The 140,717-nt window shown below is 52.5% G+C and overlaps 2 protein-coding genes across 4 annotated transcripts; both read left to right on the top strand.

The window, feature by feature from the left end:
- The first annotated feature begins 3,813 nt into the window (after nt 1-3,813).
- Nucleotides 3,814-19,933, top strand: PROM2 (prominin 2). 2 transcript variants are annotated; one of them, XM_055400414.2, is made up of 24 exons: nt 3,814-4,171; nt 4,835-4,884; nt 5,773-5,975; nt 6,072-6,192; nt 6,474-6,537; nt 6,773-6,862; nt 7,130-7,329; nt 7,981-8,055; nt 8,845-8,908; nt 9,151-9,310; nt 9,598-9,750; nt 10,920-11,043; nt 11,604-11,695; nt 11,808-11,892; nt 14,606-14,752; nt 15,255-15,326; nt 16,263-16,355; nt 16,491-16,544; nt 16,832-16,912; nt 17,131-17,199; nt 17,867-17,956; nt 18,166-18,272; nt 18,611-18,681; nt 18,869-19,933. In XM_055400414.2, exons 1-23 carry the CDS (start codon nt 3,928-3,930, stop codon nt 18,672-18,674), a joined length of 2,502 nt encoding a protein of 833 aa, XP_055256389.2. In that variant the 5' UTR covers nt 3,814-3,927; the 3' UTR covers nt 18,675-18,681; nt 18,869-19,933. The 2 variants fall into 2 exon arrangements, with proteins under 2 accessions (XP_055256389.2, XP_055256390.2); XM_055400415.2 differs by having other exon boundaries at nt 18,611-18,685.
- Nucleotides 19,934-28,375: 8,442 nt separating this feature from the next.
- Nucleotides 28,376-126,257, top strand: KCNIP3 (potassium voltage-gated channel interacting protein 3). 2 transcript variants are annotated; one of them, XM_055400506.2, is made up of 9 exons: nt 28,376-28,511; nt 43,900-44,065; nt 115,381-115,505; nt 115,964-116,033; nt 116,258-116,328; nt 123,901-124,008; nt 124,734-124,838; nt 125,500-125,562; nt 126,123-126,257. In XM_055400506.2, the coding sequence occupies exons 1-9, from the start codon at nt 28,410-28,412 to the stop codon at nt 126,168-126,170; spliced, it is 858 nt and encodes a 285-aa protein (XP_055256481.1). In that variant the 5' UTR covers nt 28,376-28,409; the 3' UTR covers nt 126,171-126,257. The 2 variants fall into 2 exon arrangements, with proteins under 2 accessions (XP_055256481.1, XP_055256482.1); XM_055400507.2 differs by lacking the exons at nt 28,376-28,511; nt 43,900-44,065 and adding an exon at nt 99,265-99,762.
- The last annotated feature ends 14,460 nt before the right edge of the window (nt 126,258-140,717 follow it).

Below are 140,717 nucleotides of genomic sequence, written 5' to 3'. Positions count from 1 at the left end.
GGCCCAGCTCCACTTCCCATGCATGGGCTCCTCAAATGCCCTGTATCCCTATAATAAATGCTCACTTTTAAAATCTCTAAGTGGCTCTCTGATTCTTGCCATCAAAAGAGGGTTGACTAAGGCAATGCTGTGCTCTGACCTTGCTGATCTGTCCCCTGGGATGATTTACAACCATCAACTCAGCGGTAAAGAACCCGCCTGCCGTGCGGAAGATGCGGGTTTGATCCCTGGGTCAGGAAGATCCCCTGGAGGAGGAAATGGCAACCCACTCAGTGTTTGTGCCTGGGCAATCCCATGGACAGAGGAGCCTGGCGGGCTACAGTCCATGGGGTCACAAAGAGTCGAACACTACTAAGCACAAGACAGCAGCAGCTCAGGGCAGAAGACAGATTCCAGAGGCCAGAAAGAGGAGGAACCAGCTCTCTGTCCGTGGCTTCCTCGCTGGCATTTCTCTCCCTCTCTGTTTTCAGGGCAGGCAGCACAAGGCAGCCAGAGGGCCCCGTGGTGTCCTTGGGCCCAGCTGCTCTGTGAATCAAGGCAAAGGTCCCCATACCGCCCCCGCAGGTCTCCCCTCCACACTCCCCTCCCAACCTCAAGGCCTGTGAGATTTGCGAACTATCAACTTCTGACGATGTGTGAGGTCAAGTGTAGGAAAGTGACCCCGAAAATAGAAGGCGATGGCACCCCACTCCAGTACTCTCACCTGGAAAATCCCACGGGCGGAGGAGCCTGGTAGGCTGCAGTCCATGGGGTCGCCGAGAGTCGGACACGACTGAGCGACTTCACTTTCACTTTTCACTTTCATGCATTGGAGAAGGAAATGGCAACCCACTCCAGTGTTCTTGCCTGGAGAATCCCAGGGACGGGGAGCCTGGTGGGCTGCCGTCTATGGGGTTGCACAGAGTCGGACACGACTGAAGTGACTTAGCAGCAGCAGCAACAAGTCAGTCGAGCCCACATCAACCAAGGAATTGCCATGGATGGTAGTGGGTCCCAGGGATAGCAGGAGAAAGGGACATGCAGGTTGCAGGTGTGCCCAGAAAGGTCTGACCACAAGGACGGAGCAGGGTCCTTTGGACCCCCTTCCTGATTCTAGAAGCCCTCCGGCCCCGTCTGCCAGCTGCACACCCTGAGAGGCTGCTGCAGGGGTAACCCGGCAGCACAGAGGCCCAGCCCCCACACAGCCTGCTTGGTCTGCTCCTCCTAGGAATTCAATTATAGCAGCAATTTCCTCTCCTCCTCTGCCCAGCACCCAGGGCTGCCCCCCTGAGCTTCACCTGCTCTCCCAGGTGGGACTGGGGGAGGGAGGAGACTCGGGCCTCCAGCCGGTCTGACGATAGATTGTTTAGACTGCTTCATCAGGATCTGGCTCAGGAGGGAGACTTGTGGCTTGACCACTGCCTTGGCACAGTCCCAGCTTCCGAGCCTCACTTGGCCCACCTATCAAATAGGCAGATTCAGTATCTTTATCAACCCTCCTCGTCCTAAAGGAGGCTTGGTGTGTTTTGCTTTTTCTTGGAGAAACTCTTTTTTTTTTTTTTTTAATTTTTATTTATTTGGCCGAAGTGGGTCTTAGGTGAGGGCTGCGGGATCTAGTTCCCCAATCAGCAATCAAACCCTGAGCCCGCTGCATTGGGAACACAGAGTTTTAAGCCACTAGTCCAAGAAGGAAGTCCCGACTGGGGAGACTCTTATCTTGAAAGTGCAGTGTTTTTGTTAGAGACACAAGAAAATTAGCTTAATAATAATTGCTAAGAGAGGGGTGGGTGGGGAGACAGGCCCTGGGGGTCTGGGCTACTTATTCCCCCAAAGCCCCAGGGTTTCTAATCCTCCCCATAGTTAGGGCCTCAACTTCCCTGCTGCTTGTGCACAAGGCCAGGCGCACAGAAAAGCCCAGATGGCGGCTACTGAAATGGCACAGGTGGGTTATACCAAGCCGGGAAGGGGCCATTTCCATCCTACTGGTGGCAGGACTCAAGTTAGAAGGTGATGGCCAGGGAAGTCATTCCTTCCAGCAGCTCACATTGGAGGAGGAGAGTGAGGGGGAGCAGGCAGGCTCTGGGGAGACCAGCCCTTCCTGATGGCAGCCTTGGTCCAGCTCAGGTGCAGAGCTCAGGGGAGTCAGATGGGAAGGGTGAGGGCTGGGCACAGCCTGCATTTAGCTTTTTGACACAGTTACAGGGCGGGGCAGTCAGGGGCCTCCCTCCACAGCTGCACCTGGGCTCCAGGGGTCAGGGCTGGCCCTGGACACCCTTCCTTCTAGGGCACCCCAGTCCATTCCCCGAGTAGCCCTGAAACTCATCTCTGAGTCACCCTTTGATGAGGTTCCATTTCCTGTCTGCACCCTGTTATTAATTAGACTATTCTTTCCACAACTGCATCCTCTTAACCCCCAGCTCTGCGGGGATAGCAGTCGGGACTGGTCGGGGCTCCGCCGCAGGCCCAGCCATGGCTTAAGCTTAAGGCACTTCAGGGGACTTGCCTGGTGGTCCAGTGGCTAAGACTCTGAGCCCGATCAGGGAACTGGATCCCACATGCTGCAGCAAAGATGGAAGATCCTGCATGCTGCAACTAAGACCTGGTGTGGCTAAGTAAATAAATATGTTTTAAAAGAAAAAATAAAATAAAATTAGAGTCACTTCTCTACCGCAGACCCCCATGAGCAGCCCAAACCCCTATTCCCCTCACACACGCCACAAATCAAGCCTGAGCTGGGGGATCCCATGGACAGGTGCATCCTCTCCTTCCAGGGCTCCATGGTGGCTGCTATGGCCACTCACAAACTTCTTATACTTCTTTGAACATGAGTAACGCATGTTTGTTGCACACACATTAGTAAGTGCAGATGAGCAGAAGAGAATTAGAAACTGCCCGAGGTTCCACTTGGAGACAATCATGGTTTTATGCCTTCACTCCAGGTACCCCGCTATTTGTCATCAGCTACTCACACTTGTTAAGACACTGAGTACCTTTCAAAAGAGCCATTTCCACATCATTTTCTTTATTGACAGCCCAGTGTGTGAGATGCTCCTTTTGCCAGTTTCTCCACCACCCAATGATGGTGCCATCAGGGCTGTTTCCGGGACTGTGAATAATGCTGCCAGGAACATCCATCCATTTAGCAAATGTTTCCTCCAACCTGCTCAGCTGTGGGCGCCCTCTGCGTACTGGGCTCCCAGCCACTGACAAAACAGAAGCCTGTGCAGACACATCTCCGGGCATATTCCTGACAGCTCTTTCAGCCGATGACTGGATGGGGCATTGCTGGGCTAAAGGGCACACCTTTGCCAGGATTCACCCTCCCAAAGGATTGTACCCATCCGAGTGACTCGTCAGAAAGCCTCCCTGGACAAAGCCTGGTGGCCTCTCTGCTCCAGACTGACCTGGCATGGGTGCAGGCATGGCTGGAGCCAACAGAACAGGCCCGAGGGGCAGCCGAGAGAGGAACCTGGTTCCTGGGCCCGGGTGGCTGGTCTTGCCACCCCTTGCAGTCCTTCACCTGGTGGCTATTTTCCCAGGCTCCAAATTTGGCTTCTGAGCCTGGGCACTGAATATAATCATTGAAATTGGGCCATCCTCCATAATCCAGAGGTACTGACGTGCGCGCCCCAACTCAGCTCGGAGGCTAAGCCCTCCCAAGAGTGTCTGGAGAGGGCAGAGGGCACCCAGGCTACCACCCGAGGCCGCTGGGGGGAGGGTCCGGAGCAGGCCCTGCCCCCACCCTCACCCCACCCCCAGCCCAGGCCTCCACCCCTGGCCCGGCCGCGCTCGGGCGGGTGCCCAGGTAGCCCAAACCTGTCGGGCAGGTTTGGAGAGCGGAGCGCGGCGGGACGGAGAAGGGTGAAGGATGCGCGGCCTGCCCCGTGCTCCGCTCGCACTCTCGGCTCCCTGAACCCGTCTGCCCACCGCAGCCTACCGGCCGACCCCATGGTGCGCGCGCCCGGCCTCCTGGCGGCCCTCCTGCGCCTGGGCCTGGGGGCGGTCCTGGCCCTCCCGGGGGCGGGCGCGACGGGCTGCACGGCCCTCGGCCCGGCGGAGCGCCTGGCTTTCGCCCCGGCGACCAAGGCCCGCTGGCTGGCCCCCCGCGTCCGCACCCCGGGACCTCTGGACTCCCTGTATGGGACCGTGCGCGGCTTCCTCTCCGTGGTGCAGCTCAACCCCTTCCCCGCGGGTGAGTGCACCCCTCCCTCGGACGAGCCTGGACGAGTTTGGGTCCCCAGCCTCACCGTAATCGCCTGGCGGGGCGCGCCCACCCTCGGCGGCCACTTGGAGAGCAGGGTCCCCAGCTCTCTCTCCCCACCCCGTCTTCCTCCCCAGAAGCTCCCAGAGCATCACCTTCCTGAGTGACCTTGGGCAATCCCCTGTTCCTCTCTGAGCCTCCGTTTCTCGGCCCTAGTGTAGAGGAAGATATATTCAAAGTTCTCAAAGAGCCAGCTGAGGTCTTCTCTGGGACTGGTGTTGCAGGGGGCTTGCAAAGACCAGGAGGGACGGCCGACGCCCACCGCCCCCCCCCCAGCCTGTCCCTTAACTCTTAGCGGGGAGGGCTGCTAGACCAGGCCCAGTTCTCTGCTTTTAACCAGCTTTCCTGCTGCTTTCCTGCTGCTTTCCTACCCGGGGGACCCAGAGGGAGGGTTGGGCCAGGCCTGCCCTCAGACATACCCTCCTGTATCCCTGCGGAGGCCAGTGTAGGTGGACACTGGTCTGTGGTGACACTGCCTTCTCTGAGGGGGCCAGGTGGCAGGAGGACCCCCTCTGGAGAGGGATTCGCCTGGCAGTAGGGGTGGACACAGAGGCAGGGCCGCTGCCCCCAGACTCAGCTTGACTCTTTCCTTAGAGCTGATAAAGACCCTGCTGAATGAGCCGGCCTCTGTGAAGGTGGATGAGGTGAGCGTGGAGGCGGTTTGGGGGAGGGCGTTCAGGTGTGAGCATCTGGGGCAGGATGCTGAGCCCACCTGGCTGGGTGACCCCCAGGGTGGGGTTCAGGCGTCGCTTCCTCTTCTCTATGAGCAGTCCACGGACCTGATTTCAAACCACAACTCTGCCCGTAAGTCACTGTGGGGTTGGCGTGCGTGCGTGCTGAGTTGCTTCAGTTGTGTCCAACCCTGTGACCCTATGGACTGTAGTGTACCAGGCTCTCCCATCCATGGCATTCTCCAGTGGGTTGCCATGCCCTCCTCCAAGGGATCTTCCCGACCCAGGGATCGAACCTGCATCTCTTATGACTCCTGCATTGGAAGGTGAGTTCTTTACCATTAGCGCCACCTGGGACAGGGAGCCTCAATTCCCTGGACTTCCGTTCCCTTATTTGTAAGATGTGGAGTTGGTGATGGACAGGGAGGCCTGGCGTGCTGTGATTCATGGGGCCGCAAAGAGTCGGACACAACTGAGCGACTGAACTGAACTGAACTGAAATAACAATATGGGGCTTCCCCGGTGGCTCAGTGGTAAAGAACCTGCCTGCCGATGCAGGAGACACAGGTTTGATTCTTGGATTGGGAAGATCCCCTGGAGAAGGAAATGGCAAATCCAGACCAGTATTCTTCTCTGCTAAATCCCACGGACAGAGAAGCCTGGTGGGCTACCATCCATGGGGGTCGCAGAAGAGTCAGACATGACTTAGCGACAAATGACAATAAGGACACGGTGCCCCTCGCAAGGAGATAAGAGATGTGGGCAAGGTGCCCCCTGCCCCCCACCCGCTTCTGATGTCAGGCGGCAGAGGGCTGGGGAGGGAGGGGCGGCACAGCCCCTCATGCCTCGCCGCTGGCACAGGTGCTGCGGTACCAAGCTGGCTACGTGGTGTGCGCTGTGATCACCGGCCTCTACCTGCTGGCGATGCCAACAGCCGGGCTCTGCTTCTGCTGTTTGCGCTGCCGTCGCCGCTGCGGGGGCCAAGTAAAGATGGAGCACAGGACGATGGCCTGCGAGCGTGCTGTCCTTGTGACCTTCCTGCTGCTGACCACCCTCGTGCTGCTGTGAGCGGCGCCCAGGTCAGGCGGGAGGCGTGGGTCAAGGCCCCAGGGGCCATGGGCATCCAGCCAGCAGCCCCCTACTTCTCCCCATCCCCGCAGGATCGGTGTGGTCACTGCCTTTGTCACCAACCAGCACATGCATGAGCAGATGGGCCCCAGTGCCGATGCTGTGCCGGAGACTCTGCTCAGCCTCCGGGGCCTGGTTTCCGAGGTCCCCCAGGTGAGCACCGAGTAGCCCCTCACCCCCACATGCCCCCAGGTGGGCGGGACAGAGTAGGGTGGGGCCTGCAAATTCCTGCTTAGCCTGCACATTAGAAAGGGTGCCTCTTCCAGCGTGCACTTGACTGCCCCCTGCTGGGGAGTCATGCTCATAACCACACTCTTGCTAGTCTCAGGATGGACGCCCAGGTGCAGGGACGGTGGGAGGAAGGGCCGGGGAAGGCATGCGAGTCGGGCTGTTCTGTATGGGGAAGAGCAGCCTCTGGCCCTGTGTTTGCCTAGGAGCTGCAGGCCGTGGCAGAGCAGTTTTCCCTTCCTCAGGAGCAAGTCTTGAAGGAACTTAATGGTGAGGGTTTGGGCTGGGTTCTGCCTTGGGGGCCCTCTCATCCCCTCATCCACGCCTTTGAGGAGGTGGGGATCGGGCCCAGCCTGGCGGCATGGCACTCACCCCACTGCAGAGCACCCCGACCGCCGACCGCCGAGCACCCAGAGAGGCCAAGGGGAGGCGGAGGGAGGGTGGGGATGCGGAGGGAGGGTGGGGAGGCCCCAGGGCCGCCCTGCAGCTGCCCTGTGCTCTCCAGGTGTCGGCAGCGTCATCGGGAAGGCGATCCACTCCCAGCTCAAGAGCACAGTGTATGAGGCGCTGGCCTCAGTGCTCAGCCTGGGCCAGGGTGAGTGTCTCCAGGGGGCCTGGCCCCACCCTCGCCCAGCCCTACATTTCTTCTGCCACCTCAGTGGGCCCCACCCCTGCCATTCTGGACTCTCTGTCCACTCCTGGCTTCATGTGCCCTGGGGCCGCTTCCATTAAAACTACAGAGATCAAGGACCAGCAGGGCCCTTGGGTTGGGGGAGGGAAAGATGCTCTGACTTCCCCCAAGGCCTCTGAAGATGCTGGTAGCAGCAGAGACCCCCCCTCAGTCTGGATGTGGGTCTCTCAGCCCTGCAGGTCTCTGTGGACCACCTCCGAGGCCTGAACGCCACCTCTGTGGAGCTGCAGGAGGGGCAGGAGGCCCTGGCACCAGCTCTCCATGGGCACCGGCAGCGCCTCCTGGCACTACTGCAGGAGCCCCACTGCCAGGGCTGTGCAGGGGTCCTGGACAAAAGCCACACCCTGGAGCTGGGAGCAGACTTCAGCCAGGTGCTGGCCCAAGGCTGAGTCCTCTTGGGGCGAAGGGGGCTGCTCTGCCCGCGGCTCCAGACGTCCCGGGCAGCCTGTGTTCCGGGTGTCTTCAGAGGCGAACACCCAGTCCCTTTCCCCAGCGGCCCCTCCTCTCTCCACACACCTGGGGTTAATGACCGTCATCCTGTGCCATGCTGTGTGCCGTGAGCCCCATGTGACTTAACTTCTTTTCTGTGTTTAGTTTTTTGTTTCTCTTTTGCTTCTGGCTGTGCTGGGTCTTCGCTGCTGCTCTGGCTTTTCTCTAGCTGTGGTGAGTGGGGGCTGCTCTCCCGCTGTGCACGGGTTTCTCGCTGCAGTGGCTTCTCTCATTGCGGAGCACACACGGGCTTAGTTGCCCCACAGCACGTGGGATCTTCCCAGATCAGGGGTTGAACCCGGGTCCCCTGCATTGGCAGGTGCATTCCTAACCACTGGACCACCAGGGAAGTCCCGGCTTAGCTTCTTGAGTTCTCACTATCATCCAGGGCTGTCGGGGCTGTGGTGGTCCCTATCATATACATGAGGACACTGAGTATTCAGAGGTCTCTGCCCCCATCCTTCCCCAGGGACCCCTCCTAGGCTTCTTCGTGGACTTTGTCATAACAACCCCCTCTCAAAAAACCGTTTCAGGTGCCCTCCGTGGACCATGTCCTACATCGGCTGAAAGGCGTCCCAGAGGCCAACTTCCGCAGCATGGTCTGGGAGGTGAGTGCCTGCCCTGGTCTACCTGACTTCTCTCCCACCTGATTGGGAACTCAAAAGTGAGGGACCTCAGTTCTTCTCTTTTGGGGTGGGAGCCCAGTTGTACCTCAGGCTTGGATCCAATCAGGGCCTCACCTACCACATGGCACTCTGGACTGGAGGCTCACGATGCTGGTCCTTGCATGCACGGTCTGGTGGGGGAGGTAGGCCTGGAGTTCAGAAGAAAGGGCTAGGATCCTCATGAGGTGTGGGCTGGGGATGGCTAGGGAACGAGCTCACACCCCTGAGCCCCAGAAAACAGGCAGGTTCTCCTGGGTGGAGACAGGCTGTGGGGGGAGGGTGCAGGGTGAGTCAGCACCTGTGACCCAGGGCCTGGAAAATGCCAGGGTTGGGGAACTGGTGAGTCAGTTGTGCTGGGTGACTAGAACAAACTATTCCAGGAGGAAGGAAGTAGAACCAGAGGCTGGAAGAATAGCCCGGAGCTGGATTTTAGGGAAACAGAGGGTCCTGTGCAGAATGGCTGGGAGAGATGAGACACTGGCTGGGAGTCTACTGCAATAGTCCAGGCAGGAGGGTGGAGACAGAAAGGAGCCGTGTTTGGGGGAGTTGAGTCAGCCTGGGCCGAGGGAGGGGAGAAGGACCAAGAGAGCGAAAGGAAGCGCGTTTCCCCGATTTCCTGGGCTGGGAGCACTATGAGGGATGCCCTCCCTCCGGACCTGATGAAACAAGGGTCCCCCAAGCTGGGCCCCCTGGGTGGAAAGCAAGAGACACAGCCTCATTTGGTTCCGGCAGGAGAACACCACCTTCAACGCCCTCCCCATCCTGGCTGCCTTGCAGATGGCCGACATGGTCAGAGGTGAGGGCCTGCCCAGGGGCCAGGCGGGCTGTCCAGAATGCCCCTCACCCCACCCCTTCCAAAGAAGCTTGTTGAGAAAGGAGCAGGACAGTGGGGTGGGGGAGGCTGAAGGCTGCCCTCTGGGGGGGGCAGGCCCACTAGACCATCCCTATGCATCCCAGAGCTTCCTCCTGTCTATCTGTCTCCTTCCTGGGCCCCTGGGGGGTCTTCCCCATCCCTTAAGCCCCTGCTGCTTTGGGCAGAGCTGAAGAAGGTGGTGGCTGAGCAGCCCAGAGGGCTAAACACAATGGGAGACGCGTTCCCAGTCTGGGAGGCAGCTTCTCGCTGGAGCCAGGCGCTGGAGGAGGTCGAAGAGCGCAGCCGCCCCTTCCTGGAGGAAGTGCAGAGATATGAGAGATACAGGTGTCTGGAAACCTGCGGAGGGTGTGGGGTGGGTGGGTCAGCCTCCCAGCCAGCCTGGGCCCAGTTTCCAGCCCTAGTCAGCCCTCCTTGTACTAAGTCCCTGCCTCCACTTAAGTCATTGGGCCTCCACGCCCCCGACCCAGCTGTGCACGCTGGGGATCTGAGCCTGAGGACCCTATAGGAAGTCACTTCTACAGCCCCAGCCTCGGTGCTCGGCACCTCCCCCAGCCAGTAGGTCCTCAGTCAGACCCTGCTGGTTTCCCTGACGCCCACCTCCTCCTTGGCAGGTGGATCGCAGGTTGCGTGCTGTGCTCTGTCGTCCTGCTTGTGGTGGTCTGTAACCTGCTGGGCCTCAACCTGGGCATCTGGGGGCTATCTGCCGGAGAGGACCCCAGCCACTCGGAAGCCAAGGGTGAAGCCGGAGCCCGCTTCCTCATGGCGTAAGAAGGGCTGGGGGGAGGGGAAGCGTCTCTGCCCACTGGGCTGGCACATTATCCTCATGCTCCTAGTGTGACGACAGGAGCCGGTCCTGGGGATCAAGACACTGAGCTCTGCTCTGGCTCTGGGCCAAGTTGCTGCATGGCCCTGGGTGAATTATAACCCAGCTGGGCCTCAGTGTCCTTTTTTGTATAAAAGGGTTGGCCTAGAGCAGGAATGGCAAAAAAGAAGCACTTCCCCTTCCCCACTGGCGGCCACTATAGTAATTGATGGATGCCTTTCTCTGTGAGCCCAGATGAATAATGATGGCTCAGCAGCAAAGAGTCCGCCTACCAATGCAGGAGATGAGAGTTTGATCCCCGGGTCAGGAAGATCCCCTGGAGAAGGAAATGGCAACTTTACTAACTATAATAATCAGTGGACACTCTTGTCTCTGAGCCTCAGAATCCTTCTTAACCCAGTGTCCAGCCATTAGCAGGTGGCACCAGAGGCAGACTCTGAACTAGATCATCTCCAAGGCCAGGGCTGCCACGTTCAGCTGTGCAGGCTGGGCACTGCATAAAGGGGCCTGGCCCAGGGGTGAGTGAGATCCAGCCCGCGTTTCACTCCCCAAGCCTCATAAAGAAGCTCTGGTTGGTCGTACGGGCCCTACTTAGACGCTATAGGTGGCTGCCCCTGCTGGTGAGCCATGGGTGAGTCATGGCGGCTACACCAGGTAGTCGTGTTGAGGCTGAGCCCTGGGGCTGGCCACCTGCAAGTGCCCTCGGCCCAGAGACCGGCAGCCCTGACTCTTTTTCTAAAAAATTAATTTATTTATTTTAATTGGAGGATAATTACAGTATTATGATGTTTTTTGCCATACATCAACATGAATCAGCCATAGGTATACATGTGTCCCCCTCATCCGGAAGCCCTGGCTGCCCTCTCCTCTAGGCTGCCGGCCAGGGCATGGAGTGGGGATGGGGTGGGATGAGGTGGAGCAGTTGCCAGTTCTGAGTCCTTCCTCCTGCCCTGGAGGCCGCGTCCTGTGAGGTCCCCTCCCCAGAGGGCTCTGCCCTGGGGCCGGCTCACTGAGCAAGGTGGCCCCAGGATGCAGAATGGGGGTGGAGAGCGTGGTCCAGGGCACCCTCCCCGCTCGGCCTGCCTCAGCCGCGTCCCCCACCTTCCTCAGGGGTGTGGGCTTCAGCTTCCTCTTCGCTGTGCCCCTCATCCTCCTCGTCTTCCCCACCTTCCTGGTGGGCGGCAATGTGCAGACGCTGGTGTGCCAGAGCTGGGAGAGCGGAGAGCTGTACGAGGTGGGCTGACCTAGCGCTGGGGCCCAGAGGTGCATGGAGACAGACGTGGGTAGAGCTGGAGGTTCAGAAGGAAGTTTGGAGCCAGAGGGGGCCAGAGGGCGAAAGGGACAGGAAGAATGATGGAGACGGCTAAAAAGAGAGACGGAAATTCACCAGCAAATAAGGAGTAAGAGAAGAGAGCCAGTGAGTCCCTGGGAGGCTGCCCAGGCACCAGGCAGGGACCGCAAGGGATGGCACCCAGACATGAGCCCCTCTGTTTCCTAACACCAAGTCTGGGAACTGGGGATCGTGGTTCCCTATTGCACTGAGCAAGTAAGCTGAGATGCTGGCCCAGATCCTCTGCCGAAGAGCAGGCTGACCACCCACCTAGAGATTCCTGGAGAGAGTCCCTACCAGGATTTAGGGCCTGAGAGTGACTAGAGATAGAGGCAGGTGGGGGCTGAAGTCGTAGGGGTGTGGACCTTTTGTGCCAGGGCGGCAGGGGACCAGGCCCTGGGAAGCTGGGGTGGCCCGTCCCCTACTCCCTGCTCCAAGCCCATTCCCTCCTGCCCCATCCCCAGTTTGTAGACACTCCAGGGAACTTGCCACCATCCATGAACTTGTCCCAACTTCTTGGCCTGAAGAAGAACCTCAGCATCCTCCTGGCCTATGAGTGAGTGGGCAGCCTGGGCTGGGGGATGGGGTGTGAGGAGGCACTAAGGTGGATGTCCTGTTGGGATGACACACCTGCCCTCCCTGCTCTCACCTTGCATGTCCATCCCCAGGCAGTGCAAGCAAGGGGCCGTGCTCTGGACTGTCCTGCAGCTCAATGACTCCTATGACCTGGAGAAGCACCTGAATATCAGCGAGGTGAGAGAACCTTCTGGAACACAGTGGGGACCCCCCTCCTGCAAGTCCCCCCTCTTTTGGTCTTGCCTTTATGAAGGAAACTTCTCCTTCAACCTGAGAAGTTCGCAAGAGCGATGGAGGTGCCTCCAGGGCAGGATAGCCAGGTGCAAGCTCAGGGCATGGCCCAGGGCTAGAGCCCAGGGAAGGAGTGGGCTCCAGAGTACATGGGTGGGTGCATGAGTGCCTGGAGGCTGTGATCAGCTCAGAGTGCTGTGCCCCCAGGAAAACTGCACACACCTGAGGTTGAGACCAGACAGGGTGGTGACAGTGAGGGAGAGGACTCGGGTTTGTGTCCTGACCCAGGACAGGTGTTGGTTGGGATGCTCCAGCTGGGAGTGGGGAGGTTGGGGAGGGGTGTGACAGTGAAAATGATGGTGATGAAGTTGGGTACCACTAGAGTAGGGCTCCCTACAGCCCCTCTCCTGAGCTCACACATCTCACAGGTGATGTCAGGATTTGACCCCCCACCAGCCTGTTCCCTAACCATTGGACTTTGCCAGAACTTGGTGTGTAGAACTGGAGGAACTTATTCACCCTGGCAAAAGATAGTTCTAGAACAAAGAGAAGGAAACTCTGCTTCACGAAAGGAGACGTGCTTTGTGAGTGTGGCTCTCCTAGGGGTGCACAGAGGCTGTAAAAATACCCATCCTGTCCTGCCTCCACTCCTCCTGAGACACTAACTCCTGACTCTGCATCCTCTTCAGGATCCTTCCAACTCCTTTTTGAAAAATATTTAAGTATCTACTTGGATTTTCTGCCCCTTTTATTTTATTTTTTTTTCCGTGGCATTTTCGTTGTTGTTGCTTTATTTTTATGCATTTATTTTTAGGCCATGCTATGGGGCATGCGGGATCTTAGTTCCTCAACCAGGGATCAAACCTGTGCCCCCTGCATGGGGAGTGCAGAGTCTTAACCACTGGACTGCAGGGAAGTCCCCTTCCAACTCCTTTTGAATTCGCCATCTATTCCTAGCCCACAGCATAGCATAGCCAAGTGGTCCAGATTTTCTGTCTCAACTCCATGTCTTAAACTGTATAACCTAGGACAGTTTCCCTAACACCCCCTTCAGCATCTCTAATCAGATGGGAGGTCGACTGTGCAGACTCTGTCCTGATGGGAGGCTGCAGGGTGAAAGCTGGCCAGGGAGGGCTTCTCTGAGGGGCCTGGGCACTGAGACGAGGTCCCGTGCTCCGCTGACTGGAAGGAAGGCTCTCAGCCCCGGTCCAGGGAAAGGATCCAAGTCACAGAAGAGCTTCAGGTCCAGAGGGATTGAGCAGCCCTCGGGGGCCATCTGGCAACATTCCAAATATGGCCTTAGGAGGACTTGTCCTCAAAGGAGGTAATAGTGAGCTGATGATGCAGAGATAAGTAAGACAAGGTGCCTTCCCAGCCCCAGGAGGGCTCTGCCCATCTGGAGACACGTGTACCTGTCCGTTACTGATGCCAAAGGTTCTGGCCTCTGAGAGGATGGGCCTTTGCTTCCCTGAGGAAGGCAGTGTGGGGGATGGAGAGAGGTAGGCTGAGCTGCATCCTCTGATGCCCCTCCTGGCTTCAGCTTCTCATCTGTGAAACTTGGGGCTGAATTTCATGCCCTTTAACTCTCTCCCAGCAATGGTTGGAAAATGTCGAATCCCTTTTTAAACTGCACTGTCTTAGAAATAATTTGACCGCCTGATGCGAAGAGCCGACTCATTGCAAAAGGCCCTGATGCTGGGAAAGATTGAGGGCAAGAAGAGAAGGGGGCGACAGAGGATGAGATGGTTGGATGGTATCATCGACTCAAAGGACATGAGTTTGAGCAAATTCCAGGAGATGGTGAAGGACAGGGACCGCTGGTGTGCTGCAGCCCACGAGCACTGAGTTGCAAAGAGTCAGACACCACTGAGCAACTGAACAACAACAAATCTTAGAAATGCTGACTGTGTCTATTCCTTCATTCGTTTATTTTTACCCATCAACAAACTTGTACTGAACCCATCACGTGTGAACTTCTGCTCTAGACACTGCTGGTTTGGTACAGAGTTGAGCAGGCAACATGCCCTTCTCATGGGGCTGATGGCAATAAACAAGTACCCACAGAAGTAAATAGCATACTTGGTGATATAGTAAAGCACATAGCATGTGTGTGTTAGTTGCCCAGCCATGCCCAACTCTTTGCAATCCTATAGCCTGCCAGGCTCCTCTGTCCATGGAATTCTCCAGGCAAGAATACTGAAGTGGGCAGCCATTCCCTTCTCCCGGATCTTCCCTATTCAGGGATTAAACCTGGGTCTCCTGCATTGCAGGCAGATTCCTTACCATCTGAGCCACCAGGGAAGCCCAAAGCACATAGCATACTATGTGTTAAGTAATTAAATAGCATGCTATGAAGCCCTTAATACAGGTGATATAATAAAGATGGGCCAAGGAAGCTGTTTCTACTGGGTGACCTTGGAAGGTCTGTGTTGCTGTCCAGTAGCCAGACAGGTGCTGGAGGAGAGCTGAGTCTTGGTGAGGGTGAGTTAGAGTTGGGATGGGGAGAGTGGGGAGCAGAGACCTGCTAGGAGACTGTCTGGGGCTGATAGTGTCCTGATATGCAGAAGGAGGGCCTTGAGGGGTTCCTCACCTAGGATGGAAGCTTTGGGGTCCTGGCTTAGCCACTGAGCATGGCCCCAGCCTGCCCCCTCCCTCCCAGTACACCGTCAAGCTGCAGCAGGAACTGCAGAAGCTCAAAGTGGATGTGAAGAATCTGGACCTGCTGAGCCCAACCGCCCACCGGGACCTGGAGGCTCTGCAGAGCAGTGGGCTCGAGAGCATTCACTACCCTGGCTTCCTTGCCGAGGTCAGCAGTGGGCACCTCAGGCCAGACCTTGGTAGATCAGAGGGGCCTACAGAGGAGGTGGGGGTGGGGTACTGTCTCACCTCATCTGGGCCCTCCACTCTCCCTTGACTTCCCTACATGTCTCTGGGGCCTCCTCTGTTGGGGATGTCCCCAGACCCTGTGCCCCAGAGTGCCACCCCACCCCCCAACCCCGGGCTGGCGGGGAGTGAATGCGCCCCACCCAACCACAGGTGTCTCTGTCCGTGGTCCTGAACCCACTGCTGTTACAAAAGCTGGTGGGAAGTTGCCTCTCCATTGGGTTACACCAGAGGGTGCCTCATTTTTTTTTCTCCTTTCCTAATGGAAAATGTCTCATATATGTCACAATTTCAGGTCAAACCCACTGTGATTGATGTGTTGTTACAGTAGACTTAGCTGGTGTGGGTACTTTCGAAATACTGGGAATTCTAGGGTTGGGGGACCCGGGGTTCATCCCCTCTTGGCCTCTCCTGTCTCTCTCTAGATCCAGAAGCCAGTGGTGAATAGTGATGTGCAGAAGCTGGCCCAGGAGCTGGAGGGACTGTCCCAGATGCAAGTGAGAAGGGAGCGCGACCCTGCTGGGCGGGCTGGAGACAGAAGCCAGGGAGAGAGGGGATGGGCAAGAGTGCCTGACTTGGGGAGGTGTGTGTGTGTGTGAAGTCGCTCAGTCGTGTCCAGCTCTTTGTGATCCCATGGACTGTAGCCCGCCAGGCTCCTCCGTCCATGGAATTTTCCAGGCAAGAATACTGGAGTGGGTTGCCATGTCATCCTCCAGGGGATCTTCCCGACCCAGGGATCGAACCTGTGTCTCTTATGAATTGGGGATAGGATGAGGGCAAAGGCAGGGGATTGAGGGCCCCCATCACAAAGGGCTGAGACCCTGGGCCCCTCACTGGGATGAAGGGTCAGTTTTGTAGGGTCAGTTCTGACTCAAACTCTACTACCAGTTGGCTGTGGGGCCTTGAGCAAATCTTTCTACATCTCTGGGCCTTCATCTCTAAAGCAGATTATCCCCCACATCAGATCAGATGCTGTCAGATGTGGTCTGACATCGCAGCTGAGCAGGCATTACTCGGTGCACACGGCTTGTAGCATCCACAGGATCAGACACTGTGAGGACAGTGGGAGCAGATGTCATGACAGTTGCCTCTAGAAGCTTAAAATCTACTGGAAAAAGAATACTTTGTCTTTATAAATATTAAGAGTTTAAAAAGTTCTCTTTGAAACATCTCACAGACAGCCCTCCCCAGTTCCCCCATGATGGGCAGAGCAAGTGAGGGCTGAACTTGGAACTTGGGCTCAGGTAGGCCCCCAAACCCAGATGTGGTCCACGAGCTTCAGGAGGCCTCAGTTTCCTGTCTCTGAGCCCAACCTCTGATTCCAGCACTTTCCATGCCCTGCAGTGTGTCTTGTTGAGCAGTTTGGTGAAGGGTGTGTTGGCAGAGGCTGTCTTGGCCTGGTCAGAGTGCCATTCTGATCTATCTCCCCTCAGGGCAATGCTACCCTGGGGCAGAAGCTGCAGGAGGAGGCCCAAGGGCTCCTACACTTCTATCAGGAGAAGGTCCTCCCCCAGCAGATCCTTGTGGTACGTCTGGATGCTCAGGGAGTTGGGGAACTGGAGAAGAGATGCAGGGAGGGGGTGTGGAAGAGGAGCAGGGATGCTGTGAACCTCCCTCCTACCTAGCCCTTCCCCTAACCAGCCCTGACCTCTCCTTCACAGGCTAAACTCAACCTCAGTGTCCAGGCACTGGCATCCTCTGCCCCACATCTCCAGGTGGCCGCTAGGGAGGGCTGGGGAGGGTGGGGAGGGGCAAGTGGGCAGTAGAGGGAGGAAGGACGTGACTTTCAGCTGACTCGAAAGCTTGCCTGCTCTGATCTGTCCCAGTGGAGGTGAAGGGCTGGGTGGGCAGACCCTGGGGACCGCCGTATATGGCCTCTGTGTCCTTGGAGCCTAACATCCCCCACCCCAAGTTGAATATGTTGTGTGTCATATGTTGAGTTAATGGATGGACAAGTGAATGAGGGGCCGTTCCCTGATGGATGCTCTCTCCTCCCCCACAGTCGGAGGTCTCAGGTGTCCTGGACAGAGTCACTCACCTGAAAGGAGAGCTGCCGACCCGGGCCACCCATATCCTGAGGAACGTGAGTGGGGGCGTGGGGCAGGGACCCGGGTAGCCTCAGAGTTGGAGGTGAGTTGAGCGGCTAAGGCACAGGGCCCTCACACCCTAGGATTCTCCAGCCCTGCTCCCTCACCAGGGGCTCCCAGGAAAGCTCAGCCTGTCCTGATGGTGCCAGGCATGGGGGACAGGGCTGCTGGCCCTGGGAATCTTACCAGCCCAGGACTCCTCTCTTCCTTGCAGGAAAGTGAGTGTTTCCTGAAGCGGGAGATGGGCTACTTCTCCCAGTACATGGCCTGGGTGAGAGAGGAGGTGAGTGGGGGCTCAGACCCTCCTGGCCTCAGGCAAGCTCCCAGCTATTTCCCTTCCTCTGCCCCCTAGAGCCCCTGGGGGTGCCCTGGGCCCAGACTCCCAAACCTCGCATCTGGATGCTGAGTTCTGCCCACCCCCAACCTCTGCCACAGGCCTTCTCTGAGGCCCGAGCATGGCTGGGCTGGGACTGGCCAGCGTCGCTCTCTAGGACACACTGTCCATCGGCCCCCTGCCCTTGCTCATGCTGGTCCCCGCGCCAGCCTGTCTGAGGCCAGCGCAGCCCTCAGAGCCCACCTCCTTCTGTGGGCCCTTGCTGATCACAGCTGCTGCAGGCAGTCTGCCAGTCGCCGGGCTGAGGGGGTCTGACTTAGCCCTGAGTGTGTGTGTATGCGTGTGTGGGTATGAATGTGTGCAGTGCAGTGTGTGTGTGCACATGTGTTGTCTCCCAGTGTGAGTGGCTTGGAGGACATCTCTGAACACACAGCAGGGGCTTAACACCGGCTGGCGATGGGGTGGGAAGCACGGGAGGTGAGCGACAGGCCGATGTCAGTGGGTCCTCATTGCTGTGTCCCCCTACCTGGGCCCGTCCCGCGTCCCTGCCACCTCTCTCTGAACACGCGTGGGTCTGGGAGTGCTGGCATGTAGCTGCCTCATGTTGACACCGCAGGTGACTCAGCACATTGCCACCTGCCAGCCCCTCTCCGGAGCCCTGGACAGTGGCCGTGTGATCCTGTGTGACATGGTGGCTGACCCCTGGGTGAGCGCCCTGCCCCAGCTCACCAGGGCTTGTGGACCGGGAGACCACCGGGGGCGGGGGGCAGCGTGCGCCCACCCCCTGGTCCTTCCCCTCAGGCCTGAGGTTGCGTCCCCGCGCCCCTCGTTGAGCCTGTGGGGGCGGGGGTGTCGAGCCGTGTGGGTGGGCGCCACTCCCAGCGCAGCGTGCTGACCCCGCATCTTCTGGCCCAGAACGCCTTCTGGTTCTGCCTGGGCTGGTGCACCTTCTTCCTGATCCCCAGCATTGTCTTTGCTATCAAGACCTCCAAGTACTTCCGTCCCATCTGGAAACGCCTCAGGTGAGGAGGCTGCTAGGACCAGGGGTAGGGGCAGAGGCTGAGGAAGGAGCCCTTCCAGCTGCTGGGCCGGCCCCCTGATGCCCACCCCTAATTCTTGAGACACACGCCCCTCCAGGCCAGGGAAGCCTGGGCCTAACCCCGAAGAGTCACACACTCTGGGGCGCTCCAGGGCCAGAAAGTTCTTCCATGTGTCTGCCCTGAAGCCTTCTTGCTGCAACATACCCACAATTCATAGCTTTGGGGAACCCTGCTCTTCTGGGCTCTGGGCTTGTTCCTGTGTCGGGGCTGAGGGTCTGGGCCTGGGGCTCACACACTCATCCCCTGCAACAATGCTGCAGCTCCACCAGCTCCGAGGAGACGCAGCTCTTCCACATCCCCCGGGTCACCTCCCTGAAGCTCTAGGACCCCAGTGAGTGAGTTTTCCCAAGCCCGTAATTCCTTGGTGCCACAGGTGGGGGCGGGAAGGGAAGGGTTGGGATCTGGGGTCCCCAGGGCTCAGGAGGAAGGTTCTGGGATGTGGCCGGGACGGACAGGCCTGAGCTCGGCTCTTCCCCTCCCACCTCCTCACCCTCTCCCATTTGGTTCTTAATCCACAGCACGGATATGGCCGCAGGGTGATACACGGGGCTGCCTGCCTCCCACTGACTTGGCTGGGACCAGAGGACTTCTGTCACTTTTGCCGCCAGAGCCCAGGCTGGCATCCAGGCCTGGGTTGTCCCCTGTCTCCAGTTACCAGACACCCTCTTGCTACTCCCTTTGCACCCCACTTTCTGCTCATGACCGCTTCATTCATTCATTCTCAAAACACACTTAGCTTCTTTTGAACTTCAGAGCCAACAGGATCCCCCAGGTGCCCCCCTTCTCCTCCTCCCTGCAGTATATCAGCACCAGGGAGAGCCTGTTGTCCACGAGAGGAGCCCCCCAGCCCCTGGTGGGGACAGAGACCCTGCCCAACCCCGCGCTGTCCCATCCCCCCTCCCTGCGCCTCTCCAAGCTCCTTGCTCACTTCCCTCCTCTCCTCTGGCCCCCTACTTGCCCTCTTTGCTCTGTTCCCTCCCTGGCCCTCACTTCCTCCCCCTGGGAAACCCTTTCCCCCTGGGTCCCCTCTTTACCTTATCCCACTATCTGCTGACCCTGAGACCCCTCCTGTCCTGCCACGCTGATCAGGTAAAGCCACCAAGCACGCCAGGGCCAACTGCAGGCTCTGCCTCGTGGCCCCTGAGCCCTCCACTCCTAGGGCACTGGGACCATCCCTCCACAGACCCCGGCCTGGATTTCTGGCTCCCAGGAGTGCAGGAGGCCCGTGTGAAAGCTAAGCCCCCGCCTACACCCTGGGCTGGGACTTAGGCTGCTGCCCCTCTGCCCTTCTCTGCACACTGGCTTCCTAGGAAGGGACCTAGGGTGTGGGCTGCAGTGGGGGCTCACCCTCGGCACCCCAGAAGGAGCCTCTTTGACAGCTGCCCAGCTTTCCCAGGACACATCTGGTGGCCACGAGATGGTTTGCACAGTGGCCCTTGCCCCTTCAGCCCCACGCATGTGGCCGGGCGTCTTCGCATCTGCATCTTTGTGTCGGGCCCTGAGCTCTGGGAGTGGGGAAGAGGAAGAGAGAGAACAGGAAGTGGACAGGACCTCGGTCCATTAAAGTGTTTTCACTCGGCTAAGCCTTGGCCTTGGGTCTTTCAGCTCTCCCAGCCTGGGGCCCTGGATGTGGCTGGTGTTCAGTGAGTGTGGAGAGGGAACTTCAAGGCCTCCTCTGACTACAGGCGTCCAGGGGTCACCCCGACAATGAGCAGGTGGGGGTGGGGCCCACTCTGGGAGCAGTCAGACCTGGCTTCACTCTGGGCTCTGGTGTACGGTGACCGGGGTACCTTGAACGTGATCCATGGGTCCTCCAGACCTCAGTTTTTCCACCTGTAAAATGGGAAAAGAGTCATAGCCATCTCAAATGGGTTGTAAATAATGTAACAATGTGTGGAAACCCCTTGGCAGGGGACTGGCACAAAACAAATACTCAAATGCTGCTATTTCTCTCTTTTTTTTTGCCATGACTACTCTGGGCCAGGGGCAGAGCTGGGTCTGGGCAGATACAAGCGAAGAGGGAGACTGGTTCCTGTTCAAAGGAGCAAAGCCCTTTAAGATAAGAATCTGCTGAGTTTTCAGGGGGTGTCTATTTTTAATTGCATCTTACAAACCAGCAACAAATTTGCTACTAGAAATTGGGATGGTGTCCCAATTTTCACTACTGCCAAAACACTCTCAGACCAGCATCCTTAAATGTGGCACAGTCACCTCTTTTTGGCTTTTTCCAGAACATTCTTGGCTTGCTTTTCATCTGTTGTCCTGCATAGGGAACTGTAGCACCTTGCATTTTAAGAATTAAATTGATGGGATAAAAATAGAAAATGATTAAAAAATAATTTCTAGTTCTCTATCAATATTGCCTGTCTTTTATGTATTTGACCAAACTAGGTATAGTTTCGGAGAAGGCAATGGCAAGCCACTCCAGTACTCTTGCCTAGAAAATCCCATGGATGGAGGAGCCTGGTAGGCTGCAGTCCGTGGGGTCGCTAAGGGTCGGACACGACTGAGCGACTTCACTTTCACTTTTCACTTTCACACATTGGAGAAGGAAATGGCAACCCACTCCAGTGTTCTTGCCTGGAGAATCCCAGGGATGGGGGAGCCTGGTGGGCTTCCATCTATGGGGTCACACAGAGTCGGACACGACTGAAGTGACTTAGTAGCAGCAGTAGCAGGTATAGTTTAAGTTCAGTAACTCCCTAATGAGGAGCCTCTGTGAGCCTATTTCTATTGTCTGTTGTTTCTCTCAGTTTTTGTTAGTATTGTCTCCTTGCCTACTTGGAAAAAATTAAGTGCCACTTATTTTATCTGTAAATCTATAGAACTAATTTGAGGCAGAATGAGGTTAACTTGCTCCATGAGGATTATGTGTACCTTGGGCAGATGGCTTGTGATCCTGCAAACCGAGTTGTTTTAATTGACTTTCAGGGACTGAGACGATTTGCAGTGCCTTGGAGCACTTGTCTGTTTCCAGTTCATTCATACTTTGGGGGTGAAGCCATCTGGGGCCCCAGCCTAAAGCATGAGGCATTTTTCAGGCAACCCCCCTGCTCTTGGTGGCCCTTGTTTTGACCTCCTTAGATCCAGCGGCTGTCAACAGCTCTGCTCAGCATCTTTGCTGTATCACCAGCTCCTTTAGGGAGAAAGTAGCCCCAGAAAGAAACCTCTGGGTTTCTTTCTTTTTCCAGATCTTGGCCCTGTGACTTTTTACTGCCTTGTTTGCTTCCTGATACCCCAGAATCAAAGGCTTCCCAGGTGGTGCTGGTGATAACCCATCTGCCAATGCAGCAGACAAGAGACTCGGTTTCGATCCCTGGCTCAGGAAGATCCCCTGGAGGAGGGCATGGCAACTCCAGTATTCATGCCTGGAGACTCCCATGGACAGAGAGCCTGGTGGGCTACAGTCCATGGGGTCACAAAGGGTCGAATACACCTGAAGCAACTGAGCACGCACCCCTGAATCAAACTTTCAAAAAGTATTTTCTGAGCAGCTTTTAGTTGTCCTCAGCTGGGAATTTAGTCCAAGTTACCTAGTCCAACACGATCAGAAGTAACAGTCCTAAAACACTAGCTGATTTTTCCCCCGTGAGTTGGGAAAGGCTGCCATTCATTAAATTTAGGATCTAGAAACCTTGGCCTAGTGCAGTGAACATGGACTCTTCAAAGGAGCTCAGTTCAGGGAGCATCACTTGTAGGCTCTGATAAGCCGCGGGTGAGGGTGGCGCTCAGCAGGTGAAAAAAACAGCCACAAGGAGAAATAAACTACATATTTTCCCAGTTTTTAAAATGCTGGGATCCTAAAATGCTCATCCTTTATGTGTGAAACAAAGCCCCTTCGAGGTTTGCAGTCTCATCTGTTCTCAGGACATTCCCCAAAGTGGGCAGAGTGTCATCCTTGTTTCACGGTTGAGCAGGTGAAGCTCTGAGAAACCTTGTGGTTGAGTCAAGGTCCCATAAGCTGAAGTCCCACGAGGACTTGGATTCAGATGCCCTGACCCTGGTGGCCCCGGAGGTTTCCTCCTGGGCATGCTGCCAGCCCACGTTCCCTGTGGGTGGATGGGAGGGAGGCCCGTCTCCAAGGAGATATGATCCACGTGTCCTTGCTGTCCCTGTGACAGGAGAGATGACAGATGGGAGGCCCTGGGAGTTCTGCCAGCCTGGCCACCCCAGAGCATAGACCATGAGCCACAGGTGGCGGATTCTGCCAGAGAAAAGCCACATGGGCCAGGTCCCAGGTGGCTGGCCTGGGTAGTTCCGGTTGGCTCCAGGTGTGCAAAGAAGTCAGATGGCCAGGGGCCCGCTCAGGCTACCTGAGGGGACAAACAGTTTCATTTATTGGGCTCTGAGTATAAATGAGGAAGTGTGCTAAGCATTTCTCATGGACTTACTAAGAGACTGTTGTCGTTAAGTCACTAAATTGTGTCCGAGTCTTTGCAGCCCCATGGACCGTAGCACACCAGGCTCCTGTGTCCTCCAGTATCCCCGGGAGTTTGCTCAAATTCATGTCCATTGAGTCGGTGATGCTGTCTAACTGTCTCATCTCAGATACAAATGAGCTTGCTTACAAAACAGAAACACTCACGGACTTAGAGAGCTGGGGGTGAAGAATGGGGAACGTATGGTTTGGGATGGGCCTGTACACACGGCTATATTTAAAATGGGTCACCAACAAAGACCTGCTGTACAGCACAGGGAACTCTGCTCAGTTTACGTGGCAGCCTGGATGGGAGGGGAGCTTGGGAGAGAATGGAGACGTGTAGGTATGGCTGAGTTCCTTCGCTCTCCACCTGAAACTATCACAACATTGTTTGTTAATAGACTAATGCTCTTGGGTTCATGGGATTTCCCAGGCAAGAATACTGGAGTGGGTTGCCATTTCTTTCTTCAGGGGATCTTTCCAACCCAGGGATCGACCCCAAATCTCCTGCATTGGCAGGCAAGTTCTTTACTGCTGAGCCACCAGGGAAGCCCTTTACTAAGCGCTCTAGACACATACTGCCCCCTGTTTATGGTTGAGAGAACTAAGGCACAGACTGGATGTGGGCTGAGTAGAAAGGACTCAACTTACCCCAAAGAAGCACTGATAATGCTGGCTGTTTATATATAATTGAGGTGATCCCGTGCTCCTGGCATGACGCCCCTTCTCTGTGGCCCCTAATCCTTCCTGCACTTCCGGGATGTGCCACTCCTGGAGCAGTTAATAGCCACCCCTCTTACAAACACAGCACCGCAGCACCCAGCAAGGGGAAGGTGGGGGGTAGGCGGATGTAACCCCACCCGGCCCCAACCTTCGCCCAGCAGTGATGCGGATTCTCAATAGCCTGAGCCCTCCCTACACTAGGGGTACCCAGGAGTCAGGCTTTGAGGCTGAGGGGAAGCTTTGGGGAGTGGTGAGCTGAACACAATGGAGAGGAACCCTCCCTTCACATCAAGCCAGAAGAAAGGGGCTTTAAAAGAAATCTTCAGGGCTTCCTTGGTGGCTTAGTGGGTAAGAATCCTCCTGCCAGTGCAAGAGACTGGTTCGATCCTGGGTCTTGGAAGATTTCACAAGCCGAGGAGTAACTCCTGTGCATCACCACCAAGCCTTCGCAGCTACTGAAGCCTGAATGCCTAAAGCCCATGCTCTGAAACAAGAGAAGCCACCGCAATGAGAAGCCTGTCACTGCAACTACAGTGGCCCCTGCTCGCCAAATTAGAGAACGCCTGTGCAGCAATGAAGACCCAGCACAGCCAAAGATAACTTTTTTTTAAGACCGTCTTCAGGGCTTTCCAGTATCCCTTGCAGTTTGAGGAACCCAGCCGATGTTCCAGCCCCACCTCCAGGTCTAGAGAGCAAGAGACAAGCTGACTGCTTTGCTCACAGAGCCAAGGAGAAGCTGGTGAGCCAGACAGGGCCCCATGTGAAGGAGGGTCAGCGTGGAGTCTGCCTGGAGTGTGCACAGGCCCCAGCGGAGGAGAGATGGATCTGCCTGGGGGTGTGGAGTCTCCTTGGCCCCCCTGAGGTTCACATGATGTATGGGGGGAAGGTGGGAGGACCACATGACATCAGGGGGAAGGTGCGGGGGTGCCTAGTGATGGCCAGGAAGGAGGTGTATAGCTTCTGTCCTTTGACCTTTGCCAAACCCAGAGCACCGCCCAGGAAGGATCCACTGGGGAGCCGCGCCCTGCCCCGGAGCTGGGCCAAGACCCCGGCTGTGCACCAGGAGGGCTGGCCTTGGCCAAGGCCTGGGCCGGAGCTGGGACAGTCTGGTGAGATGAAGTGAACCACTGTATCTCCCTACCAAGCGGCATCTCAGGTCTGCCAGGGCTTCCATCCAGCCCCGGAAAGGCGGGCAGTGGAAGAGGTTTCCAGGCAGTGAGAGACAAAGCCAAGTAAGACAGTGCCACAGATGTGCCGACTCACGGGACGCCTGGGTGCCGCGGCCTCCAGGGAAGCACTGTTGAGGGCAACAGACTTTTGTTGAACTCCTGTGGGGTGGGGCCTCCACCCGCCTGGGAGACCCACGACCACCCAGAAAGGGAGGGGTCTTGGTGGAGCAAGGACCTAAACCCTGAAACGGTACTGTCTGTCTCCTGTGCCCCTCAGCCAGGGGTAAGCAGAACCAGGCCTCAAAGGAATCTGGAAAAAAGATTCAGAGTGGGGACTCCATGAAGCCAGGTTTGGGGTACCAAGGAGGAAGGGTTTGAAGTTGGATCTGGAAAGAAAGTATTGCCGCTCAGTCATGTCCAATTCTTTGCAGCCCCATGGACTGTAGCCGCCAGGCTCCTCTGTCCATGGAATTCTCCAGGCAGGAATACTGCATTGGGTTGCCATTTCCTTCTCCAGGGGATCTTCTCAACCCAGGGATCAAACTGAGGTCTCCGGCATTGCAGGCAGAATCTGCCTTGGGTCTGGAAGTGGAGGGATTGTTTGCAACAAGTGAGGAAGGTCCAGAAGACCCCCAAGGCTGTGGGTAGGTCAGTGTGAGCCCTCACCAAGATGGGATTAGAGTGAGGCCCCCAGCTGGCTCAGATGGCTTGCCACTGCCTCCTCTCAAATGCAAGCTACTCAATCTTCTTCCAGGCTTGAAATGGTCCATTCCTTCCCACTTCCAAACTCCCCCCTCCTGGGGCTCATCACCCCTTAGCACGAGGGAAAGCACAGCTGAGACCCATGAGGCTGAGGATCATGGCTGACAAAATGAGGCCCTTCTACAGTCTTCCTTAACCTTTTTTGGGTCTGATGCACTGGCAAACGGAGAAGGCAATGGCACCCCACTCCAGTACTCTTGCCTGGAAAATCCCATGGATGGAGGAGCCTGGTGGGCTGCAGTCCATGTGGTTGTGAAGAGTCGGACACGACTGAGCGACTTCACTTTCACTTTTCACTTTCATGCATTGGAGAAGGAAATGCAACCCACTCCAGTGTTCTTGCCTGGAGAATCCCAGGGACGGGGGAGCCTGGTGGACTGACGACTATGGGGTTGCACAGAGTCGGACACGACTGAAGTGACTTAGCAGCAGCAGCAGCACTGCCAAAGAGTCTCCAGAAACTCAGACATTCACAAGGAGAGTTAGCCACCGCCTATGAGTCCATACCACTGTTAGGCTTGCTGAGGCCCATGTGGGGAGCTCTGCTCCAGGGTGTCCTTGACCTCCACACTCTCCTAACCTTTCTCTTTCCTGCATCTCCCACAGGCCTGGGCAGGACCAGTTCAGAGTGCTCTGGAAAAACCCCCGTGGGCACGGGGGGAAAAGAGAGATGGGGGGCACACATGCAGGCCAACCCCATGTGTGATTTATGAGGGGTACACCCTCGGTGGCAGCTACGGCTGGAGCTTCTCCAGGCCCACGTTGGTAGAGGACTGGTGGGGGCTGGGGCATGTGGGCAGCTGCCCTGTTTTGTTGTATTGCTGCTGCTGCTAAGTCACTTCAGTCGTGTCCGACTCTGTGTGACCCCATAGACGGAAGCCCACGAGGCTCCCCCGTCCCTCGGATTCTCCAGGCAAGAACACTGGAGTGGGTTGCCATTTCCTTCTCCATTGTTGTATTGGGTTGGCTAAAAAAGCTCATTTGGGTTTTTTCGTAAGATGAGCTCCTTGACACTCATTAACGTGTAAATTCAGAAGAAGGCGTATCTGGTAAAGGAAGTTCAGGCTTCACCCCAAACCAGGAGCAGGGATGGGGCCTCCTCCAGTCCTGCCTCGTTTGACTAGGCCGTAATTATGGCCAGGTCTGTCTTGGACAGAACGACTGGCAAGTTCCTAAGCTGATGTATGCAGCATGGGAGGTTCGGCAGGGTCTTAGCCATGTACATCACTTAGGGATGAAAGTAATGGGCTTTGTGTACCAGCTTTGTCACTTTCTAGGTCCCAGTGGAGCCAGTGGTAAATAACCCACCTGCCAGTGCAAGAGACATAAGAGACACGGGTTTGATCCCTGGGTCAGGGAGAGCCCCTGGAGGAGGATATGGCAACCCACTGCAGTATTCTTGCCTGGAGAATCCCATAGACAGGGGAGCCACGGGGTCGGAAAGAGTTGGACACGACTGAGTGACTTGGGGCAAATCCTTCACCTTTTCTGGGTCTCCCTTTCATCATCCACAGAGATAATGACACCTCCCTGCCGAGGCCACTGTGAGGACTCAACCTGCTGGGGCAGGGGTGGGGTAGGGTGCCGATTGCTCAGAGCCGAGATCACCAGGTCTCCAGGCTCTCAAGGAGCTCAGCCTCTGCCCTGACCCAACAGCTGCAGGGGTCTTGCACTCTCCTCGGGCCGGGTTGCCCCCGTGGTCAGCTCCAGGGTCCACTGAGTCCCTGCCCGGTGTGAGGCCCAGGCAGTCCAAACTCCTCCTCCCTCGGTGGGTCAACTGCTCCAGACTTTTCTTCCTCCCGGGACCTGAACGTTGGAGCTGACTGGCTGGTGCAAACACACACAAATGGAGAAGGGAGTGCAAGTGCACTCAGAGGAGGGGGTGGCTCAGGGCTCTGTTTCCATGGGAACCAGTGGCACAGGCGGGCTCCTTCCTGGGGAGCAGAAAAGGGAAACTTGGCTGAGGTTTTGGGCACCTGGCTCCTGCGTGCTTTTTCTGGGGGCTGAGCAAATGCCCCAGAGTCTGCCCTCCCGCGGGGCGGGAAGGAGACTCCCTCCCCAGGATGTCCAGGGACCCTCACCTTTCCTCCACATCTGCCCCGGGAAAGTCTGGCCAGGTCCCTCAGCTGCCCTGATGTGGCCCCAACCTCAGACACAGACAGCAGGGAGAGATGCTGGGCTCCCTGGAGAGTATAAGCAGTTCAGGGTTGGGGAGAGCTCCCTCCATGGCAGGTCCCCATGTGGGGCGAAGCGGGGCACAGGTGAAACAGGTTGAAGGCCCCCTGGCCTGTGACCCGCAAGATGTGGCCTTGGTACCCGTCACCATCCCTGGGTGGTGCGTCCCCATCGCTGGGGCCATTGCAGGCCCAGCACCCAGAGCTATGTCCCCACTAGGAGCAAGCTCCGGATGCTGGGGGTGCCCAGAAGTCACCTTCAGGGCTGCTGGAGGGAGACCAGAGAGACCCCTCTCCAAATCCCAGCTTGACCGTAAAGGCCCAAGGTCATAGGCAGGGCTTGGGGTCACTCCACCCATTGTCCATAAGGGGCTGGTAGCATGAGGGAGGGCGCAGCCAGGAGGGAAGGAGCTGGCCTGTTCTGGAAAATGCTCTGGGAGGCTCTCCGTTGGGCAGGAACGCCAGGGCTCTCTCCACATCCCCCAAACTTCCCCCTCCAAGGTTAGGGAGCAGAGAGTGTGTGAGAGAGACAGACGGGATGGAAGGTGGGCACAGACAGAGACCCCGGGTGACAGGGGCAGAGGGGCGACCCCGAGGGAGAGCCGGACTGGGAATGGCTTACAGAGCGTGGGGCGGGGAGACCGGGAGAGGGCCGGGAAGGCTGAGTGAGAGAGCGAAGGAGAGGCGCGCGCGGAGGGAGGCTGAGCCCCGACCGACACCCAGCGGAGGGGCGGAGCCCGGAGGCGCGCGGCGGGCAGGGTGGGCGCGGGGCGCGGAGCCGCAGCCGCGCAGACGGCCGGCCCCGGCAAGCATGCGGCAGCTGCCCGCGCGCCCGGCAGGCCCGTTCCCCTCGGCTGCGCGCAGGGGAAGCCGGCAACAGTTTTCTCGTTTGTCCAGGATGCAGCGGGCCAAGGTAGGCTCCGGCGGGGCTGCGCGCTCGCCCAGGGCTGGGGAGTGGGGGCTTCGGGGGTTTACCTGGACCAGGGAGCCTTGCTGTGCCTCTTTGCTTGACCCCATTCCCTGCTGTCCCCTGTAGGGTCGCTATGAAAAAAGTAAGTGTTGCGGTGTCCTGTCTGGGAGGCTAGACTTCTGGGGTCCCCTTCAGACGGCAAAGGCTTTAGGTGTTTGTGGAACAGAAGCTGGACAGAGGAGTAGCTTGGGGTCAGCCGTGTGGTTCAGTTAAGTCCCTGGGGCAAGCGCCAGAGTGCTGACCCCAAGCCTCCGACTCATTAGTGCTGGGGAAAGGCTGAATGCTGGGAGCGGGTGTCTTACCTTTGAAGGCTGGTCAATGAGTGCATCATTTAATTATCCAAGTAATTAATGAATATCCACTTCCTGAAGGGCTAGAAGACCCCTGACAAGGACACATGCGGTTAATTCCCGCTCTGGGGCTGTTGGGAGGTTGGAGAGAGAGAGAAAGCAAGGGAAATGCCTGGAGTAGAGTTCAAGAGATGGTGTCAAGGAGTTGGGAAGGATGAAGAATAATTAATGCAGAATAACGAGAAAAGGAAAATAAGCTCCCCCCTCTCAGAAGACAGTGAACACTCAGAAAATCTGCTGATGCTTTGCCACCTCCCCACATGTTTGGGACAGTCTTGCTTTGGAGGGAAGAAGAAACACCAGGATTAGATTTGTCTGCTTGTAACAGAACAACCCAAATAACAGTGGTTTGAACACACTTGCTTGCATTTCTCACACAGAAGTCCAAAGGGAGGCAAGAGAGGGCTGGCACGGAGGCCCTATGATCCACAGGGACTAGTGCCATCTGTCTCAGCAGGGACTCAGGCTCCATCTGTCTCACTGGCTTCCATTCTAGAGGTTACCTTAAGGTCCAAAATGGCTGCTGGAGTTCCAGCCAACACACACAGGCTGCAGGAAGTAGAAAGAAGGAAGGGCCAAAAAAAACACAGCAACCCTCTAATAAAGTCAGGGCTTTGTGAGTAGAAGAATAGATACTGGGTTGGTGTCTGCCAGTCTCCCCACCAGCTCCATGCCCTTCCCCCGAGATGGATTCCTACCTCTCTGTCACTCATGAGGACAGGCAGTCCAGAGTGGGCTTGTGGCTGCTGGCCCCAGGCCACCCACCCCTGCACTGTCTGCTCCATCACTCAGTGGTGTCAGGAGGATAGGTAGAGGTGCTGACATGAGATCCTTCGAGCATGCCGGCAGGGCATGTTAAAAAGGTGTTTTTCTCCCCGTCGCCTTAAGTCTCCCCCGCCACTACCAGGCAGACAGGGCAAGAGTAGAGAAACTTAGAGCTCACACACTGTGTGCTCACTGTGCACACATGCCGCAGCCCTCACAGGTCACGTGCATCCTTGGGCATCAGTCTGAGCCTGCGACACACAGCCACACCCTGCGGCTGTACCCATGCTTGGCCGGGTTGCCGAACCTGCAGAGGTGGGGCTTTCGACTGAGTCAAGCTGCGTGCAGGTGTGCATTCAGCCTGCTGTGTCTTCCAGCCACTTGACAATCCCCCTTCTCTTGCCTTTCCCCCACTGGCCCCTACCTGCCAGGAGGTCACACCCTGTCCCTGCCAGATGAGTGTGGTGAGTGGTTCCCGTCCTCCACGTGTATCTGGCCCTTCCGTTGGTTAGGGACCCCACACTGGCCCCTGCCCTCTCTCACAGCCAGCCCCCAGTGGGTCCACCGTGCCTGCCAGTGCCCTTCCTACCGCTGGCCTGGCTGGAGACTGGAGCGGGCCCCACACCGTCAGTTGTGGGCCAGGCAGGGACAGTGATCATCACTGTCGCCAAGGTCAGCAGGGAGATGATGAAAAATCAGCTCCTTCTCAGTGAAGAGTCTGCTTGTGACGCAGGAGACGCGTGTGTGGTCCCTGGGTCAGGAAGGTTCCCTGGAGAAGGAAAATGACCACCTGCTCCAGTATTCTTGCCTGGAGAATCCCATGGACAGAGGAGTCTGAGGGGCTACATACCGTTTGTGGGGTCACAAGAATCAGACAGGACTTAGCAACTAAACTGCCACCACCCCCACTAGAGGCAGTAGGGGCTACAGTTCAGAGCACAGGCTGGGAGGCGGCCTGACTCACCCATCCTCATCGTCTGTCACTGTCATTTGTGGGTCCTCACAAAGTCCTGAGAGGGTGGGCCCTGCCACTTCCCTTCTATAGACACAAGGCTTGGGGTCGGGGGTGACGGGGGTGGGCGTGCTGCTCGCCCAGCACGGGGCCAGGACTTGAACTCCCTGAGATCTTAGGAAAAAGGAGCAAACAGAACCCTTGCTCTGCTCCTGGATCTTCAGGGAGAGATGTCTTCATGGCCTGGCATGTCCACTGGGACTCTCTACCTGCCCAGGTTCCTGCCTTCTTACTGGGAGTTTGTGGGAGGCAGTCCCTAATTTTTTCCCTTATTTCCAAGTATAGTAATCACAACCCTGAATTGAAATGGCGAGTGAAGTGGTTCTGACTGTTCGCTGGGACAAGGCCAGGGCTGAAAGGCAGAAGCGGCCACTCCTCCCTCCAGGGTCTTTCCAACAGGCTCTGCACCTAGATTATCTCTCTGGACCCCCATGTGGCCCCCCCAGGTAGTGCTTGGTATTGTGCCCACTTTACAGATGAGGAAACTAAGGCCCACCCTACATTGCAAGCTACAAAGTGTTACAGCGGGAATTTGAACCCTGCTTTGTACTCCAAAGCTCAGTTCCCTATGGCTTGGGGGGGATGGACGGGGATGTCATGGGAGAAGGGTACAGGGAGAGAGGAGTGTGCCTATAACCAGGCAACTGAGGAGATGCCCCAGCCCAGTTGGGGGCTGGCCCCATGGAGTTGTTGCCTATTGCACCCTCCGAATACTTTAGTGAGTACACACGGGTCAGACCCCACCCCAACCGTGTCTCCTGGATTATTCATGTGACCTTGAGCCAGCCACATCCCCTCTTCTGGGGGCTCCAAAGGATAGGATCCCAATGTTTTGACACCAGGAGCCCTTTTCTTATCCAAATCTGCTGCAAGCATGGGAGCTGCTTTGCCAGCTGAGGCTGGGGGGCCATCTGCTCTCCCACCCCATCCCCCACCCAGGAGCATCTGCACAGCCCTGAATGTGGCCTCTGTGAGGAAGAGGGGAGACCCTGGTTTCCAAGGCGAAGAAAAAAGAAGGGAAAGAACTTGGCGCGCCTCCCTTTGCTGGTCCTGCAGCCCCGGCTGGAAGGAGACAGTGCAAAGGAGGGTGCAGTGTGGAATGAGTCACTGTGCGGCCCCTCCCCCATCTCCAGCTGACTGATGTTTCTCTGGAACAGGCAGGTGCATCTGTCAGCTGTGATCAGCCCACATCGCGGAGCGTCACAGAACATCCACGTGATGGGGTCAGAGCCAAGGGGACCCACAGGCGCCGGAGCGAGGGGTGGGTGTGGAGTTAGCTGAGCTGACCTGAGAAGGACGGCTGAAAGGGCCTGGCGCAACTCTGATCTGTTGTCTGAGGTCTCTGCCCAGCGCTCCCCTCCAGCAGGCGGCCCACACCCACGCCATGCTCAGCCAGTCAGAGCGTCTGCTGGTCTTTCCCGGCCTCACCTCTACCTTTTCAGCCACCCCCTGCCCTTCCTGGTCCCCCAGCACTTGCCTTTCGAGTCAGGCAAGGGAGAAATCCGAGACCTGCTGCTGCTGCTCTGCCCTGTGCCCAGCCCACCCTGGCCCTGTGTTAAGATCCTCTCTCGGCACTTCGCTGGTGGTCCAGTGGTTAAGACTCTGAACTTCCATAGCAGAGGGCTCAGGTTCAATCCCTGGTCAGGAGATGCAAGAGACGTGGGTTCAATCCCTGGGTCTGAAAAATCCCCTGGAGGAGGGCATGATGACCCACTCTAGTATTCTTGCCTGGAGAATCCCATGATCAGAGGAGCCTGGTGGGCTACAATCCACAGCGTTGCAAAGAGTCAGACACGACTGAAGCCACTTAGCAGACATGGGTTCTATCCTTGGTAAGGGAACTAAGAGTCTGCATGCCACGGTGTGCAGCTAGAAAAAAAAGATCTTGTCTCAAGATGGGCCCTCTGGGCAGTGACTCCAGAGCGCCAAGTACTCGCCCCAGCTCTGCCCAGGTGACTCTGTGAACGTGGGCAGTGTCCATCCCCTCCCCCGGCCTCAGATGTGCTCCCCACCTCTGCTGGGCCCTCACCTGAGGTTGGGCCTTGTGCTGAGCAGAGGGGGCTGGGGGGCCACAGTGCAGATCACCCTGCCCCTACATACATGTATGCCCCCTGGCCTGTCACAGAGCCCACCCCCAGCATCTGGAATTGATGGGCCAGCCAAGCACGAACGTAGCTGTGGAAGTAACACGGCTGTGCCTCTGGGCTCAGTTCAGGCCCCTCACGCCTTAGCCATGTGTCCTCAGACAGGTTATTTAGCTTCTCTGTTCCATGGTCTCCTCGTTTTCCTCCTTGGTAAATAAAATACTCCATCAATCCGGCCCCCCCACACCCCGTGCAGAGAGAGCTCTGTAAATGAAGCTAGTATCAGTGTGGTCATTCTTGGGTCACTGAGTCGAGCCTGTGAAGGGCACCCCAACGGGATAGTGCGATTCGTGAGCGGCTCGAGTCCACCCCTGGGTTGGTGAGAAGCCCTCACTGCCTGGGCAGCGAAGGGCAGGTGTGGAGATGGTGTGCTGGCAGAGGTGGCAGCACTAGAGGCAGGGCAGCGCCAGCGCAGTGGTCCCCTCCTCGGCTGCAGCATTCTGAGGGGAGCAGCACCCAGGCATGTGTGTGTGTGAGCGTGTATGCGTGCCTGTGTGCACGTGTGAGTTCTGCAGGGGCTCACGACAGTCTCACCTCCCCTCCCATCCAGGAGGCAGGCTGCCTGGCTGGCATCTATTGATGCCCAGGGGTGGGCGGAGAACCGAGCGCTCCCCCCTCCTCCTGCGAAGCCTTCCCCTCCCAAATCCTCAGGGCCTGCCTGACTCGACGCCCACTGCCACTTCCTGCCATCTGTCCTGAGTGATGGAAATAGAGCGAGCGAAGACGAGTGGGCGCTCACGAGCCTGCCTGCAGCAGTCCCCGTGGACGGAGTCAGGGCGCCAGGCAGCCCCACCTGGAGCCTGCACATCCCTGCCGGCCCAGACAGCCCCCCTCCCCACCCCTCTCCCTCCCTGGGGGAAAGGGAGAGTGTGAACGCGAGACCCCTTCCTCCCACAGATAAGGCCCAGAATTTCCTATCTGGTGGGATAAGCACTCTAAACCTTGGCTGCACTTCCATAGAGTGGTGCAGGCCCCACTGAATCAACAATGCAGCCCCCGGGGAAGACAGAGGTGGGGAGACTTCCCAAGTGATTCTGATGTGCAACCAGCTGAGCAGAGCTAGTTGGGTGGCCCTGCTGACGTCACTGGGTCGTGGGCTGGGCCCTCCCTTTGCATGGGGCAGCCAGACCCTCAGGCAGCACCAGGAGGGTGAAGAATAGTGCTGATCACTCCTGCTGGGGGCGGGGTGTGTCACCACATTTAACCTCCCCCATAGTCCTGTGAATTATCCCCATTTTATAGATAAGCAAACTGAGGCTTGGGTCTTCCCCCATGGCTCAGTGGAAAGAATCCGCCTGCAGTGCAGGAGACACAGACAACATGGGTTCGATCCCTGGATTGGGAAGATCTCCTGGAGGAGGGAATGGCAACCCACACAAGTATCATTGCATGGGAAAATCCCATGGACAGAGGAGCCCGGTGGGTTACAGTCCATAGAGTCACAAAGAGTGGGACACAACTGAAGCGACTGAGCACACACACACACAGTGAGCCTCAGAGCGCTCAGGGACTTCCTCCAAGGCCTCCCAGCCAGGAGAGACGCGCCCCGGTTTCACGTCCCTGTCCCTGTTGATCACAGACCTCTTCCCGCCGTACTTGGCTGAAATATCATTCTGCTCGAAATCTGCTCTCCCCCGCCCCCCAGAAGTCTTCCCTGCCTCCCCAGCTAGGTGTGTCTTCTGAATTAGAGTGGGTCCTGGCGGCCCTTAGGAAGCTGTTCATGCTGTTTCTCATGCACAAAGGCCTGCAAACATTTGGGAGAAGCTAGCCATGCCTTTTGCATATGCGTGAACTCAATCACTTTTACCTCTGGGAAAAGGAGCCTGGATGTTTTCACCCCAAAGGCTGCCACCTATGTGCCCATAGGTCACCTCTGCCAAGCCTTCTCTGAGATGCTCTTTGAGGGTTTTCTGGAGCCCAGCTGACAAGAACCCCAAAGACTGAGCCAGTTGCTCAAAGGTGTGTCCCTAATGGCCTGATCAGATGGGCCTCCACAGGATGGAGCTGTGCCCACTGGGCATGGGGCAGTGCACAGGGGCAGCTGCCCCGTGGGCTGCTGGCCTTTCTGGGAGCCTGTGGTGGGGGTGGGGGAAGCCACAGGGTAGAATGTCCCAGCTGCGGTCCCAGTGGTTTGTTTAAAATGACCTGGTCTCTTTCTGAGGTGTGGTGAAAACTCTTAGATGATGACTGAGAGTGGAGTGTTCTCATGGAGAGTCTGGACCGCTTTTGGGGGGAGCTGGAAGGCATGGGGGGTATTCTTCCTGTACCATCTCCATGGTGACGATGTCAAAGTTACTGAGGAGTCACCTTGACCCTTCCATTGCTGCTCACACCTATGGCAGAACCTAAGTACCCACCACGCTAATATGCCGCTGCCTGTCCCACTACCTGCACCTGGCTCCGTGCTCCACCATTTTCCCCTCAACCTGGGCAGACCCCAAGCTGGCCTTCAGCCTCATTGTGCCCCAGTTCCCCTCCACACTCCACCAGACCACCTTTCTGAAACAACTCTGATGGACCCTAGTCTGGACTTGGGTGGGAGAGAGGAGTTGGGGGTAGGGTGTGCCCTGGTAGCAGCAAGCTGCCCACAGCCCCACAGCTGGAAGGTCTAGAATGGCGCCGGCCAGTAGAAATGAATTTCATGGTGCTTCCCTCGTGGTCCAGTGGTTAAGGATGCCCTGCCAGTGCAGGGGATTCAGGTTCAACCCCTAGTCGGGGAGCTAAGATGTCATAAGCCGTGGGCAGCTAGGCCTGTGCACCCCAACTAGACAGAAGCCCACGTGCTACAATGGAGATTTCACATGACCCAATAAGACCCAACACGGCCAAAAAAAATTTTTTTTTAAAGAAGTATATTGTAAGGCACAAGTGTCACTTTAAATGGTCAGGCAGACACATTAAAGAAAGCAAATTTAAAAAGAAAATTTTAAATAATATATTCTGTTTAATCCAATGTAAATATTATTTCAGTGTGTGCTCATATAAAAATTATTAATAAGCTATTACCCTACTAAGAAGAATTTGAACTCCAGTGTGTGTTTGCACACTAGTCCATTTGGACTAGTCTCATTTCAAACATTCAGTAGCCACGTTCAGCGCGTGGCGGATGCGTGGGACACCCAGTCCCAGAGGACTCAGTTCTCTGAGCTGAGCTGAGCAAGGGAGCCCTCCGGCTGCAAGTTTTCTAGCTGTTTGTATTCCTTCACCGATTTTGTCTTGTCTGCCTTCACAGATTTTGTCTTGCCTGCTGCAACCTGTGCTATAGTTTCTTATTTTTCTTAAAATTAACTCATGTTTTAAATTTCCATAAATTCAGTTAAAAGGGAATCAGTAGATCATTCTTGTAAAAGGAGAGCTGGTAGCAGGTGCTGAGGTAACCATAACAACGTCCCCCAAACAAAACAAGAGCATTGAATTCTAGCGGCCCCCAACCCTCTCCCTTCCACTCTTGCCTGCTGAGGCTCTGGGCTGAAGCTAAAGGGATGCTTCGGGCACCCAGAGTCTAAGTCAGGGTCCCCAGCTTCTGGGGTCTAATACCTGATGATCTGAGGTGGAGCTGACATAATAATGATAGAAAGAAAGTGCACAGTAAATGTAATGCTCTTGAGTCATCCCCAAAGCACACCCCCTCCATTCCATGGAAGAACTGTCTTCCACGAAACCCGTCCCTGGTGCAAAAAATGTTGAGGACCGCTGATCTAAGTCATCCCCTCTCCCAGACAGGAGATTCTCCCAGGCGTTCCCTTCCTGGAGCCAATGCACGTGTGCGTGCTAAGTCCCTTCAGTCATGTCCGACTCTGCGACCCCATGCACTGTAGCCCGCCAGTCTCCTCTGTCCATGGGATTCTCCAGGCAGGAATTCTAGAGTGGGCTCCCATGCCCTCCCCCAGGGGATCTTCCCAACCCAGGAAGTGAACTCCTGGGTCTCCTGCACTGGAGGCAGATTCTTTGCCACTGAGCCACCTGGGAAACGCCCTGGAGCCAATGACCTCCAGCCGAAGCCCAGCAGTGAACACACCTGAGTGTGAATGAGCGGGCCTTGGGCCACAGAGAACACACCAGAAGGGAACATGCTGATCTTGGTGAGAGGGCATGGGAAAGACCTATTCCAGGATTTGTGCTCCAGCTGGGTGATTTGCAGGGGGCCTAAGGAACCCTGAAAGATGGATGTGGGCGTTAAACACGGCACCTCTCCAAGCACCCAAAATAGTGCCTGCTGGAAAGTAGATGCCTCCCCAGAACGGTGCCCTTTCTGTACAGCCCCTGCTCCGCCAACTTCTCATAGACCTGGGACTTGAAGAAGGGAAGCTGATGCCTGCCTTTGGACCCCTCCTGGAGGGCTGGAGCTGTGAGTGTGGGCTGAGTGGCCGGAAATGCCTCAGCACAGCAGCAGCGCATGCCCTGAAGGCACCTTGTCAGCCTTGGAGGAGGCTACAGGTCTCGGGCCAGCCTAGGGCCACTTCTGGGACCTGGCTCGGAATGGGATGCTCACTGTTTGGGGTCGCTGTGTGACCTCACAACCCAGATCTTCCGGCTTCACTGGTCTCTGCCACCCAGCTCCGGCCGTCCCCTCCCCTGAGGGCCATGGAGGATGAAAGGATGGCTCCATCCTTGTTCAAATGCATCAGACAAGAGCAGGAGGGAAGAAAGCCTCAGCAAATTATGGCGAGAGCTTCAGGGGGCTTTCACTCAGGCATTTTAGGATATTTATTGAGTGTTTTGTGTGTGTTTGTGTTTTTTAAATATTCTTTTTTTGTATGTATGAAAGTATTTTTTTAAATGGAAACTTCATTGAGACCACTGCAGACTCACTTGCAGCTGTAAGAAATAAAACAGAGGGACTTTCCTGGTGGTCCAGTGGCTAAGACTCTGAGCTCCCAATGTAGGGGGCCTGGGACTCATCTCTGCTCAGGCAACTAGAGCCCCCATGCTGCAACAAATAAAAAAGATCCTGTGTCCTGAAACCAAGACCTGCCATAGCCAAATAAATAAATAAATATTTAAAAAAGAAATGAAACAGATCCCGAGTGCCCCTCACCCAGTTCTCCATGCACTCGTGTGTGTTGAGTCCTGCGCACTTAAACCCACAGACACACAGTATCATATGTGTCCGTTCGTGTTTCCTTCACTGCAGTCAACACACTCGACAGTCCATCACTGCAAGGACTCTGTTGACCTTACAGCCACACCGCCTCCCCTCTCCCACCTTTCCCCATCCTTAACCCCTGTCCCGCTAACCTGTTCCATTTCTAAACTGCTGCCACTTTGAAATGTTACATAAATAGGATTATATCGTATGTGACCTTCTGAAATTTTGGCCGTTCCGATAGTATGATATCTCCTTATGGTTTTGTTTGCTTCTCCCTGGCGCCTCATGATGTGGAACATCTTTTCACGGGCTTCTTTGCCACCTGTCTGTCTTCCTTGGTGACATGTCTGTGCTAGTCGTCTGCCCATCTGCTAGCTAGAAGCTTTGTTCTTTTACTGCTGGGTTTTGGAAGTGAGGGTCTTTTGAGTGTCAGGCTCTCTGATGGGGAAGAGCAGTTCACACCGCAGGTCAGGGTCTGCTCTAGGAGCCAGCATTCCAGGAGAAAGAGACAGAAATGCACCCAGGTAAACAAATAAACAGGCTAAGTTTAACAGCCAGCTATGCTGGGGATCACAGCAGGTACTGATGTGGGTGAGGAGGTGGAGGTCTCCCAGCACCTGATCTGAGTGAGGCCTGACCGGGAGAAGCAGTCCATCTTGAATGTCCAGGAGGAGTATGCAGGTGAGAGGGGGAGGGATTGCAGCTAAAGGTGCAGAGAAGTGTGCAGGGGGAGGGGAGTGTGCAGGTGAGGGGGGGGGAACTTCAGGTAGCGGTGTGGAGAAGTGTACAGGAGGAGGGGGAGTGTGCAGGGGAGAAGGGGGTGTGCAGGTGAGGGAGCAGAGTGTGCAGGGGGAGGGGGTGTGGAGGGGGAGGAGGGTGTGCAGGGGGAAGGAGGGGGTGTGCTCGGGGGAGGGGTTGTGCAGGGGGACAAAGAGTGTGCAGGTGGGGGCAGGGAGTGTGCAGGGGGGAGGGGGTGTGCAGGGGGAGGAGGGTGTGCAGGGGTAGGGAGGGGTGTGCAGGGGGAAGAGGGTGTGCAGGGGGAAGAGGGGGTGCAGGGGGGAGGGGGTGTGCAGGGGAGGAGGGTGTGCAGGGGTAGGGAGGGGGTGTGCAGGGGGAAGAGGGTGTGCAGGGGGGAGGGGGTGTGCAGGGGAGGAGGGTGTGCAGGGGGAGGGGGTGTGCAGGGGGAGGAGGGTGTGCAGGGGGAGGGAGAGTGTGTGCTGGCGGGAGGGAGTGTGCAGGGGGAGGAGGGTGTTCAGGGAGAGGGGGTGTGCAGGGGGACAGGGAGTGTGCAGGTGGGGGCAGAGAGTGTGCAGGGGGGAGGGGGTGTGCAGGGGGAGGAGGGTGTGCAGGGGTAGGGAGGGGGTGTGCAGGGGGAAGAGGGTGTGCAGGGGGAAGAGGGTGTGCAGGGGGGAGGGGGTGTGCAGGGGAGGAGGGTGTGCAGGGGTAGGGAGGGGGTGTGCAGGGGGAAGAGGGTGTGCAGGGGGGAGGGGGTGTGCAGGGAAGGAGGGTGTGCAGGGGGAGGGGGTGTGCAGGGGGAGGGAGAGTGTGTGCTGGCGGGAGGGAGTGTGCAGGGGGAGGAGGGTGTTCAGGGAGAGGGGGTGTGCAGGGGGACAGGGAGTGTGCAGGTGGGGGCAGAGAGTGTGCAGGGGGAGGGGGCTTAGGCGTCCCTCCCCCACTTCCAAGGCCTCAGAAAGCCGCGCAGCACTGCGGGTGGCGGAGACCCCCTGAAAGTTGGAACCAGGAGGCCACAAGTACACTGTGGCCCTGGCGTGCCCCCAGGCATCTGAGACTTAGTTTGTGCTTCTGTGCTTAGTCGCTCAGTCCTGTCTTTACAACCCTATGGTCTGTAACCCGCCAGGCTCCTCTGTCCATGGGATTCTCCAGGCAAGAATACTGGAGTGGGTTGTCATTTCCTCCTCGAGGGGATCTTCCTGGCCCAGAGATCCAACCTGTGTCTCTGGAAAGCCACCTGGGAGACTTAGTTTGCTCACCTTTAAGATGGGCAGATGCTGCCAACCTCCTATAGTTGTCATAACAATGAAGTGCCCTTAAGGCCCAGAAATGCAGGAGTGGGGTTCTCCACCCTGCCCTGTGGGCCCTTCGAGCACCACTCTCCTCCCGGTAGGACAGAACCCCGGGTCACCTGCTGGGTCTCCGCACATCAGCCCAGTCCTGACTGCAAGACAGAGTCCCCAGGAACTAGCCCCGGGCTCTGTGAGGGCCGCCCCTGCCAGCTGCCCAGTGCTGTCCTGAGGCAGGGGCCCCGATAGACAGCTCCTACCCAGGCTCTGAGCCCCTCCTGGGCTTCCGCTCTGACCTTCTCCACTTGGCCCACGTACACAGCGTTCAGCAAAGAGTTCATGAAATCATGAAGGGCCAGCTGCCCACTGTCCCCCACCTGCCTCCTGGGCTGAAATAAAGACCTGATTCATCGAGGCCTTTTCTCTCCTGAATAAGATCATTAATAATGGAGAAGGTCTCTGTCTGTCAGCCTGGGCAGGGCCTATGTACGTGTGTGTGTGTAAGTGTGGAGGGCGCCTCCCTCAGCATCCCTGGCACCTGGGGCCCCTGGCCACCCCCACCAACCCCCCTTTCTGCCCTGTTGGGATGGTGAGCCCAGTCCAGCTATAGCTCTGAGCACCACTGACCGCCCCTGACAGCAGGCCAGGCTAAGTCTGGGAGAAGGGAAAAGCGTGGAGAGGCTGCTGAGCATGTGTGTTGGAGGGGCGGCCTGAGGGGGCGACAACCACATTGGGGACGGCAGCCGGGACCTGGCTGGAAAGATCGCCAAAGTCAGGATAAGCAGTTGGGTATTGCCGGGTCTAGACAGCTGCTTCATCGAAAGCTGACCAGGAGGTCCACTGCCCAGCCCCAAATATGGACTGCCCTCGTGGGCCATGAGCCAGCTCAGCTCCTGGAGGGCTCCCCAACCCAATGAGAGCCCACAGGAAGCAACACACCAGCCTCTCCTCACCTGAGCATTTGGTCAGACTCCACAGTTTAGGGGACGTTTATAGGGTTTTTCTTATTCCTCAAGTTTAGGAAAGCCACCACAGAGGACAGGCAAGAATTTAAAAGGCCAGAAGCTTGCTTTTGCAGCTCTCCTTGCAGCCAGAGACGAGACATATGACGTGAGCTGGGACAGGCTGACCCCTCTGCTCTTGACCTTGAACCTGGAGCCAGTGACTCAACCGAGACTCCCACGGAGTGGTGACACCAGTGGGGGTCCCAGGCCCAGTGCCCCTGGACGGCAGCACCAGCAGCAGCAGAGGTCCTGATCCTGGCCCATGGGTGGCCGTGACTGAGGTCTGGCTGGCCATCAGCCTGCTCTCTGCCCTGGTCTGTCTTCCAAGGCTGTCTCTGTCTGTCCCGGGGAGGCTGTGAATGGCCTGGGTCCCCCACCATTGATTCCTCTCCAGTTACCATCCACCTGGGTGCATTTTTCTGGTCCTTGTACCCGAGAACCCGACCATCACAGGGACTGTGCTGGAGTCTCTGCATCTGCAGAACTTGCCCAAATGTACATCTGTTTGTGATGTATTTCGGACACTCATGTACTTTTCAGGACTGTATAAATGTCTGCCTGTGATGCAGGAGTCACAGGAGACATGGGTTGGATCATTGGGTCTGGAAGATCCCCTGGAGGAGAAAATGGCAACCCACTACAGTATTCTTGCCTGGAGAGTCCCATGGACAGAGTAACCTGGTGGGCTACAGTCTTTGGGGTCGCAAAGAGATGGACACGACTGAAGTGACTGAGCATGCATGAATGCAGTGAAACCCCACTACCCTGGAAGGACATCACCACCACCAGTCCACTGGCCATCATCCTGGCCAGTCAACCCACCCACTCAGAACCGGGGCCCACGTGGGGTCGCTGCTTCCTCCCGTGCCTGGAACTCAGGCCGCGCATACTGGGTACAGTGAACATGGGGGCGACCTGGGGCCGTGACCCAACGGGCACAACTAGGGCACAGTCATCCTGAGCAGGAAACTTGACGCACAGGCAACAAATCAGACTCAGCAGATGCCCAGAGGGGCTGCCCTGCTGCCTGCCTGGGCACTGAGGATGGTGGGCTAATGACGGGCCACGAGAAGGCGGGCCAGGTGAGAGAGCTCCAGTTATCAATGCAGGAAAACAAGTCTCGCGGCTCCCGGGTCCCCTGTGACCGCTGGCTGGCCTCTCCCGACCCGCACTTGGTGGAGCTCACAGCCCAGCCTCTTAACCACTCACCCGCAGCTCCCTGCTCCAAGACTCCACCCGCCAGTTGTTTGAATTGTTTCTGCAGACGGTTGCAGTATAGAGTGGTGGGCTCCATCTGCGTACCCCCTCCTGGGGAGTCGTCAGGCCCTTCTGCAGCCTCTATTTGCCTCAAGGTAAAAAAAAATCAGGGGCTTCCCAGGTGGCTCAGTGGTAAAGAGTCTGCCTGCCAATGCAGGGGACCCAGGTTCCATCCCTGGGTCAGAAAGATCCCCTGGAGCAGGAAACGGCAACCCACTCCAGTATTCTTGCCTGGAGAGTCCCATGGACAGAGGAGCCTGGCGGGCTACAGTCCATGGGGTCGCAAAGAGACGGACACGACAGAGCAACTGAGCATGAACGCAAAAAATATTGGGGGTTCTGGGGTGAAGCAAGGAGGCCCGACTTTGCTGTGTGGCCCTGTGTGGATCTAGCCCCCTCTCTGGGCTTAGTCAGCGACGGATTTGGACTGGGATCTCTGACTGACATCCAGACTTGTGTCGGGGTCGGGGGGGAAGGTTGATGAGCCAGTCTGGACCCTCACCTCCCTCCTTCCAGGAGCCCCATCATGTGCCAGAGCAGGTGCCCAGTGGAGAAACCTACGGACCCTGCCCTCAGCTGGGAGTTCCTCCAGCAAACCACCGCTGCACAGTCCATGCCGTGGTGGAGCTGTGGATGCAAGGGTAGTCCCAACACCAGCAGCTTTAGAGGCTGGGGTGCTTCATGCAGGAGATGGCTTTCTAATTGGATCTTTTTTTATTTTATTTTACTTATTTTTATCTTGGGCTTTCCTAGCGGATCAGGTCGTAAAGAATCTGCCTGCGATGCAGGAGACCTGGGTTCAGTCTCTGTGTGGGGAAGATCTCCTGGAGCAGGGAATGGCTCCCCACTCCAGTATGGCTGCCTGGAGAATCTCATGGACAGAGGAGCCGGGCGGACTGCAGTCCATGGGGTCGAAAAGAGTACACGAATGAGCGACTAACACGCTCACATTTCCGTTTAATTTGTTTATTATTATTTGGGGCTGCACAGGCTCTTCACTGCTGCGTTCGGGCTTTCTTGAGTTGTGGCGCATGGGGAACACTCGCTAGTGGTGGTGCGTGGGCTTCTCATCGTGGTGGCCTCCTGTTGCAGAGCACACGCTCCAGGGCGTGGACGGGCTTCAGTAGTTGCTGCCCAAGGGCTTAGTTGCCCTGCAGCGCGTGGGATCTTAGTTCCCCCACCAGGGACTGAACTCATGTCCCCTACGTTGTAAGGCAGATTCTTGACCACTGGACCATCAGGGGAATCCCTGTTAGCTGGATTGTAAAGCATGAGCAAGGCTTGTGTGTGGAGGGAGTGTGTATTCACAGAGCAGCCTAGTGAGGCTGGCAGGGAGCGTGCCTGCGAGCAGAGGGTGCCCAGCCCCACGATGGCCCTGAACATCTTTCTCAGCCTGCTCCTCCAGCTTGGATCACCAGCGGACACTGCCTGTGCTTGCACGGTGACCTCGCCATGCAGGGTCAGAGGGTTTTTGGAGAGAGAGGGGAGGGTTGAGAGATGGGGCAGGAGGTGACCCACACCGGGGGCAGTGGCACCCTGGGAATCGTCCAGCGGGGCAGGGGTCTCCTCTCACATGCCCCCGGAAGGTGAGGCCCTGGGTGGAGTGAAGGACAGCCTCGTGGCGTCCTGGGGACGATCTGGAGGCGCCCGAGCCAGGGCTCACGGTCTCTCTGCCTGCTCCTGCTGCAGGAGGTGATGAAGGTGTCCGACGGCAGCCTCCTGGGGGAGCCCGGGCGCACTCCGCTGAGCAAGAAGGAAGGTGTGAAGTGGCAGCGGCCGAGGCTCACCCGGCAGGCCCTGATGCGGTGCTGCCTGGTCAAGTGGATCCTGTCCAGTGCGGCCCCACAGGGCTCAGGTAGGGGCTGGGCCCACTGGGGAGTGGGTGGGTGTCTGTCCTGAGCTCAGAGACCTACCTGGGGACCCCAGCCTGGACCTCTGCAGGGAGGGGCTTCTATTCATTCACGCCTGTCCCCGTGCACTGGTGTCCGTGCCCCGCGGGGCACAGAGCTCGAGGCAGGGCCCAGGGAGGCAGGGCCCAGGGAGGCGGGGAGTGTTGGGCCCTCACTGGGGTTCTCCCAGGAGGATGGAAACGGGTTCCAGAGCCTTGCCGGCTGGGTGACCTTTAGCATCACACTCTTCCTGAGTCCTCTGTGAAAAGAGGGGCTGGTACCCCGCTACAGGGCGCTCACATGTGCAGGGGCCTGGTGAGGAGGTGGCCCAGCCTTCGGCCTCCGCAGTCCTGCCCAGCACAGCCCGAGGGCTGGCCGTGGACTGCAGGCGGCGCTCTGGGCGTTGGCAGCAGACACGGCGGCCTGGCTCTTGCTGGTGATGCTTGGTGTCTGGGATGCAGTAAGTGATGCAGAAGGGACTTCGTGCAGCCCGTTCCCACACGTGTGCACACTCCGCACACTCACACCTGTACACACCCACTAAGCACTTGTGGCACACGCAGGCACGCATACCACACACTTGCGGTGACCACACACACAAGGCGTGCTTGAGAGTCTGCCTCTTTGACTTTAAGGAAAAGGTCGGACTTGGACCCCTGAATGCTGTGTCTCGTTCACTGTCTCAGACACGCTCTGTGATTTCCAGAGAGACCAAGTCTCCTTGACTGGAAAATGCGGACATTCATGACCCCAGCATCCCAGGCCTGATGCGGTGGGCGGCCAGCCACGTGTGCAGGCCAGGCCCCTGTCCTTGACCTGCACCCCTGCTCCATGGCACACCCCCATTGCGATTCCAGCCCCTTCATCTGCTTCCCGGAGCCCCTGCCGTCTGCGGTGCTTTGCCACCCTCCTCTGACCCTTTCGAGGCTCTGAAGCCTGTGGACACACATGTCAGGCCCATGGGGCTTCTGCACTTCTCGGGATGGAGCAGAAACATGAAGTCACTAGAAGTTCATGCAAACAGCTTAGCTGGGAAACTCACATGTTCAGGGAATGTTTTCCATCAGGGTAGGAACAGGGCGCAGACGTGAGCAGTGGCGCCCTCGTGTGGCCAGTCCTATGCGCCTAGGAGCCTTGCGTCTGCACGGACAGACCCCACTTGACCTCACTGGAGGCACACATTGTTTAATCTGATTGAAATGTAGTTGATTTATAATGTCGTGTTAATTTCCGCCGCACAGCGAAGTGATTCAGTTATACATACATACGTACATATTCCTCTCCATATTCTTTCCGTTGTGGTTTATCACAGGATATTGAGCACAGTTCCCTGTGCTGTGCAGTAGGACCTCGTTGTTTATCCGTCCTATAAATAACAGTTTGCATCTGTTAATCCCAAACTCTCACTCCATCCCTCCCCTGGCCCATGGCAACCACAAGTCTGTTCCCTGTGTCTGAGTCTGTTTCCGTTTTGCAGATAAGTTCATATGCTTTGTATTTTAGAGTCTACATGTAAGTGATATCATGTGGCATTTGTCTTTCTATTTCTGACTTACTTCATTTAGTTTGACAGTCTCTAGGTTCATGCAGGTTGCCACAAATGGTAGGATGTCATTCTTTTTGATGGCTGAATAATATTCCATTGTGTTGTTGTTATGTCATGTCCAACCCTTTTTGACCCCATGGATGGCAGCATGCCAGGCTTCCCTGTCCTTCACTGTCTCCTGGAGTCTGCTCAATCTCATGTCCATTGAGTTGGTGATACCACCCAACCATCTCATCCTGTGTCGTCCCCTTCTCCTCCTGCCCTCAATCTATCCCAGCATCAGGGTCTTTTCCAGTGAGTCAGCTCTTTGCATCAAGTGGCCAAAATATTGGAGCTTCAGCTTCAGCATCAGTCCTTCCAGTGAACACATATATTTTCCACATCTTCTTTATCCATTTATTCAAGGCTCAAATCCTCCAGGTCTTCTTGGCAGCAGCACAGGCTCCTTTTCCTCCTGTGACCTCGCAGCCCCTCGGTGACCCGTGTCGTCTCACTCCCTCCCGGGTCCTCTCCACCCAGCAGCCCTCTCCCTGCCCCCAGGACTCTCTCCTGCTGAGCCCCGGGTTCCGCCTTCCAGGAGGAACATCCGGCGTGCTCTGGTCCTCAGGACAGTGCTGGGGTGTCCTGCACTGAGGCCTCTTGCACGCCTACTTGTGGGTGGACACGCAGAAGAGCAAGCCGGGGGACAGGCTGGGTGTGTCCAGGGCTGCAAGAGGGGACCACACCCACAGGCCCCACCTTTAGCTCAGGGGGCTCCTGGATGGCAGGGTCTGTTCCCTGCAGCTCCTTCTAGAGCTGTGCAGCAGTGTTTGCTGAATGGCTGGTCTCAGCCAGGAGGCAGCGGGGGCGGGGAAGGGGTGCACAGCCTAGGACACCACCAAGGGCTTTGCCCAGCCCTGCCCATGCCCCTGGCGACCTGTTTACCAGACACCCTACCAGGCCTTGAGGGGGCATGCGGGACATGGAAAACGTGCCCTTAGCTGTGTGAGGCAGGCGTGGAGGGCCGCACTGTTTTACTAAACCTAGAGAGCAAATGTTCAGGAAGGTCATACGAGTCCATGGGTCACACGGGTCGGGGCTGAGTGAGGGCTCTGAGCTGGAGCATCTTCCATGCGCTGTGGACAGGGTGCCCACCCGGATGCACTGTCCCTGTCTTTTCTCTCAGGAGCTGTGGGAAATGGGGGTTGAGGCTCAGGGTCTTTGGAGGCAGCAGTCACTCTTGGCAGCAGAGGAGCAGAGACCCCCAGTGTGCCCCCCTATCCACTGGGCATTGCTCCCAGGCCTTGGCTCCGCAGTCTGAACAGCTTCCTGTGTGTCCCTCCAGGACACACTGTTGGCGAGGTCACTCGAGGGCTCTCGTGGAACACTGAGCTGTGCCCAGGCAAGGTGACACTCTGCTCATTTGGGAGCCTCCCGGGCTCCGGGTGCAGAGGCCAGCTGTGCCTGTCCCTGGGCTCAGCCTGGCCTGGCTGGGTGTCCTGGACCGGGGCCTCCCGAAGGCGGGCGGGCGGCCGGGGCACTGCGCCCTCGGGGGGCTGGGCATGGCTTCCATCAGCAGCAGTGGTGCCTGAGACACAGATTTCTGGGACACCCTGGGGCAGGGGTCTGGCTCAGTGGATCACACAGGTGTCCTGAGCCTCTGCGACACAGCAAGGAGTGTGCGGGACTCAGAGGCTGGGGTGCATGAAGACAGGGGCCAGGCCCGCGGCTGCTGCGCCCGGGGGTTAGCCCTGGCTGTGAAGAGCCTCAGCATGGGGCTGGCAGCAGGCCAGCAGGGGCGGTCTCTAAGATGGGTGGACCTGGTCCTGGCAGCAAAGAGCAGGGGCATGGTCCCCACCCCACTCAGGAGGAGCGCCCGTCCCTGGCTGAGAAGTGTGTCCCTCCCCAGCACTAGGGGCCCATCCTCAGAGGGTGGGTCTCTGAGCTGCCCTGCTTATCTCCCCAGCATCTCAAAGTCCTTCCTATTAGGATGCGAGGCGGCCTCTCCAGGGACACAGCTGAGCCACCAATCGGACCGACCTGTTTCTCAAGTCTGGCTCCCATGAGGCCTGTGAGACTGGGTGTTTTTAACTATAAGCCTGGAATAGTAACACCATCCACAGAGTAAGCCGGGGTCCAGCCGGGCTGGTGTAAGCAGAGAGGCATTCGCTCTAGGCTGTTGGGAACTTTGCAGAAACTATAGAGGACCAGAGGAAGAGGCCTGGATGGACAAGGCCAGGGTCCTGCCTGCTGATGTGGGGGATGCCCCACCCGTTCTGGTCGGGACCCTGGAGCTGCAGCCGCATGCTCCTGCATGACAGTGTGACCATCCCCGCACAAGGGGACACAGTCCTGCACGCCCCCCCCAGATGGAGACCCAGACTCTCGGCCACTGTTTCCGGCTCTGGGAGGTGCTCATTTCTTTTGGGATTTTGTCAACCCCGTGTAAGATCACAGAGTCACTGCCACCACCAGCACCCCTGGTTTAAAAAGTGGTAGTAGAAAGGTGTCGGCGGGGGACTTCCCTGGCAGCCAAGTGGTTAAGAATTTGCCTTCCAAAGCAGGGGGTGCAGGTTCGACCCCTGCTGGAGGGATTAAGATCCCACATGCCTCCCTGGCCAAGAAAACCAAAACGTAAAAACAGAAGCAAGATCATAACACATTCACCAAAGACTTTAAAAATGGTCCACATCAAAAATAATAACACCTTACAAAAAAGGAAAGGTATAGGGACAAAGAGCTGATTCACTGGAAAAGACCCTGATGCTGGGAAAGATTGAGGGCAGGAGGAGAAGGGGACGACAGAGGATGAGATGGTTGGATGGCATCACCGACTCAATGGACATGGGTTTGGGTGGACTCTGGGAGTTAGTGATGGACAGGGAGGGCTGGTGTGCCGCGGTCCATGGGGTCGCAGAGTCAGACATGACTGAGCGATTGAACTGAACTGAACTGAATAGGGACAAAAAGGTAAATTAGCTTGTCTGTGATACATAAGGGTATATAAATACGGGCTAACAGAATTTTAATGCATTTGAAAGACCAAGATATACTCGCCCTCATGTTTCAGAGTGAGATGCCAGGACCTCCCTGGTGGTCCAGCAGTGAAGAATCTGCCTGTCTGAGCCCCGTGTGTGGAACGTGCACCTACCTGAGACTTCCAGGCCCCCGACCCTGAGCTCATACTCAGCACCCGTGAGGTGGTGGAGTGCTGTACACGCATGCGTCCTTAGAGCTGGGGGAGAGATGGGCATTCGGTTCTCTGTATTTTTTTAAGGTTTGATTTACTTATTTGTATGTTTGTTTATTTTTGGCTGTGCTCAGCCTTCCTTGCTGTGCTCCAGCTTTCTCTATTTGCGGTGCAGGGGCTACTCTTCATGGTAGTCTGCAGGCTTCTCATTGTGGAGGCTTTTCTTGTCGCGGAGCACACAGGCTCCAATAGTTGCAGCATGTGTGATCTTCCCAGACCAGGGATCGAACCTATGTCCCCTGCATTGGCGGGTGGATTCTTAATCCACTAGACTACCAGGGACGTCCCAAACACTCAGCTCCTGACAGGCAGCTGAGGTCTCAGGGCTACCTGGTGTCAGTCAGAGATTCCATCTCCCCAAGAGCCCAGGAGTGAGCCAAAAGTAGTGTCAAAAGAAGAAGAGATTTTTGCCAAAAAAAAAAAAAAAAGCGCCTGGTTTTGCTCAAAACCATTGCTCCTATTGGGGCCTGCCCTGGCCCCAGCAGAGCGTCCTAAGTTTTCTTAGACACACTGTGTGCCATCAAATGTGCTGGGTCATCAACCCAAGGGGAGGCCTGCTTGTCTGGAGCCTGGGCCTACTGCACAGACTTTGCTGTGCTGGGGCCACGCACTAACCTGTGTCACACACTGAGCCCCGTCAGACGCTGTGCTTTCCTTCATGGCTGAGAGTGCAAGGCGAGACGGTTTGTCTTTCACCTGGAATATTTTGACTTGCCTGCCCTTTCATGTAACAGCAACCGCAAACAACAGTGGCTTCATTTAGACAGAAGTGTGTATTAATATCTATCTGAGAAATCTGGGCTAGGCAGTGGCTGGCACTGGTTTAGCAGCTTGAGGATATCAGAGTCAAGGTCTTGCAGTTTTGTGTCTGTGTGTGTGTGTGTGTGTGTGTGTGTGCTTTCCCTCACAGTTGCTGCTCTGGCTCCAGCCATCGTGGCTTTGTTCCGGACAAGAGAAAGGAAAAATCAGGGGAAAGGAGGAAGTGGCAGTGCCTACATCAGGAAAGCAGCAGTTTCACAGAACTCTCTGGAAGATTTATGCTTATATTTTGCTGGGCAGAACTGAGCCACCCTGACTGCAGGGAAGGGGTAAGGATTGCCTTAAAAAAAAAAACAAACCTGAGCTCATTTGCACCCCCAACGCAATCTGAATTCTGTAGGTGAAAAAGCAGAGGAGAAAGCTGAAGTGATGTTCTCTGCACACGTACCACATGGGGTTGTTTGATGCCCAGAAGGGCCTTAGCAAGCTGCCTGTGCACACTGGGTGCTGCAGAACACGGGGCCCGGGGTCATCAGCAACAACAGGGGTCCCTTCCCACCTCCCCTTTCTCTACCCCGCAGAGGTGCCAGCAGGGCTTGGGGCTGCGGTCAGTGAGCACAGGTCAGAGGGGAAGAGCTAGCCAAAGGTCAGGTTGCCACCCTTCCCCCAGCTCTGCCCAGGGTCCCTGGCCCCTGAGCCTCCCAGGCAGGGACTCGAGCGGGGGCAGGGAAGTTCCCTTTCTGGCTGTAGAGAAGCCCCATGACCTGGATAGGGCCCCTTTGCAGTGTGATCACACCCTCAGTTGAAAATCACACAGGGGCACCTCCCCCAGTGGTGGCAGAACTCAGGAACAGGGCCCACCCCGCCCTCACACCCTCCCAGCCCAGGAAGCTGCAGGAGCCCTTCTGTCTCCAGGGAGAGGGAGCGCCCGGGTCCTGAGGAGCCAGGGTCAGGTGCAAGGTGAAGGGCTGGGCTGGGGGGCAGGCGGTCCTGGGAGAGGCCGAGAGCGGGGGAGGTGAAGACAAAGCACAGAGGACAGGCCAGGGCAGAGAGGCTGAGACCCAGAGGCCGACGGAGACCCACAGGACTGGCGCTGAGATTGGGAGACAGACCATAGGAGGGCGAGAGAGCTCGAGAAGAAAGGCTCTGAGTGCCTTCAGGCTGGGGAGAGGCGGGGAGAGGCAGGCAGAGACGGGACAGGGAGGCTGGGGGGCTGGGCAGAACGAGGGGTCCCTGGGCCTGGTCCAGGGATGGCGGGGCACGGGGAGACCCCTGGCCCAGCTCGGCACCCTGCCCTGAGGCTGCAGGAGTGCCAGCATGGCTGCAGAACACACCTGGGTGACATCATCAGCGTCTTCTTCCGCTTCATCTCGGGGAACCTGGCTCGAGGTGAGGACTGTTTGGGCTGGACTGGGGACCAGGGTGCAGGAAGGGGCAGGCTTGGGGCTTAAAACCATGCCCTCTGGGAATGGGGCAAGGCTGATGGGGGGTGGAGGTGGTCCTGAAAGCAGGACAGGAAGGCATCCCAGCCTTAGAGTCCTGTCCCGTGACAGGTGGGCAGTGAGTACCAAGCCGGGGCTTCCCCACCCATCGGCTGGGGAGGAAACAGGTGGGGAGGTGGCTTCCTCCCTAGGGCTCCTGGACTCAGGTATATCCCAGGCTGGGAGGGAGCCAGCGCTCTCCGGCCGGCCTACCTGCCTTGTACACACTGACCTCATTGCTGGGGTCTTCTCCTGTCATCCCTCTCTTTCTGGAGACCCCGCCGCTCCTGCATCAGAGACTGATATGACATCTGCAGCATAGATGAGAGAAGACGAGCCAGCTTCCATACAAAGGCCTGTGTATGGAAAGTGCTCGAGGGGCACAGAGCCTGGTGCACCATGCACTTGTCAGACTCACGGATGATGTTTTAAGAAGGATAAAAACTGAAAATTAAATATATAATCCATCATCTCAAAAATCAGTCAAATAACAATGGTTTAAAACCTCCAAAAGCAGTAATAAAACTCTTGGAAAAGAAGAGACGATTCTGGGACTACCCTGGTGGTCCATTGGCTAAGACTCTCCCCTCCCAATGCAGGGGGCCTGGGTTCGATCCCTGGTCAGGGAACCAGAGCCCACAAGCTTCAACTAAAGATTCTGCATGCCACAACAAAGATGGAAGACTGGCACAGCCAAATAAATACTTAAAGACAGGATTTTGATACAGTGAAGGTTTGCAGAGGGAGCTCAGATGGGAGTGTGAGTCTACAGAGGGGGCTGGTTGCAACCTTAGGGGTTTCCAGGGAGCATTCGAGCCAGTGCCATTGTCAGGAATGGGAGCCCAGGGTCACTCCCTGGCTTTCAAAAGAACGGGAATTTTGCCCCCCACCACTTCCCACCCCATCTCTGTGCCCAATGCCACTAAGCCCTGCCTCCCAGTTGCTAGACTTCCCTTCTCTAGGCTGTTAATATTTTCGGGGAGGACAAAACTTTGAAGATGTTGGTCCTTGAAGAGAGATGTCTGGGGCGGGGGTTGGACCCAGGGGCAGAGGGAGGTGCCTGGAGTCACCAAGCCTTTGGCAGTGGAGACCCAGGTTTGACTCCTGGGTCTGGAAGATCCCCTGGAGAAGAAAATGGCAACCCACTCCAGTATTCTTGCCTGGAGAATCCCATGGACAGAGGAGCCTGGCGGGGCTACAGTCCATGGGGTCGCAAGAGTCGGACACGACTTAGTGACTAAACCACTAGCTGCTCCCACTCGCCTCTGCTGGTCGGTGACCCGGAGCGTCTCTCCTGCCCACTGTGCGCCCCTCCTCACTAGCCAGAGTGGACGGACCAGCACCCGCTCCACAGGGCAGCTGGGAGCGTCCGGGAGCACCCGTGCTCAGTGGAGCGTCAATCCGTGGGCGTCTTTATCGCTGGGGGCTTTGGGCATCTTTTCTAAATCTTTTACCTGCCTGATGCCTTGGAGGTTCCAGGCTGCTTTCTCTCACGCCCTCTTTCTCAGTCTTTCTGGAAAGGGAAGGAGGATACTGCACGCCTCTGTCACCGAAGATTGCAGTCTGCCTCCGGGCCGCAGGGCCCTCGTCTGACAACAGTCGGAGGCTGGGTTTGCTGGTCTCCATCTGAGCCCCTTTCAGCTCCAGAGGACGCTGGTTCTGGGATTCACAGCACAGTTGGGGTGGGCGGGGCTGCCGGGGGCAGGGAGCGGGAGTTAAGCCAGGGGCAACTGCTAAAGCAGCAGTAAGTAAGTGTGAGTCGCTTGGTCGTGCCCAACTCTTTGCCACCCCATGGACTGCAGCCCACCAGGCTCTTCTGTCCATGAGATTTTCCAGGCAAGGATACTGGAGTGGGTTGCCATTTCCTTCTCCTGGGGATCTTCCCAACCCAGGGATCGAACCCTGGTCTCCTGCCCTGCAGGCAGATTCCTTACCAACTGAGCTACAAGGGAAGCCTGACATCAACTTGCAAAGCAGTCTGAAGGAAGCTGATTCTTTGTCAAATATGACTCTTTCAGCTGCTCTGTGCAGTTGCTCTTTCCAGCCCTTTGCATAGAAGTTTCTGCTCATCCAGTGGTCACCTTTCAGGTGGTAGTGGGTGCTCAGGGAAGCCTTGGAGCTCCAGACTGTCATTCGTCCCAGAATCCCTTCTTCTGACTCGTCTCAGGCTTCAGGTTGGAGCAGGAGGGCAGGGCATGGGCACCTCCGAGCATCTTTGCTCTTTCTCTACAATGCTCCCACTCAGAGTGGTGGCCAGGTCAGTGCCACCACTCAGCAGCTGCTTAGCCTTGACTCCCAACTTTTGAGACTTCCCCTCTCCAGGCAGTGTTTCTTGGAGGAGGAGAGACCCCTAGTTCTCTTCCACAGGGTCTGAGGGAACTCTGCAGAAACGTACCCTCTGCCTTCATGACTGTCGCTGCATAGGTGTCCAGATCCCTCCCATCTTCCTGCCTGCCTCTGGCCAGTGTAGCCAGGACCATCACCCTGACCTCCTCCAGGTGCATCACACCCACCTGGCCCTGCATCCCCCAGACTCTGGGGACACATGCACAGATGCCTAAGGGCTTCCCAGAAGCCCTGCAGTTGGAGACCAAAGGCCCCCTGGATGGGGAGAGGGATATAGGGAAGACAGCCCAGCACACCAGCCAGCCTTTCCAAGGACATTCCCTCCCTTCGCTTCAGCAGCCTTTTTCTTCTCTGCCCTCTGGTGGGGCAAGAGGGTAAGTCACAGAGACAGTTTCTCAGTCCCCTCATGTGACCTGCAGACCTGGTCTTAGCCTTGATGACCTCTGCCCAAACCCAGCAGGAAAAGTCACATTTAATACCTGGATGTGAAAGGTGGAATCCACACCAAGATGCGGAGGGCCTCAACTTCTGGGCCTTTTATCACACCTTGCAGCAGGTGCCCAGGCCCAGGGCTCCCAGGGCCAGGAGGGGCCAGGAGAAAGGGCTTGGGCTCCAGAATGAGGCAGCAGAGGAGGCCCCAGGTTACAGACAAAGGTGGGCACTGCTGGCTTGAATTGTCAACGCACCCTTCTCAGTGTGTTAGAAATATCATTCTACAAATAGACAGCATGTGTCAGGTTCTGCTGAAGTCCTTAACGAGGCAACCAGCAGAGTGACAATGCGAAAAAGAAACAGAGCTATTTAGAGGGGCTGGAAATAAACGTGGACATGTTACTGCTCAGGTATGAAACTAAGAAAGATTCAGGGCAGAAGCCACCACCCGTGTGGTTATCTTCTCCCCCAGAGAAGAGGAGGCCATGGCACCTTCTCCGCTTTACAGGCCTGTGAAACATCTGGGCCCCCTTGCACTGCTTAGTTCTCCTTCCCTGGCCAGTTGGATGCCCCAGCAGGCACTGGACAGGGCCCCAGCAGAGCCCAGAAGATCATCGCTGCTCTTGGGTTTTATTTCCGTATTTTGAAAACAACTTTTAAACAACAAAGAACCTTAGCTCTGCCACTTGTGGCTGTTACAAGGTAAAGGGTAAAAGGACATTCAACATTTCACAAATTTATTTGAGTGGGGCAGCACCAAATCAAAGGTGTTTGCTGTGCTTAGTCGTTCAGTCATGTCCAGCCCTTTGTGACCCCATGGACTGTAGCCCACCAGATTCCTCTGTCCATGGAATTTTTCAAGCAAGAATACTGGAGTGGGCTGCCATTTCCTTCCAGGGGATCTTCCTGACTGAGGGATCGAAACTGTGTCTCATTGCAGGGAGACTCTTTACCACTGAGCCCCCTGCGAAGCCAGGTGGTTGGGAGCTGGTGGGGAGGTTTTTTCCAGAGAAGAGGCAGAAGCAAAGCAAAGCAACTGATTGGCTGCAGCTTAAGCCATCTGTCTGTGTTGGCTGCTCATAAGCTGCCTTTTCTTGAATTCAGGTGTGTTCACTCTGGCTTTTTAGGTTTTAGTACTTGCATGAGCTACCAAGTCATCAGAGCCGCCTCAGCCCATGGCCTCCTGTTTGTTTGTTTAATGAACTTATTTGTGTACTTGGTTGCACCGAGTCCTTGCTGCAACACGCGGAGTCTTTCACCAGGGAGCGCGAACTCTCTGGCTGTGGCACACGGGCTTGGTTGCTGCGAAGCATATGGGATCTTAGATCCCCAGCTAGAGGTTGAACCAGCATCCGCTGCATCGCAAGGTAGATTCTTAACCACAGGACCACCAGGGAAGTCCCTGGCCTCTTGTTCAAGTGCTTTAACAATTCCTCCCTGTTGGTCATCCTCTCACGCATAAGAGACTGACCAACAACTTGGTATTACTGGAACTTTCTTGGTGGTCCAGTGGTTAGGACTTGGTGCTTTCACTGCTGAAGGCCCAGATTTGATCCCTGGTCGGGGAACCAAAATCCCACAAGCCATGTGTGGCCAAAAAAAAAAGTAACACTTTTAAAGTTTGTAATTTCTGTCATTCTCAGTCACCCTCAGGTGACATCTCATTGTGCACCTCACAGGTTTGCTATTGGCCATGGGAGGGAATGGCAGCCCACTCCACTGTTCTTGCTGGAGAGTCCCATGGACAGAGGAGCCTGGCGGGCTGCAGCCCCTGGGGTCGCAGAGAGTTGGACACGGCTGAGCGACTGACATACACACGGAAGAGTCGTTTTTGCTCATCTCATAGTCCGTCATATTTCTGTTACTCCAAGCTCACTGAGGCCATCTGATGCACTGCTGAGGAACTCAAACTCATATTTAAGGCCCCTGAGAGCTCACAGCCTACCAGGGGGACTCTGGCGTGACTGTCAGGAGGGTAATACCAAAAGTCTGAATATACTTCTTCAGTTCAGTTCAGTCGCTCAGTCGTGTCCGACTCTCCGCGACCCCATGAATCACAGCACGCCAGGCCTCCCTGTCCATCCTAGTTAGCGCCAAATCAGTTGGTATCAAGTAAATCAAATATTGCCCCTGAAGAGGCGTCAGCCTTGTTTGTAGCCGAGTGGCTTGTTTTTTCATTTCTTGTCTTTGAGTCTCTTTTCTACCAGAGCTGTTGACCCAAGTACACCAGGAGGTCACTGCTATGGCACAGATGCCTCCTTGTTCAGCCAGCAGGTAATTTAAGGCAGTTCTGTTATCTGAAACCACTGTATTGGCTCAAAATAACCCCCAAGTCAAAGAGGCATATTTGGAGGTGGCATGGTTTCCTACCCTTCATTCCTCACCTTTTAAATTCATCCAAGAAGCCTCACAGTCTAGACTTTGAGTTGGTCGTTGGCTGCGTCTCACTGAACCAGTCTCTTAGTCCTGAGAAGAGGTCAGTTCAGTTAAACAGGTGCCCCTGTGGCAACCATGGATCTGTTCTCTATGTGTGTGAGTCTGTTTCTTTTTCATAGATAAACTCATTTGTGTCATATTTTAGATTCCACATATAGGTGATATCGTATGGTATTTGTCTTTCTCTGACTTCCTTCACTTAGTATGATAATCTCTAGGGCCATCTATGTTGGTGCAAATGGCATTATTTCATTATTTGTATGGCTGAGTATTATTCCATTGTGTATATATATACCTACATTTTCATAAAAAAATTAAGAACATTCAATAAGAGTTTCAAATTCTGAAGAGATCTGGTAGAGAGAAAAGGATAAATATATGCCATATTTGTTTACAAAAGTATACTTTACCAAATTGCTGTGATATAGACTTAAAAGAAAGGAGAAACGGGGTTCTTTTAATCTGGAAAACAAATTATTAAAAAATCAGCAGTTTCTCAAACAGAGTCGTAAAATTATGATTACTCCCATCAGCACTTTCATCCTCATGTAATTAATTCCTTTCCTTTTTTATGGTTTATTATAGCATATCGTATGCAGCTCCCTGTGCTGTACAGCAGGACCTTGTTGTTTATCCACCCTATATATAAGAATTTGCATCTGCTAACCCCAAACTCCCAGTCCATCCATCCTTACCCTACCTCCCCTTTGGCAACTACAAGTCTATTCTCTTGTCTCTGAGTCTGCTTCTTTTTCATAGATAAGCTCATTTGTGTCACATTTTAGATTCCACATATAGGTGATATCGTATGTATTTGTCTTTCTCTTTCTGACTTACTTCACTTAATATGACAATCTCTAGAGCCATCTATGTTGGTGCAAATGGCATTATTTCATTCTTTGAGCTATAAAGCTGAGTATTATTCCATTATGTGTGTACATATATATATATATATATATATATATCGATCTTCTTTATCCATTCCCTGTAGATGGACATGTCAGTTGTTCCCATGTCCTGGCTTTGTTAATATTGCTGCTGTGGACATTGAGGTGCATGTATCTTTTCAAATTAGAGTTTTCTTTGGATATATGCCTATGAGTGGGATTGCTGGATCATATGGCAACTCTGGAACATATGGCAGAGATCAAATTGCCAACATCCGCTGGATCATCGAAAAGGCAAGAGAGTTCCAGAAAAACATCTATTTCTGCTTTATTGACTATGCTAAAGCATTTGACTCTGTGGATCACAATAAACTGTGGAAAATTCTGAAAGAGATGGGAATACCAGACCACCTGACCTGCCTCTTGAGAAACCTGTATGCAGGTCCGGAAGCAATAGTCAGAACTGGACATGGAACAACAGACTGGTTCCAAATCGGAAAAGGAGTACAACAAGGCTGTATATTGTCACCCTGCTTGTTTAACTTATATGCAGAGTACATCATGAGACATGCTGGGCTGAATGAAGCACAAGCTGGAATCAAGATTGCCGGGAGAAATATCAATAACCTCAGATATGCAGATGACACCACCCTTAGGGCAGAAAGTGAAGAAGAACTAAAAAGCCTCTTGATGAAAGTGAAAGAGGAGAGTGAAAAAGTTGGCTTAAAGCTCAACATTCAGAAAACTAAGATCATGGCATCTGGTCCCATCACTTCATGGCAAATAGATGGGGAAACAGTGGAAACAGTGTCAGACTTTATTTTTGGGGGCTCCAAAATCACTGCGGATGCTGATTGCAGCCATGAAATTAAAAGACACTTACTCCTTGGAAGGAAAGTTATGACCAACCTAGATAGCATATTAAAAAGCAGAGACATTACTTTGCCAACAAAGGTCTGTCTAGTCAAGGCTATGGTTTTTCCAGTAGTCATGTATGGATGTGAGAATTGGACTATAAAGAAAGCTGAGCGCCGAAGAATTGATGCTTTTGAACTGTAGTGTTGGAGAAGACTCTTGAGAGTCCCTTGGACTGCAAGGAGATCCAACCAGTTCATCCTAAAGGAGATCAGTCCTGGGTGTTCATTGGAAGGACTGATGCTGAAACTCCAATACTTTGACCACCTGATGCGAAGAGCTGATTCATTCAAAAAGACCCTGATGCTGGGAAAGATTGAAGACAGAAAGAAAAGGGGACGAAAGAAGATAAGATGGTTGGATGGCATCACTGACTCAATGGACATGAGTTTGAGTAAACTCCGGGTGTTGGTTATAGACAGGGAGACCTGGCATGCTGCAATCCATGGGGTCACAAAGAGTCGGACACAACCGAGCAACTGAACTGAACTGAACGGCAACTCTATTTTTAGTTCTTTGAGGAACCTCCATATTGTTTTCCAAAGGGTCTGTACCAATTTACATTCCCCCAACAACATGTAATTAATTCCTGATTAATGCTTGAACTTCGGTCAGTAGTTTTGTGAATTCATCAGTTTTCTCCATCAGAGTTTTGAACATTCTGACTTAGTGCAGTGCTATTACGATCTTCAAGTTATCAGAAATCTGTACTTGTAAGAATTCTTTCCATAAATCTCTTTAAAGAGGAAACACTTTTGCAAAAGCATCAGAGTAAAACCATTACTGTCTGTAAATGTCAAAAGACTTAAAAGTTGCCATGGCTAAATAGCTGATGAGATTTCATTATAATGCAGTTGACAAGGAATTTTTATTATGTCTGTGACGTACAACATTTTAAGATCATTGGTGATGGACAGGGAGGCCTGGCGTGCTGTGGTTCATGGGGTCGCAAAGAGTAGGACACAACTGAGCGACTGAATTGAACTGAACTGAATGCCAGGTCATACCAGATCTCTAGAAATCTTATACAATTTCTCATTCTAAAACAACCAGTTATCCTACTTTAAAACAAAATAACTCTTTTTTCCCTTAAAAATGCATTTCCCCCTTTATTACCTTTTCTTACCAAAAACACATCCTACTTTTATTGTATACAGAGTCATTTCTCTTATCATTTCTCATAGTTTTGTTTCCATATATTGATTAGATTTCTTAACCCTTCAGTTCAGTTCAGTTCAGTCGCTCAGTCGTGTCCGAGTCTCCGCAACCCCATGAATTACAGCACGCCAGGCCTCCCTGTCCATCACCAACTCCCGGAGTTCACTCAAACTCATGTCCATCGAGTCAGTGATGCCATCCAGCCATCTCATCCTCTGTCGTCCCCTTCTCTTCCCGCCTCCAATCCTTCCCAGCATCAGAGTCTTTTCCAGTGAGTTAACTCTTCGCATGAGGTGGCCAAAGTATTGGAGTTTCAGCTTTAGCATCAGTCCTTCCAATGAACACCCAGGATTGATCTCCTTTAGAATGGACTGGCTGGATCTCCTTGCAGTCCAAGGGACTCTCAAGAGTCTTCTCCAGCACCACAGTTCAAAAGCATCAATTCTTCGGCGCTCAGCTTTCTTCACAGTCCAACTCTCACATCTACACATGACCACGGGAAAACCATAGACTTGACTAGACAGACCTTTGTTGGCAAAGTAATGTCTCTGCTTTTTAATATGCTATCTAGGTTGGTCATAACTTTCCTTCCAAGGAGTAAGCGTCTTTTAATTTCATGACTGCAATCAGCATCTGCAGTGATTTTGGAGCCCCAAAAAATAAAGTCTGACACTGTTTCCACTGTTTCCCCATCTATTTCCCATGAAGTGATGGGACCAGATGCCATGATCTTAGTTTTCTGAATGTTGAGCTTCAAGCCAACCTTTTCACTCTCCTCTTTCACTTTCATCAAGAGGCTCTTTAGTTCTTCACTTTCTGCCCTAAGGGTGGTGTCATCTGCATATCTGAGGTTATTGATATTTCTCCCGGCAATCTTGATTCCAGCTGGTGCTTCTTCCAGCCCAGAGTTCCTCATGATGTACTCTGCATATAAGTTAAATAAGCAGGGTGACAATATACAGCCTTGTTGTACTCCTTTTCCGATTTGGAACCAGTCTGTTGTTCCATGTCCAGTTCTAACTGTTGCTTCCTGACCTGCATATAGGTATCTCAAGAGGCAGGTCAGGTGGTCTGGTATTCCCATCTCTTTCAGAATTTTCCACAGTTTATTGTGATCCACACAGTCAAAGGCTTTGGCATAGTCAATAAAGCAGAAATAGATGTTTTTCTGGAACGTTCTTGCTTTTTTCATGATCCAGTGGATGTTGGCAATTTGATCTCTGGTTCCTCTGCCTTTTCTAAAACCAGTTTGAACATCTGGAAGGACACGGTTCATGTATTGCTGAAGCCTGGCTTGGAGAATTTTGAGCATGACTTTACTAGCGTGGAAGATGAGTGCAATTGTGCGGTAGTTTGAGCATTCTTTGGCATTGCCTTTCTTTGAGATTGGAATGAAAACTGACCTTTTCCAGTCCTGTGGCCACTGCTGAGTTTTCCAAATTTGCTGACATATTGAGTGCAGCACTTTCACAGCATCATCTTTCAGGATTTGAAATAGCTCCACTGGAATTCCGTCACCTCCACTAGCTTTGTTTGCAGTGATGCTTTCTAAGGTCCACTTGACTTCACATTCCAAGATGTCTGGCTCTAGGTGAGTGATCACACCATCGTGATTATCTGGGCCATGAAAATCTTTTTTGTACAGTTCTTCTGTGTATTCTTGGCACCTCTCCTTAATATCCTCTGCTTCTGTTAGGTCCATACCATTTCTGTCCTTTATTGAGCACTTCTTTGCATGAAATGTTCCCTTGGAATCTCTAATTTTCTTGAAGAGAACTCTAGTCTTTCCCATTCTGTTGTTTTCCTCTATTTCTTTGCATTGATCGCTGAGGAAGGCTTTCGTATCTCTCCTTGCTATTCTTTGGAACTCTGCATTCAGATGTTTATCTTTCCTTTTCTCCTTTGCTTTTCACTTCTCTTCTTTTCACAGCTATTTGTAAGGCCTCCCCAGACAGCCATTTTGCTTTTTTGCACTTCTTTTCCATGGGGATGGTCTTGATCCCTATCTCCTGTACAATGTCACGAACCTCCATCCATAGTTCATCAGGCTCTATCAGATCTAGTTCCTTAAATCTATTTCTGATAGGAACTCTATCAGATCTAGTTCCTTAAATCTATTTCTCACTTCCACTGTATAATCATAAGGGATTTGATTTAAGTCATATCTGAATGGTCTAGTGGTTTTCCCTACTTTCTTCAATTTAAGACCGAATTTGGCAATAAGGAGTTCATGATCTGAGCCACAGTCAGCTCCTGGTCTTGTTTTTGCTAACTGTATACAGCTTCTCCATCTTTGGCTACAAAGAATATCATCAATCTGATTTCGGTGTTGACCATCTGGTGATGTCCATGTGTAGAGTCTTCTCTTGTGTTGTTGGAAGAGGGTGTTTGCTATGACCAGTGCATTCTCTTGAAAAAACTCGATTAACCCTTGCCCTGCTTCATTCCGTATGCCAAGGCCAAATATGCCTGTTACTCCAGGTGTTTCTTGACTTCCTACTTTTGCATTCCAGTCCCCTATAGTAAAAAGGACACCTCTTTTGGGTTTTAGTTCTAAAAGGTCTTGTAGGTCTTCATAGAATCGTTCAACTTCGGCTTCTTCAGCATTAGTGATTGGGGCATAGGCTTGGATTATTGTAATATTGAATGGTTTCCCTTGGAAACAAACAGAGATCATTTTGTCGTTTTTGAGATTGCATCCAAGTACTGCATTTTGGACTCTTTTGTTGATCATGATGGCTACGCCATTTCTTCCAAGGGATTCCTGCCCACAGTAGTAGATATAATGGTCATCTGAGTTAAATTCACCCATTCTGGTCCATCTTAGTTCGCTGATGCCTGGAATGTCGACATTCACTCTTGCCATCTCCTGTTTGACCACTTCCAATTTACCTTGATTCATGGACCTGACATTCCAGGTTCCTATGCAATATTGCTCTTTACAGCATCGGACCTTGCTTCTATCTCCAGTCACATCCACAACTGGGTATTGGTTTTGCTTTGGCTCCATCCCTTCATTCTTCCTGGATTTATTTCTCCACCGATCTCCAGTAGCATACTGGGCACCTACCGACCTGGGGAGTTCCCCATTCAGTATCCTCTCATTTTGCCTTTTCATACTGTTCATGGGGTTCTCAAGGCAAGAATACTGAAGTGGTTTGCCATTCCCTTCTCCAGTGGACCGCATTCTGTCAGACCTCTCCACCATGACCCGCCCGTCGTGGGTGGCCCCACATGGCATGGCTTAGTTTCATTGATTTAGACAAGGCTGTGGTCCATGTGATCAGATTGACTAGTTTTCTGTGATTATGATTTCAGTGTGTCTGCCCTCTAATGCCCTCTCACTGTACCTACTATCTTACTTGGGTTTCTCTTACCTTGGTCGTGGGGTATCTCTTCATGGCTGCTACAGCAAAGTGCAGCTGCTGCTCCTTACCTTGGACGAGGGGTATCTCCTCACGGCAGCCCCTCCTGGCCTTGAACATGGAGTAGCTTCTCTTGGCCCTCCTGTGCCCACACAGCCGCCACCACTTGGACGTGGGATAGCTCCTCTCGGCCGCCGCCCTGACCTCAGGCATCGGGTAGCTCCTCTTAGAAACCTTAATTTCTAGTGAAACTAAGAAATTAGCAATTATGGACTACTATACCAGCATTCTGTAGATTGGCAAACTTATTAATTCATCTCATAATTTCTAGAAGCATATTTTCCTCACAGTGAAGTTTCCAGTGTGGCATAAATTTGTTTATTAACAGACCCAAATATCTTTAGTCCTTCTGTAATAAGCCAAAAATAGGTAACCCGTGTTCAGTAATTACTGTTTCAGTGTTTTATGTTAACTGGTGGGAGGGCAGCCTCATCTGCTGTCTTTTGATGCCCTCCCTCAGCCACGTGAGAATGGGCCTTGGGCCTGGAACGCTTTTTTACCAAGAGATATAAAGCCCACACAGGGGCTTCCCTGGGGGTCCAGCGCCTAAAACTCCGAGCTCCCAACGCAAGGGGCTCAAGTTTGATCCCTGCTCAGGGAACTAGATCCCACAGGCCGCAACTAAGATCGCGTGCCACAACTGAGACCCAGTGCAGTCAAATAAGTAATTTTTTTTTTTTAATTCTCACAACTTGTGCTGGGCTTTTCACCTTGTATGGGAGTACCCCTCCTTGTCTAATTTTCTTGAGTGTTCGTTTGTCTCTGCTTAAAGAATCTGTCTGCAGTACAAGAGACGTGGTTTTGATCCCTGGGTCGGGAAGATCCCCTGGAGACAGAAATGGCAACCCACTCCAATATTCTTGCCTGGAGAATTCCATGTTCAGAGGAGCCTGGTGGGCTACAGTCCATGGAGTCGTAGAGTCAGACACGACTGAGCGACATTTTTTAAGACATATGCATTCGATGGCAGCTGGCCACTCACTGTTTTCTCTGTCCTCTGCAGGGAGGGGGCAGAGTTCTCTCTCTGTGGCATGAGAGGGGTGCTCATAGGTCAGTTGCCCTGTGCCAGGTGCCAGGAGAGGCCTGCAGGCCATGGGGGGCCGGTCTCCATCATCGGAATGCGTCTTGCTTGATCTTGTCTCCACGTAAGTAAAGCATCCCATCCAGGGCTGACGATGCTGTTTCCCTTGGAGATGCCAATAGAAGATGCAGTAGGCAGAAGTGTTTTCAGTCCCTCCCTGGAACTAGTTACTGGAACTCAGTGTTCTTCTCCCTGGGGATTCGTAAAAAGACTCGGTGGGCTTTGAATTGCTTCGGAAGCGGCTTTTCTGTTCTTGTAAAGGCTCAACTTGAAAGGCCAGAGCCGTTGTTTTCAGTTCCTCAAAGAACCGCGTTGCTGCCTGAATAATAATGTCAAGGGCTGAACCCACCCATCCAGTTTGTTTCTCTATATCAGGGAGAAGATTTCCCACTAAGATGGAAATTTTAAAAATTCTCTATTTTAGATTTAGAGCTGCTTGGATCTTTGGAACATTTCAATGCATTGTTCCACAAAGGCTTCAAAATGCTGTCTTTCCCTCTGTATGTATAGTTCTATTTTAGCTTGGGTAGGAAGGCCTCAAAAAGTTCCCATCAGCCCTGAATATCAGTCTCTAATCCAGCCAAATTCTGACCATACAGCTCCTCTTTTTTCTTTCTTAAACAACAATTTTAAAATTAACTAATTAACTTTATCTCTGGCTGCCCTGGGTCTTCATTGCTGCGAGCAGGCTTTCTCTAGTCGCTGTGAGCAGGGGCTGCTCCTCATCGCAGGGCACGGGCTTCTCATATCACTGACCCCTCTTGCTGGTGGAGCACAGGCTCTAGGGCACGAGACTCAGCAGCTGCAGCACACGGGCTCAGTAACTGTGGCATGGGCTTAGTTGCTCCAAGGCATGTGCAATCTTCCCAGACCAGGGACCACGCCCATACCTCCCATACCCCGTTCGTTGGCAAGGGGATCCTTATCCACCAGGGAGGTCTAGAGCACCTCTTAAAGAAAAAGTCATCTCCAATATCTTATCTTCAGGTTTTAGCTGGGACACACAGGAAATATTCCTGGCAGTACTGAGCTCTTTAAAAGAAATGATTTTGATTCATTTTGTATTAGAAATTTCTGCACATCAATGAAAAAAAAAAGCATCTCATTGTTTTGGGGAAGTTTGGGACCGATTTTTCCCTAGGGCATTTTGTAAGTGGACAAGTTCATCTAGGTTAAAAGTTCTCCACTGTGGCCACTGTAATTCAAGATTATTTCTGGTTAGGTTAATGCGCTTGTCCAGACAAACGCGGATTCTGGGCCTGTCATTGTTACATCTAGTTATGACAGTTAGTTAGTCCAGATGGAGGAGGCCCAGACTCTTTAGACTCGGAAGAACCCATTTTCTTCTTCCTCTCCTTCCCTTCAAACAAAATTTTACTCACCTCAGGCCATGTGGGTAGCCATTCCCTATCCAGAGGCTCTTCCCGATCCAGGGACCCAACCTGGGTCTCCTGCATTGCAGGCGGATCCTTTACCATCCGAGCCACCAGGGCAGGCCACCGCAGGTCCAGCTTAGGTCTGGCCCATTCCAGCTGCAGTCAGAGGAATTCATACTGTTTTGGTTGGCCCCAGTGCACCTCAGGACCCAGTCTGGTAAAGGAAATGCTCAGAGAGAGTCAGAGAGCTCATAACGCAAACACTGTGGAGCTCAGTTATCCAAGGACTTACCCGTGACCTTCAAGTGTCGCGAGGAAACAGCAAGTGCAAAGGGAGCTCAGTTATCCAGGGACTCGCCGGTGACCTTCAAGTGTTGTGAGGAAACAGCAAGTGCAAAGGGGTCAGCACGTGGTGGCCCTTCCTGGTTGCTCGTTGCTCCCAGGGCTGTAGGTGGCGGCTGGGCTGTCTCATTTGAATTCCACTTCCGACACCGGAGCTGTGAAAAGGTAAACACAGGCACAGGTGAGCAGGCAGTGCCAAGCCAAACACAGGAGCACTCCACCAGCATGAGCTGGGTTAAATATTTGAACAAGGAGGCCATTGCACTGAGGTGCCTCTAATGCCTTGGTAGGCTACGAAAGCAAGCCAAAACCTTAACCAGAGTCAATGTACTTGAACTTGAGAAAATCGAACTTGAGAACAACCAATCACAAACAGCTGATTAGGCTTTCCCAAATAAGATGACCACTTCAGCCAATCAAATAACAACCTTGTCCTGCTTCTGCCTCTTCTTCATAAAACCCGGCCCCCAGCCCCTGCTGGTGGAGTGCCCCTAACTCAGATTAATAGAAGTTCATGCCACACAGACCATAACTAGACTGTGAGAAGTAAAAAGAGAAAAGGAGAAGGTTGTTGTCATATGCACGCGGAAATCTCTGCATCAGCGGTGTGACCATTTACCTTCTCTACCTGACACCAGAGTGGTCTCCTGAACTGGCTTACCTTACGTTGCTGCGTGGCTTTGGGGGAGTTGCTTGGTCTCTCTGAGCCTCGATCTCCTCGCCCCTTCAGTGTGTACAACAGAGGGTGGTTTTGAGGGTTCTACCAGATTCTGGAAAGGATCAGTGAGAGTAATGCCGTCCCCTGTGATTTTTGGGGCACAGCTGGTGACGTTGGGGATGTACTGCATGACTCTGAGCTGGAGTTTCCTTCTTTCTGGGCCTCGGTTTCCTTATCTGCGAAACTAGAGCTGGAGCAGGCAATTTTCAAGGCCAAGGAGCAGCTCTAAAATGTGTGATTTCTCCCCATCCCCTTTACCCAGGTAGAGAGGCCTGGGAGCATGTGAAGCGTCTGAGACTCCTGCCTTTAAAGCCACTGCCCTTTCCTTCCTGGTTTCTCCTCGAATGCTCTTCCTGGGCCCTGAAAGGCTCTGTGCCCTTCCACCATTCAGAGCATCTGCCAAGCCTCTCCCCAGGGCCTTGCTAATGAGTTAAAGTTCATTAAAAACCAACCTTGAGCACCTCGCTCTTCCTTAGCATTTGCTGAGAGGTTGGGATTCTCCAGACAGATACAATAGTCTGCTGCTGGACCCCACCTCTGCTCGAGCCTCTACCCGCCTGGCCTCCCCCACTACTGCCTCCAAACGGCCACTTCAGAATAGGAAGGAGAGGCTGATGGGGATGCAGAGGAAGGGCTCCCTGTGCACTGACTGGAAAGGTGCTCTGGGGGACCCCCAGGAAGGCATTGGGGAGCCACCTGCCCAGACACATGGGTCCCAGGGGTTCTGTGCCAGACGCCTACCCCAGCATGGGGTGTGTGTGTGTGTGTGTGGCAGGGGTGTCTCTACTGCTGTGGGACCCAATCCCCTGCCCTAGGGGCGGAGGAGGATTGGGGGTGATTTGGGGGCGGGGGGGGCAAGAATAGCTTCCAGATGCTCCAGGATGGGAGGAAATGTTTGTGCTGCACTTGGGGTGGTTCAGGAGAAAGGCAGAACCCTGGTGACCGGGTGCCTGGGGCTTCCGGACATTCACAGGCGAGCCTCCCTAGTGCCCGTGGGCCTGACCGCACACCCGCTGACTGCCTCCCTGCTCCTTGCCTGCGCCTCTCTTGACAGGCATTCCCCCATCTTCCCACCAGAGGGCAGCAGTGACCAAGCTGTCCACCAAGCTGGACCTTTTTTTTTGTTAATTGGAGGATAATTGCTTTAAAATGTTGTGTGGCTTTCTGCCATACATCAATATGAATCAGACATAGGTATACATATGTCCCCTCCCCCTTGAACCTGCCTCCCCCTCCCACCCCAGCCCACCCCTCTGGGCTGTCACAGAGCCCCAGCTGGAGCTCCCTGAGTCGTACAGCAAGCTCCCACTGGCTCTGTTTTGCGTGTGGTAGCGTGTGTGTCTCCACGCTGCTCTCTCTATTCGTCCCCGCCTCCGCTTCCCCCATCCCGTGTCCATAAGTCTGTTCTCCATGCCTGCGTCTCCACGGCTGCCCTGCAGATAGACTCACCAGCACCATCTTTCTAGATTCAAGCAGGACTGTAATCTGAAGTCACCAGCTCTGCATTCTCTGGTGGCTCAGTTGGTAAAGAATCTGCCTGCCGTGCAGCAGACCCAGGTTCGATCCCTGGGTCGGGAAGATCCCCTGGAGGAGGAAATGGCAACCCACTCTAGTATTCTTGCCTGGAAAATCTCATGGACAGAGGAGCCTGGCGGGCTACAGTCCATGGGGTCGCAGAGAGTCGGACATGACTGAGCGTCTGAGCATAGTCTGCATTTTCTGACATAACCCTCCCTGTCCACCCAGCATTTCGCACCTTCGGGGGTTACAGACACAGGATCTGGGGCTCCCTGGGCTGACAGCTCTCTTCCAGGACAGCTCCTGTCTGCTGATGCTCTGAGCTAAGCCCAGGACAGGCTGGGCCTCCCCTCCCCCGCCGCCGCCTGTGAAGCGCTGCCGTCCCGAGGGTTCGCTGTGCTGTTGGAGGCGCCGCCTTCTCAGGCCAGCTCCGGAGGCCCAGCAGGGCAGGGTGAATGGTGGGGTGTGAGCGCAGGCCTTCTGTGGCTGTCCTCCCCTGTGGGTAAGGGGCGAGGCTCAGACGGGAGCCGTGCTTTTGTGTCTTGCCTTGTGTGCGTGCTCAGCTGACTCTGTGCAACCCCACGGACTGTAGCCCCCCAGGCTCCTCTGTCGATGGGATTCTCCCAGACAAGAATACTGGAGTGGGCTGCTGTTTCCTCCTCCAAGGATCTTCCCTGTCGTGGTCACATTCCCGAACGACGATGATCAAACCTGCATCTTTTGTGTCTCCTGCATCGGCAGGCGGGTTCTTTACCACTGCGCCATCTTGGAAGCCCGGATATGGGGTGGGGCAAACCTCTAAGTGAGACCGTTAGGTGTCCTTTCGGGGGCTCCAAAGAGCTCTGGTGCCATAGTCCTTTATGTCTCAGCCCAGAAAAAATTCAGCAAGAGGTAAAGTGAAAGATAAGAAGCGATTTATCAGAACAGGCTGCTTGTGAGGCTTACAAGTGGGCGGGCGAGGGAGTGCCATGCCCTGAGACCTTACCTGACCACAGGTTTATAATCAAAGGAAAAGTCAGGAAGAGGGAGAACTTCTTTGTCTTTCTTGAGTTGTTTAGTCCCTGAGTTGTGTCCGACTCTTTGTGACCTTATGGACTGTAACCCACCAGGCTCCTCTGTCCACGGGATTCTCCAGGCAAGAACACTAGAGTGGATTGCCATTTCCTTCTCCTGGAGATCTTCCTGGCCCAGGGATTGAACCTGAGTCTCCAGCAAGTCTGCTTTGCAGGCAGGTTCTTTACCCCTGAGCCACTGGAGCGGGAGAGTTTTCTTGTCCCTGTGTGGTCAAGCTAGGTCCACAAATTATTGTTTTGTGTGTGCAGAGAGCATGTCCCAGGGGTCACTGCTTCCTGAGCTCGCCGGGCAGATGTGGGTTTCCTGCCGCCATTGTTTCATTGTTTGGGGGCGTGTCTCATGCTTCGGTTGCATGCTTTCGTGCTAAGGAAGCCTGCTTTCTTGAGCAATCATTAACTTACAGGGGTGTCCCATTTTTCTCCTTACATTCCTGAGTAATCATTAGCTTAGAGGGTGTCCGATGTTTTTTTCTACTTTCAATCCCCTGGTGGGATTAACTAATCACCCACTTTGTCTCCTTACTCTGTCCGTATCACATCTGCAAAGCACCTACTGCACCTGGCACAGGATTGAGCAGGGTTAAGGCCATGGGAGGGGAGAGGAGCTAGAGAAGGCTTTCCTTCTGCCCTTCCCCACTGCACAGGGCCCCCCCACCCCCCGACCTCTCCCCACAAACACAGCTGGAAACCTGCCGTGGTTGGGCCTTCAGGACCAGGCCTGAGTTCTGGAGATGTGAGCGCCTGCTGCCGGCCTGTGCTGGACAAGCCTGGAGCTCCAGGTTCCCTGCACCGTCTGGGTGGCTATGGGTTCAGAGGCAAGGGTCTGGGTGCAGTTTATCCTCGCCCTCCATGAGGATCTCAGAATCCTCTCTCCCCCTTCTTCCCTGGGTCTGGGAAGAGAATCCAAGACCTGGCTCCACCCCTCCCCTAGACCTGTGGCACAAATGGAAGCAGTCTGGAAAGAGAAGGTGAGCTGCCTGAGGTCTCTGGACTCCCAGGACTCTGCTCTGTCCTCAACTCCACAAGGCTGTCTTGGCCTCAGTGTCCCTCTCCAGAAATTCGGGGATTCAGGGATGCTAGGGTTCTGTCTCCAAGGAGGGCATTGGGTGCAGTGTGGACTAAGCTCTTTCCAAGCACAGGACTCAGAGGGAGGTGGTGGAGATGAATGTGCAGGGAGGCTGGCAACCACCACGTGCTGTCTCAGCTGCATGTGTGTGCAAGTGTTTGTGTGTAAGAGTGTGTGTGATTGAACCTGTGTGTGTGAACATGTATGTATATGTGTGTATGAACCTGTGTGTGCATCTCTACGTGTGTAAAAGTGTGTATGTGTGCGTGCTCACCATCTACATGTCCTCCGTAGTCCCTGTGGGCTTCAGGACACCTGTGTTTCTGGAGAAGAGACCAGGCGCTGTCTTGCAGCAACAGCCTCAGCCTGTGATGAGAGGGTCCTTATCTTATTTTAATTTTTTGCCGCACTGTGTAGCATGAGGGATCTTAGTTCCACGACCAGGGTTGAACCCAGGCCCCCTGCAGTGGAAGTGGGGAGTCTTAGCCACTGGGCCTCCAGAGAAGCTCCTAGAGGGTTCCTTAGGGATCAGTTGAGTGCCCCATAGGATAGCCTGGCCCATGTGTCCCCCTTCTAGCATGGATCTCAGAGTGCAGGGGCTGCTGGACAGAATGTGCCCGGCAGAAGAGCAAACAGAATGCAGACTCCCTTTCAACTGTGGCCTCTAGCTCTGCCCTCAGGCATGCGGGCAGCTGGCTGGGGCCGGGGCACCTCTTAGTGTCCAGTGGAGGGACAAGGGGGTTCCCCATAGAGGAGAAGAGCGCAGAGAATGGGTAGGTCTCAGCACAGCCCAGGGGTTCCCAGAAAGGGTGAGAGGGATCTAGACTCTAGTTCTGGCTCTGCCACTTACCAGCTTTGTGATCCTGGGCAAGTCTTTCCACCTCTCTGAGCCTCAGTTTCCTCACCTGTAAAATGGGGAGTGAAGATAGACAAACTCTCCTTTCTGGGCTGCCATGAAGATTAAATAAGAAGCAGCATTCAGCCCAGAGTACCCAGTACACAGTGAGTGTGTCCCAGATCAAGGCTACAGGGCAACCCCACAGCAGCCCCATCTCACATTTATGGGACTCCTTTTGAGAGCATCCCACTTCTGAGACTTAAGCTGATCCTTTAACTAAGCAAGCATCCTGTTAGACCAGAGCCCTAAGCATCCCATACAGGCCTCCATCTCCAGACCACTGGGCCGCAAGGCCAATGGGACTTGCACTTACTAAAAGCCAGATCCCGCCGCCCACCAACCCTGGACGCTGCACTGGTAGGGCTTGTGTGCCCTGAGGTGGACCCCATCATCCCATTTCGCAGATGAGTCAGAGGCAGAGCAGCCCATGAGATGTGAGCAAGCTAGGAGGGCACTTCAGAGCCCATGCCCCTGGGGAGCCTATGGCATGGGGGCCCCCTCACACAGGGCTGGCCCAGCTCCGAGGGGTAGGGGTGAAGCTGCTTTCCTCTGGGCAGCCTGATGGGGGTCTGCCGAGTAGGGACCCCTGCGTTAAGCACAGGGTTGGCACACACATTCACAATTAAGCCAAGTAAATATTTACAGCCATTATGGCGATTGATCGCCTTCGATCCTGTGCTCTGCTGTGAGATAGTCCTGCTTACTCATGCTTTCTTAAAACCAGCCTCTCCCCTCACACATCTTTAATAATTCAGCTGCTAATTGTCTCCCAACGCAAACCCGAAAATGCCAACTCAGGGCCTTCCGCCCCTCTCTGGCCCTCCTATGGCCCTCCCTGCCCCGGGGGCCCCCTCACTCGGTTTCCGCTGCAGCCCCGGCCTCCTGCTTGGCCTGTGATCACTTCAGGAGGGACCCGGGCCCGCCGGGCTCCGTGCTCCCCCGCTCTGACTGCTGTCCCACGGGGAGGGGCACCTGGAGCAGCCGAGATGCCCGGCTGAGAGGAGGCAGGAAACGGGAGGTGTGGCCAACGCCGCGCCGTCTCCGAGGAACGGGAGGGAGGTGGGAGGGCACGGGCCATCTTGGGATGACGGGGAGGCCACCCTGCCTGGGTCCCTGGATGGGGCTCTGGCTTGGCCTGGGGGGCGGGGGTGGAGCCTGATTCCTGCTCCGGCGTCTCCTGGGTGCCAGGCAGCCCTGCGCTTCTCGGCTGGCGGTGCTCTCTGGCGCCCTCTGGGGGCCATCTCCATTAGGGGAGACGGGCGGGGGCGCTGCAAAGGTCTCACGTGGCCTGTGTGGACTGGGTCCCAGCACTGCCTACCTGGGTGACCAGGGGACACTAAAAGCCCCATTCTGGGCTTTCCTGGGGGTCCAGTGGTTAAGACTCTGCGCTTCCAATGCAGGGGGCACAGGTTCGATCCCTGGTCGGGAAACTAAGATCCCACATGCTGTGCAATGCAGCCAAAAAACTCCCCCACCACTCTGAGCCCCACTTCTCGTCTTCCTCGAGGTCCAGCCAGGTTGACACAGAAGTTCTAGGGAAGAGTTGCCCATCCCCTCAAGCAGAGCGTCTTACCGAGCCAGGCCTGACTGGGGTGGACACCATGGTGGGGGGAGCAAGGAGGGACCGAGGGATGATGGTCTGTCCTAGGTCAGGACCCCCTGCTGCGAAGGAACCACAGGCATCCCTGTGAGGTCTCTGGGTTGGTCCTGTGTAAACTTCCAGGACACCCTGCCCTCCAGTCCCAGGCCAGGCTGAGAGCACCCAGCTGTATTTTCACTCTGCAAGTCCTTGAGTTTGTCCACCAGGTGCTGTCCTGAGCTCTGGAGACACAATGCACAACAGGAAACTGGACAAGTCACAATTCCTCTAGAGATTTTTTTGTCTTTTGTTTTTTAATTAATTCTGCTGTGCAGGGTCTTAGTTGCAGCATTCGAGATCTTTAGTTGTGGCATGTGAACTCTTAGCTGCAATATGTGGGATCTTAGTTCCCTGACCAGGGATCGAACCCATGTCCCCTGCATTGGGAGTGTGGAGTCTTCACCACTGGACCACCAAGGAAGTCCCCCCGCTAGAGTTTGTGTATATGTGCTTAGATGTGTCTGACTCTTTGTGACCCCATGGACTGTAGCCCACCAGGCTCCTCTGTCCATGGGATTACCCCCAGGCAAGAATACTGGAGTGCATTGCCATTTCCATCCCCAGGGGATCTTCCCAACCCAGGGATCAAACCTATATCTCCTGCATTGTGGGCAGATTCTTTACCGAGTCACCAGGGAAGCCCCACAAAGATGGGATTTTAAAATCAAAAGGCTGGACGGAAGTTGTCCGGGGCGAGCCAAGCATGAACACCAAGATTTAAGGGTCTCTGGCTCCTGTGCCCACCCCCTGAGCTTGGCCCCTGGCATCTGCAGAAGGGATCAACTGTTTATTCTGTCCTGAAAAGCACTTATCTATGTTCCAGACCTTCATTGTGTTCTTCCCACTGATCAAGATGAGGCCCCCAGCTGTTTACAGGCTTATGGGTCCAGAGGTGGACCCATGATCCAGCCAGCCAGTCATGGAGGGAAAACTCCCCAGGGCAGGGCAAGCGCCAGGCCCAGACTGGGGCAATGAGAGCCCTTTCCGGATCTTCTGACAATGAGTGGCCCCAGCTCTGGAAGAGAGAAACTGTGACTTACAGGCCTGGTGGCTTCGAGCAACCCCCCTCGCCCCTCCCATCTGTGTGCAGAGGTGGCCACAGCAGACCAGAGCTAAGTGTAGGCATGAGGGCCTGAGAGCAGTGCCCGGGGCAACGGGCAATACCCACGAAGCACAGAGATCCTGGTCCCAGAAAACAGGTCATGGGTAAACCCCATGCCCTGCCCACCCCCATCTCCCCCCGCCGCCGCAGGGCTGGGTCCACATGCACTTGACAAGCAGATTTGGACACAGGCTCAGCAAGTGAGAAAAACCAACAACATTAAAGGGAGGCATTAAGCTCGATGAAATGCATGCACGCTCAGTCATTCAGTCGTGACCGACTGTTTGTGACCCTGAGGACTGCAGCCCTCCAGGCTCCTCTGTCCTTGGGATTCTCCGGGCAAGAACACTGGAGGGGGTTGCCATGCCCTCCTCCAGGGGAGCTTCCCCACCCAGGGACTGGAGCTGCGTCACTTATGTCTCCTGCACTGGCAGGCGGGCTCTGTGCCACTGGGCCACCTGGGAGGCCCTCAAGCTCAGTGAAATAAGGACTCCCACATCAGCAGAGTCACTAAGACAGAAGAAAAGTGCACAACAGAGTGAGCATAATTCATCTTCTCAGAGACCCAAGAAGACATTATCTGCATACAGAAGAATCAACAATCTTGGAAGTGAAACTGTGATTGCTGAAACCTAGAAAATTTCATAGATGGGTTGAATAGCTAAGTGATTACCCTGAAAAGCAAGGCACTATAGCCTAGAATTTTTTTCAAGTGATATATACTAAAAAGCGAAGAGATGAAAATATGAAACATAAGATCATGAAAATATGAAACAAAATAAGATCATGGAAGAGAGCTCAATCTCCAGTAGTTCTGACTCTCACCTAAAAGGAGCTCTGGAAAGCAGGCATCGGCAGGACAGAGAGGAGGAGATAACAGAAAACTTCTGAGTGTCATCTCGTCTAAGCTCTGCAACAATGAGTGAGGGCCCCAGAGGAGGCGGGAAAGGGACTCTTCCAGGGCCCCATAGCTAGGGCTCGAATCTGCTCTGGGTCTGCCTAACTCCAGACCTGGGCTCACGCTCAGACACGCTGGTCACTCCCTAGAAGCTTATGTGGGAGAACAGTTCCTCCAGGTACGGACCACGGGATATTACTGTGTGTTCCATGAAAAAGGACTCTGTGGCAAACACATTCGAGACGCGCTCGGTGGAGGCGGTTTAACAAAGTGATGCGCTCTTTCTGTTTTGAAGGCAATGTGGTGGCTTGGAGCCCTGGCTGGCCTTGGAAATCAGTCAGACTTGGGTTCTCAGCACCACTCTGCTTCTTTTGTGTGTGTGTGTGACGGTTGGGAAGACATTTTGTGCCACTACCCTACCCTCCCAACCCACTAGGCCTCGCTTTTCCCATCTGTTAAATGGGAATCATAATGACATCCTTGATATCCCTGCTGTCATCCAGGTTTTCCGGGCCATAGGAAATGATAGCTGTGGAACTGCTTCTAATGTGTAAGCTTGTCCAAATATGACACATCCTGTCTCCCGTGAGTTCTGTCACTAAATCCTCCCTCTACTCGCTGCTTCAGGCTATGAGGGGCAGCTGTACAGGCTCAGTGTCTTATTCACTTTAGCAATTTGGACTCCAGTGTCTGTTCTTTTGGTAAACACGTGAGAGGTGAGAAGAAGCCAGGATGCTGGCTTCAGTGAAACCTTGGGCAGCCCCATGCCCCATTCTTGAGCCCTGGACACTGGGGTATAGCAGGAGGCACCCAGACATCATCCCACCTGCTGCTGGGGGGCAGAGGGCTGTGTGTGCTCCCCAGACCCCATCAAGCTTTTGCCAAATAGCATTATCTAATTGAAGTTAGTTGATTTACTGTATTATATAAGTTCAGTTCAGTCACTCAGTCGTGTCCGACTCTTTGCGACCCCATGACTGACATGCCAGGCCTCCCCGTCCATCACAAACTCCCGGAGTCCACCCAAACTCAAGTCCATAGAGTCGGTGATGCCATCCAACCATCTCATCCTCTGTTGTCCCCTTCTCCTCCTGCCGTCAATCTTTCCCAGCATGAGGATCTTTTCAAATGAGTCAGCTCTTCACATCAGGTGGCCAAAGTCTTAGAGTTTCAGCTTCAAAATCAGTCCTTCCAATGAACACCCAGGACTGATCTCCTTTAGGATGGACTGGTTGGATCTCCTTGCAGTCCAAGGGACACTCGAGAGTCTTCTCCAACACCACAGTTCAAAAGCATCAATTCTTCAGCACTCAGCTTTCTTCACAGTCCAACTCTCACATCCATACATGACTACTGGAAAAAACATAGCCTTGACTAGACAGACCTTTGTTGGCAAAGTAATGTTTCTGCTTTTTAATATGCTATCTAGGTTGGTCACAGCTTTCCTTCCAAGGAGTAAGCAACTTTTGATTTCATGGCTGCAATCACCTTCTGCAGTGATTTTGGAGCCCAAAAAATAAAGTCAGCCACTGTTTCCCCATCTATTTGCCATGAAGTGACGGGACTGGATGCCATGATCTTAGTTTTCTGAATGTTGAGCTTTAAGCCAACTTTTCTACTCTCCTCTTTCACTTTTATCAAGAGGCTTTTTAGTTTCTCTTCACTTTCTGCCATAAGGGTGGTGTCATCTGCATATCTGAGGTTATTGATATTTCTCCCGGCAGTCTTGATTCCAGCTTGTGCTTCCAGCCCAGCGTTTCTCATGAGGTAATCTGCATATAAGTTAAATAAGCAGGGTGACAATATACAGCCTTGACGGACTCCTTTTCCTGTTTGGAACCAGTCTATTGTTCCATGTCCAATTCTAACTGTTCCTTCCTGACCTGCATACAGATTTCTCAAGAGGCAGGTCAGGTGGTCTGGTATTCCCATCTCTTTCAGAATTTTCCACAGTTTATTGTGATCCATACAGTCAAAAGCTTTGGCATAGTCAATGAAGCAGAAATAGATGTTTTTCTGGAACTCTCTTGCTTTTTCGATGATCCAGCAGATGTTGGCAATTTGATTTCTGGTTCCTCTGCCTTTTCTAAAACCAGCTTGAACATCTGGTAGTTCACGGTTCACATATTGCTGAAGCCTGACTTGGAGAATTTTGAGCATTACTTTGCTAGCGTGTGAGATGAGTGCAATTGTGTGGTAGTTTGAGCATTCTTTGGCATTGTCTTTCTTTGGGATTGGAATGAAGACTGACCTTTTCCAGTCCTGTGGCCACTGCTGAGTTTTCCAAATTTGCTGACATATTGAGTGCCACACTTGCACAGCGTCGTCTTTCAGGATTTGAAATTCCTGGAATTCCATCACCTCCACTAGCTTTGTTTGCAGTGATGCTTCTTAAGGCCCACTTGGCTTCATATTCCAGGATGTCTGGCTCGAGGTGAGTGATCACACCATCGTGATTATCTGGGTCATGAGATCTTTTTTGTACAGTTCTTCTGTGTATTCTTACCACCTCTTCTTAATATCTTTTGCTTCTATTAGGTCCATACCATTTCTGTCCTTTATTGAGCACTTCTTTGCATGAAATGTTCCCTTGGAATCTCTAATTTTCTTGAAGAGATCTCTTGTCTTTCCCATTCTGTTGTTTTCCTCTATTTCCTTGCATTGATCACTGAGGAAGGCTTTCGTATCTCTCCTTGCTATTCTTTGAAACTCTGCATTCAGATGCTTATATCTTTCCTTTTCTCCTTTGCTTTTCACTTCTCTTCTTTTCACAGCTATCTGTAAGGCCTCCCCAGACAGCCATTTTGCTTTTTTGCACTTCTTTTCCATGGGGATGGTCTTGGTCCCTGTCTCCTGTACAATGTCACGAACCTCCGTCCAGAGTTCATCAGGCACTCTATCTATCAGATCTAGTCGCTTAAATCTATTTCTCACTTTCACTGTATAATCATAAGGGATTTGATTTAAGTCATACCTGAATAGTCTAGTGGTTTACCCCACTTTCTTCAATTTAAGTCTGAATTTGGCAATAAGGAGTTCATGATCTGAGCCACAGTCAGCCCCTGGTCTTGTTTTTGCTGACTATATAGAGCTTCTCCATCTTTGGCTGCAAAGCATATAATCAATCTGATTTCAGTGTTGACCATCTGGTGATGTCCATGTGTAGCGTCTTCTCTTGTGTTGGAAGAGGGTGTTTGCTATGACCAGTGCATTCTCTTGGCAAAACTGTTGGCCTTTGCCTGGCTTCATTTCATGCTCCAAGGCCAAATTTGCCTGTTAATCCAGGTGTTTCTTGACTTCCTACTTTTGCATTCCAGTCCCCTATAATGAAAAGGACATCTTTTTTGAGTGTTAGTTCTAAAAGGTCTTGTAGGTCTTCCTATAACCGTTCAACTTCAGCTTCTTCAGCATTTCTGGTTGGGGCATAGGCTTGGATTACCGTGATATTGAATGGTTTGCCTTGGAAACGAACAGAGATCATTCTGTTGTTTTTGAGACTGCATCCAAGTACTGCATTTCAGACTCTTTTGTTGACCATGATGGCTACGCCATTTCTTCCAAGGGATTCTTGCCCACAGTAGTAGATATAATGGTCATCTGAGTTAAATTCACCCATTCCAGTCCATCTTAATTCGCTGATTCCTAGAATGTCGATGTTCACTCTTGCCATCTCCTGTTTGACCACTTCCAATTTGCCTTGATTCATGGACCTGACATTCCAGGTTCCTATGCAATATTGCTCTTTACAGCATCGGACCTTGCTTCTATCACCAGTCACATCCACAACTGGGTATTGTTTTTCTTTGGCTCCATCCCTTCATTCTTCCTAGAGTTATTTCTCCACTGATCACCAGTAGCATACTGGGCACCTACCGACCTGGGGAATTCATCTTTCAGTGTCCTGTCTTTTTGCCTTTTCATACTGTTCATGGGGTTCTCAAGGCAAGAATACTGAAGTGGTTTGCCATTCCCTTCTCCAGTGGACCACATTCTGTCAGACCTCTCCACCATGACCTGTCCCTCTTGGGTGTCCCCACACGGCGTGGCCTAGTTTCATTGAGGTAGTCAAGGCTGTGGTCCATGTGAGCAGATTGGCTAGTTGTCTGTGATTGTGGTTTCAGTCTGTCTGCCCTCTGATGCCCTCTCTCAGCGCCTGCCGTCTTACTGGGGTTTCTCTTACCTTGGACGTGGGGTATCTCTTCACGGTTGCTTCAGCAAAGCACAGCCACTACTCCTTACCTTGGACGTGGGGTGCTCCTCTCAGCCACTACTCCTTACCTTGGACGTGGGGTGCTCCTCTCAGCCACTACTCCTTACCTTGGACGTGGGGTGCTCCTCTCAGCCGCTGCCCTGACTTTGGACGTGGGGGAGCTCCTCTTGGCCGCTTCTGCGCCGTGCAGCTTATTATATAAGTTACAGGTATATAATACAGATTCAGAGTTTTGAAAGATTAAACTTCATTTGGGGTTCCCAGGTGGTGCTAGTGGTAAAGAACCTGTCTGCCAGCACAGGAGACGTAAGAGACGTGGGCTCAGCCCCTGGGTCAGGAAGATCCTGAGGAGGAAATGGCAACACACTCCAGTATTCTTTCCTGGAAAATCCCACAAAGGAGCTACAGTCCATGGGGTCACAAAGAGTCGGACACAACTGAGTGACTGACGCCTTCATTTTCTGAGTGATAGCACGCGCTGCAGTGGTTACTATAAAGGAAATAAACCAAAACACACCAAATGCTCCACTGCCCTAGAAATGAAGTCCTGTCCCAATTCAGGCTTGGCCTTGGGCCCCTGCGGCCCTGCCTCCCTGGGCCCTGCTCCCTCTGGTCATGACACCAGCTCACCTTCAGTCCCACTCACCGCCCACCCTTCTGCCCCAAACTTCATAGCCTGGCCCATCGCCCCGAATCCTCCACACACCCTTCCTGCCTTCAGACCTTTCCCATCCAGGCTCCCTCTGGGAAACTGGTCTGGGCCTCGTGTCCCAGCCGGGAGCTCCTCTGATGTGCTTCTCCTGTCACAGCCCTTACTTCTCTGTAATAACTGTTTCACTGTCTCCCCTCGAGAATGTCAGCTCCTTGGGGCCTGTGGCCATGCCTGCCGCATGTACCGTTGTATCCGCCACACACAAAGTATAAAATAAAAATACATGCTGAATGCGTAATGCGTGAATGAGCCTAGGCCTCTTCTATTCTGAACTCTTATGACTCTCCAGACTGAAGGAAGAATCAAAACCATTTTTCCTCCTCTGGTCCCTGACCTGTCCTCTGTGAGGGCCTCACAAGTATCCATCCTCGGGGACTTGCCCGGTGGTCCAGTGGTTAAGACTCTTTACTTCCAGTGCAGGGGGCACATGTTCGATCCCTGGTCAGAGAACTAAGATCTCGAATGCTGTGCAGTGTGGTCCAAAAAAATTAATCAATTAATAAAATAGAAACAAGTACCCGCCCTCAGCCAGTCCAGCACTCTGAGAAGGAGAGTTGGATATTTCCAGGGACCTTCTCAGAATACCTGTTCAGGTTACAATCTCGATGCTTTTGGAAAGTAGTGGGTAGGGGAAGTGTGCAGCCTGTGTTGTTTGCAGTTGTGACTGGGGATGCTAATAGGGATGTTGAGGATGACATGCTATTATGTACGTTGGCGCCTGGGGCTTCCCAGGTGGCACTAGTGGTAAAGAACCTGATGTAGGAGACACAAGAGACGCAGGTTCAATCCCTGGGTCGGGAAGACACCCTGGAGGAGGGCATGGTAACCCACTCCAGTGTTCTTGCCTGGGGAATCCCACGGAGAGAGGAGCCTGGCGGGCTGCAGTTCAGGGGTCCGCAGAGAGTCGGACACGACTGAGCGACTTAGCACACACGTGTCAGCGCCTAGAAGACTGGCGCTCAGTAGATGAAGATGCTGCTATTACAGTTATTACCCAATTCCCTCCCTCCCCCGAACTCAGGGAGGAGGATGGACAGCTTGAGGCCTAGGCTGGAGACAAAGATGGGACTCAGGTCCTGGACTTCCAGCCCCGGCACCCTGTCTGGAGCTCTGGCTTCTCCCCTGCTGTTTTCCATCCCAAGGTTTTGATTCCCAGGTCATTCATCTGTATCCAGCTGACCAGGTCATTTGTAATAACATAGCTCCCCGAGCTACCAGAGGCCACCACAGAAGCTGAGTAAACAGAGTGCCGGGTGGAAATTCCCCAGGATACCCTTGAGCCCTTGGCTCGAGTTCAAACAAAGAAATACTTATGTCCAGACATCTTTACAGATCAGCAACAAAGATGTGATTTGAGAGCACTTAGCCGCGTTGTCATAAACCATGAGGATTGATGACCCCCTGTGACTGGGACGAGTGCCGGGGGAACAAGCAGGCTCCAAGTTGGCCAGCGATGCTTCCGGGGCACCTTTTGTGTGCAGAGACTCAGCCCTGATTCAGCGCCGCGCTGAAATACTGCGGCACTGGCCAGCAAGTCCATAGAGCCCCTCATTGCTCGGCACGCTCTTGCATGCGTGGATGCACCTCAGTCTCATGACAGCATCTGAGGGGGTGTCCCTGGGTTAAAGAACGTTTCCCCACTTTGGAGGTGAAGAACTGAGGCCCAAGGAGGTGGCGTAGGCTGCACAACCCTGGAACTCCTGACTCACCATCACGCTGTCCTCTTGCCAGCACAGACAGGCGGCAAAGCCAAGGCTGGCCGAGAAACAGACATGGACCCAAAGACACGCACAGATCAGCATGGTGAACGTTATATAAAATCCAAGGGTTTCAAGACTTCCCTGGGGATCCAGTGGCTAAGACTCTGCGCGCCCAATGCAGGCGGCCTGGCTTCAATCCCTGGTCAGGGAGCGAGATCCCAAATGCCACATCTAAGACCGGGGCAGCCAAGTAAATTCATTGTTTGTTTTTTTTTTAAGATGATAAGTTTTAAAAAGCCAAAAACAAACAAACAAGCAAAACAAAACAAAGCCTTTAAGGGTCTGAAGTGAAGCTGCTGAGAACTGCGGCTCTCCTTATCTGGTCCTGTCATTTTGGAGCCGGTTGGTTCCCCTGGGATGGAGCTGGGTAAGGTTAAGAAAAGACGCAAGAAGAGATGGAAAGTCCTCCAGCTGAGGGAGAGAACAGGGATTCTCCGTCACAGTGGAGCAGGGGCCCTACGAGCAAGACGCCCTTAAGCCGTCCACCCCTCATTCAGTATTCAGTGCAGTTCAGCCGCTCAGGCGTGTCCGACTCTTTGCGACCCCATGAATCACAACACGCCAGGCCTCCCTGTCCATCACCAACTCCCGCAGTCCATGTCCATTGAGTCGGTGATGCCATCTAACCACCTTATCCTCTGTCGTCCCCGTCTCCTCCTGCCCCCAATCTCTCCCAGCATCAGGGTCTTTTCCAGTGAGTCAACTTGTCGCATGAGGTGGCCAAAGTATTGGAGTTTCAGCTTTAGCATCAGTCCTTCCAATGAACACCCAGAACTGATCTCCTTTAGAATGGACTGGTTGGATCTCCTTGCAGTCCAAGGGACTCTCAAGAGTCTTCCCCAGCACCACAGTTCAAAAGCATCAATTCTTCAACGATCAGCTTTCTTCACCATCCAACTCTCACATCCATACATGACCACAGGAAAAACCATAGCCTTGACTAGACGGCCCTTTGTTGGCAAAGTAATGTCTCTGCTTTTTAATGTGCTATCTAGGCTGGTCATAACTTCCCTTCCAAGGAGGAAGCGTCTTTTCATTTCATGGCTGCAATCACCATCTGCAGTGATTTTGAAGCTCAAAAAAATAAAGTCTGATACTGTTTCCCCATCTATTTCCCATGAAGAGATGGGACCAGATGCCATGATCTTTGTTTTCTGAATGTTGAGCTTCAAGCCAACCTTTTCACTCTCCTCTTTTACTTTCATCAAGAGGCTTTTGAGTTCCTCTTCACTTTCTGCCATAAGGGTGGTATCATCTGCATATCTGAGGTTATTGATATTTCTCCTGGCAATCTTGACTCCAGCTTGTTCTTCTTCCAGCCCAGCGTTCCTCTTGATGTACTCTGCATATAAGTTAAATAAGCAGGGTGACAATATACAGCCTTGACGTACTCCTTTTCCTATTTGGAACCAGTCTGTTGTTCCATGTCCAGTTCTAACTGTTGCTTCCTGACCTGCATACAGGTTTCTCAAGAGGCAGGTCAGGTGCTCTGGTATTCCCATCTCTTTCAGAATTTTCCACAGTTTATTGTGATCCACACAGTCAAAGGCTTTGGCATAGTCAATGAAGCAGAAATAGATGTTTTTCTGGAACACTCTTGCTTTTTTGATGATCCAGCGGATGTTGGCAATTTGATTTCTGGTTTCTTTGCCTTTTCTAAAACCAGCTTGAACATCTCGAAGTTCACGGTTCACGTATTGCTGAAGCCTGACTTGGAGAATTTTGAGCATTACTTTGCTAGTGTGTGAGATGAGTGTAATTGTGCGGTAGTTTGAGCTTTCTTTGGCATTGCCTTTCTTTGGGATTGGAATGAAGACTGACCTTTTCCAGTCCTGTGGCCACTGCTGAGTTTTCCAAATTTGCTGGCATATTGAGTGCAGCACTTTCACAGCATCATCTTTCAGGATTTGAAATAGCTCAGCTGGAATTCCATCACCTCCACTAGCTTTGTTCGCGGTGATGCTTTCTAAGGCCCACTTGGCTTCACATTCCAGGGTGTCTGGCTCTAGGTGAGTGATCATGCTATCGTGATTATTTTGGTCATGAAGATCTTTTTTGTACAATTCTTCTGTGTATTCTTGCCACCTCTTCTTAATATCTTCTGCTTCTGTTAGGTCCATACCATTTCTGTCCTTTATCGAGCCCATCTTTGCCTGAAATGTTCCCTTGGAATCTCTAATTTTCTTGAAGAGCTCTCTAGTCTTTCCCATTCTGTTGTTTTCCTCAATTTCCTTGCATTGATCACTGAGGAAGGCTTTCTTATCTCTCCTTGCTATTCTTTGAAACTCTGTATTCAGATGCTTATATCTTTCCTTTTCTCCTTTGCTTTTCGCATCTCTTCTTTTCACAGCTATTTGTAAGGCCTCCTCAGACAGCCATTTTGCTTTTTTGCATTTCTTTTCCATGGGGATGGTCTTGGTCCCTGTCTCCTGTACAATGTCACGAACCTCCGTCCAGAGTTCATCAGGCACTCTGTCTATCAGATCTAGTCCCTTAAATCTATTTCTCACTTCCACTGTATAATCATAAGGGATTTGATTTAAGTCATATCTGAATGGTCTAGTGATTTCCCCTACTTTCTTCAATTTAAGTCAGAATTTGGCAATAAAGAGTTCATGATCTGAGCCACAGTCAGCTCCTGGTCTTGTTTTTGCTAACTGTATAGAGCTTCTCCATCTTTGGCTACAAAGAATATAATCAATCTGATTTCGGTGTTGACCATCTGGTGATGTCCATGTGTAGAGTCTTCTCTTGTGTTGTTGGAAGAGGGTGTTTGCTATGACCAGTGCGTTCTCTTGGCAATACTCTATTAACCTTTGCCCTGCTTCATCCCATATGCCAAGGCCAAATTTGCCTGTTACTCCAGGTGTTTCTTGACTTCCTATTTTTGCATTCCCATTCTTTATAATGAAAAGGACATCTTTTTTGAGTGTTAGTTCTAAAAGTTCTTGTAGGTCTTCATAGATCCATTCAACTTCATCTTCTTCAGCGTTACTGGTTGGGGCATAGACTTGGATTACCGTGATATTGAATGGTTTGCCTTGGAAACAAACAGAGATCATTCTGTCATTTTTGAGATTGCATCCAAGTACTGCATTTCAAACTGTTTTGTTGACCATGATGGCTACTGCATTTCAAACTGTTTTGTTGACCATGATGGCTACTGCATTTCTCTTAAGGGATTCCTGCCCACAGTAGTAGATATAATGGTTATCTGAGTTAAATTCACCCATTCCAGTCCATGTTAGTTCACTGATTCCTAGAATGTCTACATTCACTCTTGCCGTCTCCTGTTTGACCACTTCCAATTTGCCATGATTCATGGACCTAAGATTCCAGGTCCCTATGCAATATTGCTCTTTACAGCATCGGACCTTGCTTCTATCAACAGTCACATCCACAACTGGGTATAGTTTTTGCTTTGGCTCCATCACTTCATTCTCTCTGGAGTTGTTTCTCCACTGATCTCCAGTAGCATATTGGGCACCTACCGACCTGGGCAGTTCCTCTTTCAGTATCCTATCCATTCAGTATTACTAGACTCTGAAATCCTTGGGGCAATAGATGGGGATTTGGATAAGCCTTGCACTGGGATGGAAGCATGAAGAGAGATCCTCTCCTTCTGACCAAGAGGGAATCAAGTAGGTCAACGGGCAATCAAAAGACCGTTATCCCCTCAAATAGGCATTGAGGGTTCCCCCAACATGGTGACACTGGAGATGTGTGTACTTGGTCAGGTTTCTCAGTTCTCCCATGCTTTCCAAGTCTTTCCAGGCCATGAGAACCATGGGACCTAGAACTACTTAAGTAAGCCTCATGAAGTTCTTTCCTTCCAGAGACCACTGGCCTTGATTCTGGCCAAGACGCTGAGAGATCCCAGAGACTCCTGTGGTGGGCAAAGACTTACTCCTAGAAGCTGGTTCCACGATGGGGAACTTCGTCTCTTTAGTACTCCTTTGTGTAGTGTGTCTAAGTGAAAAACTCTCTCGGGTTTAAGCTCTCAATGTCTTAATCTCCCTTAATGTCTTAATCCTTCATTTTGAAGGACATTATTTTGTGGGGGTTATATAATCATAGATTGGCCCATTATTCCTCCTAGAGTACTTTGGGAAAAATTGTTATTCCACTGTATTCTGGCTTCTGTGGTTTTTGTTGCAAAATCTGCCGTCGTTTGCACTCATTCCCCCCACCCACTGGATGTCTTTTTTCATCTGGACGCCTTTAAAGTTCTCTCTTCACTGCTGGTTTTCAGCAGTTTGGCCATGACATGCCTAACTGTGGGTTTCTTTGTGTTTATCCCACCTGGGTTTTGTTGAGCTTGTTGAAACTGCGGTGTGGTATCTTTCATCAGCTTGGGGACACTTTCTGCCATTCTTTCTTCAGATTTTAATTCTGTCCCTTTTCCTCTCTCCTCTTATTTTGGGACTCTGTTTACACATTTGTTAGTCTTTTTCAACTTTGTCCTTTGCCCACATCTTCCTTATATTCTTTCCAGTTTTTTTTCCATTCATTTTTAGTTCAGTCCCATTTACTGTAATTATTGTGACAGTTGTATTTTCTGTCATTTTACTGCTTGTTTTCTAAGTGTCACTTTTTGGTCTCTTCCTCCTTCACTGCCACCTGGTGTGGAAAACAGATTTTTTTTAGTGTACCATTTAAATTCCCCTGTTGATTTTCAAAACTATTATTCTGAGTTACTTGCTTAGTGGATCTTCTAGGGATTACAGTATACATTTTAATTTATCACAGTTTACCTCAGAGTAATATTAAATTAGTTTCAATAAAATATAAAAACCTTCCTCCAATATGTTTTCTTTTTCTCTCTTCTTTTTTTATCATCACATATGTTATATCCACATAGTGTTATAAGCCAAAACATACAGTGTTATAATTCTTAGTTTATGCAAACTTATATCTTTTAAAGAACTTAAGAGTAGAAATTTTTTAAAACATATTTATACAATATTTTAAATTTATCCACATAATTACTATTCCTGGCACCGTTTGTTTCCTTCTATGGATTTGAATTATTTTCTTTCAACCTGAAGGACTTTCTTATGTATTTCTCATTAGTCAGTTCTCATAGTAATGAATCCTCTTTGTTTATCTGCGAATGTCTTTATCTTCATTTTTGAAAGATGAAAAGTGAAAGTTGCTCAGTCGTGTCTGACTCTTTGCAACCCCAGGGACTGTGGCCCGCCAGGCTCCTCTGTCCATGGAATTCTCCAAGCAAGAATACTGGAATGGGTAGCCATTCCCTTCTCTAGGGAATCTTCCCCACCCAGGGATCAAACCCCGGTCTTCTGCATTGCAGGCAGATTCCTTACTGTCTGACACACCAGGGAAGCCCTTCTGAAGGATAGTTTTTGCTGAATAAAGAATTCTTGGATGATAATTTATGTTTTCTTTCAGCACCTTAATTATGTCATTCCACTGCTTTCCAGCCCCCATTTTAAAGAAACTTATTTTGTATCAGGGTGGTAGACACAACTTAGCAACTGAGCAACAGCAGCCAATTAACAATGTGGTGGGAGTTTCAGGTGAATATTGAATAGACTCAGCCATCCATCCACATGTATCCACTCTCCCCCAAACTCTGGTCCCATCCAGGCAGGTAGCATTGAACAGAGTTCCCTGTGCTATATGGTAGGTTATTGTTGGTTATTCATTTGAAATATGGCAGTGTGTACATGTTCATCCCAAACTCCCTAACTATCCCTTTCTCCCAGCCTCCATAATTTTGATGGGAAATCAGCTTAAATTCATATTGTCATCTGTATATGATGTGTCCATTTTCTCTTGCTGCTTCTGAGATTTTTTTCTTTGTATTCCATTTGACAATGATGTGTATAGGTGTGGATATATTCATGAGTATATTTTGGATTATTTGAGCTTCTTGAATCCATAGATTTATGTTTTCCATTAAACTGGGGAACTTCGGGCTATTATTTCTCCAAATATTTTTTCTGCTCCTTTCTCCAGTTCTGGGATTCTCATCACATATATGCCGGTATGTTTAATATTTGTTCACAAGTATCTGAGACTGTTCATTTTTCTCTCTGTTCTTTTGTTTTAGTAATTTCTATTAATCGGTCTTCAATGTTACTGATTCTTCTACCAGTTCAAATCTGCTGGTGAACCCTTCTAATGAGTTTTAAATTTCAGTTACGTGACTTTAAACCTCCAGAATTTCCATCTGGTTCTTTTATATTTTCTTTCTCTTTATCGAGATTCTCTATCCACTAAGTCATCAGTCATATTTTCCTTCAGTTTTTAAAATAGGGTTTCCATAAGTTCTTTGACTGTATTTTAATAACTGCTTTGCGTGTTTGTCTGCGAAGCCTGGCACCCCATGACACTCAGACGGTGTCTTCCCTTGTCCGGAATGTTTTGTTTACTGCTTTGGCTGTGCTGAGTCTTCGTTACTCCAGGGCTTCTCTCTAGCTGCTGCGCACCGACTGCTCCCTGCAGCATCTGCTCTCGTTGCCAAGCATGGGCTCTAGGGCACTTGCACGTCAGTAGCTGTGACATTCGGGGTCAGTGGTTGTGGATTCCAGGCTCAGGAGCTGTGCCGCACGGGCTTAGCTGCTCCGTGGCACGTGGGATCCTCCTAGATCAGGGATCAAACCCATATCTTCTGGATTGGCAGATGGATTCTTTACCACTGAGCCACCAGGGAAGCCCAGAGACAGTTTCTTTTGACTGTTTTGTTTTCCCCCCTGAATATGAGCTGTATTTTCTTGTTTCTTGGTATGACTTTTCACTTTCTGTTGAATACTGAGCCACGTGCAGCTGTTTGGCAGACGGGATCGGCGTCTATGTTGTCAGGCTTGGAGGCAGTGAGAGGCAGATGTGGATTCCAGCTTGTCCTTACCTTCACTCCATGTGCAGTTTGTTTTTCTTTCCCCTGTCTTCTGGAGCTGCTGACCCCCGGCAACTTCAGGGATGGGCAGAGGGACCACCTTCCACAGACTTCTTCCCCAGCTGCCACAGGTGTGTAAGGATTCATTCGTATCAGTTCAGTTCAGTTCAGTTCAGTCGCTCAGTCGTGTCCGACTCTCCGCGATCCCATGAATCACAACACGCCAGGCCTCCCTGTCCCTCACCAACTCCCGGAGTTCACTCAAACTCATGTCCACATGAGTCGGTGATGCCATCCAGCCATCTCATTCTCTGTCGTCCCCTTCTCCTCCCGCCCCCAACCTTTCCCAGCATCAGAGTCTTTTCCAGTGAGTCAACTCGTCGCATGAGGTGGCCAAAGTATTGCAGTTTCAGCTTCAGCATCAGTCCCTCCAATGAACATCCAGGATTGATCTCCTCTAGAATGGACTGGTTGGATCTCTTTGCAGTATAAGGGACTCTCAAGAGTCTTCTCCAACACCACAGTTCAAAAGCATCGATTCTTCAGCGATCAGCTTTCTTCACAGTCCAACTCTCACATCCATACATGACCACGGGAAAAACCATTGCCTTGACTAGACGGACCTTGGTTGGCAAAGTAATGTCTCTGCTTTTTAATATACTATCAAGGTTGGTCATAACTTTCCTTCCAAGGAGCAAGCGTCTTTTAATTTCATGGCTGCAATCAGCATCTGCAGTGATTTTGGAGCCCAAAAAAATAAAGTCTGACACTGTTTCCACTGTTTTTCCATCTATTTCCCATGAAGTGATGGGACCAGATGCCATGATCTTCGTTTTCTGAATGTTGAGCTTCAACCTTTTCACTCTCCTCTTTCACTTTCATCAAGAGGCTTTTGAGTTCCTCTTCACTTTCTGCCATAAGGGTGGTATCATCTGCATATCTGAGGTTATTGATATTTCTCCCAGCAATCTTGATTCCAGCTTGTGCTTCTTCCAGCCCAGCATTCCTCATGATGTACTCTGCATAGAAGTTAAATAAGCAAGGTGACAATATACAACCTTGACGTACACCTTTTCCTATTTGGAACCAGTCTGTTGTTCCATGTCCAGTTCTAACTGTTGCTTCCTGACCTGCATACAGGTTTCTCAAGAGGCAGGTCAGGTGGTCTGGGATTCCCATCTCTTTCAGAATGTTCCACAGTTTATTGTGATCCACACAGTCAAAGGCTTTGGCATAGTCAATGAAGCAGAAATAGATGTTTTCTGGAACTCTCTTGCTTTCTCCATGATCCAGCAGATGTTGGCAATTTGATCTCTGGTGCCTCTGCCTTTTCTAAAACCTGCTTGAACATCTGGGAGTTCACGGTTTACATACTGCTGAAGTCTGGCTTGGAGAATTTTGAGCATGACTTTACTAGCGTGTGAGATGAGTGCAATTGTGTGGTAGTTTGAGCATTCTTTGGCATTGCCTTTCTTTGGGATTGGAATGAAGACTGACCTTTTCCAGTCCTGTGGCCACTGCTGAGTTTTCCAAATCTGCTGGCATATTGAGTGCAGCACTTTCACAGCATCATTTTTCAAGACTTGAAATAGCTCAACTGGAATTCCATCACCTCCACTAGCTTTGTTCGTAGTGATGCTTTCTAAGGCCCACTTGGCTTCACATTCCAAGATGTCTGGCTCTAGGTCAGTGATCACGTTATTGTGACTATCTTGGTCTTGAAGATCATTTTTGTACAGTTCTTCTGTGTATTCCTGCCACCTCTTCTTAATATCTTCTGCTTCTGTTAGGTCCATACCATTTCTGTCCTTTATCGAGCCCATCTTTGCATGAAATGTTCCCTTGGACTCTCTAATTTTCTTGAAGAGGTCTCTTGTTTTTCCTATTCTGTTGTTTTCCTCTATTTCTTTGCATTGATCACTGAGGAAGGCTTTCTTATCTCTCCTTGCTATTCTTTGGAACTCTGCATTCAGATGCTTATATCTTTCCTTTTCTCCTTTGCTTTTCGCCTCTCTTCTCTTCACAGCTATTTGTAAGGTCTCCTCAGACAGCCATTTCACTCTTTTGCATTTCTTTTCCATGGGGATGGTCTTGGTCCCTGTCTCCTGTACAATGTCACGAACCTCCGTCCACAGTTCATCAGGCACTCTATCAGATCTAATCCCTTGAATCTATTTCTCACTTCCACTGTATAATCATAAGGGATTTGATGTAGGTCATACCTGAATGGTCTAGTAGTTTTCCCTACTTTCTTCAATTTAAGTCTGAATTTGGCAACAAGGAGTTCATGATCTGAGCCACAGTCAGCTCCTGGTCTTGTTTTCGCTAACTGTATACAGCTTCTCCATCTTTGGTTGCAAAGAATATAATCAATCTGATTTCGGTGTTGACCATATGGTGATTCATTCGTATAATTAAGCCCTGTTCCATTTCCCTGATGGTGGTTCTGCTTCCCTTACCAAACCCTGACGCAAGATCCCGATTCTCTGTTAAAATTTAAACCTCATCTTTTCATTCATCTCATTCATTTCTTTTTCCATTTATAAAACTATTAATTATAGTTACTTTGAAGTTCTTATCTGCTAACCCCGGGCCTCCCAGATGGCACGAGTGGTAAAAAAAACTCAGCTGCCAATGAGGGAGATGTAGGAGGCGAGGGTTCGATCACTGGATTGGGAGGGTCCCCTGGAGAGGGCATAGCAACCCACTCCAGTGTTCTTGCCTGGAGAATCCTCATGAACAGAGGAGCCTGGTGGGCTACAGTCCCTGGGGGTGCAAACCAGACACGACTGAAGTGACTGAGCACTCACGCACATCTGCTAACCCCAGCATCTGGGTCACCTCTGGGTTCTGTTTCTGTTAACTCCATGATCGGCCACCTTTTCCTTCTTATGTTTAACAGCCTTTCATTGCAAGGCAAACACTGTAAATGGGATGCCGTGGGTCTTCTGGATTAGTTCATCTTCCTGTGGAGAGTGTCAAGCTTTGTTTTGGCAGGGAGTTAAATTCCTGGCAAATCACACTAATTCTGTCAAAGTTTACTTTTTGGCTTTGTTAAGGCAGGTCTGTTTCAGCTTTTCCCCTTATTTATAGAGTGTAGCTGTTTTCTTAAGGCATGGTCTTAATTCTGAAGTGTGGCTTTCGTGATCTCAAAGGAAAGCACAGAGGTTCACCAGTGTCCTCCGTTTTGGCTGGGCATGAACCTCGGTATTTCCTTGGAGCTGTGTGGCCTCTGGAATCTCTGTTCAGCAATCAGTCTTCCTGGCAGCTATTTTCAGCAAGTCCTCTTGAAGTCCCCCGTTCATGCACAACCTGAACTAAGGACCAGGGAAGAGTTTCATGTAGATTTTGGGGGCTGATCCTTCACTGTGGCTTCTTCCTTTCCAGATCCCTGCCCTCCTTAAGTCACAGTCACTGAAGCACTTCTGAACTTTGATTTCTTTTTCCTTTACCCAGTGTGACCACCAGTGCTGGGAGATTTTACTTTTTTAGCATTTTGGAAAATATGCTCAGGGATAAAGATGAAATGAATGTTGGAATCATTTAATGTGATTCTGTCTCTCAAGGACCATTACCCTGTGTTAATTGCTGTCCAACGCCTGCGTAGAGTTGTTTTACATTTTTTCCCAGTTGTTTTCCATGGTAAGAGGTCTGATGCCAGCTATTCCATTATGATTGGAACTTCCTTTTCTGCTCTCAAGGGAGTTGAGAGAGATAGAGGCATTTGTATGGTTAAAAACACAGACGTATTCAAGCTCACCCATATTTCTCCTTGGCCTCTGAGCATCATTAGGATGTGCAATAAATCCTTTTTCTGTAATAACAACAGAAGCTACAGCCCTCAAATGGGCAAAGGACACCATTCTAAGTGTTTTACATGTGCTTATTTTACCCTCTTACTCACTTGATATAGATATCACCATTCCCACTTATGGTTGCAGAAATGGAATCAAATTGAGGCTAAGTTACTTGCCTAAGATCACATGGCTAATAAGTGGAGAAGCCACAATTTGAATCAGGTGCAGCCTGACTTTGAACTATGGTGCTCAAGATGACTCTTGAGAGTCCATTGGACAGCAAGGAGATCAAACCAGTCAATCCCAAAGGAAATCAACCCTGAACATTCATTGGAAGGACTGATGCTGAAGCTGCAGCTCCAATACTTTGGCCACCTGATGTTGAAACTAAGACCCAGTCAAATAAATAAGTAAATAAACAAATAAAATATATATATATTTAAAGAAGCCAATTCCTCTGCAAAACACTCACCGGGACCAGGGTAAGGGCTTATCCACAGGGTAAGGGCTCAATAAATACTTACATCATTGACTTATCTAAGCCCCATCCACGGAGAGGCCTATCAGTAGGGGCCAATGAAACACAATCTGAGCCTTTTTAAAACTCTGCATTGGAGGAAGTTGATTCTCTTTATTTAATATCTCTTTACTCCACAGGCAGATGGGTAAGACCTTGGGCCTAGGTACTGTAAACAGAAGGATTTTGTGCAGACAGTGTTGCTTGTTTGCCTCAATATCCTGCTTACCTTCTCCCTGTTTGGAGAGGGCCACTCGCTCTCTTACAGCTTCTGCAGCAGTCTCTGCTATACTGGCGTTCTCACTCCTCTTGCTAGCAACTGGTTTAGGGATGGCACGTGAAACAATTCCAGCCAATGAAACATGAGGGATTGTTCATGAGAAGTTTACAGAAAAGTCTTCCCTGCTACAAGTAAGAGACATAGGAAGAGATGGTCCCTTCTTATTTTCCAGGATATGCCAGGGTGTGATGTCTGGAACTAGGCATCCATCTTGTGATCATGAGGTCAGTCTGCTGTGGATAAGACAGACACTCTGTGGCTTGCAGTATAGGTAGATACAAGAAATCAGATCTTTAAAGGTACTGTTGAATATGAACTGACTGTCCCTGGAGCCAGCCTCCTACTGGACTTCCTGTGTGTGACATGATACAGTTCCTTGTGGTTTAAGCTAATGAATGGAGGTTTTCTGTTACCTGTGGCCATAAATCTCTCACATTTCATCTGAAGTTGGGCTGGGACAGAGATTATGTGACTAGGTTCTGTGTGGTCCCATGGGTCTGTTCGATTGGAGGGCTTGGGCAATGAAGTAAGGCACAGAGCACTGGACCCCCTTTCTGTTACTGCCTGCTGCTGCTGCTGCTGAGTCGCTTCAGTCGTGTCCGACTCTGTGTGACCCCATAGACGGCAGCCGACCAGGCTCCGCCGTCCCTGGGATTCTCCAGGCAAGAACATTGGAGTGGGTTGCCATTTCCTTCTCCAGTGTGTGAAAGTGAAAAGTGAAAGTGAAGTTGTTCAGTCGTGTCTGACTAGTAGCAACCCCATGGACTGCAGCCCACCAGGCTCCTCTGTCCATGCGATTTTCTAGGCAAGAGTACTGGAGTGGCTTGCCATTGCCTTCTCCTCCCTAGGTGGTCCTAAAGAAGCTCCTTCAGGTCCCTCATGTGTGTCTTAGGAAGCTTTCACATCCATCAGCTTGTCAGATGCTCACAGCTCACAATGTGACAGGCAGGTAAATGTCATCAAGTGACTCCATTTTGCAAATAGGAAAGAAGGCTCCGAGAGGTGTAATGCCTTGGCCAAGTCTGCCAACAGGTCAGGGTTGCAAATAGGGACTTGGCCCTGGTTCACATGACCAGTCTCAGCTGAATGTAGAGACTAAAAAGGGGGAGGAGGCCAGGAAAGTCACCTCTGTAGACAGGACATTAAGCTGAGACTCAAAGAATGACTAGGGTGGGTGAAGAAGAGGAGGAGGAGGGAGGGCACTCTGGCTCAGGGAGGAGCCTGCACAAAGACCTGGGGATGGGGGAGTCCTGTAGCTGCAGGCGTGGGTGGGGTTGTGTGAGCAAAGGAGAGGTGGAGGAGTCTGACCATATGGGTCTAGAGGGACAAAGTGAAAGTGAAGTGAAGTTGCTCAGTCGTGTCCGACTCTCTGCGACCCCATGGACTGTAGCCCACCAGGCTCCTCCATCCATGGGATTCTCCAGGCAAGAATACTGGAGTGGGTTGCCATTTCCTTCTCCAGGGGATCTTCCCGACCCAGGGATCGAACCCGGGTCTCCCACATTGCAGGCAGACGCTTTAACCTCTGAGCCACCAGGAAAGCCCCTAGAGGGATAAGGTGGTGCTGAATTACAATCGCAGGCTCTGGGAACTTCCCTGGTGGTTCAATGGTTAAGAGTCTGCCTTCGCATGCAGGGAACACGGGTTTGATCCCTGGCTGGGGAACTAAGATCCCCAGAAGGCTGTACACTATGGCTAGGACCCAATGCAGACAAATAAGTAAATGCTTTTTAAAAAATCACAGGCTGTGGAGCTGGACTGCTTGGGTTCAAATCCTAAAACTGTGGTTTATCAGTTGTGTGCCCTTCAACAAAGCATTAACCACTCTGTGCTTTAATGTCTTCCTCTTGTCAAGAGATCGGAATCTGAGGAATGAGGGAGACGAGTTATACTGAAGTGCCTGGTAAGTGCTCAGAAGATGCCAGCAGCTCTCATGGGGCTTGTTAGGGATTTTGATCTTTGGTCTGTGAGTTGTGGACAATTCATTCATCAGGACCATCTTGGTCACAAGGGACAGCAACCCAGCTCACATAGGCTTAAGCAACAATAGGGGGATTTATTGGCTCCTCTAACTGGAATAAATAGGTTTGGATGTGCCATCAGGGACAGCTGGATCCAGGCACACAACAGTCAGCAGGACTCAGCCTCTTCCTCTCCACCCTTCGCTCCATTTTCTCAGGCTTGCTGTCCTCACATGGTGGCAGGATGGCCAACTGTCTGTCATAGTGAGAGAGAGTGCTTCTCTCTTGTCCCAGGGCCAGTTCCACGGAGGCCTCTCATCACCCTGGCCCCCATGTGGTGCCCGTCCCTGAGCCAGTCACATGGTAGTTCAGTGGTATTATGGAGCTGGAAAAGAAGAATCATTGCTCATGGACCAGTCATGTCCCCAAACCTCTGAAATTGCCTGCCAGAAATCAGGGTGCTGCTACCAAATCAGAGGGAGGAATACCGAGCAGGCAAACACAACCTGGGTTGAGTCAGAGAGCCACTGGAGGTTTCAAGCAAGAGAAGGACCTGATGTTCACCTTGAGATGATCACTCTGGCTGCTGAACGGAGACAGAAGGACAGAGTTGGCAGGGCCAGAGTGTGTGGGGGGGGTGCTTGGAGGGCAGTGTCGGGAGTCCAGGAGAAAGGAATGATGGTGTGGCCAGGCTGATGGCAACTAGGAACAGAGATGGAAGAGAAAGAGGCATGGTGCCAGGGCTGAGTGACAGAATGGGCAGGAGTGGGGACAGGCAGAGCCCAGTCTAAGAACCAGGGTTTGGGCCTGAGCAGCCATGACAGGGAACTTGAGGGACTGGTTTGGGGTGAGATTGCATGATCAGCTTTGGCTGCACTGCATTTTAGGAGCCCAGGGACACCACAGGGAGGAATCTTAGAGGCATTTCTTTGGCTGTGGAATTCCATTCCTGGGCATTCTCATCCGGCTGTTATGAAATATGAGAAGGATGACTAAATTGCATGATGCCCATTTTGCCCAATAGAATGCACCAGAACCAAGGAAGGCCTGCCCTCCAGAGAGTTGGGACAGGAACAACTTTCTGGGCTGTCTGCAGGAAATGGGTCTCTTGAACAGCATGTGTGCATCCCAATTTCTCCCTTAAGAGCTGGAAGACCTCTTGAAATCCTCGGGCAGGTAGGCAGTCAGGAACAGTAGGCAGGCAGCGCCCGTGAACGTTGGCCGAGCTGGCAGGTCTGAGCTCACGAGAGTGGGTGGGGCAGCCGGTGAGAAAAGGGGGCCACGGATGACAGGGGAGTGTCGGGCTGACAGCCAGCGCGCAGCACAGAAGGTGTGGCCCAGGCAGCAGAGGCCTTGGGGGTTCAAAGGAGACAGGGTTCATGCGGGGGGTTAGTGCAGGGTTCCAGGGTGGCTTCCTGGTGGTAGAACTGGAGTGGCATCAAAAATATCCCAAGCACCTACTGTACAGCACAGGGAACTCTGCTTAATGTCATGTGGCGGCCTGCATAGGAGGGGAGTTTGAGGGAGAATGGATGCATGTATATGTACGGCTGAGTCCCTTTGCTGTCCAGCGGAAACTTTCGCAACATCGTTAATTGGCTATACTCCAAATTAAAAGTTAAAAAAATATTCCAGGCCAAAGGAAGACTATCACCTCAGGTGCGAGGTACAAGCCCAGGTTTCGAGGGCACCCCACCCAGCCCCGAAGCAGCTGGGTCTCTAAAACATTCTAAATTAACCAGTCCCTCTGGGGCCTCCCATACCACCTGTGAGGTCTCCAGTGAGGGTTCAGCCACCCCCCGCCTTGCCCGCCTTCCCCTGTCTCCTGAGGAAGAGCCAGCCGCCCCTGGAGTCCCTACCTCTGCGGCCACCCTCAGCCCCCTGCCCTGCAGAGATTTCTCTTTGCACTCCTCCCCTGAGCCTGCCCCTCCCTAAGGCAGAGAGCGGGCATCAGGGAGCACAGCCAACACCCACCTTGCTTTCTGCCTCCTGAGGCCTTTAGGGGGTGAGGAGGGGTGAATGAGTGCCAGGGCAAATGCCCCCTGGGAGGGAGCCAGAGACAGCTGGAAACGGCCAGGCCTAGCCTGGCCCTTCATGGGTGTGGCGAGGATGTATGGGACTTGGAGGGTTGTCTGCCAGCTCCCTGCTCCAGTTCCTGGGCAAGTGGGCTCTGAGAGTGCTACTGGCACAGCCTCAGTGGGCTTGGGTCGGCCCCTAAGCTGGCAGGCCCCAGGCTACTGAGTGAGCAGGGCAGTTAGTTTCCCATCCATTAGGCCCCTGGCCTGGGCTGCTAATGCCAAGCAAACCGACATTCTCCTCTCGGCCCTGGTACCCACTTAGGCGTCGTTAATATTTTACGCTGCACAGCCAGGGATCGATGTCTGGTTTCTAGCTCGGAGTTTATGGGTAGTCACTGAAGCTCTCATGGGGGAGGTGTTTGGGAGCACCAGGGGAAACTGAGGCAGGAAGCAGAGTCAGGGCAGCTCAGGAGGAACTCCCCTCACCCCGAGATGGCTTGCTTTGCTTGCTCTCTTCTCTGCCCCCTGCCCTCCGTCTGTCTTAGGTCTGGCACCCTGTTCGGAGAACACGGGCCATCAGAGCCTGCGACAGATGCCAGGCCTTGTATTATCCAATTCTGTACAAGCCCCTGTAGGGTCTGGATCATCGCCGCCGCCACCCCTTTCGTGAAAGCATGTGAGAGTGCTTAGTCACTCAGTCAACTCTTGGCAACCCCGTGGACTGTAGCCCGCCAGGCTCCTCTGTCCATGGAATTCTCCAGGCAAGAATATTGGAGTGGGTTGCCATTTCCTTCTCCAGGAGACCTTTCCCACCCGGGGACTGAACCCACATCTCCTACACTGCAGGCGTTTTGTTTATTCCCTGAGCTACCACGGAAACCTCTTTTATGGATGAGGAATAGGCTTAGGGAGGTTTCATGCCACTGGGCTCTTAACCAGGCTATTGAGTGAGGACTGGCGGACTAGCTGGGAAGCTGGCTAGACTTTGCTCAGCACTGAAGTGTGTAAATTAGATGGCGGGAGGCTTTTTAACCTTTCTAGACTACTACACACAAGCAACTCGTGGGTTCCAGCAGAACCACTTAGACCTCTTGCCTTTGGTCAGTGGAGACTCACCACATGCCCACTTAAGTGGAATTGAACGCTGCGGATTTACAGTTCTTTAAAAATATCTCCAATAACTCAGTCTTTTACCCACGTGTGTTAAACAGTGAGGTTGAACTGCACAGACAGAGACGCCAGGCCTTCCTCTGCTTCAGTTTCCAGCAGAAGCAGTGCCCTGTCCTAGGACAGCGTCCGCTCTGGAAGTCAGCAGGCCTGGGGTGCACCTGTGTCCCCTTCCATAAGTCACCCTCCAGGTCTCAGTGTTCTCACCTGTAAAGTGGGAGACAAGGAATGCCCCTTAAGGGGTAAACCTAAAGGCTCGGCTCGCCTGCAGTTCCAGCAGGGCCCTTGGCTGTGCACGCTGCGGTTTTCCGCCATGCCACAACCCTCTGCACCTAGGGCGCAGTACACGCTCAGTATTTGCTGAATGAAAGAGCGGGTAGCAAAGGCTCCATAAATGGAAGCCGCTATTGTTCAAGCGCTAGGTCCAAACAGGGCTCACTTTCACGGGCGTGGTCCGGGGCTGGATTTCCCCCTCCACTAAGAAACCAGAGAACACGAGAACTTAGGTGTTCACAGCAGCCCACCGTGGCGGCGCTCGGAGTCCTGGGCTGGTGAGCGCACAGCGCGCGCAGCGCCCGCCGGAGGGCAGCAGAGAGCACGGCCTCGGCCTCCAAGTCCCGGAGTTTGGGGGCTAGGAGAATTCCGGGCTCCGCCCTGCCACGCCCCCACCTCTCCCCTTTCTTTCTCCTTCCTTTGAGTGGCTTTCCTTTCCTACTCTGTGTCCCCTGGCAGGAAGAAAGCGATCCACAAACGATTTAGCACTCCCTCGAACTGCCCGCGCGTAGCACTTGACATCCGCTCGGCTCTTTCCCACAGCCGGAAAGGCCGGCACCAGCCCCTGTTCGTGGACGAGGAAGAGGAGGCTGCAAGTCCCTGACTCAACCAAGGTCACGCAGCAAAGTCATGCCTTGAACTCAGCTTCGTAGACTCTAATGCCAAAGACCAACTCCCTCCTAAAGCCTCGAGCGCAAGAACTCGAGAACTTTGAGTACCAACTTTTCCATTTTTGCACGGAAGCCAGACCAGGGCCAAGTTCAATCTCCGGCCGTGGACTGACGGTTGTGGGAAATACCCTGGGGCGAGAGGGCTTCCCGGATCCTCCGAAGGCCAGCTGTGTCCTGGCCCGCCGGGCGAAGAGCGGCAGTGGCCAGGCTCCGCGTCCCTCCGTCGGGAGAGTGGAGCCCCGACTGCCCCCGGGGAGTGGCGCTGCGGCTCCCTTCCGGCCCCGGCTCCCTCCCCGGCCACCCGGCCCCACCCTGCACGAGCGATTCTGTAAAACCGCGGACCGCCCGGCCACGCGGGGGCTGGCTGGGTAGCACGGGCGCTGCGCCAGGCCCCGTCTGCGGGCTGGCCCGTGCGGGGCGGGGCCGCCTCCCTCCGCCCCTTCCCGGCCCGGCGCGCGCGGTGTGTGGGGGGGTGGGAGGGGGCCTGCAGGGGACTCCTCCCCTGGTGGTCGCCGCGCCTAGGCCAATGAGCGCGCGGGGAGCCGCGATGGAGGCTGGGGCGACCCGGAGCGCTGGGGACCCCCGCCGCCGCCGCCGCCGCCGCCGCCGCCGCCGCGCCCCCGTGCCCTGGAGCCCTTGGGGCTGGAGAGGGGCCGAAAGAGGCGCGGCGCCCGCTCCGGGCATGGAGGCGCCTCTGGCCAGCGCTGGCCACGCGAGCTGCGCTCCGCGCCGCCGCCGCCGCCGCGCCTCGAAGTTTGCCGGCTGACTTGGAAAGTTGCGCTCCGGCTCTGTCGCCGCTCCGCATCCGACCTCCGGGCCGACCCCAGCTCGCCGCCGCCGCCGCCCTCCGCGGGGCCCCGGCCCCGCCGCCGCCCGCAGCCCCGCCTGCCGGGGGCATGTGAGCCGCGGTCTCCCCTAGAGGCCGGGCGGGCTGCACCGGCCCCGGTGCCTCCGGAGGCAGCGTGAGGGCGAGGGGCACGCCCGGGCCCCAGGCAGCACGGGCCGCCATGGGCATCCAGGGCATGGAGCTGTGCGCCATGGCCGTGGTGGTACTGCTGTTTATCGCCGTCCTCAAGCAGTTCGGCATCCTGGAGCCCATGTCCATGGAAGGTAACGCATGGCCATCCGCCCCTTGCGCCGGGGGCCGGCGGTCAGAGGGGAGAGAGCAGCACTTTCGCTCCGGGGTGCGGGTACCCAGGTCCACCCGGCGAGGAGCGGTCCCCGGGGACGCTGTGCTCCGCGGCCCTGCCCGCCTCGGCCACCGCCCCCTCCTGGCTCCGGAGGGTTGGTCTGAATCTAAGGGCGCATAGAGGGCTCAGACTGAAAAGCCCCAGAGCTGGTGCAGCCGCGGTGTTCGAGATGGGTGTAAGCGAGATCCCTGGAGAAGCCTTGAGCTGGCATCCCCGGCTGTCCTAGGCCCGCCGGTCCGAGCCGTCCCCGGTGAGCTTGGCGCCCGGCGGTGGGAGGTGGCAGAGGGTGAAGACAACAGGGACGACCCTCGGGCCAGGGCGTCTGACTGCAGCAGCGAGTAACACAAAACCACTGCCTCGTGATGAGGCCGGCCCTTCACCCGTAGCCCACATCCAGTCCCCTTTCCCCAGGCAAGACTCAGGAATGGGTAACCAACCCTCAGGCGCCACTGTTTTTGTCCCAATAAATATTAACCGAGGAGACAGACAGACTCTTAAATCAGACACTGACGGTGTCCCTGGCTTCCCCTGACACGTAGGTACCCTTAAGAGTTGCTTCCGGACGCAGTATCTTCCACCCACCTCTGGGCAGGTTAGGAGAGGAAGCCCCTCCAGGGCACATCCATTGTGAAAGGGGACCTTGACCCACCAGAGCTGCAACTTATCGTCTGTGTCCTATCCCTCTGGACTGTGGGGAAGGGGCTGGCCGGGTTTCTTTCCGTCACCTGTGCATCCCTGCGGTCCTCAGGGGAGGATGGGCATCCTGCCTGCCTCAGCACTCCGCTGACCTTGCCAGGTTCCAGCTCCTGGGACTAAAACCCAGAGGCTCAGGGAGGGGAGGATCGAGAAACTGCCCTTGCCTCTGAACTCTCCTGCACACCCTCTGGCCTAGGGATGTGCCCCCCACCACGCTGCAAAGGGCTGCTGAGGGCAGGAAGGGGCCCCAGGGCCAGGAAGCAAGGCCCGGCTCCATTCAGAGCCCAGGTCTGACTTGTTATCTGAAGCCCGTGGCCAGGTGCCCTTCAGAAGGCACTGAGCTGCATCACACCTTTTCAAGGTGAGTTCAGGAGACCCTGAGAGAGGGGACTTGCTGGAGGTGGTTCTCAGAGGTGCCATCTTGAACTTCACATTGTAGCTGGAGGAGATGGGCTTCCCTGGTGGCTCAGATGGTAAAGAATCTGCCTGCAATGCAGGAGACCCAGGTTCAGTCTCTGGGCCAGGAAGATCCCCTGGAGAAGGGAATGGCAACCCACTCCAGTATTCTTGCCTGGAGAATCCCATGGTCAGAGGAACCTGGTGGGCTACAATCCATGGAGTCAAGAGTTGGAGCAACTGAGCGACTTTCACTGGGAAGATAATTGCCCCAACTGGGCCTACACTTGGCTGGATGGATCCTGGCCCTGGCACGAAGAATCTGTGACAGGCACCTCCATGGGAAATACAGGTAGGGGTAGGCGGGCATCTCACCCAGCGGTGCCCTCAGAGCCCATGCCTCCTGTGTGCACTAGTGCACCCCCATACCCTGTCCTTTCCCCACGTGGATGCATTGTAGGCAGGGGGGATTTGGTACTCGGGCATCTGAGGCCCCTACCTTACTCTTCCTCCGTTTCCTGGGCCCTCCCGGGACAACCAGCCAGCCTCTCTCTACTTGTTATTGACACTACACACTTTTCTTAAGGGAGCCCAGCACGCTTGTGGCTCTGGGAGCTTGAAGTTTACCTTTGCAATTTCTAAGAAGGATTTGTTTACAAGGTGGATCGGACGTGCAAGAGCACAGGTGGTTTATTCGACTTGCTGAGAAGCCCACTTCCGGCTCTAATAAGTTTGTCTTTTCTGTTATATCTGTCCACTCATGCCCTCTGACTTCTGGGGTCCCGATGCGGTGGGAGGTGCACGGAGCCTCAGAGTCAGCCAGAGATCCCTGAACTCGGATCTCCTATCACCCACACATACTGGCCGTAAATCCCCTTAACCTGTTTGAGCCTTGGCCTGACTATCTGTAAAGTGGGGCCAATAATAATGCCTGCCCCCCCCGCCCCGTAGGGCTGCAGCAGACTTTGAACTACTTGAGGAAAGGCTTTAACGCCCTCAGGATCATTCTTGGTGTGTAGTAAATGCACAAACTTTGTGAACCATGGCTATCACCAGTAATTTGAGGATGATTACTCTTAATAGCAGAATTGAGTCACGGTTGAAAACATTCTCTCACTCAGATCAGCCACTTCTTCCTGCATCAGAGGAAGGGAATTCGGAGTACCAGATGGTCAGTGTTGATGGCAATGAGGCCAGCTAAGTGCCTGGAAGGGCCCATTGGCCAGGCAGTGTCTAAGGGACTGTCATGGGCTGTGAGGAGCCCAGGCCCTTGGGCCCCAACCTGGATGTGAGCTGGCACTGAGAGAAGAGGGCACCCCCCAAGAAGACGTGCATTTAATTGGATGTTGTCTCTTGTCCTCTTTGAGCCTCCGTAGTTCTCATCTGTAAGAGACCAGATGGTGCCCCTGGGGATTGTTAGGAACTAATGGATTTGAGTTCTGGGGACACAGGCTTCTAGAAGTAGATGCAGAATTTGAGAGACCTTCCTCTCAGTCCTACCAGTGTCTATCTCTAGGCAGCTCCATTGGCGGGGAGCTCCAGCCTGGCTTGGCCACTAGCTCACTGGGTGGCTTTGGTACATCAAACCCTCTCAGGCCTCAGTCTCCCTGATTCCCAGGTGGCTCAGTGGTAAAGAACCTGCCTGCAGTGCAGGAGATGTGGGTTTGATCCTGGGGTCGGGAAGATCCCCTGGAGAAGGAAATGGTGACACACTTCAGTATTCTTGCCTGGGAAATCCCACGGACAGAGGAGCCTGATGGGCTACAGTCCATGGGGTCGCAAAGAGTCCGACATGGCTTAGCAACTAAACAAGAACAAGAAAACGAGGATACTAATAGAATATTTCCCCCTGTACACCTCCCAGGGGTGTGGGGAACTGAAGCCCTTTGAAAAATTTCCCGACCGGACACAAATCTAAGCGATCTCGTAAGTGTGGACGCCCTGGTGAACTGTGAGCCTGGCCGGGAAGCTTGTCGCTCATTGGTGACGCTGGCCTGGCCCTGATACCAGACTTTGTCGTCGCGTCTGTGGCGCGGGGCTTGACTTGGGCTGCTGCCTCTCTTCTCTCAGGCCACATTTTCCAACCTCTAACTGGCAGCTCTCCACTGAGAGCAGTTTTGCTCCTCAGTGGATGTTTGGCGAGGTCTGGAGGCATCGTGGATTGCCACAGTTGGTGGGGAGGGTACCAGTGGCATCAGGTGGGTAGAGGCCAGGGATGCCGCTGAACATCACGCAGGCCCAGGCCGCCCCTCCCCACAAAGAATGCTCATGCCCAGGGGCGTCCCCAGCGGTCCAGTGGCTGACTTCATGCTCCCAGTGCAGGGGGTGCGGGCTCAGCCCCTGCTCAGGGAGCTGAGATCCCACATAGCACGAAGTGTGGCCACAAAGTAAAAAAAAAAAAAAAAAAAAAATTTAAAGAATGCTCGACCCAAACGTCAGTGGTAGAGTTGAGAAATCTTGTTCTAGAAGGAGCACTGGCCAGGGGCTAGGAGAGCTGCCTTTCAGCTCTGACGTGGTCCCTGACACTCTGACATTAACTTGGGGAAATCACTATTCCTGTCTGAGCTCCACTTCCTTGTCTGTAAGTGGGGACCTCGTCTGTAAGTGGGGAATGGGATTAGAAGCACCATCTCTCCCTGGGAACTCCCCCTGACCCTTCTGGATCCCTGCCCCTGGGTTGTATTAGATGTCACTGTCCTGGAATTTTCTAGATCCCTGTCCCCACTTATGGTGACCTCTCCAAAGGCTGCAAGCACTTGTGTCCATACACTTGTGGCCCCAGAGTGTGCCCAGCACTGCCTGCCAAACAGCAGGTGTGGAGTCTGGATAAATCATATGCCATTTTCAGCCATACTTATGGGGCACCCATTGTATACCAGGCCTGGAACACCAGAAATGCAGGGTCTTGGCCCTCCCTGTAGGGTGGCCCTGGGAGACACCCTCAGAGGGGAGGTCCCTGTGGTTGGGGTGGGGGCAGAGCCGGTGGCTTGTGGGGGCCTGAGTACAGACAGGTAAGGAGAACAGAGTGGGAGGGGAAGGATGGGGAGTGCCCACATGGAGACAGCCTCCTTCAGGGTTTGGTCTGCCTGTTGGCAGAGCCAGTGCCCCCATGGAGAGTTCCGACGTGTTCCAGGAGTTGGGCTGGTTATTCCCATTCACTGCAGGAACGCGCTGCAGCGCCAAGGGCAGGCTGACCAACCTCTGGGTTCAAGAGGGATTGGAACCAGCAAGTGTGGACAGAGCAGCTTGGAGCTTTCCTGCAAAGGGGAGTGAAGCCAGATACTGGCCCGCAGGGGAAGCATCGTACTGCAGAGCCTCGCGGGTGTCAGGGCAGCCAGGTGGGGGGGTCATGCACGGGCTGCCCCTCACCCAGTGCCATGTGCCCTCAGCTCAAAGGACCGAAAACTCGGAGCCACCCTTCCCTCGTCCCTGTGGGCGGGTCTTGCTCAGAGAGGCTGCATTGAGTGGGGGACCCGGGACAGGGACTAAGGCTTTTACTCAATGGGAAGAAAGCCTGGTTTGGAACCTGTCAGACCATGGTACAACTCTGCATGCGTGCTGTGTCACTTCAGTTGTGTCTGACTCTTTGCAACCCTATGGACTATAGCCTGCCAGGCTCCTGTGTCCATGGGATTCTCCAGGCAAGAAACTAGAGTGGGTTGCCACGCATTCCTCAAGGAGATCTTCCTGACCCAGGGATCGAACCCACACCTCTAACATCTCCTGCATTGTCAGCCAGGTTCTTTACCACTAGCACAAACAACCATGGAATATTCAACCATGAAACAATTTTCTTTTAAAGTCTTATGCTTTCACACCTTTGACAAAATGCTCGTTTGATAAAGAGGTGAAATCTGCATTGCTGATCCCCTGGTTATCGTGAATATTTGATGGAGAGGGGATGATCCCAGACTATGCAATGCTGTCCCTGCACCTGATTCTTGGACTATTGCTTCTCTCTGATTCCTCGCCCATCCCCAGCCCAACAGGTGTAAGCAACAGGGAATGTTGCTTCAAGAGATAGGCCCAACCTGGAGACGTTAAAATTGACACCCAAGGGACTTGCCTGGTGGTCCAGTGGCTAAGACTTCTTACTTCCCAATGCAGGGGGCCCAGGTTTGACCCCTCGTCAGGGAGTTGGATCCCGTGTGTCACAACTAGAGCATCCCACATGCTGCAGCTGAGACCTAGCGCTGCCAGAGTTAAAAAAAAAAAAAGTTGACATTCCAGTCAGTAACTCATGGACCCACCCAAGAAAACAGCTGTGAGGGATCTGACCCAGCATGTGTTACAGGGCACCTCGCACACTGCATGGGGGCTCTGTTCCAGACTGGGTGAGCTGTGAGCAGACAGGAGGGCCAATTGGCTTGTTCTCCTTGAGCTGCCATAATATGGACTATAGCCCATCAGGCTCCTCTGTCCATGGGATTCTCCAGGCAAGAGTACTAGAGTGGGTCGCCATCTCCTCCTCCAGGGGATCTTTCTGACCCGGGGATCAGTTCCAGGTCTCTTGAATTGCAGATGGATTCTTTGCCATTTGAGCCACCAGGGAAGCCCTAATAGAATATCACAGACCAGGGAACTTAAACAACAGAAATGTATTTTCCCACAATTCTGGAGGCTGGAAGTCCCCAGTCAAGGTACCAGCAGAGCTGGTTTCTGGTGAGGCCTCTCTTCACGCGTAGATGGCCACCTTCTTGCTGTGTCTTCACATGGCTTTTCCTTCCCTTCCTTTTGGAAAGGAAATCACTCTTCATCCTCTTATAAGGTCACCAAATCCTTTTAGATTAGGACCCCACCTTTATTAGGATTTCATTTAACCTTCAGTTCAATTCAGTCCCTCAGTCTTGTCGAACTCTTTGCAAACTCATGAACCACAGCACACCAGGCCTCCCTGTCCATCACCAACTCCTGGAATCCACCCAAACCCGTGTCCATTGAGTCGGTGATGCCATCCAACCATCTCATCCTCTGTCGTCCCCTTCTCCTCCTGCTGTCAATCTTTCTCAGCATCAGGATCTTTTCAAATGAGTCAGCTCTTCACATCGGGTGGCCAAAGTATTAGAGTTTCAGCTTCAACATCACTCCTTCCAATGAACACCCCAGACTGATCTCCTTTAGGATGGACTGGTTGTATCTCCTTGCAGTCCAAGGGACACTCGAGAGTATTCTCCAACACCACAGTTCAAAAGCATCAATTCTTCGGTGCTCAGCTTTCTTTATAATCCAACTCTCACAGTCATACATGACTACTGGAAAAACCATAGCCTTGGCTAGACAGACCTTTGTTGACAAAGTAATGTCTCTGCTTTTTAATATGTTATCTAGGTTGGTCATAACTTTCCTTCCAAGGAGTAAGCGTCTTTTAATTTCATGGCTACAATCACCATCTGCAGTGATTTTGGAGCCCCCCCCAAATAAAGTCAGCCACTGTTTCCACTGTTTCCCCATCTATTTGCCATGAAGTGATGGGACATGATGCCATGATCTTAGTTTTCTGAATGTTGAGCTTTAAGCCAACTTTTTCACTCTTCTCTTTCACTTTCATCAAGAGGCTCCTTAGTTCTTTTTCACTTTCTGCCATAAGGGTGGTGTCATCTGCATATCTGAGGTTGTTGATATTTCTCCCGGCAATCTTGATTCCAGCTGGTGCTTCTTCCAGCCCAGCGTTCCTCATGATGTACTCTGCATAAAAGTTAAATAAGCAGGGTGACAATATACAACCTTGACGTACTCCTTTTCCTATTTGGAACCAGTCTGTTGTTCCATGTCCAGTTCTAACTGTTGCTTCCTGACCTGCATACAGGTTTCTCAAGAGGCAGGTCAGGTGGTCTGGTATTCCCATCTCTTTCAGAATGTTCCACAGTTTATTGTGATCCACACAGTCAAAGACTTTGACATAGTCAATAAAGCAGAAATAGGTGTTTTTCTGGAACTTTCTTGCTTTTTCAATGATCCAGCAGATGTTAGCAATTTGATCTCTGGTTCCTCTGCCTTTTCTAAAATCAGCTTGAATATCTGGATGTTCACGGTTCAGGTATTACTGAAGCCTGGCTTGGAGAATTTTGAGCATTACTTTGCTAGCGTGTGAGATGAGTGCAATTGTGCCTAGGAGCAACTAAGTCCATGCACCACAACTGTTGAGCCTGTGCTTTAAAACCCAGGAACTGCAAGTATTGACCCCATGTGCCGTGACTGCTGAAGCCTGCGCACCCCAGCTGGAGAGTAGCCCCCCTTGCCCCAACTTCATTGCTGCTGAGGGCAACAGCACTGAAGACCCAGCACAGCCAAAAATTAATAAGTTTTTTTTTTTTTAAATTGGGCTTCCACAATGGCCTAGCAGTAAAGAATCTGCCTGCCAATGCAGGGAACATGGGAGACTGGGATTTAATCCCTGGGTTGGGAAGATCCCCTGAAGTAGAAATGGCAACACACAGTGTTCTTGCCTGGAAAATCTAATGGAAACTGGAGCCTGGAGAGCTGCAGTCCTTGGGGTTGCAAAGAGTCAGACATGCATGCATGCAATAATAGTGGAATTAAAGCAAAACCAAAATATATGAGTTGTGGAAAGAGAAAATTCTGCCCATCACACCAGTAAACAGAGAAATATGTATATGCCAGGAAGTCATGGCCAAATGAAGAAAGTAAAACAGAGATGAGGGAAGATAGGAATGGCGGGGCGCATGATACCCTGGAGGAGGTAACAGTCAGGCACAGGGAAGCAGGAAGTGTGGACTCCGAGGAAGAGCAGTCAAGCCAGAGGCCAGCAATGGAGTGTGCCTGGTGGGTTTGGGCAGGGGCAGCATGGCTGAGTCCAGGGAGCGGTGAAGGGAGGGACCAGGAGATGAGGTCAGAGCTGGGAGCAGGGAGCACAGTTATTGGCCATTTACGGGCTTCTGTGTTTATACTCAGAGCCTGGGGGAGGCTGTTGCACAGAGGGGGACCTGAGGCTATGTTTTCAGCAGCTTCCTCCAGCCCTATTTGGAAAATAGACCAGCAGGATACAGGGCAGAAGCTGGAAGACAAGGCAGAAGAGATGGTTGTGGGGAGGGCCAGAGGAGGTGGGAGCGGGGTTCAGAGGCGGGTGCAGGTTGAGGGGAGCGCTGGCAGGGTTTGCATGGGGGCTGAGGGCTGGGAGGAAGGTCTGTGCCCAGGCTTTTGGTGACAGCATCCACAGGGTGGAGTTGCCATCTACTGAGCCAGGGAAGGCTGTGGGTGGAGTGGGTTTGCAGGGGGAGATTAGGAGCTCAGTTTGGGTTTGGTCCATCTAAGGACTTCCTGGATTTCCACTTGCAGGTGGTAAGCAGGCAGGTGAGTCCAGAGTGGGAAGGAGTTAGCCCACATTTCCTGACTGAGGCTTGACTCTGTAAGGAACTTGCTGATTTTGCAGGTTCATTGGGTGTAACTTTTTTTTTCTCATCGTTCTCAAATGCTTTTTTCATACTCATGATTCTGAACACAGATGTACATGTTTATTAGCTTTTCCTGTTTCCTTATCTATCAATTTCCTGTGTATATCATTTAGCCGTTTCTCCCGGGATTGCTGTGCTTATTTTCCAAGTCACCAACGGTTCATCCCCACCAAAGGTGTTTTCTCTCTCTCCCCTCTTTTGCTCTGGGGACTCTAATTACTTTTAAGTATTTTAATTAACCTGTACTAAATGCATTATGGGCTTCCCCGATGACTTGGCAGGTAAAGAAACCACCTGCAATGCAGAAGACCCAGGAGACTCGGGTTCAATCCCTCAGTCAGGAATACCTGCCAGAGGAGGGCACGGCAACCCCCTCCAGTATTCTTGCCTGTAAAATCCCATGGACAGAGGAACCTGGTGGGCTACAGTCTTGGGGTCACAAAGAGTTGAGCACAGCTGAGCAACCAAGACCAGTAACATGACACGTTAAATGCGTATGCAGGGTGGGTATGTGAGTGACCGAGAACAGCGTCGTGGCCACTAGTGAACCCATTCCCTGCCTCGAACTCGGGCGTCGCCAGCCTGCCTCCCCGAGGGCCTCTCTTCTCCCACCTGTGGAAGTTGCTCCCAGTATTTGTCACTCCTGATGTTTTAGTTCTTATCCATAGGGTTACTGCTTATGTCTCCCTGTGAATACATTGTCTGGTTATTCGTGCATTTTTTCTTTTTCTTTAGCTGCACTGCATGGCATGTGGGATCTTAGTTCCCCAACCAGGGATCAAACCCATGCCCTTTGCAGTGGAAACATGGAGTCCTAACTACCGGACCACGAGGGAATTCCCCTTGGTTTTGAATTTTATACCAAAAAAAAAAAAAATAGAATCATGGTCTCCTAGAACTGTTTTTCAGCTACACCGTTTCTAAGACTTACCCACATTGCTCTGTGTTATACGTCATTCATTTTTCACTGCAGTGTAACATTTCCTCCGGTGGGGGCACAATCTATTTATCTGCTCTGTTGTCCATGGACATTTTGTTGATTCAGGCTATCATTACTGTGAAGTCCTCCAGAGACCCCTGGGAAATGATTTTCTCTGGCATGCATACCCCAGGGAGGATTACTGTGCCCTAAGGTTTGTTGTGTGCGCTCAGCCATGCCCGACTCTTTGCGACCCTGTGAACTGTAGCCCGCCAGGCTCATCTGTCCAGGGGAGTCTCCAGGCAAGAATACTGGAGTGGGTTGCCTTTCCTCAGGAAAGCAGATGTGACAGTGCAAGTGGTTTTCCACAGTGGTTGCACCAGCATTTAAAGCGACCATTGGTCCCTGTCCTCTCCTGTGACCCTGGTTTCATTATTCTTGTTTCTTGTCAATCAGAAGGTGTGGTCTTCTCATCGTAATTCGCATTTCCTGTTTGTTGAGGAGGTTGTGCCATCCTTCACGTCCTTATTCATTTCTCTGGTTTCCTTTTCTGATGTTTGTCAGTTCTAGACGTTCTTCTTTCATCAGCTGTGAATATTGCGTTGTCTCCTCCCATTGTGCGAGCATCCCTCACCGTCAAGGTGCCCTTTGTTGAATAGAAGTCCTTTGATGTGATGGAGGTCCTCAATTTTTGTCCTTTCCGGTTTGAAGTTTTAAGAAATCTTCCCCCACCTTAAGGCTGGAAAGATACTTTCATTTATTTATTGTAAAATTTTATTTATTTATTTTTGGCTGCACTAAGTCTTTCTTGCTGGAAGCGGCCTTCTCTAGTTGCAGCAAGCAAGGGCCACTCTCTAGTTGGAACTTACGGGCTCTAGAGCTTTGGATCAGGAGTTGTGGCACACAAGCTTAGTTGCTCCAGGGCATGTGGTGTGTGGGATCTTCCCAGCCTAGGGATCAAACACATGTCCCCTTCATCGGCAGGCAGACTCTTAACCACTGGACCACCCGGAAAGCCCTACATTTTGTTTTAACTCTAGAGCTCACTTTTCACGTGTTATGTTTAGTTAATCTGTAGCTCGCTTTTGCACGTGGTATTTGTTTTCTTTATATGATGACTTATCTTCTTTATATTTATGATTTATTTTCTTTATATGATGAGTCAGTTTTCCTAACAGCGTCTATTATACTAAACAACTGGCCTTTCCCCAAAGCTTCTGGGAAAGTCCCACTATACCTCAGCCTCTTTTGGAGCTCTCTGGTCTGTTTGTTGGTGTGTTTGTCTATTCAAGCACACAATTTTTATTACAGTGATTATAAATGTTTTAGTATATAATAGGGAAAAGTCTCTCTTTACTCTTCCTTTCTAGATTCTTATGGATTTTTAAATTCTTTATTATACATTTCAGAGTAAATTTATCAAAGTCCTCAGAAATCCAACTGGATTTTTGATTGAGATGGTGTTGAATTTATAATTTACTGCAGGAGAAATAACATCTTTATAATGTTATAATAATCATATCTAAGATGGAATGTCTTATTTATTCAGATTATCTTTCTTTATAGAGCTTCTTTGAGTTTTGGTTAATACTTCGATACTTTTTAGTTTTTATTTCTATTATGAATGTTATTTTTATTGTATTTTCCAAGTGGTTATTACTGGTGTAGAGGATTGCTATTGATTTCCATAAATTAATCTCACGTCTGGCAACCTAGCCTGAACTCTCATGCATATTGATTCTTTTGGTCCCTGTAGGGGCCATGTCATCTATAAATAGTGTTAATTTTATCTTATACTTCCCAACTCTTACTCTGTTTGGGTTTTTTTTTGTTTATTTGTTTGTTTTTTACCTTTTTCAAAATTTCCTTAGAGTATTGGCCAGACATCAATTAGTGGTAACTGTGGCCAACCTTGGCTTGTCCCAAATCTTAAAGAAAATGTGTGTGAGCCTTTGCCGTTAAACCTAATGTTTTCTGTAAAGAAATATTTGTTTTACAAATATAAGCCACATCAAGTTTATAAAGTTCCTAGTTTGCTAAGAGTTTTTGCTTGTTTATTTTAATTATAAATAGATGTGGATGTCTATCAAATGCTTTTTCTATATTCGGTTCAGTTCAGTTCAGTCGCTCAGTCGTGTCCAACTCTTTGCGACCCCATGAATCACAGCACACCAGGCCTCCCTGTCCATCACCAACTCCCGGAGTTCACTCAAACTCATGCCCATCAAGGCAGTGATGCCATCCAGCCATCTCATTCTCGGTCGTCCCCTTCTCCTCCCGCCCCCAATCCTTCCCAGCATCAGAGTCTTTTCCAGTGAGTCAACTCTTCGCATGAGGTGGCCAAAGTATTGGAGTTTCAGCTTTAGCATCAGTCTTTCCAATGAACACCCAGGATTGATCTCCTTTAGAATGGACTGGTTGGATCTCCTTGCAGTCCAAGGGACTCTCAAGAGTCTTCTCCAGCACCACAGTTCAAAAGCATCGATTCTTCGGCGATCAGCTTTCTTCACAGTCCAACTCTCACATCCATACATGACCACTGGAAAAACCATAGCCTTGACTAGATGGACCTTGGTTGGCAAAGTAGTGTCTCTGCTTTTAAATATACTATCTAGGTTGGTCATAACTTTCCTTCCAAGGAGTAAGCGTCTTTTAATTTCCTGGCTGCAATCAGCATCCGCAGTGATTTTGGAGCCCCAAAAAATAAAGTCTGACACTGTTTCCACTGTTTTCCCATCTATTTCCCATGAAGTGATGGGACCAGATGCCATGATCTTTGTTTTCTGAATGTTTTCTGTATTAGGATTTTCATATGATTTTCTCTCCTTACACTCTTACAGATAAAACCTTTTTGATTCTGACGTACTTTTTTCTTTTTTCAATTCAGTTGGATTAAGTTATCTAATGTGCTTTAAGATTTTACATCTATGTTCAAAAGTGAAATGGGGACATAATTTTCTTTTTGTTCATTTGCTTGTTTTTCTAGCTGTATTAAGCTATAATTAACACCTAACATTGTGTAAGCTTATGTAAAGATCACCCACAATGAAGTTAACTGATGCATCCATCACCTCAGTTAATTACCATTTTTTTGTTATTGTGGTGGTGGTGAGAACATTGGAGATCTGCTCCCTGGTGGTTAAGAATCCACCTTGCAATGCAGGGAACACAGGTTCGATCCCTGGTCAGGGAATTAAGATCCCACACGCCTTTAGGAACAACTAAGTCTATGCATTGCAACTACTGAAGCCCACGAGCTCTGGAGCCCACACCAAAACTAAGACTCAATGCAGCCAATGGTTCCTTAATTACTTAATTTGAAAAATAATTTTAAGAGATCTAACCCTTAGCAGCTTTCAAGGGTCCAGTGCAGTATTGCTAACTGTAGTCACTGTACTGTAGCTTAGAGTCCCCAGAACTTATTCATCTTACACTTGGAAGCTGGTACCTTTTGACCAACATCTCACCACCCCCTACCCTCTGTTTCCTGGCAACCACCAGCCTACTCTTCAGGTTCTATGAGTGTGGCTCTTTTAGGTTCCACATGTAACTGAGATCATGCAGTATTCATCTTTCTAGGCTTCTTCGCTTGACACAATATCCTCAAAGTCCATCCGTGTTGTCACTGTACTTTTCATTCTCGTGCTGTCCTTGTACGGCTGAGGAGCCAAGATGACTGTACTGGTCACTGGATTAGCGATATGGAGATCACTGGTGATCTAAGGAAAGCAGTTTGCTTGGAGTGGCGGGCACAGGCCCCATGGGAGTAAGATCAAGGGAGCCTAAGAGGAGAGGAAGTGAAGATGGCGAGCTAAAGGACAGAAAAAAGCAACAGCTTGAGAGGAAAGTAGGGTCAGTGGAGTTTTGTTTTCTGTATTTTCAGTGAAAGAACTCACCTGCCAGTGCAGGAGACATAAGAGACATGGGCTCAGTGCCGGGGTTGGGAAGATCCCCTGGAGAAGGGCAAGGCACCCACTCCAGTATTCTTGACTGAAGACGCCCATGGACAGAGGAGCCTGGTGGGCTATAGTCACACGACTGAAGCGACTTAGCACATGATTCTTACTGGTGTGCAGTGGTGTTTCACCGTGGCTGTAATTTGTATTTCTTTAATTGAATATGGTGTTAAACATCTTTCTCATGCTTATTTGCCATCTGTATATCCTCTATGGTGAAGTGTTTGATCAGGTTTTTTATTTTTACATATTTATTAACATTAAATTGAGTTGTACTTTTTCTTACTGATAAATTTTGAGAGTTCTTTATATATTCTGAACATCCTTTGTTAGAAGTTTGATTTGCAGATCTGTAGTCTCCCTTTCTATTTAACAATGTCTCTTACAGAGCAAAACTTTTCTTATTAAGAAGAACAGTTTTTCAATGTTTTCTTTTATAAGTGATTCTGTTGGTCATGTCTAAGAACTCTTTGCCTAAATCCAGGCCATAAAGACTTTCTCCTATTTTTTTTCTAAAAGTTTTATAGTTTTACATCTGACTTTTAAATCTATGCTACATTTTGAGTTAATTTTTGTATAAGAAATAAGGTTTAGGTCAAAGTTCATTTTTTGAGTACATGGATGTCCAATTTTTCTAGCCCTATTTGTTGAAAAAAGTTAAACTTTTTCCATTGAATTGCTTTTGCACATTTGTAAAAAATCATCTCAGTCATATTTCTGTGGATGTATTTCTGGGTTCTCTGCTTTGCTCCACTGAGCTGTGTCTGTCTTTTCTCCAGCACCACACATTCTTGATTATTATAGCTGTATAATGTCTTGAAATCAGATAGACTGATTTCTACCACTTTTTTCTTTTATCTAATCTATTTATTTTGCCCTTCCACATAAGTTTTAGAATCAGTGTGTCTATATCTACAAAAAAAAATTGTCCTGGGATTTTTACTGGAATTATGTTAAATCTGTAAATCATTTGGAAGATAATTGACATCTTTATAATGCTGAGTCTTTCAATCCATGAACACAGTGTGTCTCATTACTTACTTAAATCTTGTAAGATTTCTTTTATCGGCATTTTGTAGTTTTCAATATACAGATTATGTGCATGTTTTGTTAGATTGTTTTACCTATTTATTTTTACATTTTATATTATCATTTTTAGTGTTTATTATTATTATTTTATATTTCATTATTTATATTTTTAATATTTTAATCTGTTTTTCCTACTTCACTTATGGGATGGGTGATTGTAATTAATATAACAAGTTTTTATAATTTTGGTTTCCAATGGTACATTGTTGATCAATAGAAATGTAACTGATTTTTTTTTAATATGGACCATTTTTTGAAACTATATATTTATTTATCTTTGGCTACACTGGGTCTTTGTTGCTGCATACAAGTTTTCTATAGAACTGTGATTGATTTTTGTGTTGACTTGGTATCCTATGACCTTGCTAAGCTCATTTATTAGATTTTTTTTTATGTTCTTTGAAACTATCTACATGGATAATTATGTCATCTGTAAATAGGGATAGTTTGGGCTTCTTCTTTCTAATCCGTGTCCGTGTGACCCTGCTGTCCATTTTGGTGTGTTGTGATTAAATAAAAGATCTGGTCCCTACCCTATGGACAGAGAACTTGAAATTTGACTTTCTACTCAAATGTGAATTAAGCCCATACACAAAATGCAGCCGAGAGGGGTGCCCTTCCCATTCCTGGGGGAAAGCAGGGAGGGCTGCATGGAGGAGGTGGTCCAAGAATTGGGTCTTAAAGGTCGAGGTGCCCTGTAACTTGTCTTCTGTCTTTTTCCTTTCCACCTCCCCTTGTTTAGTGCCCTTCCAGTACAAGACTCACTCCCACCTCCCAGCCCCATCCCACCATATGGCTGAGAGGGCGGGCATGCTCCAGGTGAGCCCAGCAGGGAGGGCCCATTTTATGTGAGGAGCAGGGCAGCAGCGAGACCAGGAGGCACAACTAAGTGTGCTGTCGAGCTGCAACCCGGCCCGTTTGTGCAGTGCACAGCCCGGGCAGCCGCACATGGCAGTCGCACAAGGAGAGTCTCCCCGCCCCCGACTTCCACCCAGAGCCTGGCACCCACACTGGAGAGCAGGGGGGCAGGGCCACCTGCTCCACCCTCCTGGGTCTGTGTCCCCCTCCAGACAGCAGCGACAGTGAGCTGGAGCTGTCCGCGGTGCGCCACCAGCCAGAGGGGCTCGACCAGTTGCAGGCACAGACCAAGTTCACCAAGAAGGAGCTGCAGAGCCTCTACAGGGGCTTCAAGAACGTGAGTGCCCCACCCCCCACCCCCAAGGTTGGCCCTGATCCCCCGGCTCTCCTTTACTGGCTCCAGGGTGCTGGCACACCTTCTGGAAATTCCCCATGGCACAGTGCATACCCCAGGGTCTTTATGGGGCTCATGTTTTGTGGGACAGCTGTCTGAGGGAGGGCCAGGGCCCAGAATCACTGTTCTGAAGGCACTGCCTTTATGAGTGTGTCAGTACTGGTGCAGTGGAGGAACGTGGAGACAGACCAACTCAGCATGAGGGGTCCTGCCACCCCCTCCCGCCCACCCCTCCCATGACACCCACTCCTTTGGGCTTTCCCCTGCCTGGGGTTGGGGGAGCCCAGCAGTGCCTTGCACAGCAGGCATCGGCCAGAGGGAAGAGAGAGGCCGGGCCCTCTGGAGTCGGGGTGCAGGGCAGGATGGCTGGGGTCACTGAGCGGGGTCCCTTCCTCCTGCAGGAGTGCCCCACAGGCCTGGTGGATGAAGACACGTTCAAACTCATTTACTCACAGTTCTTCCCTCAGGGAGGTGAGTCCAAGGCCCATGGTTCCTCCTGAAGTCCCCACGTCCCTGTGGCTGCCCTCAGAGTGTGGGCGGGGACCCTCAGCGCCCCACACCCTCCCCACCGTCCCTTGCCTGGCGCCGCCTCCCTCCAGTAGGAAGGGCGGACCGCAGCCCAGGCCGCAGCATGGGGTGGGGCGCGGGCGGCCGGGCGGCCTGGACACCCCCAGCCTCCCCCTTGGTCTCCCTAGATGCCACCGCCTACGCACACTTCCTCTTCAACGCCTTCGACGCCGATGGGAGCGGGGCCATCCGCTTTGAGGTAGGTCCCCGTCAACCCCTCCCGCATCCCCGGCTCCTGCATCTCCCAGATGTGGTAGCACACCCCCCGGGGGGCTGTCCAGAGGCTCAGACGTGACCCTGGTGCCAGCGGCCCAGTGTGTCACCCGGGGAACACATGGACTCCATGTGGCTGGCCCTGGGCCTGATTGAAGTCAGGGTAATTCAGGTTTGCTCTCTGGCCATCCTATTCTCAGCCTTTCCTTCCAGCCCTGACAAGCCAAGGTGCACTGAGGTGGTAGTGACCCAGTGGAAATTTGCATTTGAAAAGGGAGCACGGTTTAACTAGAGGTCTGTGCCCAGAACTTACCCCTTTGCCCCCAGTCAGGCAGAGCATCCTGCCTGAACAGGCTTGAGGGTCGTCCCAGCCACAATGCAAGCCAGCCTCATGCTCCCCACCACTGAGAAAGCAGCTGCCTGCCCCCAGGAGGGCTCTGCCTGAGCTCTGAGCAGGCAGCACGTGGGCCCCGCCAACACCCAGCCACACGGCATCAGTTGAGAGAGGCCCCAGCCGCGGAGCCCAGGTCCCTAAAAATAGCTGCAGGCAAAAAGCTGAAACCTCTTTGGACAGGAAAACCTTGCTGAGAGCCGGGCTTAATCGATAACCACCCAGCTCGGCTTCCAAGGCCAAGGGCAGCTGACCGGAAAGTGAGAGAGAAAGCCCCTGGACCGGCAGGGGTAATAACCCGAGATTCCGCTCAGCTTCCCTTTACGCTTCATCCAGCCCGGCTCACTGACATCGGGCCGGGCGGGGCGGCCCAAGGGCATCGCCAGCTCTGTGACCACACGGGCCCCACCCTCCCTGGACCACACTTGTAGTGTGCCTGTGAACTTACAGTGTGAACTTACAGCTCTTCTGCCTGCACATGGTAAAATTACAGTCGGTCCAAAGGAGTCAACAGGGAACATTCACTGTTCTCCCTGGTCCCACCCCAGCCTCCACCTGCGTGTCCTGTGAGAGGCACCTGAGGCTCCTGGGAGTGAAGTGCCAGAAGCAGTTGTGTGACCCACCCAAGCAGGGCTTTGATGAGGTTTTCTCTTGTTCAGGAGTCGGATGACCAGACTGCTTAGCAAGGCCCTGGCACAGTACTGGGTGTCAGGAAGGCCTCTGTCAAGCTCCTGTGGCCCCTGCTCTCACTGTGGTCCCTTTGACGTGGTCGACGGTGGCTCTTTGCTGGGGGGTGTTGGGGGGTACTGTAGTAGCTGAGTTGGGGGTGCTTCTGCTAGGCACCATCTCAGAGGTTGTGCATCTCTGGCATGAAATTAATTGTTCAGGTTCCTTCCAGGGAAGTTTGTTTACCTTAAGGACCGTCTTCCTTGTTCACCTTCAGAGTCTTGATATCAGAGCTCTGCTCTAGGAAGCCTTTTTGGGGTGTACCTCTCCGACCTTCCACTGGGCAAGCCTAATCCTGGGTGTACCACAGTGGGGACCCCTGTGGTCAGGAAGAATCTGGACGGGGTGGGGTGGGGGGACACTTAGCCCACCTCGCTGCCTCAGACCAAAGCTCTCAACGTGCCCTTAAAACCGAAAGTCAGGGGGCTTCCTTGCTGGTCCAGTGGTTAAGAATCCAGCTTCCAATGCAGAAGACGTGGGTTCAGTCCCTGGTCAGGAAACTAAGGTCTCACTTGCTGTGGGGCAACTGAGACCCAGTGCAGCCAAAAATAAAAATAAATATATGAATATTTTAAAGCAAAACAAAGAAACCAGAAAGCCAGATCTGCTCATTAATATTTACAACAATTCAAAGCCTTTTTGTATATTATTGAGATAAGACACATGTTAACTAGTGTTTATTGATATGGTAGCTATGACAAACCTAGACAGCATCTTAAAAAGCAGAGACCTCACTTTGGGGACAAAGGTCTGTATGGTCAAAGCTATGGTTTTTCTGGTGGTCGTGTGCGGATGTGAGAGTTGGACCATAAAGAAGGCTGAGCACTGAAGAATTGATGCTTTGGAACTGTGGCGCTGGAGAAGACTTGGACTGCCAGGAGATCAGACCAGTCAATCCTAAAGGCAGTCAACCCCGAATGTTCATTGGGAGGACTGATGGTGAAGCTGAAGCTCCAATCCTTTGGCCACCTGATGCAAAGAGCTGACTCATTGGAAAAGACAAGATGGTTGGATGGCATCACCGATTCAATGGACATGAGTTTGAGCAATATCCAGGAGGCAGTGAAGGACGGGAAAGCCTGGCGTGCTGCAGTTCATGGGGTTGAAAAGAGTCGAACATGACTTAGAGACCGAACAGCAACAAAGTTGGCCTGAACAACCTCCTTTTGCACTGGGAAAATGAAGTGATGTTTGAAATGGTTTTAAAATATTTTTTAATTAAAAGAACACTCTGGAAAGTACTAAATACCTGTAACTTATAAACACCAACTTTTGATGCAGTAAGTATACCTCAATCTTATGTGTGCTTATTGGGATTATGTAGATTTTTTTTGGCTGTGCTGGGTCTTCACTGCTGCACAGACTTTTCTCCAGCTGTGGCAAGCAGGGGCTACTCTGTAACTGCAGTCCATAGGCTTCTTATCGCAGAGGCGTCACTTGTTTCAGAGCACGGGCTAGGATCCTGGGCTTCAGTAGTGGTTGCAAATGGGCTCAGTAGTTGCGGTTCCTGGGCTCTAGAACACAGGCTCAGTAGTTGTGTGCACGGGCTTGGCTGCTCCTTGGCCTGTGGGATCTTCCTGGACTGGCAGGTGGATTCTTTACCACTCAGCTACCAAGGAAGCCCAGATTTCTTATCTTTTGTTAAAATATGTATACTCAGGGGACCAAAACAATATATTATGTATATGTTATTTAAATATATATATCTACATCTCAAAAAAAATCAAAGAAATATAGCATTCTCCTTTCCTGTACCTTCATTTTCTTCACTTATACACACATGAGAGTTTCAAGCTCCAGCACACTTATAGGGTGTGCTTTGAGAAACAGCAATTACCACGCGCAGACACACCTCCTTTGTTTTGCTGACTGTCCCTGTTTGTCTCCTTGTTGCCTGATAGGAGCCTTTTATTGCTGCTTCTCAACTGCCCAGTTTAGACGCCGTCCCTTGGCTCCGCACGAGTGAGGAGTTGGGTCTCCCACACACATACACATACCTTGCCCATCCCCTGGCTTTCCAGAACAACGGAATTCAGATTGGATAAGCACTCTTGGTTTTCTCCTGACGTGAATTTGTTCCCCAGCTGAGCCTGTCAGTGAACTGTGATTACGTTTCCCTTGCCCGCACAGATTTTTCTTTTGCCTACAGTTAACAGTCACTTGGCTGGTGTCTGGCATCACTGACTGGATGGATGTGAGTTTGAGCAAGCTCCGGGAATTGGTGATGGACAGGGAAGCCTGGTGTCCTTGGGGTCGCAAAGATTCGGACACAATTGAGCGACTGAACTGAGCTGAACTGTGGCCTTACCAGTAATTCAGCCTTGACTCTTTTCCAGCCGGCTCAGTGAACATCTCCCTAGCCTCTGACCAGCTCCATCGCCATGGTGCTGATTGTCCTCTGTGGCCCTCTTCTCCTCGCTCCTGGATTGGGTCTCTGGTTCTGGACTCCTTCATCCTCTTCCTTGCTTTACTTTTTCTGAAAAAGCATGGGAGGTGCTGTGCTCATTTGCTTCGGTCGTGTCTGAGCACGACTGTGACCCCATGGACCCACCAGGCTCCTCTGTCCGTGGGATTTCCCAGGCCAGAATACTGGAGTGAGTTGCCATGCCCTCCTCCAGGGATTTTCCTGATCAAACCCTCCTCTCCTGGATTGCAGGCAGATTCTTTACTGCTGAGCCACCAGGGAAGCTCCTTTCAAAAGCATATCTTCCAGGAATTTCCTACCAAAGACTGACTGGGAGGCCATTTCTGAGCCTTGAGAACTGCAAGTACCTTTGTTCTGTCCTCCCTCTTTGTTTTTTAAATTTATTTACTTGGCCCGTTGGGTCTCAGTTGTGGCACGCGGGCTTAGTTGCTCTGCAGCCTATAGGATCCTAGTGCCCTGACCATGGATCGAACCTGTGTCCCCAGCATTGCAGGGCAGAGACTTAACCTCTGGACCACCAGGGGAGTCATTCTGTTCTCACTCTTGTTTGACCTGTTGTGTGGAAGCAGAGCTCCGGCAGAAGCTGTCTCCTACTGATTCCGGACCCTGTGGACAGGACCTGATTTTGTGACTGTTATAGTTCGGTTTGGTTTTGTTTTTCTCTCTGGAAGCTCATAGTATCTGTCACTGCCCGTTTTCTGAAACAGCTTATGATTGTCCTGCCACACCTCGGGCTGTTTGCCCTCATCGTTGCGTCCTTGGCAGGGCCTGGACAATCACAGCCTTCCCCTTCATCCCCTCTTGGACACGCCCCCTCCATTTCCTCGGCCTCTTCCTGGAACTCCTGCTGGTCGAGTTCCAGTCCCTCTGGAGTGGACCGCGCGTTATCCGCTTTTCTCTTCTCTTTTCCTGTTTGGCCTTTTCAGGCTGCTTCATGGAAGATTCCACATGCTTTTCGAACCCTTCTTCTGAGTCTGTCATTTTGTTTTCTCATTTTTAATTCCCAAGAGCTCTTTCTTGTTCCCAGTGCTGACTTAAAAATAAAGAAACGCACAACCTGAGTTGTTAAATCGCCAAGTCATATCTGACTCTCGGCAACCCCATGGACTATAGCCCGCCAGGCTCCCCTGTCCATAGAATTCTCCAGGCAAGAATACTGGAGTGGGTTGCCATTTCCTTCACCTGGGTATCTTCCCAACCCAAAAACTACAACCTGAGAGTTGTGAGTTAAGTTTCATTTGGGGACAAAAATGAGGACTATAGCCAGGGAAGCAGCACTTCAGATAACTTTGAAAAACTGCTCAAAAGAGGTAGGAGGTGGTGGTGGTGTTCAGTCGCCCAGTGTCCAACTCTTTGTGACCCAATGGACTGCAGCACACCAGGCCTCCCTGTCCCTCACCATCTCCCAGAATTTGCCCAAGTTCGTGTTCATTGCATCAGTGATGCTGTCCAGCCATCTCATCTTCTGACGCCCTCTTCTCCTTCTGCCCTTGATCTTTTCCAGCATCAGGGACATTTCCAAAGAGCTGTCTGTTCGAATCAGATGAAACACTGGAGTTTCAGCTTCAGCATCAGTCCTTCCAGTGAACATTCGGGGTTGATCTCCCTTAAGATTGACTGGTTTGATGTCCTTGCTGTCCACGGGACTTTCAGGAGTCTTCTCCAGCACCACAGTTCAAAAGCATTGATTCTTTGGCATTCTGCTTTCTTTACAGTCCAGCTCTCATAACTGTACGTGACCACTGGGAAGACCATAGCCTTGACTATACTGACCTTTATCGGCAGAGTAATGTCTCTGCTTTTCAACACACTGTCTATGTTTGTCACCGTTTTCCTGCCAAGAAACAACCGTCTTCTGATTTCACGGCTGCAGTCACCATCTACAGTGATTTTGGAGCCCAAGAAGAGGAAATCTGTCACAACGTCCACCTTTCCCCCCTCTATTTGCCATGCAGTAATGGGGCTGGAGGCCATGATCTTAATTTTTTTAAATTATTCAGTCTTAAGCTGGCTCTTTCACTCTCCTGCTTCACCCTTATCAAGAAGCTCTTTAGTTTCTCTTCGCTTTAGAGTGGTATCATCCACATATCTGAGGTTGATGTTTCTGATGTAGGTCAGTATTTATGTGATTTTGGTGAAGGGGGAGTACACGCAATCAAGCACATATTTTTTGCAGAAGGTTTCTGATAGTCACGGGCTTCCCTGGTGGCTCACATGGTAAAGAATCTGCCTGCAATGCAGGAGACCCAGGTTCTATCCCTGGCTTGGAAATATCCCTGGAGAAGGGAATGGCTACCCACTCCAGTATTCTTGCCTGGGAAATCCCATGGACAGAGAAGCCTGGCGGGCTACAGTCCTTGGGGCTGCAAAGAATTGGACACGACTGAGTGACTAACACTTTCACTTTCTGCTAGTCACAAGGAGCAGTCACTATGAAAGATTTTAGTGCTTTTCGGACATAAGGAGATACAAGAGTCAGACTCATAAAACTAGATCCTGAAAATATATACCTAACTGTCTGAAGACCTGTCCTGCCGGTTTTTCCCAGAGCACGGAGTGCCTCATTTCTGCTCTCCACCCTGAACTCCTTTCAGGAGGTGTTGAAAATTAGCAGCTGCAGCAGCACATGATTTAATCCTTGTAAAGATGGATGGCAAGTGCCAATCTGTAGCTGACATCAAGTATTCCTTTTTAATAGCATCCTATTCTTATTGTTGTTATTTAGTCGCTAAGTCATATCCAACTCTTTTGAGACCCCATGGATTGTAGCCCACCAGGCTCCTCTACTGGAGCGGGTTGCCATTTCCTCCTACAGGGGTCTTCCCGACACAGGGATCAAACCCGCATCTCCTGTGTTGCAGGTGGGTTCTTTACCACTGAGCCACCAGGGAAGCCATTCTTATTGTAAGGATGCCACATTTCTAATCTCTGAATCGAATGGTTTCTGTGACTTTTTTTTTTGTCCTGGAATAATTTTTGTTTCTTCAAAACTGCTTTTCTCAGTTTTCCTTAGTCTTTCTTTCTCATGATACAGGCTTCCTCTGATCCAGAAAATCAAAAATTTGAATGAGGTCCTGTTGGTCCATTGGTTCGGGCTTGACACTTCAACTGCTAGGGCCCAGATTTGACCCCTGGTTTGGGAAACTGAGATCCCACAAGGCATGTGGTGCAGCCAGAAATAAACATTAAAAGTTGAGTGGGGACCAAGCCCCTTGGAGCAGGGCCCTGTCCCTTCACCGTCTGCTGTCCCCCACTTCTCGCCTTCAGGACAGCCCCTCTCAGCTCCCCTTCTTTCAGAGCAGCCTGGGAGACCCGTGGGGCAGGAAGGGCTTTACCTTCAAACCTTCTGGAAGTGACAGGAAAGAATTGCTTTCCACCAGATGTTCTAACAAAACAGTTGAAGTTTTCACACAGAAGCCTCTGAACGTCCATGTCTTGTCCCGTTAGTAATAAACTACCTGTCCCGTCTCAGGCGTGACTGTGCAGAGGCACAGCAGGGCCCCAGAGCTGTTGGTTGAGTCTCTGAGGGGTAGTTTTTTAAGCACTTCGGCATGCAGACACTTGATAAAGTGAATAGCACGCCCTTTTCACGAAAGGCGTGCCCTTAGGCCCTTTCTGTCAGTGGCAATGCATCAAAGGGTCTCACACACCAAACGTTTAGGGATTCCCTGGTGCCCCAGTGGTTAGAACTCCAGGCTGTCAGTGCCGCGGGCCTGAATTCGATACCTGGTCAGGGAACCGAGATCTCAAAGCTGCGCAAAAAACACACACACAAAAAGTCACACATTTGAATGTCCTTTCTTTGAGACGATCAACACCAGCCACCTTGCCATCCCCACCACACACATGCACGCGCGCACACACACACACACACTCACATTGTATTCACCTGATGGGCACCATCCACCCGGTCTGTGATGGAGGCCCTATACAGATGGGCATTTTAGTGGAAGCCACACGGCAAACTGGAAATAGAATCTGGGCGCTAGGTTGTCACCCCCACCCTTTCTCCACAGGACTTTGTGGTTGGTCTCTCCATCCTGCTGCGAGGAACAGTCCATGAGAAACTCAAGTGGGCCTTTAACCTCTACGACATTAACAAGGATGGCTACATCACCAAAGAGGTACAGGGGTGTCTGGGGAGCTGAGGGTAGCCTGACTGCCCGCTCCACTGCTGCACACCCCTAACCTCTTCCTGCTCTCTCTCACTGCCCTGTTTCCCGTTTCCCCTCCCTGTCCAAAGACAGAGCACCCAGCCCGCCCCGGAGGGGACAGTGGCCAGGAACTCTCCTTCTCCTCTCCCAGGCTCTTGGGCTGGATACCTGGGTGTACGGAGTGCGGAGCTTGTGTTCCCCTCACCACACGTCTCCATCCCCTTCAACAAGGTCCCCGGTCGCTGTTTCTCACAGCGAGGTCATCTGGGAGACCGAGTGGAGAAGCTGGAGGCAGGGGTGGGGGAGCTGGCCTTGGTTCCCAGCAACCAAGGGAGGGCAGTGTGGTCCCTTAAGGTAGGGTATTAGCAGACCCACAGTCCAGTTTTTTTGGCCCAAACACTCTTTTTTGTGTGTAAGAAATAGTTCATATACAAAAAAAAGTATTTCAAATACAGAAAAGAGTGTTTGGCTGGAACATTCTTTTTGTACATGGAATAGTTGCTTTTCATATAGTGTCAAATTCTAGAGCTTGCACATAAAAACCTATCTCCAGATGCCCTGGAGACTCAGAAGCTTGTGCTGGGTGGACTGGATAGGGGTGAGCCTATCTCTTTGGCCCGTACAGCCTCACCCACTCACCCACCTGGCAGCCAGGCTCGTGCCAGCCCCTCCGCCCTCCTCTCACTCCCCTGCAGGAGATGCTGGCCATCATGAAGTCCATCTATGACATGATGGGCCGCCATACCTACCCTATTCTGCGAGAGGAAGCGCCTCTGGAGCACGTGGAGAGGTTCTTCCAGGTGAGCGTGCAGGGAAGGGGCCGCCAGGAGAGGAAGGAAGGGGCTTCTGCTCTCAGGGACCGCTGCTCCCCTCTGCGAGCCTTTCTGCTCCCACGGGAGGTGCAGCTTCCCTCCCCCATCTGGTGGCTGAATGAAGTAAAACTATCCCTTTGCCTCCCATCTACTGAACCTCATCTCAGAGCAGTCAGGCTCATGGATTCCGAGTCAGCCGACACCCCCAGCCAGAGCTTCTCCCTCCCCCTGCCACCCCATCTCCATCAGGAACTTCTCTCCGAGGGGAGGGGGTCGGGGTCACTGCTCTGTGTCCATAGGGACTAGCAGGACTGAGGCTCCATCTCCCGCTTCCTGAGGGCCCTCAGCCATTCCACCTCCCCAGCTGCCTGTCAGGGAGGTGAGGGGGTCCATGAGCATGGGGGTGCATTCTGGGAGGTGTGAGCTCGGGAACACTGCTGGGAGGTGGCTGAGGTTGGGGGCGGCCTGGGCAGACACCAGGTTGGTGGTGCGGTGGAGGTGGAGGAAAGGGCGCTTTATGTGGCCTGGATCCCAGGGAGGGGACCAAGGGGAGGGCACACGCCCACCCAGCCACCGCCATGTCCTCAGGCCTGGGGCAGGAATGCCCCAGCGGGAGACAGTCTCACTGAGGGCATGGCTTGAGTTGCAGAAAATGGACCGGAATCAGGATGGGGTGGTGACCATCGACGAGTTCCTGGAGACCTGTCAGAAGGTAGGCAGCATCAAGGCTCAGGAACCCGTGTCCCGCCCCTGCCAGTGCCCTCAGCTCAGACTTCCAAAATCCACTTGCATTGTTTCACCAGTGCCCACTCCTGCCAGCCCACAGCCTAGCCAGGCCACATCCCGCAGCTCTGCCCTCAGTGGCCCCCATCAGAGGGGACAGACACGGGGCCCTGAGGACCAGGTCACACTGTGGGAAGGAACCTGGAGTCCCCACCCCCCCGGCCCCGGCATTGCGGCTGACCATCCTCTGCAGAGCACTTTCAGGGGGCAGGACGCTGGGCCTCCACCTGCCTCCCTCCCCTCGGCTGCCCTGGCCTGCATCTGGGTGGGTGGCAGTTGTCCATCAGTCGGTTAATAGCTTCTGGACAGACTGGCCGTCAGACCCTGGAGCTGGAGACAGGCTCTGCGTCACCGGCTCCTCCTTCGTCCAATGAGATGGGCAGAGTCCCCGGAGGGTCGCAGGTCCCTAATGAGACTTCGAGCACGGTGAGGCTGGATATGGGCCCTGCCCAGGGCTGACCAGGCCTCTTGTCCTCTCTCTCCACACAGGATGAGAACATCATGAGCTCCATGCAGCTGTTCGAGAACGTCATCTAGGACTTGTGCGTGGGGAAGGGGGTCGGGGTCCCTGAGTGGCTGTCGCCACCTCTGCCCCCAAAGAAACCTCAGTCTGCCAGGAGCAACCTCCAGGAGAAACTTTTTTCTAATATATTTGCACAAAGTGAATAGTTTGCTCCACACACACACACAAACACCCCCACGCACACACCCTTCATCTGGGCTGGCAGGTGGGGGGACAGAGGTGAGAGAGGGGCTGGGTCTGGCTGGGAGCTGAGTCCAGGGGACCAGAGCCACACAGCTCCCAGCATCCCCCTCCCAGGCCTCTGGGTGGACAGCTGAAAGAGAGACATCTGCAGGCCACTGGCCACTGGGTCAGCTACAGATGAGGGTCCAGCCTCCAGAGCTAAGGCCCCAGCCCTGTGAGCCCACTTGCCCGCGCCTCCCTTCTGCCAGCCTTCTTTCCTACTACACTCACATGTCAGGCCCCGGGGGCTGCTCTGACCTGCTTGTCCCCCAGCCACTCCCTGCCCACCGACGACCCTTCCAGAATGGCCCTCAACTCAGGACCCCAGAGGGGCAGCGCAGGGTCAAGGGAATTCAGACCAGAAAAGAGGTGGCACTTAGACCCTTCTGCTTCCTGGAAATGCTTCCCTGGGTGTCAGGACACCCACCGTCCACTGAGCTGGTGTGAGACCCAGTGGGGACACACCAGCGGGCACTGTTCTCCTCCACCCAGTAAGGGGGCTTCCAGTCTGGGGACTGGGTTTCTTGGTGGGAATCTGACGGGACCTCTCTGCCAACACTGCCTCCAGCTGGCTCAGTGAAGGCACAGCAGGAGGAGCTGCCCACAGCCCTCAGACACCCAGGTCATCGTTCAGGGGTCCTGAAAAGAGGTCCCAGGGCTCAGGGCCTGGCAGCCAGGGAGCCCAGGAAGGCCAAGCAGGCCTGGGAAGGGGTTTGTCTCTCCTGTTGGCCCCCATCTCCCTTGCCCCGCCCAGCTTGGATGAGCCCACCTCTTCGTGGTTAGGGTCCTGGAGCCATGTGGCCACCCCTCCACACACAGGCTCACTCCAACCCCATGCACAAAGCACAAGTGCCCCCAGAAGCTCAGGCCGCAGCCCATGAGGGGAGCCCAAGACAGTCTGCTTTTCAAGGCAAGGCCCTCCTGGTTGGCTGAGGCTGGGGCCCCACCAGCCCACATCAAGCGGCCCCCGGGGTTCTGTGGGGAGTCGGTTCTGTGCCTCCGAGCAGTGTGTGTCGGGGAGCGGCTTGAGGCACCCCGCCTCTCCCGGAGCCCAATCCAGCTCACCAACATTCAAAAGCACAAGCCCCAGGGATTCTGCTGGGCCGGGTACTGCCCTGAGGACGGAGGCTGACGGCCGGAGCCCAGCGCCGCTAGGGGGCGCGGGGCCGAGGGGAGGTCGCCGGAAGCCGGCCGCAGCGGGAGCGGAGCGGGGCTGCTCCCGCGCCCAGGCCGCCCGGCCAGCCCCGGGGACACTCCGGGTCATACATTCCACCGGCTGCCGCCGCCGGTCTCTGCCCGGGCCTGGCCTGAAGATGAGCGGGCGCCGAGGGGGACGGACGGGGCGGCCGGGGCCGCGGGGACCCCGGGGCGCCACACATGGGCGGTCCCCCCTTGGAGTTGCACTGACGCCCCGCTCCAGTCTGACCGGGGCCCCCTCCCCGGGCAGGGGGCCGTCAGCGTTCCCGGGCTCAGGGATCTCCCCGGCCCCGGCCCGCGGCCCAGCCCTCCCCGCTGGCGAGGCTCTGCTTCTGAGGGCCCGAGGCCAAGGCAGAGGGTCACCGCCACCGCGCTCTGCCCTCCCCACCTTGGCCTTGGGCTGCACGCGCCCCCGGAGGGGTCCGCCTCCCGTGCTGGGACGCAGGCTGGCCGCATGTCTGCATGGCAGAAGTGTCTCCCTTGGGCGCGGCCGAGGAGGGTGGTGCCTGTTCTCAGTGCCCACCAGTATTCAGTCCTGTATATTTTAATAAAATAAACTTGACAAAGGAGAGCGATTCTTGGTGGCTTTATCCTGACTCTCGTCCAACCTCTCCCATCCCTGCTGCTGTTAGCCAAGGCTGCTGCCCAGAGACGAGCTGGTAAATGTGTAACGTCCCCTGAGCTGTCCAGGATCCCAGTGTACGGCCACTGAAAGCCCAGTCAGGAAGAAGGCCCAGGGTTGAGAAGCCTCTGAGCAGCTCGAGCCCTCCAGCCCGTACACAGAGCCAAGAGGCGGTGTAACTCCTTGAGACGCCATTGTGTTTCGTTTCCAGGTTTTTATCTTCCAGTTCCAAGAAGTCATTTCTGCATATCCCCTTGGCTAGAGGATGCAGGTCACAGGGCAGAACCAGAATTTGCCTGAAGACATCTTCCTTTCTTGGTTTTATTTTCAAAAATCTAAACTCAGCGTGGATTGTACCAGGGGAAGGGCAATGAGAAGCTTCAGGGAGAAGTCAAAAATGCAAGTGTGAGTCGCTCAGTTGTGACCGACTCTGCAGCCCCACGGACTATAGCCCACCAGGCTCCTCTGTCCATGGGATTCTCCAGGCAAGAATACTGGAGTGGGTTGCCATGCCCTCCTCCAGCGATCAATGCTAGGTCTCCTGCATTGGAGGCAGATTCTTTGCTGTCTGAGCCACCAGGGAATCTCCAACTCAGGGATGGAAGTTCTGAGCGTCTGGCAGCGCTTCAAGGGCCAGACCCCAAGCCATGTGACATCACCTCCACTAAACACAGACCTCATCCTCCATGAGTCACCTGATTTGGCTGATGTGAATCTCATCAACAACCAGGAGGACTGACAGCAGGAGCCCTGCTCTACCACCAGACATACCGCAGGCTGCAGGCTCCTGGACTCCCAGGGTCCGGGCACCATCCAGGCAGGGGAGCCCTGACCTTGCCGCCTAGGATGGGCTGTCTTGCAGTTCCAGGGGCTGGTCCCTGCACTGAGTGCACCTGCCCTGGCCACAGCCTTTTGGGCACAGATGGGGAAGCTGTTAAGACAACCCTCAGCCACTGAAGAGTGGAGCCCAGGCTTGGACCCAGGCAGGGGGCTCCAGGCCAGGTGTAAGCACCGAAGTGACCACTTCATGATCGCCCACAGAGCTCAGTGAGCTGTGCCATGTCTCTGAGGCCCACGTCTCTAAAGCACTGGGCCCATGCTTTGATTCTGGGGCTTTCTATTCTCTCTTAAGCCTGTCAGTTTACCTGGCTGAGCCTCAGTTGCCTAATCTGTAAAATGAGCAGAAAAACAATCCTCTGGAACTTCCCTGGTGGCCCAGCGGTTAAGACTTTGCCTTCCAGTGCAGAAGCCACAGGAGGCTCGCGTTCAATCCCTGGGTCGGGAAGATTCCCTAGAGAAGGAAATGGCAACCTGCTCCACTCTTCATGCCTGGAGAATCCCATGGACAAAGGAGCCTGGGGTCGCAGAGAGTTGTACCCAACTGAGCACACACACGCAGTCATAAACATGAACATCCTTCTTTCTTGTCCTACTGAAGTTTTCATGCATTTTCCCCCCTTTCTATCGGAGAGTGACTCGTACCAATAAACCACCAGAAGAAGTACAGACATTTCAGAAGAAGTTTCCAGGGGCTGCAAATGAATCTGTGAAGGTCCCCAGTTTCCCTGGTGACCCCAAGGCCCATTGAGGGGTCAGTGTGCCCCACCCTCCTGCCACCACTCACTGCGTGGCCATGCTGACCTGCCCAGGGTCCTGAGCCGGCACTTAGCATCCCATGTCCCTGCTTGACTCACATATCTTTATAGAATGGGATGGGGAAAGGGCCACAGGCATTGAGTAAGGCATCCATACCCTTCCTCCACCCAGCTCTGCAGCACAACTTTTCAGGGCAATGGCCAGTCTGTGATTTAGGAGATCTGTGGTTCCTTTTCCTCTTCCATCTGTGGTTTTGAGTGTGACTGCGTTTATTTGCTCAGTCGTGTCCGACTCTTTACGACCCCATGGATTGCAGCCCCCAGGCTCCTTTGTCCATGGGATTCTCCAGGCAAGAATATTTGGAGGGAGTTGCCATTTCCTTCTCCTGGTGGTCTTCCCAACCCAGGGATCGAAACCAAGTCTCCTGCATTGGCAGGCGGATCCTTTACCGCTGAGCCAAGCCCTTCTCTGCCCATTTGTTCAGTCGTTGTCGAGTCTGACTCTTTGCGACCCCATGGACTGCAGCACACCAGGCTCCCCTGTCTCTTACCATCCCCGGAGCTTGCTCAAACTCACGTCCATTGAGTTGGTGATGCCATCCAACCATCTCATCCTCTGTCGCCCGATTCCCGTTTTGTCCATCACCTCTGGTTCCAAGTGCTGTGCTTTCAATCTACCACCAGGGGGCGAAAGCACCCCACACCTGCCTCTTCACTGAGTTCCTGCTCTCGCGTGCCCTGGGAAGCTTCTTGGAAGGGAAGCTACTTGCCATTTCTTTTGAGATCCTGAAGACATTTTCATATCCCAGCCTTTCTCCACTGGGTGCTGGGAGCAAGACATACTATCAGCTCTATTTTATTAACTGGACACATAACTCTCATGAGACTGCCTAACTGTTTCACATAGAGCTGGCCTCATTCCACCCAAAGCGCACACAGCGGCCGCTTGGATCAGTCAGGCTGGACTTCACCTATTAGGCTCCCCGTTCCCCTTTTCTCTCCTCTCTCTTTTTTTTTTTTTTTTTTTGGCTGCCCGGCATGAAGGACCTTAGTTCTCCAACTAGGGATCAAACCCATGCCCCCTGCAATGGAAATGCAGAGTCTTAACCACAGGGCCAGCCAAGGAAGTCCCAAGGCTTTTGGAAATCCTGAAAAGAAGCTTGAAGAGCCCACTCACCCGCTCCCCAGGGGAGGTTAGAAGGCTGAACAGGAGGCAGCACTGCAGGACAAACACCTGGGCTGTCTGAGACCCCAAGGAAGGAAGGAGGCCTGTGCTTTGTGTCTCTTTGGGTGGGATCTCTGCTCACCAGGCAGGGACGTCCCTGTGACCTTCTTCCCTGCTCCTTCCAAGTTCCCTGGTCCGCACAAAAGGAGGCATCATTCTCCCTCTAGTCAACACCATCCACACACCGGGTGTGGGCCGTGTTGTGAGGAGACCACAGTGGACAAGCCACAGGCTCTGCCTTCAGGAAACTCAAGTCTGTGGGGTCACCAAAGGCAGAAACGTCCAAGGCAGGGATTTGGGCCAGGAGGAAAGCTATAGGCTGGGGACCAAGCTTGCCTCAGAGGACTGCAGGGGGATGGGGCCTCCCGTAAAGCTGTGCATAAAACAAGAGGAAACAGATTCCAGGTGAGAAGATGAGGAGCCCGCCACAGAGTAGTGGGGCATCCCCGATGGCTCAGCAGTAAAGAAATCCACCTGCAGTGCAGGAGCCGCAGGAGACACAGCTTCAATCCCTGGGTCGGGAAGATGCCCTGGAGGAGGAAATGGCAACCCACTCCAGTACTCTTGCCTGGAGAATCCCATGGACAGAGGGGCCTGGCGGGGTTGCAAAGAGAAACGACTGGGCAACTGAGCATGCACTCCTCAGTGTGGTATTCAAGCTGTCTGCTCACAGTGCTTGGAAGCCTTTATTCCCTTGTCTGTCCATCTGCCCTCATGAACACAGTCCAGACCTGAGCCATGCCACCGAGTCAGGAGGTCTCTGAGACTTCATACAGGCCCTCCCTGAGCCAGGTTTTGTCATCCTAACGTGGTCCCTGTTCTTTTCACCGCCCCCATTAAATTTCTCCACCTCAGGCAAGCCCCCAAGGCCATGGACACAGCTGCCAGCCCTCCGGCTGACTCACAGGGGCCCTGGCCCTTCGGGTCAGGGGAGCAGCAGGCCCAGCCAGCTCTGATGTCACGTGGTCAGCTCAAAGCACACGGACTTTGCCTGAAGCCGCTGGGTGCACAGAGAAAGTACAGGCTCAAGCTGCCTGCGGGATGAGCTTTTCGTGGTTCAGAAACTGGAGAGGAGAGTGGGGTACAGGTGGGGCCCAATGCATCGGGAGTGGTGCTTGTGGCCAGAACGGAAGCCATCCTGACCAAGACGAGGGGCCTGGAAGAAGCCGCTCAACTCGCGGCCAGAGCTTAGCCTGGGCTTCCCTGGTGGCTCAGTGGGTAAAGAGTCTGCAATGCAGGAGACAGGGGCATGATCCCTGCGTCCGGAAGATCCCTGGAGAAGGGAACGGCTACCCACTCCCGTATTCTTGCCTGGAAATCCCATGGACAGAGGAGCCTCGCGGGCTACAGTTCATTGGGTCACAAGAGCTGGACGCGGCTTAGTGATAAACCGGAGCTGAGAGGCCCCAGAGGAGGGGCCGTGTGAGGGGTGGGCGGGGCAGGGAGGCCCGGTGTGGCCCTCGGAGACGTTCAGGGCCTCTCAGGTACAGCCATCTCTCCGCTGGTGATGGCACCAGTCAGGGCTCCACCCGGCCTAAACCGCCCCCGACAGCTGCCCTGACGAGGGAGGGCTGCCAGCCTTAGAACTGGGCCCCCTGCCAACTGCTGCCAACTGCTATGTGCCTTTTTTTTTCGGCTGAGCCGTGTGGCACATGGGCTCTTAATTCCCTGACCAGGGATCGCACCCATGTCCGCAGCGCTGGAAGTGTGGCGTCTGAGCCCCTGGAGCCCCTGGCCAGCCTCACTGTACGCCTCCTTATTCTGTCTGTTCCTCCAGCAGCTTCCCTCTAACTCACCTGCCACCGCCCTACCTGCCTTTGCTTTTACACCTCATCCTGGGCACAGGGTTCACCTCTCTTAAACCCCTGTGGACGCATGATGTTTGTCTGCCCATCCATCCCTCCCCAACATGACCCCTCCGTTCCCCTGGCAAGAAAAGGCCTTTGGGAACTTCTCTCCTGCTGACGCGGGTGTCTGGGGGCAGTGAAGACCAGCTGATTGGACATCAGTCTTCAGCCTCCGCAGACCCTCCCTCTTCTCCTGGCCGTGCCCCTCAGTCTTGCCTGGGGCCCCCTCCTCTCTATCTGCGCAGTCCTGGGGTTCACCCGACCTCCAAGGCGAGCCCAAGCCAGCTGGTACATTACCTACCCCCACAACACTGCGGCAGGAGTTGGGGGCACCCCCACCCAGGTAAAGCTGATGAGGCCCCAGGGAGACCTCTGAAGCTGGGAATGCTTGGGAAAGACACTGTTCCCTCACCAAAGCCGGGAGGTGAGCCCTAGGGCTGTGGCGGCCATTGTGCCACTGTTAGGCGCTGTGGGAATGAAGGCACGCAGAAGGGAGGGGTGAAGAGGAGAAGACAGGATTGCAGGGTTAGGGGACAGGTCAGCCCTTGAGCTCAAAAGCAAACTGCACCTTAAGCAAGTGCCCCCCTCAGTCTCCAGACCCTTCACTCGAAAGAGCCGCACGTAACAGCTCCACCCTCCCCACAAAGCCAGTTAAAAAAAAAAAGTAGGGTGACAGGCACTTTTAGCTGAAAAATTCTCACTGCTACAGCCCCTAATGTCAGGCTCAGCTGTGGGTGCTGAAGGTGCTTTCCCAACTCCAGCGGGCCCTGGAGGAGGGGCCTGGGGCCAACATGCCCAGCACTGTCTCCCCTGCCAGGCTGTGACCTTGCAAGCGTTTAGCCCTGGAGCCCTGCCCAGAGCTGGCACTGCGGGAGACACAGGGGGCGGGGATCAGTCAGTAAAACCGCTGCACCCAGCGGCATAGGGAAGGAGGCCATGGCAGAGAGCCCGGGGGCGGGGGGTGGGTGGCAGGTCTCCGGCCCCGAGCCTGCAGGGTCAGGGGCCAGCTCTCCTAGCACCAGGGTCAAAGTCTCTTTGAAACACTTCTGCTGGCCAGCAACCTAGGGCATCTCAGCTGGCCTGAGCCATACTCTGCTAACGCCAAGACAGCTTCTCAAAAGATAACATTCCTTCCTGATCTTGCTGTTGTTTAGTCGCTAACTCATGTCCCCACTTTGTGACCCCATGGACTGCAGCGTAGGACCCCATGGACCCAGGCTTCCATGTTCTTCACCATCTCCCAGATCTTGCTCAAACTCATGTCACTTGAGTCGGTGATGCCATCCAACCATCTCATCCTCCATTGCCCACTTCTTTTCCTGCCCTCAATCTTTCCCAGCACCAGGGGCCCTTCCAATGAGTCGGTTCTTTGCATCAGTGGTCAAAGCATCAGTTTTTCCAACAAATATTCAGGACTGATTTCCTTTAGGATGGACTATTTGGAACTCCTTGCAGCCCAAGGGACTCTCAAGAGTCTTCTCCAACACCACAGTTCGAAAGCATCAATGTTTGATCTTGTAAGGGGCCACAATGACACTTAGGTCTGGACTGTGTAAACTGTCAATAATATATCATTTAATGTCCAGCCCTCCGACTCAAAAAACTTGCTTAACTGTGCCTTGACTTGTAACGAGTGGAATGGTTCTCAGAACTTTCTGAGAAGCTGTTTCCGGGTTATAATCCTCCATTTGGCATGAATAAAACTTTCCATTTTCTTTCTTGGCTGGGTTGATGAATGTTTTCATTGACATGCATGACATAACCAGCTTGATATCCGCCCTCCAGAGGGCCCCCTGGAGTCTACCCAGAACGGGAACCAGCACAGCCCACTGATCCCCACCAGCTTCTTGGTACTCTTCAGGTGTTCCTGAGAGTTCTCCTGATATATGGATTTCATTGTTTGAGTGAGAATCCTGAACATTTTGGGCTGCTTCACTCAAGACTTGGAGTCTTAAGGGATACCAGTACATTTCTTCGGCAGGATCTAGGGTGTTTGGGTAAGATGCCCAGGGAAACATGAGTGACTGGATTTTTGTTAAAACTGACTTAAATCACAAAAAAATGAGTTGATAAAAGGTCTGAACAAAACTTTTGCTAGTGAAACGAGAAGCTGAATTATTCAACTCTGAAGAATAAGGGAGACCCAGTACAATCGTTAAGTAAATGCTGCTCATCCAGGGACGAGACAGAGGCTGGTAGCCTAGTGTTCTGAGCAGCCACGATAGTTTTAGGCTGTCACGGTGTCACTGAAGTAAGCCACAGGGGCTCTGCCCGCATCCTAGCCCAGCCAAGGCTCTCTGCCTCTGCGAGGGGCTGCGGGGAGCGTTCTTTTTCCTTTAGGGTTTAAGTAGATGAATAACGAAATCTAAGCCGAGATCTGGGCTTCCCAAGTGGCTCAGGGGTAAAGAATCCACCTGCAATACAGGAGACACAGTTTTGACCCCTGGGTCGGGAAGATCCCCTGGAATAAGAAATGGCAACCCACTCCAGTATTCTTGCCTGGGAAATTCCATGGAGCCTGGCAGTGACAGTCCGTGGGGTCGAAAAGAGTCCGACACAGCCGAGCACACACACACATAAGCGGAGGTTTGCACAGCACAAGCTGCGTGCGATGGCCGATGACCGACGACTGGAGAAACGGGACCAAAGCTCACGGATAACTTCTCGCCCACCTGGTAAGCGGGATTTGACTTTAAACAGTGAAGACAAAGGGAGGAGGAATGCGGCTAACGGGGAGGGGCATGCATTAGTCTACACCAGGGAGAGGTGGTTTTTCCGAGGGAGCGGGAAACACGTTTCTATCCTTGTTTGGTCCTTAATGTCAGGTTTCGGCCACCAGCGGGTGTGTCACTGAACATGCAGTACCATCAACACATGGGCTTACTTGGTAACTCAGCTGGTAAAGAATCTGCCTACAATGCAGAATCTGCCTGGTTCAATCCCTGGGTCGGGAAGATCCCCTGGCGAAGGGATAGGCTACCCACTCCAGTATTCTTGGGCTTTCCTGGTGGCTCAGACGGTGAAGAATCTGCCTGCAATGTGGGAGACCTGGGTTCAATTTCTGGGTTGGAAAGATCCCCTGGAGGAGGGCATGGCAATCTACTCCAGTATTCTCGCCTAGAGAATCCATCCCATGGACAGAGGGGCCTGGTGGGCTACCGTTCACGCAGTCCCAAAGATTCAGACACGACTGAGCGACTAAGCACAGCACAAAATCAACATATAATGAGACTCGAGGTCTGCTGGAGATCAGACTCATCACCAGTTTGCTTGCAGCTTGTTCCATCTGGGTTTTTGTTTGTTTGTATCTAGCTTCCTTTCTAATCTCTGGACCCTTTAAAGATTTACTTTAGGGACTTCTCTGGTGGTCTAATGGCTAAGGCTCTGAGCCTCCAATGGAGGGGGCCCGGGTTCAATATCTGGTCAGGAAATGAGATCCTACATGCCGCAATTGAGACCCAACGCAGCCAAAAAATATTTTCAAAATATTTACGTGAACTCCTGCTAAAGGCAGGGGTTGGCAGGTCTGAGCAAAGACCTGGAGCAGCTCTGGCAACAACAGGCCATGGCATACCATAGGAAAGAGTCGAGCTGAAGGGTAACTCCTCGGGGAGCTAGGCTCAGAAGCAGCACCCACAATGCCCCCAGAAAGTTGTTCAGATCATAACTCTCATCCAAATTAGGCCACAGAATTAATACTGGGAAATTGTGCCTCAAAGGGCAGACAGCATCTGTGCAAACCACCACCTCTGGGAATGACCACTGGGTTTATATATGCTTGCAAGTACTTAACTGGGAACTACAGGAAACTGGGCCCTAAAATTGCCAATTGTTTTGGGCACCCCAAAACAATTTTGAGCTCACAGTTAAAGCCAGCAGTCTTCTGGATCTGTGCCTGCAGGGTCTACTGGAAATAGCAGTGGTAAGTGTTTTTCATTTTTATAAAATTAGGTTTTTTGTGCGTGTATGTGTGTGTCCAACTCTGCGACCCCGTGGACAGCAGCCCACCAGACTCCTCTGTCCATGGGATTTCCTAGGCAAGAATACTGGAGCAGGTTGCAAGGACAAATATTTTAGGGCTAGCTCCTTGGATCCTTTGAAGTGGAGAAATATCTAAATTGGTACAATTTTTTAGAGAGCTCTCATCTTAAACTATTGTACCTTTTCTTTTGGTACAATTGGTACCAAAATTGGTATTCAGAAACCCGAAAAGCCTTCAGAATTCCAAAATAGCCTCATTGAAAGGTTTCCGTAGGAGGCTAATGAAAGAGGCTAATGAAAAAGGTACTTAAAACTTTATCTGGGGCTTCCCTGATGGCTCAACGGTAAAGAATCCACCTGCAATGCAGGAGATGCGGGTTTGATTCCTGGGTCGGGAAGATCCCCTGGAGAAGGAAATGGCAATTCACTCCAATGTTCTTGCCTGGGAAATCACACGGACAGAGGAGCCTGGTGGGCTGCAGTCCACGGGGCCGCAAGAGTCAGACACGACTGAGCGACTAAACAACAACAACAAAACTATCTACTTCTCCCCTCTATCTTCCTTTATTAGAGCACTCATTCTAGTAATCTTCAATCTGAATAGCCTTTCCACTCAGAAGACACTATTAAATGATTACTTTTAGAAATGGAACCTGGAGAAGGAAATGGCAAACCACTCCAGTATTCTTGCTTGGAGAATCCCATGGACAGAGGAGCCTGGCAGGCTGCAGTCCATGGGGTTGCAAGAGTCGGACACGACTTAGCGACTACACCACCACCAGAAATGGAACCACCTGAGGTTGTAGGCAAGGCTCTTCAGATCAAAGGCCAAACTGAGGACCACAGTTAAAGAAATTCTTAAACCCAGGGAGGATTCTCAAAAGTGTTTGTAAATGGATTACCCAAACAAGAAGCCACTGATCTGAATAAAGTGACCATATGTGATGTCTGGAGCCTGATAGGAATTTTGCGGGGAGTAGGGGAGGCTTTTCCCTTAGGCTAAATGTAGGGAAGTAAAACATCCCAACACAGGTGAATTTGCTGTCATCGAGGCGGCCATAAACTCTGGGGGTTGGTGATGGACAGGGAGGCCTGGCATGCTGCAGTCCATGGGTCGCAGAGTCGGAACTGACTGAACTGAACTGAGGCAGCCATATGTGCTTCCACTGCAGGGGGCACGGGTTTGATCCCTTGCCAGGAAACTAAGATCCCACATGCTGCATGGCATGGCCAAAAAGAAATAAAATATCATAATTAAAAAAAGAAAAACAACTGTCCTTGTTTTACAAGTCTAGTCTTTATAGAACAAGAGATGTGGCTCTGGAAACAATGCAAAGCCCACCACTCATTGCATCACAGTGAGGAAAGAAATTCTATGAGAAGGTGTATGTTTCCAGAGGTTATAAAACATATTCATAACGCCAATCAGGAAATCTTAATATGACATATAGTTCACCATTACTTCTTGGTTTCTTACTAGAGATTAAAGGTTAATAATTATAATGTATGTAACTAAAATTACTAAAATAATCAGGGAAACATTTCAATATGCAAGGAAAATGAGAAGTGCGTTTTCAGTGGAAGGAGGGTGTAAGGAATGGAAAGGCATTTTCTCCTGAGATGCTGATCCCAGGTTATAATCCTCAGTTTGGCTCAAATAAAAATTTCCATCTCTTTCTTTGATTGACTGATTATTTTTTCTTTGATTGATGAGCAGGAGTGAGTCAGGTAAAGGGCTGCGGGGTGGGAGACACTCCTGCCCAGAATCAGGGGCCAGGTTGATGCAGCCAGAGCCTAGAATCATGCACCATGTCACACAAAATTTTTGCTTTCCCAGTGCATGTAGAAGTTGCTACTTTGTACTGTAGTCTAGCAAGTGTGCAGCAGCATTATGTCTAAAAAACAACGTGCGTGCTCAGTTGATCAGTCATGCCTGACTCTTTCGTGACCTCATGGACTGTAGCCCGCTAGGCTCCTCTATCCATGGGATTCTCCAGGCAAGAATCCTGGAATGGGTTGCCATTTCCTTCTCCAGAGGATCTTCCCAACCCAGGGATCAAACTCAGATCTCCTGTGTCTCCTGCACTGGCAGGCAGATTCTTTTTACCACTGAGCCACCTGGGAAGCCCTATAAAAACAATGCACATATATTAATTAATAAATACTTCCTTTTTATTGACACATGGGATTCCATGGTATGGATGTACCACATTGTGTCTGCTGCTGCTGCTGCTAAGTCGCTTCAGTCGTGTCCGACTCTGTGCGACCCCATAGATGGCAGCCCACCAGGGGGAGTCCAGGCAAGAACACCAGAGTAGATTACCATTTCCTTCTCCAATGCATGCAAGTGAAAAGTGAAACTGAAGTCGCTCAGTCGTGTCTGACTCCCAGCGACCCCATGGACTGCAGCCCACCAGGCTCCTCCGTCCATGGGATTTTCCAGGCAAGAGTACTGGAGTGGGGTGCCATTGCTAACCCACTGTAAAACATTTTGTTTGTTTCCATGTTTTTAGCTACTACAAATAACACTTCCATGAATAACCGTGTACAGGCATAAGTGCCCACAGTACAGTTGCTGGGCTATACTATAAGTGAGTGCCTCTTCAGTTTTTTAAGAAATAGTCAAACAGTTTTCTAGACTGGCTCTAACATTTTACATTCCTGCCGACAATGTATAAGAGATCCAGTTATCTACATCCTCTCCAGCTTGTGAGATCGTCACTATTTTTTAATTTAGCAGCTCTAATAATTTTGCGGTGACGTCGCGTTCTAGTCTCAGTGTGAATCCCGGATCCTCCAGCGATGCCAGATGTGTTTCACGTGATCACGTGCCATCAAATAGCTGCTTCAGTGAGACATCTCTTCATGTCATTTACCCATGTCCTAATTATATCGGCCTCTTCTCTGTTGACTTCTTTTTAAATTTTTTAAATTCATGTAGTTTATTTCTTAGCTGGGCTGGGTCTTCATCGCTGCACATGGACTCTCTCTAGCTGCAGCGAGCAGGGGCTACCCTTCCTTGCGGCATGCAGGTCTCTCCCTGCAGGGACTTCTCTTGCTGCCGACCACAGGCTCTAGGCCCGTGGGCTTCAGTGATTGCTGCACATGGGCTCAACAGTTGAGGTTCACAAGCTCTAGAGCTCAGCCTCAGTAGCTGTGGCACGTGGCTTCCTCCTGAACCAGGGATTAAACCTGTGTCCTTTATATTGCCAAGTAGACTCTTAACGACTGGACCACTAGGGAAGCCTTTCTCTGCTGACTTTGAGCATTCTTTGTATATCTAGGTCTGAGTCCTTGTCAGATAAGCAGTTTGCATCTTTTTTCCCGGTTTGTTGCTTGTTCTCTCATACTTGTGGCATCCTTTTGCAAATCAGAAGCTTTTAAGCCCACTTCATTGATCTTTTCCTTTTCTTTTATTATGTGTTTGGTGGAATGTCTATGAAACTTTCACCAAGGTTATTGAATTAGCCTTGCATTCTTGGATAAGGTCCATTTAGTCATGGCAAATAGGCTTCCCTTGTGGCTCAGATGGTAAAGAATCTGCCTGCAATGTGGGACACCTAGGTTCGATCCCTGGGTTTGGAAGATCCCCTGGAGAAGGACATGGCAACCCACCCCAGTATTCTTGCCTGAGAATTCCAAGCACAGAGAAGTCTGGTGGGCTACGGTCCATGGGGTCACAAAGAGTCATATGTGGCTAAAGAGGCTTAACGCACACGCCCAGGAGGAGCTAAGCTTACTGATTTGAGAATTATCTTTTCTAAAATAAGAATTTAGAGCTATACATTTCCTTCCGAGTACTGTCTTAGCAGAGTCCCACAAATTTTGATATGTTATTTTTCATTTTCATTAAGTCAGCCTCCATGACACCC

The sequence above is a fragment of the Moschus berezovskii genome, chromosome 11 (genome assembly GCF_049115385.1).
Source record: "Moschus berezovskii isolate FMDL1 chromosome 11, NW_MosBer_1.0, whole genome shotgun sequence".
In the NCBI taxonomy this organism is placed as follows: domain Eukaryota; kingdom Metazoa; phylum Chordata; class Mammalia; order Artiodactyla; family Moschidae; genus Moschus; species Moschus berezovskii.
Note: the sequence above shows the minus strand (reverse complement) of the source record. Positions and strands in the feature narration are given on the sequence as shown.

What these genes read in the sequence shown, in the direction of transcription:
- PROM2 (XM_055400414.2), top strand. Translation starts at nt 3,928, where the DNA reads ATGGTGCGCGCGCCCGGCCTCCTGGCGGCCCTCCTGCGCCTGGGCCTG. An exon ending in CTGACCACCCTCGTGCTGCT is followed by an intron (nt 5,976 to 6,071) that starts GTGAGCGGCGCC and finishes CCATCCCCGCAG; the next exon opens with GATCGGTGTGGTCACTGCCT. An exon ending in TGGGAGCAGACTTCAGCCAG is followed by an intron (nt 7,330 to 7,980) that starts GTGCTGGCCCAA and finishes AAACCGTTTCAG; the next exon opens with GTGCCCTCCGTGGACCATGT.
- KCNIP3 (XM_055400506.2), top strand. Translation starts at nt 28,410, where the DNA reads ATGCGGCAGCTGCCCGCGCGCCCGGCAGGCCCGTTCCCCTCGGCTGCG. An exon ending in TGCGGCCCCACAGGGCTCAG is followed by an intron (nt 44,066 to 115,380) that starts GTAGGGGCTGGG and finishes GTCCCCCTCCAG; the next exon opens with ACAGCAGCGACAGTGAGCTG. An exon ending in ACGTGGAGAGGTTCTTCCAG is followed by an intron (nt 124,839 to 125,499) that starts GTGAGCGTGCAG and finishes CTTGAGTTGCAG; the next exon opens with AAAATGGACCGGAATCAGGA.